Source organism: Euphorbia lathyris, chromosome 5, assembly GCF_963576675.1.
Source record: "Euphorbia lathyris chromosome 5, ddEupLath1.1, whole genome shotgun sequence".
Lineage (NCBI taxonomy): Eukaryota > Viridiplantae > Streptophyta > Magnoliopsida > Malpighiales > Euphorbiaceae > Euphorbia > Euphorbia lathyris.
Window position 1 is genome coordinate 2,261,559 of NC_088914.1, and position 144,179 is coordinate 2,405,737.

The 144,179-nt window shown below is 36.8% G+C and overlaps 2 protein-coding genes and 2 pseudogenes across 17 annotated transcripts; 2 read left to right on the plus strand and 2 right to left on the minus strand.

The window, feature by feature from the left end:
* The first annotated feature begins 32,579 nt into the window (after positions 1-32,579).
* On the plus strand, positions 32,580-45,833 carry LOC136230572 (disease resistance protein RPV1-like). 16 transcript variants are annotated; one of them, XM_066019685.1, is made up of 13 exons: positions 32,580-32,816; positions 33,671-33,789; positions 33,858-33,950; positions 34,022-34,754; positions 37,086-37,153; positions 37,242-37,752; positions 38,145-39,177; positions 39,290-39,589; positions 39,676-41,136; positions 41,855-42,361; positions 44,263-44,508; positions 44,944-45,063; positions 45,197-45,833. In XM_066019685.1, the coding sequence occupies exons 4-12, from the start codon at positions 34,747-34,749 to the stop codon at positions 44,995-44,997; spliced, it is 4,188 nt and encodes a 1,395-aa protein (XP_065875757.1). In that variant the 5' UTR covers positions 32,580-32,816; positions 33,671-33,789; positions 33,858-33,950; positions 34,022-34,746; the 3' UTR covers positions 44,998-45,063; positions 45,197-45,833. The 16 variants fall into 16 exon arrangements, with proteins under 16 accessions (XP_065875757.1, XP_065875755.1, XP_065875758.1 ...); XM_066019683.1 differs by lacking the exon at positions 33,671-33,789 and having other exon boundaries at positions 32,580-32,820; XM_066019686.1 differs by lacking the exon at positions 33,671-33,789 and having other exon boundaries at positions 32,580-32,820; positions 34,055-34,754.
* Positions 45,834-46,404: 571 nt separating this feature from the next.
* On the plus strand, positions 46,405-55,568 carry LOC136230570 (disease resistance protein RPV1-like; annotated as a pseudogene).
* A 385-nt stretch (positions 55,569-55,953) lies between these two features.
* Positions 55,954-67,384, minus strand: LOC136230573 (disease resistance-like protein DSC1). Its single transcript, XM_066019693.1, has 4 exons — positions 66,863-67,384; positions 65,116-65,631; positions 64,391-64,609; positions 55,954-56,599 (listed from the first exon to the last, which is right to left on the minus strand). The coding sequence occupies exons 1-4, from the start codon at positions 67,382-67,384 to the stop codon at positions 56,198-56,200; spliced, it is 1,659 nt and encodes a 552-aa protein (XP_065875765.1). The 3' UTR covers positions 55,954-56,197.
* A 560-nt stretch (positions 67,385-67,944) lies between these two features.
* On the minus strand, positions 67,945-83,135 carry LOC136229642 (uncharacterized; annotated as a pseudogene).
* Between the last annotated feature and the right edge of the window lie 61,044 nt (positions 83,136-144,179).

Genomic DNA, 144,179 nt, shown 5'->3' on the forward strand with positions numbered 1-144,179 from the left:
CCGGTATTACCCGATTCTAATGGGACTATCCGTACTCTATATAGACGGGTATAGGATAAAACCATTACCCGTTAGAGTAATGGAACGGGTGTGAGAATACCACTTAGGGTATTCGGTACCTATCATAACTTTTTGGGTAATTAATTTATTAGTCCTTATATTTTGATAAAACACACTGTTTAGTCCATGTATTTTCAAAAACACACCGTGTGGTCCTTAACCTTTTTTCTCGGTGAACTGTTTAGTCTTTTCGTTTGTTCGTTAAATTTTTTACCGTTTATGAATTCGGAAATGACTAAATTACTCTTTACTATTTACCGTTAAAGAAGAATATAGTCAAACAAGAGGAAGACAATCAATAACTTAAAATTTGAATTCAAAATTTACCTTTAAATTTCAGAAGAATAATCTATTTGTATGGAGAACAATAAAAAAACACAGACCCAATGCTTATGAAGCCGAACGATTAAGAAGAAAATCAAGAAGAAGAATACTCAAAATTGATTTTAGATGTTTTAGAGTCTAAAGGAAAGGAAAATAAAGAAAAAGAAGAACGCATAGATGAGAAACAATGAAGATAATAGTCTTATATATTTGATTTTGTGGTAAATGGTAGTTAAGGTATTACATTTTTATTTTAAATAGATTTTGACTCAAATCCAAATTGACTAACAGAATCTTCATGATAGTCTAACGGCAGAGACTAAACAGTTCATCGAGAAAAACGTTAGGGACTAAACAGTTCATCGAGAAAAAGTTTAGAGACCTTACCGTGTGTTTTTGAAAATACAGGAACTAAACAGTGTGTTTTGTCAAAATATAGGGACTAATAAATTAATTACCCTAACTTTTTTATATATTAATAAATATCATTGTTTTTTAAATGTAAGACGTGACATTTGAATCCTCAATCTTTTGTTTTTCAACCATTGAGTGATATCACTAAACTACTTTATTCTTATTAATTAAGGTTCAATTCGTTCAATTTTTAGATAGATGGTTTATTAAATTTATATTTTGTTACATTTGTAATATTTTTGTTTTATTTATTGATTCTTAACGGATAAGTGTACCCGCGGGTACCCATGAATTAAATGGGAATGATATGGGATGCAAAAAGTATACTCGTTAGGGTAATGGGACGGGTACGGGTAATTAAAAAATAAAAAGGTAAGAGTTTGAGATTGGCATTACCCACGGGTACCCTACCTGTTGTCATCCCTACACCCAACCTCAATCTCATCCAAATTACTAGTGTTTAATCAGCTCAATGCTTCTCGAATACACATGACTTCCTATCACGAGGCTGAAACTCTTTATTTAGCTCATGTGGTATCCATACTTTTTGGTAGGATCAACCCCTATGAGCTCATTAGGTCATGTGTTATCCAAAATTTTGTCATTTCGCTCATATGGTATTATTTGATAACTTTTGCCTCTTAGAATGTTCTCGTAGGTGACATTTAACTCATTTTGAATAAAAACTAACCCGTTTGTTGCAATTTTTACCACATGACACAATTTTTTACACGTGATATATAAATATAACAAAAAAAAATTCTATATAGACTTAATATTTCGATAAATAAGAAAAAAAATTAATTCCTTATTTATCCACCTTAAGTCTATATGGACAAAAAAAATTAAAATCAATTACTGATGAAAATGGAAATCGGAGTTCAAACTTGAGATCTCACAACACTCAATTAAAGCTTCACTGTTACCCGAGCAAGAGCCAAGCAGTTCAAAGAGGAGCTTCAATCATATATGGTCCAAGTGATGGACGTTGCGGATAAAAGCAGAGTTTCTAAAATTAATGGTTCATTAATCGTCTTATCTCTTTCAAGTTGCACGGAATGTGAATACATAAGTCAATTGGAGCATTTGGATTCACAGAAGAATGTTTAAGATTGATTGGCTTGATTCTCAAGGATTTGATAACAATTTCAGAAATTTTCTTGAACTGTGGGCACGGTTTAGCAGACTTTGTCTTTTGCCTCATTGTCAACAAATGGTAGTGGAATTCATGTCAATTCCGTGCAGCTTGATATTCCTACTTCAACTATATCAATTACTCCTTATGCCATCAAATAACGATTAATTTTATTTTAACTTTTAATTTTAATTAAGTAAGTTATCCATTTGCCATTAACTTACTCTTTCATTCTTTATTTTTTTGTAAGGACTATTACGTCCATATCTAATTAGATTTAGGTTAAGTATTTAAGCTTTGTTTTCCAAGTTGGACGGCACACAACGATTTTGATGATTGAAAATGAAATTCAGAATTTCTTCTCTTGAGGTTCAAGTGAGGGGTTCTCTTATATTCTTTGGGGCACTACGACTGAACAATTCGGAATCGAATCCTCGTTAGTTAGACTAGGAATATGGTCTTTGCAACTCCGTTTTGCAGGGGTTTTCTTCCGTCTCAATTTATCATTCGGATTCAATTCTTGGTTGTTGGAGATTGGGATTGGGTCTTTGCAACTTAGTTTTACAAAGGTTCTTTTCTGTCCGATCCTGATTCATTAGCTTTCTTGGAAATGAAATCTAGTTGTTGGGTTTTCGAGGTATCATTCCTTGTGGGTTCTACATCAATTACCACATATATATATCACGTGTCAAAAAGCCAGTCCTAATAAACTTATTGGAGGATCCCATTGGTGTGCATCCAGAAGGAATTAAAGCTACGAATTCACCAATTCGGGGACTTTTCCTTTTCCAACTATTATCACAATGAGAAATGACAAAAAAGAGCTTGGTGAGAAAACCCGACCCAAGCTCTCCTACTCTGAGTTTCTCAGAACCTTCGGTAGAACAACCGAGACAGCAACAGATTCTTTATCCTTGCGGCAAGGGAGTGACAGAAGTTTTGAGAATTCAAAAGACTTGCCCTGAAAGTATTCCTTTTAGGACAGAGGAGTATTGACCAATAAGAACTGGTCAATCCATGGGTATACCATGAGGTTACAAAGGTTGTACCCGTGAACCAACACCATAAGGCTGAATAGGCACAAGGAAAGAGCAATAGACCAGACCAACATACCCAGAGTTACTCCTGTATCAGGAGCCATGTATTGCAATGTAGCCGAAGAATCTGTTGTTTTGGCTACCACAGTAGTGGACTCCATTGTTCACCTTTTCTTGTAATGTAGTCACTACTTGAGCCATAGAAGACGCTTTTTGCCCAATAGGACCCGTGTCTAGGGATATACGAGCGCCATTCTTCAGACCGATTGATGTTCGATGGTTATTGTAGCCAGAATAAGCACGCACGAATTTTCGTATAGCGTCCTACTTTTTTAGTACAAGTAGTTAAGGGTTGGGAAGTACGACTTGTGTCAAACTTGTGAAAGAATATTTTGTTGCGAACCTGGTGAATAAGGCTCCTTTCAAGTCAAACGGAGAATACCAGTTCCGGAGGGACCAACCATTGTACTTTTACGGGAAACTCTAAGATAGCGGAAGGCCACGACTTTTGTGCGTGTTCAACACAATATGGTATGAGATGCCATCAGCATGAATGAGTCGAACAAGAGCCACTGACACAATATAGATTTAATGCCAGTCTGGAACTGATTCACTAAGTCAGGTTTTCCAGTTGTGTAATGTGGTAAAATTTAACAAATCAATTAATTTTTCATCTAAAATGAATTAAATGTCACATATAAGAATATTTCAAGGGACAAATATTATCAAATGATACCATATAGAGTAAATGATAAAAAAAAAATTGGATACTACAGCCAAATATGGGTTTGGGACCCGTTTGGTTCACATTTTTCTGTTGTTGTTAGTTGTTTGTTGTTAATAATATGTACTGAATATTAGTTGATTTTTCTTACTGAAAGAAGCTGTTTTGAAATTTTACCAAACATTTTTTTTACGTCATATTTAAATTTAGAAAGTCAAATATAAATTTACATTTAATCCTTTTTGGTATTGCACTTGAGTTTTATTTATCTTAAATTATTAATTTTCTTTTAATTATCAAATACGTAGTTGATAAGAAAAAATAATTTTGGGGAAAGAACAAAAATAATTGAAAAATCTTTATGGAAAGCAATCTACCAAACCTTTTGTTTGTCAACTCTCACTTGCTGATTGGTAGGTTTCATTCTACTACATCCATTCACATTTTAATTGTGTTGCAACTGCTAAGCTAAATTAAAGTAAAATTGGTACCGAATTGACACGAAAGTTGATGGATATACCAATGTTTTAAAAAATCAGATAGGAAGTCAAACCAAATTGATAATTGAGTCAACAATGAATAGATTCAAATTGACTCGAATAGATTAAAATATAATATCATAAATAATATATATATAATTTAAATTATAAAATATGATGAAGTATGTGAAGAAACACTCTTCAAATAGCCATTGGCCTAGGTCCTCGACGCCAGACCCTATCGGACCCGGACCTGACCCATTGCCTCTAGGCTCTCCCTTAGTCTGAAGGAACCGTATGGGCGAATCAGCTCCGATCCCATGGAGAACCTCAAAATATCCCTCAGGGTAACTTTTTTTCTCTCTAAGCACTTAGACTTTCTCTCTATATTACCCTTACTAATTAACTTGACCGTCGGAATGTATTCAAGGGACAATTCCCGGTGCAGGTCGATCTACGGATACGGCGAGTCCGACTCCTCAACAAAATATATTAAGCTTTTAAATTTTATTTTGTGTATATTTAAATTTTAAATATGAGTAAACTTTATTTATATTGCAAAGATAAAAATATTTATCGAAACATATAAAATAAATATATAAAAATAAATAATTCAATAATATTTTTAATATTTAAATAATAGTATAATATATAAATTTATATTATTGCAACTAGTCGTGTGGAAAGCTGGCTTAATCATGTGTAGTGTTAGTTGGTGGTCCAAATTTGAATCCCCCAGTTTACATACTTCTTTCCTTTTTAAATTAAACATGGGTGAAAAACAAATCGGATTAAACTGTTTAATCGGATCGGTTTGTGGTTAACCGATTGGTTCAAATGGTTCAGTATAGTTATATTTATATAAAAAAATAAGCATCAATTGGACTAGAGACCTGATCGATTTGCGGTCGGTTTGTCCAACTCGGCTCGAAACACTCGTAATGACTTAATCTTTGGATTTTTGTTCAATATAATGCTTCAAATGAGCATTATTCCTTCATTATGGCCGGGTTAAAATTATTATGAGCATAATGCTAATTTAATTAGGGTGACATCAAACGAAGTTTGTCCGATTTTAAAAGTGTAAGTAAGTCGGATAAAGCGTGTCCGACTTCTTTACTATTTGTGTAACCCAAGCATTAAATTTGAGTTAGGCTTCGTAACAAAAAAGTCGAATGACTGATTTCTTGTTGCAAAGAAGTTGGATGTAGTTTATCTGACTTCTTAACAAATATAAATAAATAGTAATAGTAATATCCCCTCGTCATAGATTACTCATCATGCTCATTTTTCATTGATCAAAACTCTAACAATTTTTATTACTATTGACGTCCGACTCTTACACACTGTTACACCATCAGATTTAAAGAATGGTGAAGAAGATAAAAGAAAAGAAACTCTTCCTATTTTACCCTGTACATAAAGCTATTGTTACAACCCTTCCTATTTTACCCTTGTACATAAAGCTATTGTTACAACTGTTTACAGCTGTATAGTTAGTTAACTACCCCTAGACTTTTGTATATATAGGACTAGCACTGTATGATGTAATTGGGATATCAGATTCAAATGGGATGAATCCAGAAAATGATGTTTTCACATCACACATTTTGTGATGGTATCAGAGCTTTTTCTATTGCACATCAGATATGAAAGATCTTCTTCCTTATTGTTCTTCCTTTTTCAGTAATTCATCTTTGTTTTCTCTGGCATCCTTCTACCATGGCATCAACACCAAATACACCAGCTACACCGATTACATCTTCTAGCCCTTATTTTTTACCTGCAAATGAAAATCCAGCTCCAGCTCTAGTTCTTGTTAATTCTGTTTTAACAGGATCTAATTATCATCAATGGGCACGTACTATGCGAATTGCTTTGATTTCCAAAAATAAATATGGATTTGTTGATGGATCAATTGTTGCACCCAGTCCAACAGATGTAACACAGTATCAGATCTAGGAACGCTACAATACTATGGTTCTTTCATGGATCATGAGAGCCATTTCACCTCAAATTGAGAGGAGCATAATGTGGATGGATACAGCTACCGCTATTTGGGAAGATTTTCGAGACAGATTCTCTCAGGGGGATAATATTCGCATAGCAGAACTTCAAAGGGAGATTCAATTCTTTCAACAAGGTAACCTGTCCATTTCAGACTATTTTACTCAAATGAAAATTTTATGGGATGAGTTGTTTAATTTTCGATCTCTTCCTAAGTGCACTTGTACACCTGCATGTTCATGTGGAGCTATTGCAAAATTTAAAAGTTATCAAGATTCAGATCAGGTCATAACCTTTCTCAGAGGTTTAAATAGCAATTTCACACATGTATGCTCACAGATCCTGTTAATGGACACCTTACCAACCCTCAACAAAGTCTTTAATCTTGTCACTCAATATGAGAGGCAAATCCTTACTGCTAATCACCCAAACACTAGCCAAACCAGCAGTACACCTGAACCTACAGCTTTTGTTGCTTTCAATCAACAAAAAAACAATCCCAACAATTATCAAAAGAAAAACAGTACCAATACCAACTACAATTATAAGAGAGGAAACAAACAGAGCACCAAATGCACCTATTGTGATAAAGATGGGCATACAGAAGATATATGCTATAGGAAACACGGTTTCCCTCCTGGATATGGCAACAGGAACACACAGCAGAGGTTCTCTAAAGCAAATCAAGTTCAAACAACTACGCATAAAGCAGATCTGTTTGAATCTAATGAAGAGGAATATATGACTCCTTTCACCCTTACTCGAGCTCAATACAATGAGATACTCAGTTTAATTCCACAGAAACAAGATGGAGATCATAAGAACAAACAGATTGTTACAGCTAACAGTCATTAAAGGGTGAATACTACCTATTCTGGTATAATTTCCTCTTCATCTCAACCTCACAGCATGCACAACAGTTGGATCATTGACACAGGGGCCACTGATCATATTATTTGTGATCTAGGTCACTTCAAAGAATATAAACATGCAAGCAATATCTCTGTTCAATTGCCTACCAACCAAATTGTCCTTGTTACTCATATAGGAACTATTTATATCAGTGATAAACTTATCCTATATGATGCTCTCTATGTCCCGCAATTCAATTATAATTTGATTTCGAGCAGTAAACTCACTGAAATTCAAAATTATGTTTATCCTTTACCTCACAAGCTTGTGTGATTCAGGATATGAGGAACTGCCATAAGATTGGATCTGCTAGGATGATAGGAGGTCTTTATCATTTGAACACACCTCATACTCAATCTTCACACCATACTGTTTCTATCAATGCTACCAACAAAATCTGGCACATGCGCCTTGGACATCCTTCAAGTCTAAGAATCAATACCCTACACAAAATACATCCATCTATCCAAGTTAGTAATAGTCATATTGCTTGTGATGTTTGTCATTTCTCTAAACAGAAAAAGAAGAGTTATACACTCTGTTTGAATAGGGCATTGAAATGTTTTGATTTAATACATATGGATATTTGGGGTCCTATATCAAATTCTTTCAATGACAAGCATTATTTATTAACTATTGTGGATGATCATAGTCCTTTTGTGTGGCTTTACTTGATGAAATGCAAGTCTGAAACTAGAGATGCAATACAAGCATTTTGCACCTATGTGTTCACTCAATTTCAGGTACATATTAAGGTCATTAGAACTGACAATGGGGCAGAATTCAATATGCCTCAATTATATGCTACGAAAGGAATCATACACCAAAGTAGCTGTGTTGAGACTCCCCAACAAAATGGGGTAGTCGAACGAAAGCATCAAGACATCTTGAATATAGCTCGAGCACTCATCTATCAAAGTCAGATTCCTAACACCTTTTGGCCTGAAGCTGTTTCTCATGCAGTTTTCCTCATAAATAGATTGCCTACAAATGCAACTAATGATTATATTCCCTATCATATTCTTCACAAACACAAACCCGACCGGCAAAGTCTAAAGGTATTTAGATGTATGTGTTATGCATCCACACTTGAAAGGGATAGAACAAAACTCACACCTAGAGCAGTCAGATGCATTTTTCTAGGTTTCAAACCCGGGGTCAAAGGGTATAAGGTTATGAATATCCAAACACAGAAATTTTTTTCATCCAGAAATGTTTGTTTCTATGAATCCATTTTCCCATATCAAACCAAACAACAAATATCACAGCCAACCTACCAAATCCATCAAACACATTCTTCTTTAGAAAATGATGACATAGAAACCACTGATCTATCATTTGAGCATGCTCACACCGAAGATGTGGAAGAAGATGCAGTTTTACATGTATCTGAACCAGAACAGGTTCAACAGAGAAGATCATCTAGGGTGAGGCATCCGTCCAGTTATCTTCAAGATTACCACCGTCAGCTTGTGGGTTCTTCCAACACAGCCCTTAAATCTATTGTTCCATCTCCCCATTCACTCTCCAAACAATTGTCTTATGATAATCTATCTCCAGCCAAACGAACATTTTCCATCAATATAACCACACATAAAGAACCCAAAACATACGAAGAAGCCATACAATTCCCATGTAATGGAATGGAATGAAATAATGATTCTATTACAATATTTGGTTGACAAATTTTCATAAAATTGATAAAATACAATAATCATTACAATACTTATATTTATTTTTTTTCCATGAAAGGTTGGGACGATGCTAGATCCAGCCTCTGGACATCCCAACTATGTTGGCACCCCCAAAAACATGACCGAACAAAACCCAAATATATTAAAAAAAATAAAATAATTCAGGTACAGTGGGAGAGAAACAAAAATAAAAGAAATCAAAGAAAACGCAAATGAGCAACATTGCAAAGATCGTCTAAAATAAAAGGTAAGCAAAAGCTGGGAGCGGAAGGCCACCAAATCAGATCGCTTGAGGAGACCCCGAAGCGTACAAGGGAGTCGGCTGCCCGATTACCCTCCTGGTAAATGTGCGTGATTTTGACTTCCATAGAGGCACACCGCACTAAACATCAAAGCCAATCTTGTCTGAGGGTCCAGGGAACCTTCTCAGAACGTTGTAACAGGAGCTGCACCACCATTGCAGAATCAGATTCTATCCAGAGACAATGCCAATTTTTTTCCCAGGCAAGCTCAACTGCAAAAATGACAGCCCGTAATTCTACAAAATGTGCAAAAGTGGAGGGGATTGGGAATGCAAAACATCCCCTAGCAAAACCCCATTCGTTTCTGAAGATGCCTCCAGCACCTGCAGCGCCTGGCGAGCCAATTGCCGAGCCATCAGTATTGACTTTGGTCCAACCTGGCGGTGGGCAGATCCAATGAACCTGTAAGAAATCCGGGGCCGGTAGAGGCCGAGCGGGAACCGTCACACGGAAGCAAAAGGACCCTAAAAGTAGGAAATTTACCTCGCGAACAGAGTTATGCAGCATGTTGATAGTTCTTTGGATTGAAGGGAGTTCATTTTCAAAAATTGCTTTATTCCGAGCCGACCAGATAAACCAAGGGACAGACACCACTAAAAAATTCCAAATCTTAACAACTGATTTTCGTATATCCGTATGTTGCAAACCAGTGAAGAAATTTAAGAACGGGCCTGAAGTTGTGATGGTGATGCCGACTAAATTGCCAATCTCGGACCAGATCGCAGAAGCGAACGAGCAAGCAACTAAGAGATGATCTAAAGTTTTCTAGTTACAGCGACAGAGCTCTAAAACCACGAACCTGGAGCGAGTCATGAGTTGCCAATTTCCGGTGAATATCCTTCCAACAGGTCGCTGATCTACTGGGTGGGATAAATCTTCGCCAAATAAAACGACCCCAATCGACCTGCAGCGAAGGGGAGGTCAGATCGTTATAGAAGGCCTTGACAATGAAGATCCCCGAATCAACCGCCGTCCAGGCACAGAAATCGGTTTCATCCTCGCCACGCTGAATACGCTGAATGTTATCACGGATAGGGGGCGGAAAATGGTCCAGATTAACCCAAGCCTCAGCATCGAGAAAATCCTCCACACTATTAAAAAGACCAGCCTGATGACGGATCAGAATATTCAGTTGATCCGCAATTGTTGGACTTATCCATGAGTCTGTCCAAAAGTTTAGCCCAGATCGGCTCCCAATCCACCATTTAATCTGACCCCGAAGGTTGGAAAAAGCGGGTTTACACGAAATCCACACAGATGAGTTTACTAAGTATGGTCTTGGCTGACCAGAGCGGGATAAGAATCTGTCTTGTAGAAGGTGCACTATAAAAGATTTCCCCTGTATGAATTCCCAGCATAATTTACCAAGCAGAGGGAGATTGCAAATGCTAAAGTTCCTTATTCCCAATCCTCCATTATAAGTATCCCTGCAACAATTAGCCCACACAACCGTTACAAGTTTTTTTGAGTCTATACAACCCGTCCAGAGGAAGTTGCGAACTGCCCTGTTGAGCTTATTTAGAAGCGAAGAGGGCCAGCGGTATACCATGAAAGAGTGAATGAGAGCACCTGAGAGAGCCGTTTTTATTAAGGTCAGACGACCCGCAAAGGAGAGAGATTTCCCTTTCCAGTGTGCAAATTTCCCAAGGAAACGATCAGCCAGAGGCATCAAATGTCAACTTTTCAGAGCACCTCTAAATAAAGGAACACCAAGATAATTGAACGGGAGACTCGAGATACGAATTCCCAACATGGCAGCAAGCTGAAGGGCGCGACGGCCCGAGGTGCTCCTTCCAAAATAAACCGCTGATTTATCCCAGCTGACCACTTGTCCAGAAATATTGCTATACACTCTGAAAATCTCCCTGATAGTTCTCATATTTCGCTTAGTTGCCTTGCCAAACAGAAGCATATCATCCGCGTACAAAAGGTGAAAAGGGAAATGGGATCGACTAGTGTAAGCCATGGGGCTAAAACGACCATCCCTCTCCAACCTATCAATCCATCTGCTAAAGAAATCTTCTGTAATTCCAAATAAAATTGGAGATAGTGGGTCCCCTTGTCGGACCCCACTTGAGCACCCAAAATAACCGTAAGCAGCTCCATCTATTAAGATTGAGATGTGAGAGGAAGCCAGGATATTCAAAATCCAGTCCCTAAATCTGAGTGAGAACCCGAACGCCTCCATAACCGAAAGCAAGAAGTTCCAATCAAGTGTATCGAAAGCTTTACGAATATCAATTTTGAGAGCCATGCTTCCCCCGAAGCACTCCTTTCCCAAGAGATTCACTCCTTCAGATGCAGCAGCTATGCACTGATGGATGTTTCTGCCTTTGATAAAGCCAAATTGGTTGTGAGAGACTATTTTTGCCGCAATGGGAGCCAATCTATCTGCCAGAATCTTAGAGACAATCTTATAACAGAAATTGCTCATGACAATAGGCCTGAACTGAGTGATTTGGTTTGCGCCCTCTGTTTTGGGGATCAGGGTCATAAGGCTTGAATTCATGCCAGGAAAAATGCAACCGGTGTCAAAGAAGCTTCTTATCATGTTACAAACGTCCGGGCCAACGATATCCCAAAAGTGCTGGTAAAAGAGCCCGCCAAAGACGTCAGGCCCTGGGGCGCTGTCCTTGCTAAGCCCAAAGACGGAACCGCGAATTTCATCCCTTGTTGGTTGACGAATGAGCGAGCAGTTATCAAGTTCTATGATTAACTCAGGAATGGTTTCCGCAATCAAATTAAGATCAATTGACGAAACGGAGCTGGAGAATAAATCTGAGAAGTACTGAATTGCATGCTGAGATATACAGTTAACATCATTATTAATTACACCATTAATCTCTAAACCTGAAATTCCAACCTGTAATTTCTTAACCTTCGCTGCATGATGGAAGAAAGCAGAATTTCGATCCCCCGCCTCAAGCCATCGAATACGACTTTGCTCCCTGTAAAGCAGCTCTTGACGGTACAGTTGCAGATCAAGTTCTGCTTGAGCCTCGGCTTCCCTAGAAAGACGGTTAGAGGAGAAAGAGGAGTCCTCTCCTTGAATCTGAGCCAAATGCTCCTTAGCCAGTGCAATATTATTATCAATTCTTCCGAATACTGTACGGTTCCAATTTCTCAAAACTGGGCGAAGCGTTTTTAGCTTATGGCAGAGGAGCTGCGTAGGTGGAAGTGAAATGTGCGTGTTTGCCCAATGTGAGGAAACAACATCTCTAAGGCTAGCATGAGTAGTCCATATAGAAAGAAAGCGGAATCTGCATTTCCGTCTAACACCGCGATCACACCGAAAGAGGAGTGGAGAGTGATCTGAACGGTGCCTAGGCAAAGCCGAACACAGAACTCTATCCCAGATTTCCAGAAATTTCTCTGTTAGCAGGGCCCGATCAAGCTTACACTCCACATGCGCGTCCCCATGTCTGTTGTTCGACCAAGTGTAAAAGAAACCCAAAGTCTCAGCTTCTAGAAGATTTCCCTGACTAATGAAGTTTCTGAAATCTGCACAAGAACCCATCCCTAGACTGTTCCCGGTTTTCTCGTGAGCCCATGTTATTGCATTGAAATCACCCAGAACAAGCCATTTACCATTCGATTGCGGTGCATATTACAACAGATCAGACCATAATTCTCGCCTCCCAGCTGCAGTCGTGTGGCCATAGACAAAGGAGATACTAAAGTTGGCAGCCATAGATGTATAGTCTATTGAAATAAACTGATTGTGAGAGCTAACCAGGGAGATAGAAGAGCCCGCCCCGATTTTTGTGAAGACCCAAATAGAGTTACAGATATTAGAAGCAAGAAGCTGAACACCAATGGAGAGCCAGAACGAGTTGGGGATTCAATCATAATCAGTCATAGGTTCAGCAAGACATAGGATATCAGGACGATTTGAGTGACAGAGAAGTTTGAGGGCCCTTTGTGTACGAGGGTTAGAGATTCCCATACAGTTCCAAAACAACACTATCATTGATATCTTAGAGGGAGTTTGCTTCGCCTTTTGGAGCGAGGCTCGAGTGACAGTGCTGTAGATTCCACTTTCTTCGTTTTCTTTCTAACTGTTGTCCATTCGACAACTGAATTAGACTGTTGTTCTTGCGTAGACGAATTATCAACAAAGGTGAGGTCCGAGCTACTGTTCTTTGTCAGAATAGACATTGGCCTGAGCAATTCCGGTTGAATATGAAATTGAGGCTGCTCCTCACAGTCCGAGATCGATCTATCTCCATCCTCACTAAGATCTCCCCATCTATTTGTTGAAACACCTTTCCACAGGATTTTGATTTGACAAAATTAATTAAGTGAAGGTAAATATTCTATAACACACTAAGTTTAAATGCTTTGATTTAGTGTTACTAATGTGTTTGTTCAATGTTGAGTTTATAATTTATCATAAGACATAAAGATCATAAGGCTCAAGCCCTATATGGAAATCAAGGCCCAAGTCAAACAAGCCAAAGATCACTCAGCCCGCGTATCTCCAAAACGTCGCCGTTGAAGTGATGAAACGCATGCTGAGTAAAGAAGGATCGAGAAGATCCACGTAGACAACTTCGGTATGAAGCTGCTGAGCTGTCTCGACAAAACGTGCAAGACAGCTACTGACCATAAGACAGCTTCCAGACAAAGTATTTCCTCATTAGGTAAAGATCAGAAGACACAACAAGCTGTCTGGTTGACATTACCCAAAATGGTGGAACATACTGACTCACTGACCGAAGAACAGAAGACGCTGGAATCTGATTGGCTAACGAGAACTGCTGGCAGACTCAGTGAAAGCGATATGTAGCCGTTTCTCTCCAACGGTTATTTCGAAATTCGAAATAACCAGAAGCTCTCACAGGTCTCTATAAATAGTCCATTCAGAATCCACATTCTGTAGAGAACTTTGAGCAAGAGCCGCTACGCTGACCAAACGTATACAAAAGTTCTCCATCAAAAGCAAAGCAAAATTCTTACACTACAAAGTCTATTCATTTGTGTAAAAGTCTAGAGTGGTTGTTTTTCAATCATCTAAGGTGTTCTAGCAGTTGTTGTTTAGGACAAAATCTTTATCATTTCTAGAAGTAGAAAGGAGAGGCTAAGTACTCGGTTTTAAGTACTCAGCGGAGAGATTAGGATTGAGTAGAAGTATAGAGGAAGGTACTCTTGTCATACTCAATTGCTGATATTGTAAAAGGTTTGAGGCTCTACCTTTAAAGAGCTCAGTAGAGGATTTGAAATCTCGGAGGTGTTCCGGGGACAGGACGTAGGCTTAGAAGAAGCCGAACCTGGATAAATCTGCTGAGTGAAGTATTTCTAAACCTTAACTCCTTATTCATATTGCTTGCTTAAAACAAACTAAAACTGACCAAGTAAAAGAGGTCAAGCTGAGTTGTGCGCTACCAACGAGAAGGTTCAGGAATAGACTCTAAGTGCTATTTCCTGACCTAAGCAACGAAGCTGTCCTAGTCACTAGTTGACTAAGCCAGTGTCTTGCTGAGTGGTAAGCGCCGCTGTTAGATAAACTTTTCTTAAAGAAAAGAAATCTGCCCAAATTATTTTAAAAAGGTAAAATAGTTCCTAACCCCCCCTTGGAACTATATTTGCAACCTTACAAGGGACCAACAAGTGGTATCAGAGCCTAAAAGCTCACTACTAAAGGTCTAACAACCTTGAGTTGATCCATACCATGGGCGAAAACAGCACTCGGTTTCTCCCTGGAAACCAGACAACTCAGATATTACCTGAGGGGCTGTCCATTACCAGGCCTCCCCTATTCTTCGGGTCAAACTATACCTTTTGGAAGAATAGGATGAAAAACTTCATTCAAGCTACAAACATGAGTGCCTGGCTATCTATAGTCCAAGGCCGTTTGTAACTGTGAAAGTTGTTGCTGGCCAGTCAGTTGTTAAAGCTGAGGTTGAATGGACAGAGGATGATCTTAAGAAGCTTCAAAACCATGCTTCGGCTATCAATATGCTTCACTGTGCGCTCGATGCTGCAGAATATAACAAAATCTCAGGTTGTGAGTCGGCACAAGAGATCTGGAAAAAGCTGGAAGTCACCTACGAGGGAACAAACAAAGTAAAAGAATCCAAGGTGAATCAGCAGATGAGACTGTACGAGCTGTTCGAGATGAACAATGATGAGGGCATTTTAGACATGAACGCAAGGTTCACCAACATCATTAATGAGCTCAAGAGACTTGGGAAAATCTTCACTGAGGAAGAACAAGTCAAAAAGATACTCAGGAGTCTTCCAAAAGACTGGCAAGCAAAGAAGACAGCAGTTGAGGAAGCTCAGGATTTAACCACCTACAAATATGACGAACTCATCGGTTCATTGCTGACCCATGAGATATCAATGAAGAACTTTGAGGTGAAGGAAAAATCTGATGACAAGAAGCAGAAGTCACTTGTCATGAAGGCTGACTCCACTGACGGGAGTTCAACTGATGATGAGGAGATGACTATGTTTACAAGAAAGATGAAGAGGCTGTTCAGGAAGAACGACAAATATTCCAAAAAGCCTTACAAAAAGTTTGATAAGTATAAGGCTGACTCAAGCGACAGCAAATACAGAAAGGACAGCTCAAAGCCCATTACATGCTTTGAGTGCCACCAAGATGGCCATATTAAGTCAAACTGCCCCACGCTGAGGAAAGACAAGAAAAGTGGGAAGAAGGCAATGGTGGCTACTTGGAGTGACAGTGATGAATCTTCATCAACAGAAACTGAGGCCACCGAGTCAGCGAAGATATGCTTTATGGCTGACGAACTTGCTGAGCCATGCATTTCTGAGCATGCTGACCAATCTGATGAGTCAGATAATGAAGAGCAATCTAATGAGGTAATCTCACTCTCTCAACTCAGAAATGAAATGGGTAACGCCCTGAGTGATCTCTATACACTTGTTAAAAAGTGTAATAGGAAGATTAAAGCACTCAGCCGGCGCTGTGATGAAGTAGAAGAGGTCAAACTGAGTGACCTCAGATACCTTCTTCAAGACAACTCAGTTTTGCATGAAAATATGAAAATCATTCATGAGTCTGTCTCTGAAGTCCAGTCAGTTTCAAAGAAACTGAGGAAGGATGTCACAACCATTCAGAACCAATTAAAGGTTCCAAACAAAAACAATTTTCCGCTGAGAACTCAGTATCAAGGTACACAGTACCAAGGTACTCAGCAGAGAAGAAATCCCCAGCGAAAAGTCCAATGTGATTTTTGTGGGAAGTTAGGACACACTACTAAAGTGTGCTGGCACGCTCAGCACTGGGGTGCTGACAAGTCAGTAAAAAATCCTAAACAGAAGGTCAGTTGTGACTTCTGTGGAAAGAATGGCCATACTGTCCATGTATGCCGCCATAAAATAAAATATGATGCTATACCTGTTGCACCTAACAAGTCAGGACCCAAAAAGAGTTGGGTACCTAAAAGTAACTAGTTACAATGCAGGTAAGCCTAAGATGTGCCGAGAAGTCAAAGATGTGGTATATTGACAGCGCATGCTCAAGGCATATGACGGGTGATGAAACTCAGTTCATCACGTTTGAACGTAAACGAGGAGGGAGTGTAAGTTTTGGAGACAACAAGAAGGGTAAGATAGTAGGCTCAGGAACCGTCGGAGGTAACCCTACTATTGAATATGTCTCCCTAGTCAGCGGACTCAAATATAACTTACTCAGCGTAGCTCAGCTATGTGACAATGGGAGAAAAGTTATATTTGATGCTACTGGATGTAAAATATACGAGTGTAAAACTAATGAGTTAATCTTAACTGCCCCTCGGATAGACAATGTCTTTATGCTAAACCTCGAAAAGAAGTTTTCAAAAACTGTATGCTTAGTCACAAAGGAAGAAAATTCCTGGCTATGGCACAAGAGACTTGGTCATGTAAGCATGGACCTCCTGGCCAAATTAGCAAGAAAGCAATTGGTTGAGGGACTGCCTGAACTTAAATTTCAAAAAGATCAATTATGCCATGCCTGCCAAGCTGGAAAACAAACCAAGCAATCTTTTCAAAGTAAAAACATTGTCTCAACTAAGCGTCCGTTAGAAATGCTACACTTGGATCTCTTTGGTCCAGTCCAGCCGCTGAGTCTGGGTGGAAGAAGGTTTTCCTTGGTTATTGTAGATGATTTCTCTCGGTACACATGGGTTATCCTGCTGACCAGTAAGGATGAGACCTTTGAGACATTTTCAAACTTGGTTAGAAAAATTGAAAATGAGAAAGACCTAAAATTAGCTCATATCCGTAGTGATAATGGTGGAGAATTCAAGAACCAAAAGTTTGTTGAATTCTGTGAAGCCAGCGGCATTGACCACAATTTCTCTGCTCCTAGAACGCCTCAGCAAAATGGGGTTGTTGAAAGGAAGAACAGAACTCTGGTTGAGATTGCCAGGACAATGCTGGATGAGCATAGGCTTCCAAAGTATTTTTGGGGAGAAGCTGTCAACACAGCATGCTATATTCTGAATAGGGCTTTAGTTAGACCTATACTTAAGAAAACCCCATATGAACTTTGGAAAGGACGAAAGCCCAACATTGGATACTTTCGTGCCTTTGGCTGTAGGTGTTTTATTTTAAATACCAAAGATAGCTTAGCCAAATTTGATTCAAAAGCTGATGAGGCTATCTTTCTAGGCTACTCAACAAACAGTAAAGCATACAGAGTTTTTAATAAGAGAACTCAAGTATTAGAAGAATCTATACATGTGCAATTCGATGAAACTAACCCTGTAGGAAGATACCAGCCGCTGACAGAAGATGAACCAAACTCAGCACCTGCTGATCAAGAACCAGCTACTGAGTCCTTCATAAAACGGCTGACCAAGAGTAAGAGTGAACCTAAAATTACTTTCACTGACCTATCTACTTCTGCAGAGAATGTTGAAACACAGATAGAACAAGACACAAGTCTACCAAAGGAGATAAGAGTCCCAAGAGGGCATTTAGAAAATGCAATTCTTGACTCAGCTGGAAATACGCTGATGACAAGAAATCAACTAAGGAAGTATCTCGGCAATGTAGCTTTTGTCTCAGTACTTGAGCCGAAGAACTTTGCCGAAGCTGAGGATGACGAATTCTGGATGAATGCCATGAAAGAGGAACTCAATCAGTTCAGGAGGAATAATGTATGGGAGCTAGTGCCACATCCTAGGAGCCAAAAGACCATTGGAACGAGATGGGTCTTTAGGAACAAGCTAGATGAGCAAGGAAACGTAGTCAGAAATAAGGCAAGACTTGTAGCTCAGGGCTACAGTCAGCAAGAAGGTATTGACTACGGTGAGACCTTTGCCCCAGTGGCAAGGCTAGAAGCTATTAGGATTTTATGTGCATATGCATCTTACATGAACTTTAAACTGTTTCAAATGGATGTCAAAAGTGCCTTTCTTAATGGAGTAATAGACGAGGAGGTCTATGTAAATCAGCCTCCAGGGTTTGAGGATTCTAAGTTCCCAAACCACGTTTACAAACTCAAAAAGGCTCTGTATGGACTCAAGCAAGCACCACGTGCTTGGTATGAGAGGCTGACCAACTTTTTACTGACTAGAGGTTACGTCAGAGGTCAAGCTGATACAACCTTATTCATTAAGAGAAAGGGTAAAGATACCCTGCTGGCTCAAATATATGTAGATGATATTATATTTGGTGCTACTAATGAATCTATGTGCAAGGAATTTAGCAAACAGATGCAGACTGAATTCGAAATGTCAATGATGGGAGAACTCAACTTCTTCCTCGGACTTCAAATTAAGCAAGGAAAGAATGGCATATTCATAAGTCAAGCTAAATATGACAAGGAGATATTGAAGAAATATGAACTGGAACATTGTAAGCCAATATCCACTCCTATGGGCACTGACACTGTCCTTTGTGCTGATGAAAATGGTAAGTCAGTAGACAGCAAGTTATACCGAGGTATGATTGGCTCTTTACTTTACTTAACAGCAAGTAGACCGGACATTCAGTTCTCAGTATGTTATTGTGCTAGATATCAAGCTAACCCTAAGGAATCCTATTACATAGCCGTAAAAAGGATCCTTAGATATTTGCAAAGCTCAGTAAATGCAGGTCTGTGGTATCCAAACACTCATGACTTTACACTCATCGGATACACTGACGCTGACTATGGACGAGACAAGCTGGAAAGAAAAAGCACCTCTGGAGGATGCCAATTCCTAGGAAGCTGTCTTGTATCTTGGTTCAGCAAGAAGCAGGCGTCAGTAGCCCTGTCCATAACTGAAGCTGAGTACATTGCTGCTGGAGGTTGTTTTGCTCAGGTCCTTTGGATTAAGCAACAGCTTGAAGATTATGGTGTTCAAACAAAGACAATTGAAGTCAAATGCGACAACAAAAGTGCAATTGACCTCTCAAAGAACCCAATTCAACACAGCAGGATGAAACATGTCAACATACGACATCACTTCATCAGAGATCATGTACTCAAGAAAGAAATCAAGCTGACGTATGTACCAACAGACGAGCAGCTTGCTGATATCTTTACAAAGCCTCTAGCACGAGAGCAATTTAGCATACTGAGAGAAGCAATTGGTATGTTTAATCCTCTTCAGTAAATTTATGTGCATAAATGATTATTGAATGCTGAATGAATTACATGCTGAATGATTCATTGTTTGCTGAGTATTTCATTGAAACTGACTAAATATACAATACTGAGTAATCTTGCACACTGAGTAAATTAGCTTCGAACTTGAACTTAAATCCATTCCTAAAGAATGTACTGACTACTCAGAATATGAAACGTTTATATCAACAAACGCTAAGTAGAAGCACTTATTAGCATTTAATGTCACTACACGCGAGGTGACACCTGTACTGCGCATGCACCGAATAACGTCTTAATAGTGTCATAAGTGTCAGGGTTTCTGGCGATTGGACAACCCAGAGCAAAATTGGATTAAAATTCAAACGGAACCCTAAACCATAAAATCTATAAATAGTAAATACTAACCCACTACCCTCGTCACATATACACTGAACTCTAAGAAAGCTTCAAAATTTTCCAAAGAGCTTCAAAACTTCAAAAATGTCTTACAACGAAAGTTATTTCTCTCCAACTCTCAAATCCTCTGACCAGGCTGGTCCTTCAACTAGCCTAATGAGAAAAATGATTAAAGTACACTCTTGGGCTAAGAATCAAGAGGTATTAAGAAGTCGATTCTTCCACCCTGACTTCATCTCTTCAGAGACTCCATTCTGTGAATGGATCAAAAACAACAAATGGACAGGTCTCTTCTCTCTGTCCGGGCAAACCTATCCTACAATGGTAAGAGAGTTCTACTCCAACCTGCATGTTGATGCAGATGACTCTGACTATCTGGAGACCACAGTCAAGGGTCAAAAGATAGTGATAACCCCTGAATATCTAGCTACATTGCTAGAGATACCAAATACAGGGATCCAGTTTAGAACCACAAAGGATCCAATACCGAAAGCCATCGCAGAGAAGATGAAGGGATTCTGTAAACCCAGAAACTACAAGGGAGAAGTACCCAGCACCTGTATGGGCAAAAATCAGAAGATGGCCCACTTCTTGCTGACCAACTTTATCTTCCCTAAACTCAGCTCTCCCTCATCTGCCTCTAATTTTGAACAATGTTTCATCTGGCATATGCTGACCAGCACTCCTTTCAACATGCCTGTATTTTTGGTCGGGGCTTTCCAAAGAAGCGGAAGGAAGCTCCGTTTAGGTTCTCTCATCACCAGGATAATACAAGACAAGAACATAGAGACTGTTGGTGAAATAAGTTCAACGGGAACTGCTATCACTGCACGTCTACTGAATGGACTCTCACATAGCCAACCTCTTAGAGGATATGATGAAAATGCCACTCCTGAGGAGGAGAATCTTATGGCTGAGGATGAGCAACCCATTGGAGAAATGGAAAATCTGGCTAACCTGGATGCCATTATAGATGATGTTATGGCTGAAGCCGCTCACACTGCTGAGGGTACAGAACCAATCAATGAACCTCCAACTGAGAATCCGTCCACTGTGCCATCTGAGGTTGCTGAAGCTGAGAAGAAGAAGAAAAAAGGAGCATGCTCGAAGGATATTCATACTGTCCCGAGAAAGATAAGGCTGATAGAAAGCAACAAGAGGAAAGCTGATTAAGACCTAGCTGAGTCAGCTGAGAAAAAGCTGCGAACAGCTGAAGAACCTGTTCTTGAGGGCCATGTTGCTCAAGAGGGGTCTCCACAAAATCAAGCCTCTGTTCCTCCCATAGAGAAACAAGCCAAGACCCCTGTAAGTCCAAAAGAAGCTCCACTCCCACCTCAAACTCAAAGCAACTCAGCACCTGAGGTCAACATGCCTCGTAGTCCTGTCACTACCCAAGGCCCTCAGTGTGAACCCACTTCTGCCAAATATACACACCTTGGTGCCACTGAGTCAGGTCGGCGTGTCATCGCCTCAGCAAGCACTCTGCTTCAAGAACAAGCACCTACTCCATCAACTCCTGCTCAGTCCTCTCATCCACCTGTCACTCACCATATTCTGCGTGAAATCCATGAATTAATCAATCACTTCTCCTCTGTCCAGACGTAGCAACCCACACATGCTCACATGACCAGAATGACTGAACTCATGCTGGCTATGGTCAGTCATATGAATTCCTTGGAGGGTCAAATACGTGTGCTGCAGGATCAGGCCAAATCTCCTGCCCCTACCGTTAATTTGCCTACTGCTGATGCTGGCAAAACGGGGGAGAAAAGTGGCAACTAAGGAGAAGGAACTCTAGAGTGTTAGAGAAACTAGAGTGTTAAGTGTTAGAAGTTAGGAAGAAGAACTTTATCTTGTTTTGTTTTGTAATGTTTGTTTTTGTTTTGTTTTATTTTATGCCTAACTTGCCTAACTTCTGTTACTCCTGAAATACTTGCATTCATATTTTAACTGTTGATTATTCATCCTTTAAATGCCAAGTATTATATAAATGCATGCTGCATATAGATGTTTGAACTTGTCAAATATAAACCATTGAACAAATGATTTACTCAGCGCTCTGTCACTATACATCACTTCCGCTGAATACTGAGTAAAATAGAATATGACCCATAAGCTGACCTATAACTGAAAACTGATCTTAGGCTTATTCAGCTAAACCTTAGAATGTTTAGAATAAAACTAAGTCAGTAGTTCTATCCTTACGGGGGAGTTCACTTAATTAAAAAGGTCAACTATCATGGGGGAGCTCATACTGAGTTCCTTGCTGATTAGTTTTGCCAACATCAAAATGGGGGAGTTTGTTGAAACACCTTTCCACAGGATTTTGATTTGACAAAATTAATTAAGTGAAGGTAAATATTCTATAACACACTAAGTTTAAATGCTTTGATTTAGTGTTACTAATGTGTTTGTTCAATGTTGAGTTTATAATTTATCATAAGACATAAAGATCATAAGGCTCAAGCCCTATATGAAAATCAAGGCCCAAGTCAAACAAGCCAAAGATCACTCAGCCCGCGTATCTCCAAAACGTCGCCGTTGAAGTGATGAAACGCATGCTGAGTAAAGAAGGATCGAGAAGATCCACGTAGACAACTTCGGTATGAAGCTGTTGAGCTGTCTCGACAAAACGTGCAAGACAGCTACTGACCATAAGACAGCTTCCAGACAAAGTATTTCCTCATTAGGTAAAGATCAGAAGACACAACAAGCTGTCTGGTTGACATTACCCAAAATGGTGGAACATACTGACTCACTGACCGAAGAACAGAAGACGCTGGAATCTGATTGGCTAACGAGAACTGCTGGCAGACTCAGTGAAAGCGACCTGTAGCCGTTTCTCTCCAACGGTTATTTCGAAATTCGAAATAACCAGAAGCTCTCACAGGTCTCTATAAATAGTCCATTCAGAATCCACATTCTGTAGAGAACTTTGAGCAAGAGCCGCTACGCTGACCAAACGTATACAAAAGTTCTCCATCAAAAGCAAAGCAAAATTCTTACACTACAAAGTCTATTCATTTGTGTAAAAGTCTAGAGTGGTTGTTTTTCAATCATCTAAGGTGTTCTAGCAGTTGTTGTTTAGGACAAAATCTTTATCATTTCTAGAAGTAGAAAGGAGAGGCTGAGTACTCGGTTTTAAGTACTCAGCGGAGAGATTAGGATTGAGTAGAAGTATAGAGGAAGGTACTCTTGTCATACTCAATTGCTGATATTGTAAAAGGTTTGAGGCTCTACCTTTAAAGAGCTCAGTAGAGGATTTGAAATCTCGGAGGTGTTCCGGGGACAGGACGTAGGCTTAGAAGAAGCCGAACCTGGATAAATCTGCTGAGTGAAGTATTTATAAACCTTAACTCCTTATTCATATTGCTTGCTTAAAACAAACTAAAACTGACTAAGTAAAAGAGGTCAAGCTGAGTTGTGCGCTACCAACGAGAAGGTTCAGGAATAGACTCTAAGTGCTATTTCCTGACCTAAGCAACGAAGCTGTCCTAGTCACTAGTTGACTAAGCCAGTGTCTTGATGAGTGGTAAGCGCCGCTGTTAGATAAACTTTTCTTAAAGAAAAGAAATCTGCCCAAATTATTTTAAAAAGGTAAAATAGTTCCTAACCCCCCCTTGGAACTATATTTGCAACCTTACAAGGGACCAACACTATTGCCCTCCTGCACTGCAATCTCAGAATCATTTCTAACTTCAGCCCGATAGTTATTTACTTCATTCATAATTGCCCCTCTATGAAGCACCATCTGTAACTCAGTATCCGAATTTCCCCTATTCTGCTGAGAGGTGGAAGGTGCTGTCGAGTTATTCTTGCTGTCTCTACCAGTAGTTCTGGAGGCAGACCGTCCCCTGGTACCAGCGTGCTGCTTAGTAGCTCTCGGAGCATGTTGCTTGTTAGGCCATTCCTGAGTATCTCGTTTTCGACACTGAGCTGCTGAATGACCAATAGCAGAGCATTTGCTACATAGCATTGGCAACTATTCATACTCTAGGAAAACCCAGTGCATTTGAGCATCAGTATCAACTCGCAATTTTGATTGAATTTCCTTGGATAAATCCACATCTATCAATACACGGGCGTAGTGCCCAAATTCTCCATTGACAGTGTTATTATCAAAACGAAGAGGAGTACCTATAACTTTAGCAATGCTAGCAAGTATACGAGTATCCCAGAATTCCCAAGGTAAATTATATAAGCGGATCCATACCTGAGCCGATGTGGATTTATGAGTTTCTGGATTGAAGCCAGGCGTCCACGGGAAAAAACGCATAATTCCCGGCTTAAGGGAAACAGAGCCAAGATTCCAAATAGCTTGAAGAGAGCTAGCACAAGGCATGATAATATGGAAAAAGCCCTTACCCAATGAGATTAATTTCCAAGCTGCTGATAGATTCCAGATTTGATTGAGCTTGTGTTTGAGGTCCTGGTGCTTCCATGGAGAATCACCTTTGGAAAGAGACAATCGACCAATTACCGAATGCTTGCAAGAGAGGATTCGTTCATTGTAAATCGATTGTTGAACCCGAATAGCTTTAAAACCCCCTTATTCTCTAACCTTAGCCTGTGCCGGAGTCGTGATAGAAGTGGGCAGAACAGAGTTTGTCAAGGCTGCTGCAAAAGATTTTGGCGGAGGATCCTGTCCAGCTGCGCTTGGGATTGAGGAGGAGCTCGCTTTGGAGAAAGCATCTCGACTAAATAAGTGAGCGATTCCGGAGTTGGAAGTGGTTCGATCATCTTCGAACGATTGCCGATTAAAAAGATGGGCAATGGCAAAAGGGGCAGAGGAATCCCCCATTTCAGAGGAGGACGTGGTCGGAGTAACAATTGAGAGGCTGAGGGCGGCGGCGGCTAGGTTTCAGCGGCGGCTATCATCGCAGGGTTTTTTGCGTACAAACTGGGACAGGGATTGCGATGCATCAATACTTATATTTATTTAGTTAAATGGAATCATAAAATTTTATTTACACAATTAAAATCATCGAAAAACATGAAAACGAAAAAAATGAGAACAAGCGAAAAAGCCTGAGAAAACTAGAAAAAGTGGTAAAACTATGAAAATGTGTAAAACGGTAAAAACACAAAAATGGAAAAGCAGTGAAAACGAATAAACTCATTACGTTGTCTATAAGTATTGTATTGTTTTCGTGTTTTTTCCTTTTTTTTTCTCAATTTTCATATTTTCATGTTCTTCGTATATTCGAGTTTTTCTCATTTTTCTCATTTTTGTTTTTTCATGGTTTTCCCTTTCTTTTTCATTTTTGGTGTTTTCTCGTTTTTTTTTCACTTTTGTTTTTTTTCTCATTTTTCCTGTTTTTTTCTCAATTTTTGCCTTTTTGTGTGTTTTTTCTCCCTTTTCATGTTTTGTCCGGTTTTGTGTTTTTCACATTTTCATGTCTTTTCTCCTTTTTATCGATTTTTTATTTTCCCAATTTTTGCAGTATTTTCATTTTTTTTCTCGTTTTTGGGTTTTTTCATGCTTTTTCTTTCTATGCCATTAATAATAAAAATCAAGGATTAGCCGTAATGAAGATTCATACCTATTTTTTGCATAAAATAAATTGAGTGATGTGTTTGTGATTCTATTACGATAAAAATGATATGACTAACCAAACATGGTAATGAGCCTCCATTATAATGCGTATTCCATTACAACGTCCATTACAGCGTACCAAACATGCCTTAAGAATTATGAAATTGTAATTGAACCAAAATGAAAAACAATCTACATGATATTGAATCAAATGTTGAATTAATATCATAAGTAATGCAATAGACAAGTTATGAGTTATATTTTAATAAAATAAATTGAAATAAAATAGCATAGCTCAAGTACGTCTCCAATTTTAGAGGTGAAAGATTGTGGGTTTAAATTTATTTTCTTATAAATAATAAATAAATAAATAAATAAAGTATTAAAATAGACTCGAGTGTTTTGGGAAAAGCCAATTTAGCTATAACGTACAAAATAATATAATTTCAGTTCAATGTTTGACAAATAATACAATTAAAGTTCTCACTAACAGAAATTGACACATCAACCATGTCATTAACTCCTCCACTTATAGGCACCATATATTTCAGTTCCAATATCACTTTTATTCTCACAGCTGTAATACTTACAATTGTCTAACTAACTTCTAACAACTTCTAAAGTATATAACAAGACAAATAACTACCGCTAAGCGATTATCAAACTACCAAGTAACAACCTAATTAATTCCCCTTTACTTCCTATACAATATCGTGACAATACCTTTCCTTTAATTTGCACTGGTGAGCTTATCCCTATAGCATATATATGATTGCCATGAGATTTAGCTGCAATTTGGATAAAAATGATATTACTAACCAAACATGGTAATACGTATCCATTCTAACGGGCATTCCACTACAAGTAAAAACTGAAGCCCAATACAAGACGTGTCACAGGAATTAGGGTAGAAGTAGAGTTTGGAGAGAGAGAAGAATAGAAAGGAAGAGAGAAATATAAAATTAGGAGGAAGAGAGCAGAGAAGATAAATTTTCCTTAATATAATTCTCATGGTCTTCCATACAAAGGCATGACCCTTAATATAGAAAAAGGTATTGCTGATGTGGCAGCAATACAAAGCTCACAGTTGTCTAACTAACTTCTAAAGCAAATAACAAAGTAAATAACTACTGCTAAGAAATTATCAAACTAGCAAATAACAACCTAATTAATTCCCTTTAATTCATATCCGATGTCGTGATAACATCTTCCCCTTTAGTGCATTCTTGTCCCTCAAGAATGTAGAAAGTAAGGGATTGAGCTGCCAACACAAAATGATTCGCCTAAATATTGTCGAAGACTGCTCCAAAGTCTTCGTTTTGGATTAACATCGACACTCGGCTTGAATAAGCAGACTCATTGTGCCATCAAACCTCCCGGATTCTATACAGTATTATTATAGTGAATCATCAACCAGGTCCAACAAACCAGTCCACTGTGAAAGAATAATATGGGATGGTCGTGTGAATAATTCCATAGTTTCGCCTTTAGGGATTACTACTCGCTCAATAGCTATCCTGACCTCGTCTAGGGTAGCAGTTTTCTCAGACAATTTTGCACTTTCGCCAGATCAAGAACCCCTCAATCCATCCGCATAATCATTTGCCAAAACCCTTATGGTCTTTGTAATTTGCACTAATGAGCTTGTCCCTATAGCACATATATGATTGCCATGAGATTTAGCAGCAATTTGGATAAAAATGATATCACTAACCAAATATTGTAATAAGTCTCCATTCTAACGGGCATTCCACTACAATGTTCGTTACAACGTACCAAACGGGGTCCTAAAATTTATCAAACGGTAATTGAACCAAAACGAAAAACCCCCCATATAATATTGAATCAAATGTTAAAATAATATCATAAGTAATACAATAAACAAGTATTGTGAGTCTTTCTTTTGAAATAAGTATTGTGAGTTATATTTTAATAAAATAAATTGAAATAAAATAGCATAGCTCAGGTACGTCTCTAACTTTAGAGGTGGAAGATTGTGAGTTTAAACTTATTGTCTTATACATAATCAATCAATAAATAAAGAGACAACGTATTAAATAGACTTAAGTGTTTTGGAAAATAGCCAATTTATTTCTCACGTACAAAATAACATAATTTCAGTTCAATGTTTGTCAAATAATACAATTAAAGTTCTTATTAACAGAAATTGACACATCAACCGTGTTGTTAACTCCTCTACTCATAGGCACCTTATATTTCAGTTCCAATATTACTTTTATTCTCAACATTACAAATTAATAGATATTGTATCATTTGATGTGTCAATTTCTACTTTAATTGTAATCTTTTATATGTGTAAATTAAATTAGATAGTTCAGAATCAAACTCACATATTGTGTGGGTTGTTGAAAGAACATCAGATAGTTCAGAACCAAACTTACACGTCATGTGGACTACAAAAATGACCAGATGTATTATTAATTAAAATCCCACACGCCACGTGGATATTCCTACATGGAGCGTGGACTTTTTAAATAGCCTTCTAAATTAGCTTTTTCCTCTCACTCCAGCTTCTTTCTAATTACAACTTTGTCATCCCTTATTTACAACTCATGCCACCACCCTATTTCAAGCTTGCCACCTTTTCAGCTTTACTCCATTTTATCCCTTTAAGTTTTATCTATTTAGTTAAATGTATTTACCCTTTTATGTAATTTCAACTTTAGGGTTAGGGATGATATAAATTCATCTCTTTCATTCTCATTTGTAATAACTTAACTTTTTATCAATCAAATTGTATTTTCTCTTTGAGAACTTGTGTTAGCGTTCATCCTTTCTACAATGAGGATTGAACGATTCCTACGAGTTTAGCTCATGAATATTGAAATTAACTCCTTCTAGTCTAACTAAAGAAGAGACTATTTTGTTGATTTAAGATTAAAATCAACTCGTTCGTCACCGATCCATATCACTAACATTAATTGCAATTGATTTAATATTAATTGTAATTTACTATTTTTTTAATGTTTTATGTTTATGCCAAATTATAGACTTATTTTTTTTTGTAAGAATGAGTTGATTTTGATTAATGAAATTGTGATTTTTCACATTCACAAAGTTCGTTTTGAATTTTGAAGGTTTTAATAGAAATTCATGCGTGATTCAATGATTTAGAGCAAATTCTTAATGCGGCATGGCTACATTTTATATGTTTACACAAGAACAAGTCTTGAAAAGTGGTATAATAGATCACTCTCCATTAACGCTTCCTTATCTTCGGATTGATCAAACATAGTTAGTTGAGCAGAAAGGCCTAGAGCTATAACATTCAAGAGCGAAAGTATAACGCTGAGGGAGAGAAAGGCTTAACTTAGTTGAAACCCCACTCTCTTCTTCACTTCCTTTCCGAGTAGAAACAACTTCCTTCAAATAGATTTCTTATCATCGAAGAAATGACATCGTTGTCATACAACAGTGTTAGTACGAGAATCATTTTTAGGCAACATGTTATATATCTTTCTTGCAACCAAGATATATAAGTCGTCGCCTAAATATGATTCCATTATTGAAACTAATTTGTTGTACGAGGTGTCATTTTTTCCATGATAAGAAATCTATTTGAAAGAAGTTGCTTCTACTTAAAGAAAATAAAGAAAGAAGAAGAAGAAGAGGAGGAGAGTGATGTTTCAACTGAGTTGAGTCTTTCTCTCCCTTAGAGTTATACTTCCTCTCATTTGGATGCTGTAACTTTAAGCCTTTCTACTCATCTAACTTTGCTTCATCAATCCGCTCAAGATAAACCAGAGCTAACAGAGAGTGACCTAGGCCGCTTTTTAAGACTTGTTCTTCTATAAACATATAATTGTAGTTATGACACAGTATGAATAAATAGACCTGCACCAAATCGTTAATTGCGCATTGTTTTCGATTGAAACCTTTAAAAATTAATAAGAACTTTGTGAATGTGAAAACTCACAATATTTCATTAATCAAAATCAATTCATTCTTACAATGAAAATAAGCCTTTAAATAGGCATAAACTTAAAACCCTAAAAAATAGTAAATTACAATTAATATTAAATTAGTTACAATTAATTCTAGTAAAAAAACAGTAAATTGTAAATAATACTAACTTAATTGCAAACTACTACAAAAATTAATACTAAATTAATTCAAAAAGTAGTAAATTGAGTTTTTAATACTAACTTATGCAGTTAATACTAAATTAATTAAAAAAAAAGTAAAATTTCAAATTTAACCGAACATCGGAAACTTCACAACTTGTTAAAAATTACAAAGTCGCCACTACATCAAGGTAGCTTAATCTGTAGTTCATCAACGAAGTTGATTGTATATATCCATTCTCCTTTTAGGGTTATTATGCTTCTAATTCTAATGTAGTTTAATTTTTTTCAATGGAATATCGGAATCAACTTTTCTTTATTGTTAACATTGTAATTACTTAATTATCATTTATCAACCATCTCTACTTTTTGCAATTTGAGTATTAGAGGGGTAAAAGTATACACGACATAAAATCGATACGTAATTTTAGTGTTTGGATTTAGCTTAGTAGTTGAAGTGTCAATTTTGGGTTGGGTTAAAATTGATATGCTAACCCGAAAACGATACATATATTTAAAATTATTGTTATATTTTCTCGTGTTTTTATATTTTACTTTATTAATAAAGATAATAACATTATAATTATTACACCTCCTAAATTGTTATAAACACATTAGATGACTCCTAACATGATATTAGCGGGCTGTATTTAAAAATAGTATTATATCTTCTTATACATGTAACTTGAAATCACGGCATGAAATTGACACTAACCCAAACAAGTTAACACGATTGTGATACAAAAGTTTTTGAGTTGAGTTTGAGTTTACTCTTTTTAACATAAACACGACTCAAACACGATAATTGACAAAAAAAATTATGAGAGCTCAGAACCTTCGCTAATTTTGAATAGGTCTAAATTGTTGAGTCCTCTTGATAATTTCCCTTCATTAGGTGCACAACCCACTTTGTTTCAAAAGAGACAAGATTTGAGAAAGAAGTGAGAGTTAGAGAGAGACGAGAGTTACAAAGAATAAATCTTATGAGAGAGAATGAATTAAAAAAAAATTTATTACGAGAGAGAATTAAGGATGTTATGTATGTTATATATTTTAGTGGGAGGCAAGGTTATCAAATCCGACTGGACCGATCGGTTCAACTCGGCTCAATCGGAACCAGTCACAATTTTAAACTGAAAGTGGTCCGAGTTTTGAATCTTTAAAAACCATTTAGAACCGTTCAAACCGATCGGGTCAACCGCGAACCATCCAAACAAGCCCAACTTAAATTGGAGACAAGAAGTGTTGTTGAGTATTGGATTTTATTTCTTAGCCCTTCTTTTTCTTTAAGTAGCTATGTTGGGGGAAATTGGTTCATAAATAGCTAAGCTACTTGGCCATTCCTGACCTTTTAGAGGTCCGGGGCGAGATGATAAATTCGGATCCCTCATATATACATTATATTTTTTTTAAGTTGGAAGCTGGATGATTTTTTTTTATTACAAGGAATAAGGTACAAATTTAGTCATATGATTATTAAGAGATAGCAATTAGCATTCATGCATAAAATAATGCAATTTTAAGCCTAACATTTATCAATTGGTAGAGTTTTAAGCTTAATTGATGAAAATAAGGTCTTTTATGTGTAATTTCTTGTTCTATCATCGCTCCAATCTCCACCGTTCTGGTCACTCAATATGGTTTGAAGTTGCACATTTTACGTTAATGGAAAAAAACTCATTTTTAATCAACTAGGCTTGAAATTGCACCAACTCGTAAACATTATGTTTAAGATTGCAATATTTTCTACATGGAAGCTAAATTAGTAGTGTAGTAGCAATGAATATACTAATTAGAATTATTTGTGCACTAAAATAATAAATATCTGTATCATGTAAAATTACAAGAAGTAAATAAATATATTATTTTTCATATTGAATATATATATTGACATCTAATTTTTTTTTAAATGAATTAATATTTAAATTTAAGAAAAAAATTTGAATCGGATAATTAGGGAAAAAATTAAATGATTATATTTTTTATTGAATATATAAATTGATAATTTAGATTTAAGGAAACATGAAAATTCTAGTAACAATTCATGAAAGAAAATAAATGAAAAAAATATATTTAATAGTGATAAAATGCAGTAGAGGAGAAAAAAAATATTTGAAAGTAATTAAAAAAATGGGAAGAAGGAGGTTCGAACCTCCAACCTCAAAAGTTAAAATGGAATCATTTGGGAACTCCTTATACCAACTAAACCAATTAATCCTAATATTACATATTTATCTCTTTATTTATATCTATACTATAAAACTATTTTTTTGGGCCCCTTACCATTATGGGCTCTGGACAGGTGCCCCTCATTTCACAGTCCAGGGTCGGCCCTGCTCTCAAGTTTTACTAGACATGTCCATGGGTACCCGAGTCCTTTAGATCGGACCTGAACAATGAAAATTGATGTTAGACCGTCAAGCCATTAAAGTCCATCTATATTTTGGACGACCTTAAAATTGATAAGAATAACACATATCGACCAGTCCAGTCCATCTCATTACTTTTCTATGTAATTTCCCTAAAAATTATATAGGATTCTTTACATGAAATTCACAAATATAATAATATTCATTGTTTAACCAATATTCATAATTTAATTAGTAATATATCAAAAATATGAATATTTATCTTAGAAATGTCAAATTCTTTAACTGATTTAGTGGGTGAAATGGTAGTGAAAATCGTTAACTGCCAAGTAACATTGAGCTTGACATAATTAATAATTATTTCTGATGAACTTATAAATAATTTTTAAATTTTGAATTCCTATGTAAATTCCCCAATTATATATATATTTTTTTTAGGCTTATATAGGTTGGGTTTGGATTTGTGTTTTAAGTCGGCCCGGCCCGAATCCGGCCTAGCCCCGGACATGTACAGTTCTAAGCTTTACGCATCAAATGAGAACTTCCATGGCTTCGTCTTCTTCTTCTGATGATAGAGAAGAGTTGAAATATGACGTGTTTTTCAGTTTCTAAATGCAAGGAAGCTGGAAGGCAGAATGCCAATTTTTCACGATGTTGCTCCATCGCAGGTGAGAGAACAGAGTGGAAATTTTGCAGATGCCTTCGCCAATAACATCGATAAGGCTCAACAATGGAGAACTGCAGCAGCTACACAAGTTGCTGATCTCTCTGGATGCGTGTTGAAAGACAAGTAGGTCGAGAATTTCTCCTTTCTTCATTTACTTACCTCCATTCTTTTTCTTGAACTTGATTTTTTGCTGCAATTCCAGTATTTTAACACAACTGCTGTTGAAATTCATTGTTTATGTGCCTGATTGAATATGTAGATATTGTCCTTTTTTGATTGATTGCTTTGGTACAATATATAGATGTTATCTACTTTGAACTAAGTCGTATTCTGTAGAACGCGTAGTTTTAAATATAGTACAATCACTTTCTCCATTTTTATCTCCATTTTTTATGTGAAGCTTTCATTCGTTGGCCTCACGGTTTTAGAATTGTTGATTCCTAATATAGCTCATACACTACCTCCCTATTTCCTATAGGATTGTTGATTCCTGCACAATCGCCATTTTCTAGGATTGTTCCTTGCTCAAAGCTTCCATCCGGACAGCAAGTCCATTTGCTTCCGCTTGGTTTGTTTTGGAACCAACACATCATCATATGTGGTGGGGAGACAACTGTGATACCAATTGTAATAGATGTCCGCTTTGATCCAAGTCTCATTCCTTAGGTATCATGGCTTTACAGCGCGTCTATATGTATTAGAATTGGAAATATACCTTACTAATATAGTCCAGTTACTTCCTCTCCATTCCAATGTGAGATTCAGTTTATTACTGCTCCATCGTCATCCGTTAGGGCTGCTCGTCTTGGGGCCACCCCTTGAGGAGGTTCAAATAAGTTTTGATGGGTTGAAGGAGATACAAAAGGAAATGTTCCTAGATATTGCATGTTTCTTCAATGGACATGAGGAGGATTATGGAATATCCCAAGACATTATAATGACAGAACTCAAGGAAAAATCTCTCTTAACTGTTTCAGGTGGAGTTCTGAAAATGCATGATTTGCTTCAAGAAATGGGTCGCGAAATTGTTCGTGAGGCATCACGTAATGAGCCAGGAAAACTTAGCAGGATATGGCTCTATGATGATTTTCTTCATGTAACTAGTTATTCTAAATATTTTATTTTTGTGATTATTGTCCACTAATTTTGTGTTTGTTATTTCAGGGAACAGAACAAATAGAAGGCAGTCCTGAACGAGCTAGTGGATCAACAAGATGAAAATTGAGTGCCAAAGCCTTCTTAAAGATGAAGAAGTTGGTATGGTATCTACATGGCTTGAAAGTTACCTGTTGTGGGCAGCACTAATGAAAATCTATAATAACTGCCAGTTTTGGAACCAATGTGCAAAATTCTGCAAGCAGGTCTCTTTTAACACCAGCACATAATCCACGAACCAAACGCACCAATGTGCAAAATTCTGCAAGCAGGACTCGTATGCTATGTTTTTCTTGCATTTTTTTTTTGTGTTTAAACCATCAATGGGAACCACACGTCTTCAAATCTGGAATTCTTCGGGGAGATTGATCTAAGTATCACGTCTGCATTTTGAGGATGCCTATCACTTCCCAGTAAATGATAAGGTATGCAATCACCTCAATAGCTATGGATTTTCTTTCATTTGGCAGTTTGTTTCATATTAATAGTGGCATTGAATGTTTAGGGTCACAAACAAACTGAAGGCCTAGTCCTGGATCATTTCGATCATGAAGGACACCAATTGAATCCAAATTTATTATAAAATTGGAATGTGGAAAAGTTTCTTTCAAATTTTGTGTTTGTTATTTCAGGGAACAGAACAAATAGAACAAATATTTTTATTTTTGTGATTTATTATAAAAGCAGGTCTCTTTTAACACCAGCATATAATCCACGAACCAAACGCACCAATGTGCAAAATTCTGCAAGCAGGACTCGTATGCTATGTTTTTCTTGCATTTTTTTTGTGTGTTTAAACCATCAATGGGAACCACACGTCTTCAAATCTGGAATTCTTCGGGGAGATTGATCTAAGTATCACGTCTGCATTTTGAGGATGCCTATCACTTCCCAGTAAATGATAAGGTATGCAATCACCTCAATAGCTATGGATTTCCTTTCATTTGACAGTTTGTTTCATATTAATAGTGGCATTGAATGTTTAGGGTCACAAACAAACTGAAGGCCTAGTCCTGGATCATTTCGATCATGAAGGACACCAATTGAATCCAAATTTATTATAAAATTGGAATGTGGAAAATTTTCTTTCAAATTTTAGTAATTGCTCTGAATCAGTCCAAAAGTTGAAAAAGCTTCCCTCCTGGTCACCGCTTGAAGAGGTTTGTCTCTACATGGAAACTTTGTTTTTTTTTTCCCTGCTCCAACATTCCATGTTATATTTAATAATGGGTTAAATGTACCTTTGGTCACTAAATTATCATTGTTGTCTCAAAATGGTCACTCAACTTCAATTTGTCTCAATAAAATCATTCTACTTTGAATTTTCACTCAATAAAGTCACTCCAGCGACTTCAAAAGCAAAAAGACACCGGAAAAGTGATGTGGCTTCCACATCAGCAGTAGTCAACTTTCTTCGTTGACTGAAACTGCATGTGGCTGCCGCAACATAGATAACACGTGGCTTTCACCTAGCTGATGGAAACAACACGTGTCAACTAGGTGACAACCGTGTGTCGTTTCGGTCAACGATTTGACTAGTGTTGACTTCAATTAAGTCACTTTGGCGACTTCAAGAGCAAAAAGACACTGGAGAAGTGAAGTGGCTGCCACATATGACACTGACTTACACCTAGCTAACAGAAACAACACGTGTCAACTAGGTGGTAGCCACGTATCGTTTCGGTCAGCTAGGTGGCAGCCACGTGTTGTTTTGGTAACGGTGAGAGTTGACTAGTGCTGACGCGAAAGTCACAGCATATTTTTGGTGTCTTTTTTCTCTTGAAGTTGCCAAAGTAACTTTATTTGGACAAAATTCAAAGTTAATGATTTTATCGAGACAAATTAAAGTTGAGTGACCATTTTGAGACAACTATAAAAGTTCAGTGACCAATAGTACATTTATCCCATTTAATAATACTAGAATGAATGCGTCAAATACTTCCACCAGAGGGTTCACTTAGTGTCATCTTTATGGGAGAGGAGTTGATGAATTTCTTAAAATACAATGGAAAATTGAAGTCAATGGTGCAAGGATGCCACTTCCTACACCTTTGTTGCGGTACTTCTTAATTTTGAATCACCTTAGTAATATTATTGGCCTAATACATCTATTGACACAAAACTTCAACTGATCCTTAACTTTCAAAATTTCCAAATGACCCTCTATTTTTGTCCAATTGCATTTAACAACTTCCCATTTCTTAATAGAATTTGTTAGATGCGGAAAATTGGAGACACGTCACTTGTTACGTCATTGATAAAGGCCATGGATCCATGTTGACGGATTGGAGCAGATACACAAGAAAATTTTCTTAGATATTATTGAGAAGGATGATTATTTAATGAATATAATTACAAGTTGCAGAATGTACCCAGAAACTGGATTGAGAAAACTCAAGGATATTTTCTTGTAACTTCTGAGTTTTGAAAATGCATGATTTGCTCCAAGAAATGGATTGAGAAATGGTTCATCAGGAATATCATGAAGAGCCTGGACAATTTACAATTTATGTAATCGGTTATTCTACTAATATTTTCTAATTTTGTATTTGGTGTTTCAGGGACGGAAGTGTTTTTGAGGCATAATCCTGAATGAGCCATTGGATCAGCAAGATGACAACTTGAGTGCCAAAGCCTCTTCAGATGAAGACGCTAAGATTGCTCGTGTTTCACTATAGTAATTTAGGGATTTTTTTTTAATTATCAAAAGGAATTTAAAATGTGGGTCAAAATGTTAATGCTAAAGAATAGTTAATACATATTGAAAATTAAAAGGCTGAATACGTTAGGATCCCTGAACTTGACTCAAAAAATCGATTGGCCCCTGAACTTTGGGATGTCTCAGTAGCCCTGTGAATTTACTTAAAGTGATCTATTGACCCTCTACACTTATTTAAAGTGACCTATTAGTAAATCTTCTCTTTCGCTGTCATGTAGCAATAGGGCGACTAATCATGCCACAATAAGTAAGTTAAATTTAGTGAGCTAATGAGACATTATTAATGTTCAGGGTCCAACCGGTTTTTTGGGCGAAGTTCATGGACCTCTGATGTATTCAGCCAGAACAAAATGACAACATTAAAAAAACATGAAATGTGAAACATGTTGGCACTTTTTTATTCTACAGATATTCTACCTTGAAAATGTCAAAGAAAAACTTAATAGAAGATAAGCTAAGCATTGACTGATCAAAATCCTTAGACTTTAGTCTTTATCCACTTCTTCCTCTTTCTGCAGTAGCCTAACATCGAAATCAGATCATCACATCAGAACTAAAGATCTAAGGCTTTTCTCTTCCTTCATCTGTAAGTAAAAATTCCATTCCTTCACGGCTCATTTCGTACCTTCATTTCTGATGTATATTTCACGAAAAGTTTAATTGTGTTTTTTTAGGTATCTTTGGAAGGGAAACTGCTCTTTTCATAATGGTATCTTCTTCTGCTTCTTCACTTAGAAGGAAGTATGATGTGTTTCTCAGCTTTAGCGGGGAAGACACACGTTATAATTTTACTAGTCATCTCTATGATGCTTTGTGTTGTAACAAAATAAAGACCTTCATTGATAATGATCTTGAAAGAGGGGAAGAAATAACTCCTTCCCTTTTGAGAGTTATTGAAGATTCTTTGATTTCTGTTATCATTTTCTCCAAGAACTATGCATCTTCACCATGGTGTTTGGATGAAATGGTTAAAATTCTTGAATGCAAGGAGACTCCTGGACACACAATTTTACCAGTTTTCTACCATGTAAATCCATCTGAAGTGGAAAAACAAAGTGGGTGTTTTGCAGATGCTCTTCTTCAGCTTCAGACAAAATTTAAAGACCAATTGAAAAAGTTGCCCAGATGGAAAGCTGACTTGACGACTGTTGCCAGCTTATCTGGATTTGCCTCTCAGGATATCCTGTATGTCTGAATTCCTTTGATTCTTCCCCCTTCGATTGGGATGCTTTATATTTGAATATTTGATGCATAGACGTAAATTTGCAATGACTGTCATTTGGTATCAACACGACATTATATAGTGAATAATTAGTTTCAATCACTTCACCTTTTTAAATTAAACGCTGAAGTTTTGTGAAGTATCTGGAGTGAACTAAAAAAATGGTGCAGAGTATTCTTTTTTGAAGTTATGGGGTAATTCATGCCTTCTAGTCATGAAATGACATGTTTGAAACAAGATATTACTGTAAAAAAAGAAAAAAAAGAAAAAAGAAAAAAAGAAAGAACATTATTTTCTTATTCTGTTTTTCTTACAGTTCATTCCATCTCTGCCCTTTTTTTCCCTTTTAAAATAGGTCTGAGGCTAAACTTGTGAAAGACATCGTGGAAGATATATTGAAGAAGTTGAACCATGCATACTCTAGAACTTTGAAGGGTTTGATTGGAATAGAATCGCACATTGAACAAACTACCAAGTTATTACATCTTGGGATGCCAGAAGTTTGTATTCTAGGAATTTGGGGTATGGGTGGCATTGGCAAAACAACTATTGCCCAAGTTATCTTCAACGAGTTATCAAGTCAATTTGAAGGTTGTTGCTTTCTCAAAAATATTAAGGAAGAATCAGTACGTAGTGGGCTACTTGGTCTAAGAAAAATGCTTTGTCAAGATGTGGACGACATGCTCCAACGCAAAAAGGTGTTGCTTGTTTTGGATGATGTGGATTGTGTAAACCAAATAGACGGGTTCATTGAAACACGTGATTTTGGCTTGGGTACCAGAATTATTGTGACATCTAGAGATAAGCAAGTTCTGAAGAATAGAGTTCATGAGCTATATGAAGTCAAAGGGTTAAATAATGCTGAAGCTCTTCAACTATTCAGTTTGAATGCTTTTAGGAAAATCAATCCTGCAGCGGAATATGTGGATCTATCCGAAAGGGCAATAAATTATGCTCAGGGAAATCCCTTGGCGCTCAAAGTTTTGGGATCTTTTTTATTTAGCAGAGGGAAACAAGAATGGGAAAGTGCACTGCATAAACTTGGTAGAATCCCTCCGCCTGAAATTTTCAGCGTGTTGCGGGCAAGTTTTGACACACTGGATGAAGAGGAGAAATGCATATTTCTTGATATTGCATGTTTCTTTAAGGGGCAACAAGTTGATTTTGTAGAGAGAATAATGGATGGTTGTGGTTTCTCATCTAGTATTGGAGTTAGTGTTCTTGTTGATAAATGCCTTATTACTATTGTCGAAAACAAGTTAGAGATGCATGACTTGTTGCGAGAAATGGCTCATGGAATTGTTCGCCAAGAATCAATTAAAGAGCTCGGTAAACGCAGTAGATTGTGGAGTCATGGTGATGTCTACCAAGTATTGACTAAAAATCTGGTGAGAGCCTTGCATATATATATATATATACACACACTTCACCTAATAAATTTTGGAAGTTTTAATTGCATTTGGAACTTATGCTTTATTTATTTGTTACTTTGATCTTTAGGGAACTGAAAAGGTTGAAGGAATATTTTTGGATACGTCTAAAATTCCTGAAGTGAATTTGAGCTACAGAGCCTTTGCTAACATGCATAATCTCAGATTGCTGAAAATTTACAATTCTGGATCTGAAAACAACTGTAAATTGTATTTTCCTGATGGCCTGGAATTTCTATCAGATAAATTGAGCTATCTCCATTGGGAACAATACCCACTAAGCTCCATGCCTTCAAATTTTACAGCAGAAAATCTAGTTGAACTTAACCTGACATACAGCAATATAAAACAACTGTGGTCAGGAGTACAGGTATTATTTTATCCCCATTTGCTCGGCCTTTATGCATCTGGTTTTGGTAATTCATTGAAGTCATTGCCAGTTTATTGTTTTTGCAGCATCTTGTGAGTTTGAAAGAGATGAATCTCAGTAATTGTACGAACTTACTCGCATTTCCAGACCTCTCCCGGGCAAAGAATCTCGAGAGCTTGAATGTTGCATATTGTACTAGCTTGGCAGAAGTTCATCCATCAATTCGGTTTCTAGATCAACTTATTGATTTAGACATGAGATGCTGCACAAGCCTGCTGAGCCTCCCGACTGGCATTAAATGGAAATCTCTCAAAACTCTTAATCTTTCTGGCTGCTCATATCTTAGGTGGTTTCCTGAGTTCACGGAAAGCTTAACTTATTTAAATCTAAATGAGACAGCTATACATGTACTTCCTGAATCAATTAGGAAGATGAGTGGACTCATTGCATTAAATTTGAAGGATTGCAAACAGCTGCATAATCTTCCGGAAAATATGCATTTGTTAAAATCTCTTGTGATCATTGATCTTTCTGGCTGCTCGAATATTACCAGATTTCCAAAGATTTGCGGGGAAGTGAAATACTTGTACTTGAGTGAGACTGCAATTGTAGAGATCCCTTCTTCAATTGGTCTTCTCTCTAAGCTGTTACATTTGGATCTCATGAACTGCAAAAGACTCGAGAATCTTCCGAGTGATATTTATAATCTGGCATGTCTAGAGCATCTGGTTCTCTCTGGCTGCTCTAGCATCACAAAGTTTCCAGAGGTTTCAATGCAAATCAAGAAGTTGTTTTTAGACGGCACAGCAATAGAAGAAATTCCCTCGTCGATACAACATTGCTTTGAACTTATTGAACTCAATCTGCAAAACTGCACCAGCTTACATACTCTTCCAAGCACTATTTGTAAGTTGAAACATCTGCAAAAGCTTAATCTCTCAGGCTGCGGTATGTTTGACAATTTCCCAGAAATTTTGGAGGACATGAATTCTTTGAGATATCTTTATCTAGATGGAACTGCTATAAAGAAACTGCCTTCACCACTTCAAAAGTTGAAGGTACTATCAAGTTTGCAGTTGAAAAACTGTAGATATCTTTGCCTTTATGGTGTAAAGTTTTTTGATAATCTGCCTAAAGAAGGATTGCAGATACAATATCTACATAAGCTATATCTCAATAATTGCGGTTTATTTGTTGTGCCTCGTTGCATTGGCTCTTTATCGGCACTCGAAGCTTTGGATCTAAGTGGAAATCCTTTTAGAGAAATAACTTCAAGCCTCAATGGGCTATTTGAGTTGCAATATCTTGGTGTGAGAAACTGCATTCATCTTGAGTCATTGCCTGAGCTTCCCCCAAACCTAGCAAAATTAGACGCACACGGTTGCCTTAATCTGAGGTCAGTATCAATGGATCCAAAGGGAGCTAATGGGAACATTTTTGAGTTCATTTTCACTAATTGTAACAAGTTGGATGCGGTTCAAAAGCGTCAAATCCTATCATATGCCATAGCAAAATTTCAGCTTTATGCATATAAGCTTTACAGTCAGGTATTGGTCTTTTTTTTAAATTTTTGGCGATTAAGCTCTTGACCTTTCCATTCGGTACATCGAGTCAATTCTAATCACACACTATAATTTCCTGCTACCAAGAAAGTTAATCTTGAATATCATATTAAAGAATGATACCTTTGCTAAAAACTAGAATTGCAGAGAATCATTTGCAACAGAAAAGCTGCAGAAATACTGTTAAGCTAGAATTTTGTACTAGTAGAAAATCTTATCATTGGATGAGAGCCACACTGCTTTAGGTGGCAATGTATGGCTCCTCTATAAGAGAGTCATTAAGATGAGTGAAAATGCAGTCTTTATTTTTCTATTTTTGCTTTCTAAAAGTTAACACATCAAACTCGGTTAAAAGTGCATTACTCATTCCATTGCCTTTGGAATCGCATTTTTAAGAGTTTGAAAGCAACTTTTTATATGTATGATGTATGATATATGACGTGGCTATAGAAAAACTGAAAAACCTCAATTTGAACTTCAACAATATGATTTCAGATGTAAGATTAAATGAGTCATTCCATTACTTTTAGTCGAGCTTGATATTCTTTCTTGTTAACTAGGTGCTCAGTATGTGCAAATATCATAAACTTAATCAACAAAAGTCGTAAAGATTAGAGGCCTCAACATTCTTCTTTTCCTCTTTTTATTTCTGCTTCATTGAGTAAAGCTATCGTCACCCTTTTTAATATGTCTCATGCTGCAGGTACCTTCTATACTAGTAGGAGAATCTAGTTTTTGCTTCCCTAGATCTCGCAACAATCTGGATATATATGAAGTGATGCGGTTACATTATCCAAGCTTTAGAACTGAAATCCAGCTGCCTTTAGGTTGGTCTAAAAATGACTTCCTGGGTTTTGTTGTTTGTGGTGTTATTTTATTCAAAGGTGTTAGTAGCAGCAGCTCTGGTTTCAGAGTGAAATGTAGATTCCATTTTTTAAATGAGAATGGAGAATTCAATGATCACTATAGCTACTTTGGAAGCTGGTATGATACAAGAATTGTCAAGCATGAGCATTTATTCTTTGGATACGATCCATGTCTGCATGTCACAAACGATCATGATTTTGATAAATACAATAAGGTCATCATTCAATTTTGGCCTGAAGACATTACTGGTCATCGTCTACAATGCTGCTTTGTGGTTGGTTGTGGAGCATCATTCTTGACGAAATACACTTCTATTGGAGACCTAGCACGCTTGGAAGAGAAGGTAAACGATGTGAATAAAGGGTAAATTACATCCATGGATAGTGAACTTTCCTCATTTTCATGGTATGACCAGTAAACTTCAAATCGGAATATAGTTTAGTGGTCATAGTGTGAAAATGAGTAAAGTTCAGTGGTCATGGCTGTAATTTAACTTGCGATTAAATCAAGAGAAAAGTATTTTTTATAAATTTTGTGGTTTGACCGATTTGCAAAGAGATGTGGTTTAAAAATTTGCAAAAAGAAGTCTGTATTTTATGTGTCACGGAACCGTTTGAACCAAAAGCTCGAGCTGATAGTTAAAGATCCACTTCATATTAATAGCTGACATTATGAAATTTGCAGTTAAAGGATATGTGAGTCAATTTTTCTGTCAAACGATACTTGTGGTTTAGTTAATTTGCAAAGTCAGAACTTGTATTCTCGGTAATTTGTCAAGTCATTCTTTTTAACTGCTATAACTCGCTCCCTTTTGGGTAAATAGTCACTAAAGTAATGTTTTACTGAATGGGTGAGTTTGTAAACTGCACAAAACACAGATTTTGTTTTTGCAAATCGTCCAAACCACAAAATTTGTTTTTGTACTTTTCTCTTAAATCGACTATGTAATATTTGTTGGGATTAAAGCAATATTTATGCCTTATCTATCCAAACTGTTGGTATTTGCCCATTGACCTATTATTTAATTTCATTTGTCTCGTAATCTATCCAAAATGTTGGTTTTTAAAACTTATGTATTATTTGATAACATTTAATCATTGACTTATCAAATTGGTGAAATCTCACTAAATAATTTACCACCCATAGTGGTTGAGATTTCACCAATTTTGATAGATTGGAAGGGCAAATATTACCAAATAATAGGTCATGTGCAAATTTTACCAAATAACGCGTGGTGGGACCCCTCCCCGGACACTCGCTCAGCGGGGACGCGTAGTGCGACCGGACCGCCCTTTAACGCGTAATGCACCGGGCCGCCCTTTTTAATTGGCTAAACATTTTGAATAGGTCAAAAGGCAAATAGTGTTTTAAGCATTTTTTGTTGGCAAAAAGCGTCCTAAGGTCTCTGATCATATTCTGATTTTAGTGGATCGAGTCTGATATTTCATTTCAATACATTAAACCCTTGTTTTTATGTATATACTTTTTTGGTCACATTAAGCATCTAATGACTAGAAAAGTTAGTTTTGAATATAAAATTCGGTTAACGCATATTCATTTCATTTGTATTTGAAATTATAGTTTGTTAGGTGACTATTGAGAAACTGTAAAAACTTTATTTTAAATAGTAAAAAGTTTATAATTTTAGACACATGAAATAAATAAGCCTCTTTTAACTGAATTAGGTGTTCAAAATTAACTAGTTTGATAATCAATGACTTAGTGTGACAAAAAATAAATGATTTAGGGTATAATGTGTTGAAATAAAAAATTAAGAGTTCAATCCACCAAAACAAATGATTAGGGGTCTTAGGACGTTTTTGCTATTGTGAGGTAAAATGAGATAATTTGTGAATTTGACTTATAACTTTTTGGGGGTAAAGTACCCAAAAAAAATACTTCATGGTTTAGCTCATTACTTTATGGTTTAGCTCGTTGCTAAACACAATCTCGTGGTTTAAAAACTTGTAAACATGTACCTTACACTTTACTCTGTGAGCAATTATTGTTAGAAATGGTAACGCTGTTAAAAAACGGTGTCTTGTCAATTTTAACCAAACGATTATCCATCAATTGTAAAGTAATTGCAGGGATTAAATGTATATTTAAAAGTGAGATTGAATTTTTGGTGATGTGTCAGCAGGGACCACACCCTGCAGTTGCAAGATGCTTTAACCCTCTTTTGTGTTGTGTTAGTTATGGTGTTTTGATCGACATTAAAATTTGGATAATTAATAATTTCAGGCTCGACAACAAGGATGGAAATTCCAGGAATATGTAGTGCAAGATGATTTTTCCATAAGGAAGACTATGCGGAATAACAATAGACAACAGTCAGAATATGGTGGGAATCCGACGAGGACATTAATCTGGAAGAATATGCGGAACAACAATGTACAACAGTGGAAATATGGTGGGAATCTGATGAGGACATTAATCCCCTACGATGTGTCTAAGAGCACAATTAGGAGCCATTGGAGTAGTCGTGGGGTATAGAGTCTCAACAGTGACTAAAAAAACACGACACGAGCAAAATTGGCCTGGAGGTCGGTGAGCTAGACTTGTGGTTGTCGGCCTGGCAGCACCGCTTCTTGCCAGGTCGACAACCCAATACTAGGTCGCCGATCTCATTCCGTTGCGTGCCCAACATCACTTACCCCTTTTAATCCTTTTCATTGTTTATTTGTCGTGTCATCATCTTTAATTTGTAATTGACATTTTATTCTTTATTTTTTTGTACTTTTGGGCTTTTATGTATTTGGGTATGAAGTAATGTTATCTTTTGGATTTAGATGGTCTTTTATTATTATTGTAAGAGCCAACTTGTAGCCATCAAATTTCAAAAAAATCATCTTTTAGGTTTCATACTTTTAGAGCAAGACTACAAATATATAATCATTATTTTGTGTTTGTTATTTATTTCAGGGAACAGAACAAATAGAAGGCAGTCCTGAACGAGCTAGTGGATCAATAAGATGAAAATTGAGTGCCAAAGCCTTCTTAAAGATGAAGAAGCTAAATGACAATCTGGACGAAGTTGATATGGTATCTACATGGCTTGAAAGTTACCTGTTGTGGGCAGCAGTAATGAAAATCTATTTCAAAATTCTGCAAGCACATTTTTCCTTTTGTTTGTCCTTAACTTTTCACAAACTGAAATACTTTTCTTATGGCACAGAAATGCATAAATCCAACGATGAGGTTTCCTGAATTTTATACCTGCTTCCCCGGAAGTGCAGTTCCAAATTGGTTCAACCACCAGAATTTGGATGGACCATTTCTGAGAATACAGCTCTCTCCAGATGAAAATTTGAGGAACATTGCAGGTTTTCCTGTATGTGCTGTGACCTGATTCTCAACTGGTTTGGTGGCTTAAGGTCAGTAGTAAAATAAAACGTTGCAGACTTGATTTTGATCAACTTAGCATCTTCTCCGTCTTCAACCACAGGCTAGATCATCCATCTAAAGAAAGCAGACCAACTCAGCTGATATTTCTTATCTGCGGAAACGGATTTAAGAATTGTGGGATTCGCATAGTACTAGACCAAGATCTTGAAAAGATGTTTCCATTTAGCATAGCTTTAGGAAATCCTGAAGCTGGCTGCTCTGATATTTAAGACCTGCCTCCATCCTATCGGGAATTGAAAGATGAAGGTGATGAAGGCTGTACTTTTCACATCTGCTGTGACATCAGCATGATATTTTGCTAATATTTGTTATGTAATTTGCTGAAATTAAAGTTACTCAAGTAAAAGAATGGAGCAACTTGTATTTACCAGAAATTTGGAGAAGTTTGGTTTGTATTATTACGCTCATACTCTGTTTTTCTTGCATTTTCCTGTGTTTAAACCATCAAAGGAAATCACACGTCTTCAAATCCGGAAATCACACGTGTCTGCATTTTGAGGATGCCTATCACTTCCCAGTAAATAATAAGGTATGTAATCACCTCAATAGCTTGCTTCGTTTAACAGTTTGTTTCATATTCATGCTGGCATTGAATGTTTAGGGTCACAAACAAACTGAATCATTTTGATCATGAAGGACGCTAATTGAATCTAAATTTATTATAAAATTGCAATGTGGAAAAGTTTCTTTCAAAGTTTTACCAAAAACTGGATATTTTCTTATAAGTTTTGAGTTTTGAAAATGCATGAGTTGCTTCAAGAGATGGATTGAGAAATGGTTTGTCAGGAATATCAATTTACAGTTTATGTAATCGGTTATTCTACTAATATTTTCTAATTTCGTATTTGGTGTTTCAGGGAATGGAATTTTTTTTGAGGCATAATCCTGAATGAGCCATTGGATCAGCAAGATGAAAACTTGAGTGCCAAAGCCTTCTTCAAGATGAAGAAGCTGAGATTGCTCATGTTTCACGGGAATTTTTTTTTACGGATTTTTTTTATTATCAAAAGGAATTTAAAATGTGGGTCAAAATGTTAATGCTAAAGAATAATTAATGCGCATTGAAAATTAAAAGAATAAATACATTAAGGTCCTTGAACTTGACTAACTTGAACTTGACCTATTGATCCTCTAAATTTAGTTAAAGTGACTCATTACTACATGAACTTGCTTAAAGTTACATATTGGGTCTCTAAATTTAGTTAAAGCTATACATATTTTAACTTGTCTAAATTTTCTCTTTAGCTGTTATGTACCAATAGGGCGATTAATCATGTCGTAATAATTAAATTCTATGAGCTAATGAGACATTATTAAAGTACAGGGTCCAATCGGTTTTTTTCGGCGAAGTTCACGGACCTCTGATGTATTCAGCCAAAATGAAATGACAAAATTCAAATTTCACATCTTAAAAATCATAACGAGAACAGAAAACTTTAGAAGAGAGAATGAAACTATATCAAAAGTTCTTTTAGATGCTGCAATTTCGTGTTTTGTATCAAAAATGTGTTTTTTTATATATAGTTATATATGACATAAATCTTAGAAAAATGATTTTCGTGTTAATAGAATTACCTCTTTAAATCCTATTTTCGTAAGAGAAATTGTCGCGGTGGTTTGATTTTTCGCTATTTGACAACATTAAAAAAAACATGAAAGCATTTCTTTTATTCTACAGATATTCTACCTCGAAAATGTCAAAAGAAAAACTTAATAGAAGACTGATCAAAGTCTTTACCCACTTCTTTCTCTTTTTGCAGTAGTTGATCAGTATTTGATCTGCAGTACCCTAACATCGAAATCAGATCATCACATCAGAGCTAAAGATCTAAGGCGTTTCTCTTGCTTCATCTGTAAGTAAAAATTTCATTCCTTTACGGCTCATTTCTTATCTTCATTTCTGATGTATATTTCACGAAAAAATTAATTGTATTTTTTCTAGGTAACTTTGGAAGGTAAACTGCTCTTTTCATTGTATAACTATCCATAATGGGATCTTCTTCTACTTCTTCACTTAAAAAGAAGTATGATGTGTTTCTTAGCTTCAGCGGGGAAGACACACGTTATAATTTCACTAGTCATCTCTATGATGCTTTGTGTTGTAAAAAAATAAAGACCTTCATTGATAATGATCTTGAAAGAGGGGAAGAAATAACTCCTTCCCTTTTGAGAGTTATTGAAGATTCTTTGATTTCTGTTATCATTTTCTCCAAGAACTATGCATCCTCTCCATGGTGTTTGGATGAAATGGTTAAAATTCTTGAATGCAAGGAGACTCGTGGTCACACTATTTTACCAGTTTTCTACCATGTAAAACCATCTGAAGTGGAAGAACAAAGTGGGTGTTTTGTAGATGCTCTTCTTCAGCTTCAGACAAAATTTAAGGACCAATTGAAGAAGTTGCCCAGATGGAAAGCTGACTTGACGACTGTTGCCAGCTTATCTGGTTACGCCTCTCATGATATCCGGTATGTCTCCGTTCCTTCCATTCATAGACGTAAATTAGTCATGAAATTACATGTTTGAAAGAAGATATTAATGTAAAAAAGAAAAAGGAACTCCATTGTTATCTTAATTTGTTTCTCTTACAGTTCATTCCATCTCTGGCCTTTTTTCCCTTTTAAAACAGGTCTGAGGCTAAACTTGTGAAACAAATTGTGGAAGATATATTGAAGAAATTGAACCATACATACTCTAGAACTTTGAAGGGCTTGATTGGAATAGACTCGCACATTGAACAAACTACAAAGTTATTACATCTTGGGATGCCAGAAGTTTGTATTCTAGGAATTTGGGGTATGGGTGGCATTGGTAAAACAACTATTGCCCAAGTTATCTTCAACGAGTTCTCAAGTCAATTTGAAGGTTGTTGCTTTCTCAAAAACATTAAGGAAGAATCAGTGCGTAGTGGGCTACTTGGTCTAAGAAAAATGCTTTGTCAAGATGTGGATGACATTCTCCAACGCAAAAAGGTGTTGCTTGTTTTGGATTATGTGGATTTTGTAAACCAATTAGATGAGTTCATTGAAACACGGGATTTTGGCTTGGGTTCCAGAATTATTGTGACATCTAGAGATAAGCAAGTTCTTAAGAATAGAGTTCATGAGCTATATGAAGTCAAAGAGTTAAATAATGCTGAAGCTCTTCAACTATTCAGTTTGAATGCTTTTAGGAAAATCCATCCTGCAGCGGAATATGTGGATCTATCTGAAAGGGCAATAAATTATGCTCAAGGAAATCCCTTGGCGCTCAAAGTTTTGGGATCTTTTTTATTTGGCAGAGGGAAACAAGAATGGGAATCCCTCAGCCTGAAATTTTCAGCGTGTTGCGCATAAGTTTTGACACACTGGATGAAGAAGAGAAATGTATATTTCTTGATATTGCATGTTTTTTTAAGGGGCAACAAGTTGATTTTGTAGAGAGAATAATGGATGGTTGTGGTTTCTCATCTAGTATTGGAGTTAGCGTTCTTGTCGATAAATGCCTTATTACTATTGTCGAAAACAAGTTAGAGATGCATGACTTGTTGCAAGAAATGGCTCATGGAATTGTTCGCCAAGAATCAATTAAAGAGCTCGGTAAAAGAAGTAGATTGTGGAGTCATTGTGATGTCTACCAAGTTTTGACTAAAAATCTGGTGAGAGCCTTGCATATATATATATATATATACACACACACTTCACCTTATAAATTTTGGAAGTTTTAATTGCATTTGTTACTTTGATCTTTAGGGAACTAAAAAGGTTGAAGGAATATTTTTGGATACATCTAAAATTCCTGAAGTGAATTTGAGCTCCAGAGCCTTCGGCAACATGCATAATCTCAGATTGCTCAAAATCTACAATGCTGGATTTGGAAACAACTGTAAATTGTATCTTCCCGATGGCCTGGACTTTTTATCAGATAAATTGAGCTATCTTCATTGGGAAGAATACCCACTAAGCTCCATGCCTTCAAATTTTACAGCAGAAAATCTAGTTGAACTTAACCTGACATTCAGCAACATAAAACAACTGTGGTCAGGAGTGCAGGTAATACTTTATCCCCATTTGCTCGGTCTTTATGCATCTAGTTTTGGTAATTTATTGAAGTCATAGCCAGTTTATGGTTTTTGCAGCATCTTGTGAGTTTGAAACAGATGAATCTCAGTAATTGTACGAACTTACTCGCATTTCCAGACCTCTCGCTGGCAAAGAATCTGGAGAGCTTGAATTTTGCATATTGTACTAGCTTGGCAGAAGTTCATCCATCAATTCGGTTTCTAGATCAACTTATTGATTTGGACATGAGATGCTGCACAAGCCTGATGAGCCTCCCGACTGGAATTAAATGGAGATCTCTCAAAACTCTTAACCTTTCTGGCTGCTCATATCTTAGGTGGTTTCCTGAGTTCACGGAAAACTTAACTTATTTAAATCTAAATGAGACAGCTATACAAGTACTTCCTGAATCAATTGTGAAGATGAGTGGACTCATTGCATTAAATTTGAAGGATTGTAAACAGCTGCATAGTCTTCCGGAAAGGATGCATTTGTTAAAATCTCTTGTGATCATTGATCTTTCTGGCTGCTCGAAAATTACCAGATTTCCCAAGATTTGTGGGGAAGTGAAATACTTGTACTTGAGTGAGACTGCAATTGTAGAGATCCCTTCTTCAATTGGTCTTCTCTCCAAGCTGTTATATGTGGATCTCATGAACTGCAAAAGACTCGAGAATCTTCCGAGGGATATTTATAATCTGGCATGTCTAGAGCATCTGGTGCTCTCTGGCTGCTCTAGCATCACAAAGTTTCCAGAGGTTTCAATGCAAATCAAGAAGTTGTTTTTAGACGGCACAGCAATAGAAGAAATTCCCTCATCGATACAGCATTGCTTTGAACTTATTGAACTCAGTCTGCAAAACTGCACCAGCTTACATACTCTTCCAAGCACTATTTGTAAGTTGAAACGTCTGCAAAAGCTTAATCTTTCATGCTGCTATAAGTTTGACAATTTCCCAGAAATTTTGGAGGACATGAATTATTTGAGATATCTTTATCTAGATGGAACTGCTATAAAGAAACTACCTTCACCACTTCAAAAGTTGAAGGCACTATCAAGTTTGCAGTTGAAAAACTGTGTCCGTCTTTCCCTTTGTGATGTAAAGTTTTTTGACAATCTTCCTGAAGAAAGATTGCAGTTACAATATCTAGGTAAGCTATATCTCGATAATTGCGGTTTATATGTTGTGCCTCATTGCGTTGGCTGTTTATCGGCACTAGAAGCTTTGGATCTAAGTGGAAATCCTTTTAGAGAAATAACTTCAAGCCTCAATGGGCTATTTGAGTTGCAATATCTTGGTGTGAGAAACTGCATTCATCTCAGGTCACTGCCTGAGCTTCCCCCAAACCTAGCAAAATTAGACGCACACGGTTGCCATAATCTGAGCTCAGTATCAATGGATCCAAAGGGAGCTAATGGGAACATTTTTGAGTTCATTTTCACTAGTTGTTACTGGTTGGATGTGGTTCAAAAGCATCAAATCCAATCATATGCCCTAGCAAAATTTCAGCTTTATGCAGAAAGGCTTTACAATCAGGTATTGTTTTTTTTTTTTAATTTTTGTTGATTAAGCTCTTGATCTTTCAATTCGGCATATCGAGTCAATTCTAATCACACACTATAATTTCCTGCTACCAAGAAAGTTAATCGTGAATATCATATTAAAGAATGATACCTTTGCTAAAAACTAGAATTGCAGAGAATCGTTTGCAACAGAAAAGCTGCAGAAATACTGTATTGAGCTAGAATTTTGTATTAGCAGAAAATCTTATCATTGGATGTGAGCCACACTGCTTTAGGTCCCAATGTATGGCTCCTCTTTTCTACCACTCACTATAAGATGAGTGAAAATGTAGTCTTTATTTTTCTATTTTTGCTTTCTAAAAGTTAACACATCAAACTCGGTTAAAAGTGCATTACTCATTCCATTGCCTTTGGAATCACATTTTTAAAAGTTTGAAAGCAACATTTTATATGTATGATGCATGATATATGATGTGTGTGGCTATAGAAAAACTGAAAAACCTCAATCTGAACTTTAACAATATGATTTCAGATGTAAGATTAAATGAGTCATTCCATTGCTTTTGGTCGAGCTTGATGTTCTTTCTTGTTAACTAGGTGCTCAGTATGTGCAAATATCATAAACTAAATCAACAAAAGCCGTAAAGATTAGAGGCCTCAACATTCTTCTTTTCCTCTTTTTATTTCTGCTTCATTGAGTAAAGCTATCATCACCCTTTTTAATATGTATCATGCTGCAGGTACCTTCTATACTAGTAGGAGAATCTAGTTTTTGCTTCCCTAGATTTCAGAATAATGTGAAATTATGGGAATCATATGCGGTGACGCTGTTAAATTGTTCAAGCTTTCCAACTGAAATCCAGCTGCCTTCAGGTTGGTCTACAAATGACTTCCTGGGTTTTGTTGTTTTTGGTGTTATTGCATTCAAAGGTGTTAGTAGCAGCAGGTTTGGTTTCAGAGTGAAATGTAGATTCCGTTTTCAAAATGAGAATGGAGAATTCAATGATCACCATAGCTACTTTGGAAGCTGGTATGATACAAGAGTTGTCAGGGGTGAACATTTATTCTTTGGATACGATCCATGTCTGCATCTCGCAAACAATCATGATTTTGATAAATTCAATAAGGTTATCATTCAGTTTTGGCTTGAAGACATTACTGGTAATCCTCTAGAATTCTGGTTTGTGCGTGGCTGTGGAGCAACATTCTTAACAAAATACACTTCTATTGAAAACCTAGTAGTACGCTTGGAAGAGAAGGTAAATGATGCGATTACATCAAAATTAATTCGTGATATTGAATTATGTGATTTGTATTTGCATAAAAGACTGTATAATTTTTTGCCAAGACAGGTCCTCTAGAATTCGATCTTGTTCCTTGGAGTGAGGTTTGTCAGCCTAAAGATTTGGGAGGTCTGGGCATTAGGAAAGCCAAAGATAATAATAAAGTCTTATTAATGAAACTCTTGTGGCGGATGTGGAAGTCTCCTTCAGCTCTGTGGGTCCAACTCTTATGCGGGAAATACCGAAAGGATAAGGTGTTTGGGGGGTCTAAGGATAGAGTGTCTAGTTGTTCCTTTCTATGGAAAGGCATTAGTGCAGTTTTTGCTGAATTTTGTTCTGGGATTGGGTGGAATGTGGGAAATGGCAGGTCCATCAGATTTTGGAAGGATATTTGGGTAGGTAAGAAGCCTTTATTGGAGATTTGTACTTTCTTGCCTCCGATGGACATTCAGGACTGGAGGATTGCTGATGTGGTGGATTCTGAGGGTGAGTGGATTTGGGATAAATTTGAGTCCTACCTCAGTCTGGAATCGCTCCTTACTATCAGAGGTGTTCACATTAGTAATCAAATTGAGGACAAGGATAGTTACTGTTGGGCGCTGACTAACAATGGGGCCTATTCGTGTAAATCTGCTTTTCAGGCGTTCTATCAGGATTTGGATTCTCCGTCCCCTGGGGTGTGGAAAACGATTTGGGCCTTAAAAGTGCCGTACCGTATTAGGAGTTTCCTGTGGTTGGGGGCTAGGAATAGATTGCTTACTAATTCAGATAGAAAAAGGAGGCACCTGGTGGATTCTGGAGCCTGTGGATGCAGAGGGTTTGAGGAAACTTTGTGTCATGCTCTCAGGGATTGTGAGAGAAGTAAGGAGGTTTGGAGGAGAATTCTCCCTAGGGATGTGCTACCTTCCTTTTTAGCCCATTCTGAAAATGATTGGTTTGTTGATGGAATTAAAGAGATTCTTCTGCCTGGAAATCAAGGTGTCCTTCTTTTTGTGGTGGTCTGCCATCAGATTTGGAATTGGCGGAACGAGGAGATCTTTGGAGGAGGAGTGGTGTCTCAACCTAATGTCCTTGAGTTCTTTTCTAAGAAGATTAGTACCTTGGTTGAGAGTTTTGTTGATGACCCCTTACCTAGGGATGTTCAGAGGAGGGAGGTCAATCTTTTAGGCTGGTGTAAGCCGAGGGAAGGGGTGGTTAAACTCAACACTGATGGTTCTTGTCTAAGAGACGGGAGAATTGCCGCAGGAGGGGTCCTTAGAGACGATGGTGGCAGGTGGGTTTCTGGCTTCTCTCAGAATTTGGGTATTGGATCTTCCTTTTCTGCAGAGCTTTGGGGGATTTTCTCGGGCTTGAAACTTGCTAAGGAGCTTGGGGTGAAGAAGCTTCTTGTTGAATCGGATAACCAAGAAGCGGTTAAAATGATTTCTGAGGGCAACGCTGTTTGCCAGAATAACCTGAACATTATTAAAAGCATTAAGAGGATTGACTCCTCCTTTGAGTCTATTAGGTTTGCTCATATTTATAGGGAGCAGAACCGTGTTGCGGACCGTCTTGCGATGGAAGGACACTCTAGTGTGTTGGGTCTTTCTACATTCTCTTCCCCGCCGGTCTTCATCTCTTCTTTGATCTTGGAGGATGTGGTGGGGGTCAATTTTCCTAGGCTGATCCCGGGTTGATCGGTTTTTTGTTTTTGTTTTTTTCTTTTCCTTTCCTACCAAAAAAAAAAAATCCTTGTTTTACAAGTAGTTTGTAAAACTGCACAAAGTATGTTCATGAGCGTTATAATTGAGCATTTTCATGAACATTCTCTAATCGAGCTTGTTCATGAGCTCGGTCATGAACCTATGACGGAGTTTGATCGCGAGCTTTCGAGTCAAGTTCCGTCGTTCGTGAGTTCGGGTCTTTTACGAATTGAGCCTCAAAATCGTTCTCAAGCTCAAAAACTCATTCAATTTTTGCATTTTGGATCACATTTTTAAGAGTTTGAAAGCAACTTATATGTATGATGTGACTATAATTTGAACTCTAACAAGATGATTTTAGATCTAAGATTAAATGAGTCATGGGCTTTTAATATTCATGTGCTCAATATCTGCAATGCCTCCATGTGTGAAATTGAAATATCATAAACTTAAGGGTATTTCTATTTACCGCACTCAAATTCCGGTCCACCGCCCCCTCTTTTCCAATATTGCCCTTCTAATTTTATTTCATCCAAAACCTTAAAAGCTCTCTCTCCCTTTCTCTCTCGAGCAAAAATCCCGGATTTTACAAAAATGGACCCAAGCATTCCCAAAGATAATGATTTCGAACACGAGGTAATATTACGATTCTTAAATACGTGTCTGTTTAATTTTTTAAATTTTGTTTTTTTTTTTTGCCTGAACGGGTAGCGCGTACTCCGTTCCGTAGGCCGAACGGATGAACTACCCGTTCCACCGATGGAACGGGTGGTACGCGCCACCCGTTCCACCAACGGAACGGCAGTACGCTCTGCTCATTCCCACCAATGGTGAAACGGGCAAGCTACCCGTTCAGGCAAAAAAGGACAGAAATTGCCCCGAACTATTTTTTTTTAATTTTTAATGTAAATTATGATAACCTATTATGCATTTTTTGTATATTCAGGTACCGTTAGAAGATTGGAAACCCGATGACATTGATTATAGTTCGCGTTTCATAACGGATACCGTTTTCCTTTCGTGTCAGGATGCTATTGATTGGGCAAAAAAGATAACTATTCAGAATGAGTTTGAGATTGTAATATCTTCGCACAAACATGGGGGAAAACAGAGGCTGTTGAGATGTTCACGGGGTGAACGCTATAAAGGTGTTGTGAGAATTGATGAAGATCCTGCAATAAGAAAAAGTAAAACTAAAGCATGCCGCTGTAAATTTCAGATTAAAGCATATCAACATGCAGACCTTTCTGGATGGGGGATACAGGCTAAGGCTGGGTTAACTGGAATGCATAACCATACAATGCGTGTGTATCCAGAGGGAAGTCGGCAGATGAGCGGACTCAGTATCGCATCTAATCGGGAAATTATATGAAGTGATGCAGTTACATTATCCAAGTTTTGAAACTGAAATGCAGCTGCCGTCAGGTTGGTCTAAAAATGATTTCTATGATTGCTTGAAGTTTGCAACCTGTTTGTAAATTTTTAAATCACATAGATTATCTTTACAAATCTTCACTTTTCTCTTAAATCGACTATGTAATATTTGGTGGGATTAAAGCTATCCAAAATGTTGGTTTTTGACATTGATATATTATTTGATAACGTTTGCTCATTGACTTTTTGGACGGTCGCCTCTAGGCACAAGCAGATTTTCCTTAATGGAAAACAGTTTATTAACTATATTATTAGACCATATTATTACTTTTTTTATTATTAGAGTCGACTCTTAACATACAATATGTCGGAGACGAACTATATGTAAGTTGATTAACCTGTAACGACCCAATTAAGAGAAGATGACACCACTTGAACAACAAGGAGAGATCCTAAAAAATAGCGAGATAGCGAGAGATGTTGACAACCTACATTTTCAATCTCTTAGGATTAGGTCCATCGACAAATTCACAACTTGATCGGTTTCCCCTCTACTTTTGAAGCCGTTATCATCATCATCATGACTTCTCTTGCTTTCAACGAATACATCAAGATTATAGACATTCAAAAGAATTAAACTTGGATCAAAACAAATAATATCTACATGATATTAGACCATATTATTACATTTTTTTTATCAGAGCCAACTCTCAACATACAATGTGTTGGTTCGAAGGCGAACCATGCATAAGCTGATTACCCTGTAACAATCTGGTCCAGAATAAATGGGGCCAGAGTGAAATGCCTGAACAACAAGGAACGGTCCTAAAAAATAACAAGGGATGAAACTATGTGAAATTGACAACCTTACATTTTCAATCTCTTGGGATTAGGTCCATCAACAAATTCACAACTATGATCGGTTTCCTCTCTACTTTCACAGTCGTTATCATCATCACGTCTTCTTTTGCTTTTATCGAAGATATCAAGATCCGAGACGTCCAAAAGTTCAGCAGCTCTATGACATTGTAAGAGTTCAGCAACATCAAGACCATATATGATTCTAAGTCCACAATACTTCACCTTCAACCCATTAGAATGAAATGTTGCTTTCAGATTTCCACATTTTTTCCACCAATTCTCGCAATTTAGAGAGCTACTAGGCATGAAGTTGAACCAAAGATGATGAGACAAACTCCCCATTTCAGCAGGAACTTGTGTTGCAGGCCGACCCAAGAACACGGCTTCATCTGCCTTGTTATTCCATGCCTGTAAATACGAGTTCAAAACGGATTATCATCTCATAATCATGTTATATGGTTTATATGTTCACACAGTGTTCTAAAAATCGGTCTAGGACGGGAATTTTTAGAACACTGTCCCGATTTTCGCAAGTCGAACGGTATAAATTGGTTTACTGATTTTTGGCTGGACAACCCTTTTTTAAAATTTGGCCCGTGAATTTTTATGTCAATTTGTTTAATTTTAAATATGTTAAACAACCAAAAACTAAATGAAAGTACTCAAAACATCAAACGTTATTTTGTGGCACGTTTTTATTTTTTAAGGACATTAATATAACAATTATTAGAATATATATGTTCTTCTGTCTTAAATATTTTATATTATTACTTTTTTTTAATGAAAGATTGGGACGCGATTAAGAAGTTAGACATCCCAACTAAGTTGGCACCCCTAACGCACTTAACCAACCCTGAATATTATTAAAAAAGAAAATTACAAAAGGGGGAGAAAATTAAAGGAAACGAATATGAGCAACATTACAAAGGTCATCGAAAACATGAAATTGGCAAAAATAAGGCGCAGAGTGCCGCCAGTGGAGCGCTGATGCAGATTTGCCAAAACAGGCAAGACGATCCGCAGCTTGATTACCTTCCCTGAAGATATGAGTGATTTTGCAGTTCATAGACGAACAACGTGATAAGCAGCTTAACCATTCTTGCTTAACCCTCCATGGAACCGCAGTAGATTTTTCACTGAGCAACTTAACTGCATATGCCGAGTCAGATTCAATCCACAAATTGTGCCAGCCTCTTTCCCAGGCAGCTTCAATAGCAAAGACGATCGCCATCAGCTCAGCCGTATGAGCATAAGAATCGGCAATGGGAAAGGCGAAACATCCCATGACAAAACCTCTTCTGTTTCTGAAAATCCCCCCAGCGCCAGCGATGCCAGGAGCACCCTCAGCAGCCCCGTCGGTGTTAACCTTAATCCAGCCTGTCCGGGGTAGACACCAGCGCACCGTAACGAAGTTCGATTCCGGAGGTGGCCTGACCCGAGACGTTGAAAATGAGGTCCATTTAGGCTCATGGAAGAGGAAGAAGAGACGGTTCAGAAGAACTTGGATTGAAGGGAGTTCGTTTTCAAACACAGCCAGGTTCCTGATATGCCAAATATACCAAACCGTAGTAACCGTCGCCAAGTTCCACAAGCGGCGTTTCTTCGATCGGAAGCCAACCGCTCGAATAACGATAAATAAAGCTTCAAAAGTAGTCACAAAGCAGAGAGTAACCGCAAAGTTATTAAAGACCATCGGCCAAAGATGTCTCGCAATCCAACACGTAACAAAAAGATGATCCAAAGTCTCGATATTGCAATTACACAAGGCACATCTCGAAGCAAGAGAGAAGCCGCGTACCTGAAGATTAACCTGAACCGAAATTTTCCCATAAATTACCAGCCAGCAGGCAAACGAACGTCGGGGAGGGACAAATGCATTCCAGATAAAGCGATTCCAGGGAACCGCCGGCGAAACAGAGCGGAGCGAGCTGTACAGGGATTTTGTCGTAAGTTCTCCCGACATGGAATGTTTCCAAATGCAGGTGTCGGTTCCATCCCGATTACCTTGAACCCGAAGAATACGAGTCTGGACTTGTTCGGGAAGCCGATCCAAGTTATTCCACGAGTTATCCAACCTGTAATTTCGCACCGGCTCAAAAAGAGTGCTCTGATTTTTAGGCGGAATGCCGAGCTGATCAGCGACAAACGGGGATATCCACGAGTCGGTCCAGAAATTTAGCCGGGAGTTGTCTCTGAACCACCACACAATGTCCTCTCTAACTTGTTCATATACCCTCCTCATGGAAGACCAGACCGACGAGTTTGAGATGTATGGATTTGGTAAGCCCGAATGTGTGTGAAAGCGAGTAATCAGAAGCTTAGGGATGAAGTCGTCGCCCTTTAAAAGTTCCCAACTGAACTTCCCAAGAAGTGCTGAATTAAACATACCCATGTTTTTAATTCCCAGTCCACCACACTCTAAAGGTTGACAACAGATACGCCAGGCAACAGTGCAAAGTTTCCGCTGATCCCTATTTCCCGTCCAAACAAAATTCCGGAGGGCTTTATCAATTTTTGTGATAAGCGAGACAGGCCATCTGTAAACCATGAATGAGTGGATCAAAGCTCCCGTTAAAGCAGATTTAATTAGAGTGAGTCTGCCCGCTAGAGAAAGCGCTTGCCCTTTCCAGAGATTGAATTTAGCAATAAAGCGATCCATTAAAGGTTGCAAAAACCTTGCCTTCGGGGCCCCCTGAAAAAGCGGAACACCAAGGTAATTGAAAGGTAAGCTCGCACGCCGAATTCCCAATATGCCGACAAGTCTGTTTTGGCGCTGAATGTTGATCCGATTCGCAAAAAACACCTCAGATTTTCCCAATTAACCATCTGACCCGAAATTGCTGCATAGAAATCAAAAAGATCCTTGATGCACTTCATGTTCTTTAGGGTAGCCCTGGCAAACAACAACATATCATCTGCATAGAGGAGGTGCGAAGGAAAAAAAGCTTGCATGTTATATGTCATAGTCTGAAACTGATTGTTCCTGACCAGCTTAGCCAGCCATCGGCTAAAAAAGTCTTCAGCAATGCCAAAAAGAATCGGGGAAAGAGGATCGCCCTGTCGCACACCACAAGAACAGCCAAAAAACCCCTTAATTCCGCCTCCCAGAGCAATAGAGATTCTAGCTGATCGAAGAACTTCCAAAATCCAGTCTCTAAATTGCAATGAGAAACCAAATGCTTCCAGAACAGCCAAGAGGAAGTTCCAATCAAGTGTATCAAAAGCCTTTCTAATATCAATCTTCAAGGCCATGTTACCACCATAACAGTTTTTATTCAACATGTTAATACCTTCAGAAGCCGCAGTAATACAATGATGAATACTTCGACCAGAAATGAATCCGAATTGATTGTCAGACACAATACGAGAAGTAATAGGGGCCAGCCTGTCTGCGAGAATTTTCGAGATAATTTTATAATTGAAATTACCCATAGCAATTGGCCTAAACTGTTGAATTTCTATAGCATCAGCAGATTTGGGAAGCAGAGTCATAATACTGGAATTCATCCCTGGCAACATGTAGCCCGAAGCAAAAAAACTCTGAACCATCTTACAAAGATCCGTGCTAATTATGTCCCAATACTGTTGATAGAATACTCCCCCGAAGCCGTCAGGTCCCGGAGAGCTATCTCGGTTCAGATCAAAGACTGCAGACCTAATCTCATCAACCGAAGGCTGCCGAGTTAAAAGCTCATTATCCATCGATGTGACGCAAACCGGAATTACCTCAGTGATTGGGGCATGGTCGACTAGAGGCCTGCTGCTTGTGAACAGACTTGAATAATAATCCACGACATGCTGTGCGATCACATTCTCATCGTTGACCAGGACACCATCAATAAGAAGGGTATCAAGAGAGGAATGAGTTTTCCTACCCTTAGCTGCGCGATGGAAATAGCTCGAGTTACGATCCCCCGCTTCAAGCCATTTTTCTCTACTTTTATCCCGAAGGAGTAGCTCCTGTCTGAATAGCTGAAGATCTAAATCTTGTTTTGCTTCCACTTCCTACACACGGTTTACCTCATTCAGACCCTGAGAAGAAATAACTTGCTGTATACTCGAGAGGCGCGAATTTGCAGCTGCTATATTATTCTCAACTCTGCCAAAGATTTCTCTGTTCCAGACCCAGAGCTTAGCCCTTAAAGATTTCAGTTTGTAGCAGAAAAGTTGTGCTGGTGGTAAAGAGACATGAGTACCTTGCCAGTGCGTAAAAACCAAATCCCGCAGCGAGATATGGGTAGTCCACATGGAAAAGAACCGAAACCGGGAATGCCTTACTATACCATTTTTGCAAACTAATAACAAAGGACTATAATCTGATTGGTAGCGGGAGAGAGCCGTACAGCTGATAGTACTCCAGGAATCAACAAAGTCCTCAGACACAAGAGCCCTATCAAGTCTACTTTCAACATGTTCAGTGCCAAACCGACCGTTTCACCAAGTGTACTGCAAGCCTGCATTAGCCACTTCGATAAGCTCATTGTTGTTAATAAAATCACGGAACTCCCTGCAGCTAATATCAGACGGAATGCGTCCGATTTTTTCGTGAGCCCCTGTAATCGCATTGAAATCTCCAATAACCATTTTTTTCTGCTATCATCAATAGCACTGACAGAATCCCAAAGCAGATGTCGCCGACCAAAATAATTGCTGCCATATACAAAAGTAAATTGGGAAAAACTCACTGCAGTACCATATCTAATCGTAATGTGCTGATCATGATTCAAAATGATGTTGCAAAGATTGATATTACCGATTTTGCAGAAAAGCCAAATAGAATTACAAGGATTGCTTTCAACAAACTGTAAGCCAATCGAATTCCAGAAAAACGTAGGAATTTTATCCAAAGTAACCATGGGTTCAGAAATACATACCAAATCCGGATGATTTACTTGACAAATGAGCTTCAATGCCCGTTGAGTCCCAGGGTTATTAATTCCCCTGCAATTCCAATACAACACAATCATGTGTAATTGATAATCGGCCTGTTCCGCCCCTTAGAGCGAGAATATGTATTAGTACCCGACATCTTGGCCTTATCCTTCTTTCTAGTTGTTATCCAGTCAGTATCCACATTTGGAATGTAAATATCATTATTCTGAGGTCGTTCTGAAGAACCCGTCAAGTTACCTTCAGCAACTCGCTCAGCTGTACGAGGAGTATCGGTCTCTGCTGCTGGGAGGTCTTCCTCATCACTGCAGTCTCCCCAACGTTTGGAACCCTCCTCACTTCCCTGAATTTCCAGATTGGCGGCGGGATGAAGAATTATTTGTAAAGTGTCTTCTGCTACTTTGTTTTTTCCGCATCATCTGCGGCAGAAGAAGTGTGAGCTTCATTTGGTTCCGAATGAACATCCAGATTTTCATGTGTAGTACGTGTCGCTCCACTCTTACTTGACTTCATATGCCTCTGCATTTGAGGTTTTACTTCTCTGTTGTTGCGCCTACACTGAGCCGTGGTATGCCCAATGGACGAACAAGTGCCACAAAGAGCCGGGAGCTTTTCATACTCTAAATAAACCCACAACTTCTGATTATCCGTATCCACTCTGAGCTTCGACTGAATATCCCTTGACAAATCAACATCTATCAACACCCTGGCGTAATGGCCAAACTCTCCACTAACAGTATTATGATCGAAACGAATAGGCACCCCTACCACACGTGCAATACTCGCAATGATCCTAGTGTCCCAAAATTCCCAAGGCAAGTTGTAGAAACGTAACCAAACTTGCGCAGAGCTGGACTTGTGTGAGTCCGGATTGAATCCCGGTGTCCAAGGTGAAAACCGAATGATTCCAGGCTTGAGTGAAATGGGACCGAGCCCCCAAATAGTCTGTAGGGCATCCCTATCTGGCATAATAATCTGGTAGAAACCCTTACCCAACGATATAAGCTTCCAATCTATATTTCTCTTCCAAAGTTGATTCAGACGTTGCTTCAATTCGGCATGTTTCCAGGGGCGATCTCCCTTATTCAGAGATATCCTCCCAATGACTGAGTGCTGAAATGCTTTAACTCGTTCCTCATAAATGGCTTGTGGGACTTTAATGGCCTTGAAACCCCCTTCCTCTGAAATTAAAGGCTGCGACGGCGCTGGAATCGCCGTTGTGGTGACTGATTTCTTTACAATTGATGCAAAGGAAGGTGCGGGAGTTGAGGGATCCTTACTGATTGTAGTTTTTAGTTTGCTGTAAGACCTACAATCAAATAAATGGGCGATTGCGAAGGCATCTGATTCGGTTGCAGCGGTGGAAGCAGAAGCCATGGTGAATCTGATGAGAACGGCGACAAAAAAGACAGCAGAGCTAGGTCGCCAGCGGCGGTCGGCGGTCACCGGCGCGCGGTCGGCGGTCGGCCGGCGGTGCAAGGGTCTGATGCTAGCGGTGGAGATTAGGTCATCGCAAGAGAAACCCTAGGTCGCCCATGGTCATATTCTTGAAAATGAAAATATCCATTTTATATTATTACTTTTACATAGCATAATTGTATTTATATATTTATTTATTAAAAGTTTATATAATAATTTATTTATTAAAAAGTAAAAAAAAATACAAATCCGCAACTAATTCCTACGACAGTGTCCGTCCGACCAGTGCCTAACATTTTTTACAACCTTGATTTCACATTATTATATTTAGGATGAAGTACAAAATTAAGCATACGGTTACTGGCACACGTATAAAACCCTACAATATTAGGGTTAACTTTGAATACATGCGGACGCTACGGGAGTTTAGGTGATGCAGACATGAAACCAAACTAGCAGAAATTTGACTTCTTGGATCTATCGTTAATGGAGTATGAAATAGTTGTCTACAACATTTTGTAGATGGAGCAATTTCAGCCTCCATTAACAGCAGTTCCAACAGCATATCATTTTCCGTTAATTTGGTTTCATATTTACACCATCTAAGCTCAGACTCCATGTATAAAATCGAGTAATATCAGCATTAACTTTAGTTACACGTGGACGCTACTGAAGCTTAGGTGTCGCAAACATGAAACCAACCAAGTTAACGGTAAATTGATTTCTATTGGATAACACGTTAATGGGGTCTAAAATTGCACTATTTACAAAACGTTAGTACCAACATTGTATGGTTTTATATACGGAGTCTAAACTTGTTCTCCCCAATAATTATAAAGTAATGTGGCACTTAAAAAAATAAACTTTGTGGTTTGGCTAATTTGCAAAAACAGTCCGGTGATATAAAAGTTCACAAATAGGGAGCTATGTTTTGTGCAGTTTGCTCACTCAAACATTCTGTCAAAAATTGTTGTCAAAGATATTATTATTTACTCCAACAGGGAGAGATCTAGAGCAGTTAAAAAGACTAACTTTTCAAATTACCTAATATATAGGGTTAAGGTGCAAAAATACCCCTAACGTTTTGGGTCAGGAGCAATTTTATCCGTAACGTCTAAAATGGTGCAATTTTACCCTTAACATTGGAAGCTAAGAGTAATTTTACCCCTAATGTTGATAAATTGGGTCAATTTAGACACTACTATAAAATACAAATATTTTTGTTCTTTATTCTGCACCAATTGCATAACAATTCATTCTAAAAAAAGGATTTCATGTTTTTTTATAATTTAATAATAAAATTGGAGATTAATATTTATAAATTCGGTGAATTTTTTGAATTTTTTTGTCTAATTCGTACAAGATAGTATATTTTTATTTTTTTCACATCCCAACATATGTTTGTGATTTGTTACCGATAAAATGATGCACGTGTGGAGTGTAGATGACAAGATTCATGACCGAGAAGACAGTTTGATGAATTATTTCTGAAATTGACCAATTTATCAATGTTAGAGGTAAAATTGCTCTTGGCTTCCAACGTTTGGGGGTAAAATTGCACCATTTTAGACGATAGAGGTAAAATTGCTCCTGACCCAAAACGTTTGAGGTATTTTTGCACCTTAACCCTAATATATAAGGTTTCGCTTTGCAAATTAAATAAACCCCAAATGTTCTTTGACCGAAAAATAAAGTCACGCTGCAAACATCACAAACCTCATACCTCTGTTTGTAAGTTTTTAAACCACGAGACTGCATTTGCAAATCAGACAAAACCACGAATATTATTTTTGCACTTCATCCTATATGATATAAATGCAACAAAACTGAAAATCATATCAAATGGGTCGTATTAAACAGATTATCTCTATAAATCGTGCACAGTCGTACCTGTAAATCGCAGAAAACTGTAGCATTTTCTGTTGACAGAAGTTCATCATCAAAAGCTTCAAGAAGAACACAAATTGCAAATCCCATCCACCTGTTGTTGAACCTATGTGGAGGCAGCTGCAATTTTATTGAACAACCAATCCCTTGATAGTTGAACCATTCTGGAACTTCATTTCCAGATAAACACATTGATACATGAGAGCTTGGACTGTACAAACCCTGTGTTAAAATGAAAAACTATATCAATTACATGATTCTCTATAAAAATACCTCCTAACATTTATAGCTAGGAGCAATTTTACCATTGACGTCTAAAATTGTTCAATTATACCCCTAACGTTGGCAGCCAATAACAATTTTACTCCTAGTTGGGTCAATTTGAGAAATGATTCGTCAAACTGTCTTCTTGATCACGAATATTGTCATCTAGACTTCACATGTGTATCATTTTATTATCATTAGTAACAGATCACAAACATAAAAAAAAATTGTTTGATTTTTAAAACATGTCCATATTAGAGATTTTAAATCCGAACAACAACAGTTCAATATAATTTTACCAACACTAATAATTAAACAGCTAATAACAAAAAGCTAGCAGCAATAGCTAACAACTTACTCCAACTGCAAACAGCTAACAACAACCGCAACAGCTATTAGCTAACAGCTCAACCAAACAGGCCCTCAATGTCAAGAATTAATCTTGATTCAATCACATCATTTACCTTCTCTTCCAAGAGCATTAGGTTTCCAATAGAAGTGTATTTTGTCAAGACTGTTGCTCCACAACCAAGCACAGAGCAAGATTTAAGAGGATTACCAGTAATGTCTTCAAGCCAAAACTGAATGCTGACCTTATTGAATTTATCAAAATCATGATTGTTTGCGAGATGAAGACATGGATCGTATCCAAAGAATAAATGTTCATCATTGACAATTCTTGTATCATACCAGCTTCCAAAGTAGCTATGGTGATCATTGAATTCTCCATTCTCATTTTGGAAATGGAATCTACATTTCACTCTGAAACCAGACTTGCTGCCACTAACACCTTTGAATAAAATAACACCACAAACAACAAAACCCAGGAAGTTCTTTGTAGACCAACCTGAAGGCAGCTGGATTTCAGTTCCAAAGCTTGGACAATTTAACCGCATCACTTCATATAATTCACATAATTCCAGATTGTTGTGAGATCTAGGGAAGCAAAAACTAGATTCTCCTACTAGTATAGAAGGTACCTGCAGCATGATACATATTAAAAAGGGTGATGATAGCTTTACTCAATGAAGCAGAAATAAAAAGAAAAAAAGAAGAATGTTGAGGCCTCTAATCTTTACGACTTTTGTTGATTAAGTTTATGATATTTGCACATACTGAGCACCTAGTTAACAAGAAAGAACATCAAGCTCGACTAAAAGCAATGGAATGACTCATTTAATCTTACATCTGAAATCATATTGTTGAAGTTCAAATTGAGGTTTTTCAGTTTTTCTGTAGCCACATCATATATCATACATCATACATATAAAAAGTTGATTTCAAACTCTTAAAAATGCGATTCCAAAGGCAATGGAATGAGTAATGCACTTTTAACCGAGTTTGATGTGTTAACTTTTAGAAAGCTAAAATAGAAAAATGAAGACTACATTTTCACTCATCTTATAGTGAGTTGTAGAAAAGAGGAGCCATACATTGCGACCTAAAGCAGTGTGGCTCATATCCAATGATAAGATTTTCTACTAATACGAAAGGGGCTACCCATCTATCAAAGGTATAAATAGAGTACCAGCTATCAAGATATTGGTCGAGGTAAGGGAAGAAGCCGGCAAAGCCAGTGCTTTAGCTCTGTAAAGAAGCTGTTACGGACAAGCCCCGGGCTCCTTAAAGGGGTTCTCTTTCTAAGAGAGCATTCGATCTTTCTTTGAGTCAGACCCTGAACCCACCTATAAGATCCATACGATCAGCCTCTAAAGTACTTCCTTGTCGCTCCAATCCCGCATATTCGAGAAAAGATTGATTCGAGTAGCAATCTAGCTGCCCTTCCTCACTGACAGCGTTCTATCCTACTGGGGTCGATTGTACAGGGAAAGCCATCACTTGTCTCTAGCGCCTGCCAGCAAGTCAGTCAGAGCTAGATTTTACCTTGGATGTTAGCCCAGAGGAAACCTCGGAGATCATACGTGGGTTTCCAAAGCCCGGGCAAGGCGGGCGGTGTCCATCTTTCAGGGCCAGGGATGATAATCGATCTGAATGCCAAAATTCTAGCTTAATAGTATTTCTGCAGCTTTTCTGTTGCAAACGATTCTCTGCAATTCTAGTTTTTAGCAAAGGTGTCATTCTTTAATATGATATTCACGATTAACTTTCTTGGTAGCAGGAAATTATAGTGTGTTGTGATTAGAATTGACTCGATGTGCCGAATTGAAAGATCAAGAGCTTAATCAACAAAAATTAGAAAAAGAACAATACCTGATTGTAAAGCCTTTTTGCATAAAGCTGAAATTTTGCTAGGGCATATGATTGGATTTGATACTTTTGAAACACATCCAACCTGTAACAACTAGTGAAAATGAACTCAAAAATGTTCCCATTAGCTCCCTTTGGATCCATTGATACTGAGCTCAGATTATGGCAACCGTGTGCGTCTAATTTTGCTAGGTTTGGGGGAAGCTCAGGCAGTGACCTGAGATGAATGCAGTTTCTCACACCAAGATATTGCAACTCAAATAGCCCATTGAGGCTTGAAGTTATTTCTCTAAAAGGATTTCCACTTAGATCCAAAGCTTCTAGTGCCGATAAACAGCCAACGCAATGAGGCACAACATATAAACCGCAATTATCGAGATATAGCTTACGCAGGTATTGTAACTGCAATCTTTCTTCAGGAAGATTGTCAAAAAACTTTACATCATAATGGGAAAGATGTCTACAGTTTTTCAACTGCAACCTTGATAGTGCCTTCAACTTTTGAAGTGGTGAAGGCAGTTTCATTATAGCAGTTCCATCTAGATAAAGATATCTCAAAGGACAAAGTACGAAAAAAAATGCTCATGGTTTGCCTTATTTGTAAATAGAGGTCTGTGGTTTAAAAGTTTACATATGTGGTATGCTTTTTTTACAAAAACAAGATGTTTAAAATTAAACTCTAAGTAATTGATGACAATAAGTGCATTTTTTATTTATTTTTTTCAATTACATTTATACGTTGACAAATAGGGATCCCAAATTCAAATTGCAACTATGTAAAATGAATTTAAATATCAATTTAGTTCATAAAATGTCATATTAGTAAAAAAACGTAAAATTCCACCATATTATTTATTGTTTCAATTTAGAAAATTGTTTTTTTCGGGAGTTGTGTTTTGCTGATATGTAAGGATAATTTTTTTAAGATAAAAATGTCTTTGGTTGTAATTAGAACTTAACTGTGTAATTGTAATACTTTGTTTTGTAAATAAAGCATACCACAGACCTTTATTTGTAAACTTTTAAACCACATGTCTCTATTTGTAAATTGGGCAAACCACGGGCATTTTTTTCGTACTTTTCCCTTATCTCAAAGCATTCATGTCCTCCAAAATTTCTGGGAAATTGTCAAACATACAGCAGCCTGAGAGATTAAGCATTTGCAGATGTTTCAACTTACAAATAGTGCTTGGAAGAGTATGTAAGCTGGTGCAGTTTTGCAGATTCAGTTCAACAAGATCGAAGCAATGCTGTATAGACGAGGGAATTTCTTCTACTGCTGTGCCGTCTAAAAACAACTTCTTGACATGCATTGAAACCTCTGGAAACTTTGTGATGCTAGAGCAGCCAGAGAGAACCAGATGCTCTAGATATACCAGATTATAAATATCCCTCGGAAGATTCTCTAGTCTTTTGCAGTTCATGAGATCCAAATGGAACAGCTTAGGGAGAAGACCAATTGAAGAAGGGATCTCTACAATTGCAGTCTCGCTCAAGTACAAGTATTTCACTTCCCCGCAAATCTTTGGAAATCTGGTAATTTTCGAGCAGCCAGAAAGATCGATGATCACAAGAGATTTTAACAAATGCATACTTTCCGGAAGACTGTGCAGCTGTTTACAATCCTTCAGATTTAATACAATGAGTCCGCTCATCTTCCCAATTGATTCAGGAAGTACTTGTATAGCTGTCTCACTTAGATTTAAATAAGTTAAGTTTTCCGTGAACTCAGGAAACCACCTAAGATTTGAGCAGCCAGAAAGATTAAGAGTTTTGAGAGACCTCCATTTGATGCCAGTCGGGAGGAGCATCAGGCTTGTGCAGCATCTCATGTCCAAATCAATAAGTTGATCTAGAAACCGAATTGATGGATGAATTTCTGCCAAGCTAGTACAATATGCAAAATTCAAGCTCTCGAGATTCTTCGCCAGCGAGAGGTCTGGAAATGCGAGTAAGTTCGTGCAATTACTGAGATTCATCTCTTTCAAACTCACAAGATGCTGCAAAAACAATAAACTGGCTATGACTTCAATAAATTACCTGTACTCCTGACCACAGTTCCTTTATATTGCTGCATGTCAGGTTAAGTTCGACTAGATTTTCTGCTGTAAAATTTGAAGGCATGGAGCGTAGTGGGTATTGTTCCCAATGGAGATAGCACAATTTATCTGATAGAAAGTCCAGGCCATCAGGAAAATACAATTTACAGTTGTTTTCAGATGCAGAATTGTAGATTTTGAGCAATCTGAGATTATGCATGTTGGCTAAGGCTCTGGAGCTCAAATTCACTTCGGGAATTTTAGATGTATCTAAAAATATTCCTTCAACCTTTTCAGTTCCCTAAAGATCAAAGTAACAAATAAATAAAGCTCAAGTTCCAAACGCAATTAAAACTTCCAAAATTTATGAAGTGAAGTGTATACATAAATATGTATATATGCAAAGCTCTCACCAGATTTTTAGTCAATACTTGGTAGACATCAACATGACTCCACAATCTACTTTGTTTACCGAGCTCTTTAATTGATTCTTGGCGAACAATTCCATGAGCCATTTCTTGCAACAAGTCATGCATCTCTAACTTGTTTTCGACAAGTGTAATAAGGCATTTATCAACAAGAACACTAACTCCAATACTAGATGAGAAACCACAACCATCCATTATTCTCTCTACAAAATCAACTTGTTGCCCCTTAAAGAAACATGCAATATCAAGAAATATGCATTTCTCCTCTTCATCCAGTGTGTCAAAACTTGCCCGCAACACGCTGAAAATTTCAGGCGGAGGGATTCTACCAAGTTTATGCAGTGCACTTTCCCATTCTTGTTTCCCTCTGCTAAATAAAAAAGATCCCAAAACTTTGAGCGCCAAGGGATTTCCCTGAGCATAATTTATTGCCCTTGCAGATAGATCCACATATTCCGCTGCAGGATGGGTTTTCTTAAAAGCATTCAAACTGAATAGTTGAAGAGCTTCAGCATTATTTAACCCTTTAACTTCATATAGCTCATGAACTCTATTCTTCAGAACTTGCTTATCTCTAGATGTCACAATAATTCTGGTACCCAAGCCAAAATCACGTGTTTCAATGAACTCATCTAATTGGTTTACACAATCCACATCATCCAAAACAAGCAACACCTTTTTGCGTTGGAGGATGTCATCCACATCTTGACAAAGCATTTTTCTTAGACCAATTAGCCCACTGCGTACAGATTCTTCCTTAATATTTTTGAGAAAGCAACAACCTTCAAATTGACTTGAGAACTTGTTGAAGATAACTTGGGCAATAGTTGTTTTACCAATGCCACCCATACCCCAAATTCCTAGAATACAAACTTCTGGCATCCCAAGATGTAATAACTTTGTAGTTTGTTCAATGTGCGAGTCTATTCCAATCAAGCCCTTCAAAGTTCTAGAGTATGTATGGTTCAATTTCTTCAATACATCGTCCACAATTTGTTTCACAAGTTTAGCCTCAGACCTATTTTAAAAGGGAAAAAAGGGCAGAGATGGAATAAACTGTAAGAGAAACAAATTAAGAAAACAATGGAGTTCCTTTTCTTTTTTACATTGATATCTTCTTTCAAACATGTAATTTCGATGACTAAAAGGCATGAATTACCCCATAACTTCAAGAAAGGATACTCTGAACCATTGTTTCAATTCAATCTAGATAATGTTTATTCACTATATAAAGTCAGTTGATACAAAAACGACAGTCAGCAAATTTATGTCTATGAATAGAAGGAACGGAGACATACCGGATATCCTGAGAGGCAAATCCAGATAAGCTGGCAACAGTCGTCAAGTCAGCTCTCCATCTGGGCAACTTCTTCAATTGGTCTTTAAATTTTGTCTGAAGCTGAAGAAGAGCATCTGCAAAACACCCACTTTGTTCTTCCACTTCAGATGGTTTTACATGGTAGAAAACTGGTAAAATAGTGTGACCAGGAGTCTCCTTGCATTCAAGAATTTTAACCATTTCATCCAAACACCATGGAGAGGATGCATAGTTCTTCGAGAAAATGATAACAGAAATCAAAGAATCTTCAATAACTCTCAAAAGGGAAGGAGTTATTTCTTCCCCTCTTTCAAGATCATTATCAATGAAGGTCTTTATTTTTTTACAACACAAAGCATCATAGAGATGACTAGTAAAATTATAACGGGTGTCTTCCCCGCTGAAGCTAAGAAACACATCATACTTCCTTTTAAGTGAAGAAGCAGAAGAAGATACCATTATGGATAGTTATACAAATTAAAAGAGCACTTACCTTCCAATTTCCAAAGATCAGAAATGAAGATAAGAGATGAGCCGTGAAGGAATGAAATTTTTACTTGCAGATCTTTAGTTCTGATGTGATGATTTGATTTCAATGTTAGGCTACTGCAAAGAGAGGAAGAAGTGGGTAAAGGCTAAAGATTGAAGACTTTGATCAGTCAACGCTAAGCTTATCTTCTATTAAGTTCTTTCAAACATATTTCACATTTTCATCTTTTTGTAATGTTGTCAAATGGTAAAAAGACCGTTTTTATCTAATTTTATTCTCGATATGAAACTTGAATCTCCTCCTTTTCTTTTAGCTGAAAGAGCCAATTGATTTTTTTGGATTTTTTGGGTCAAGGTCAGGACCTGACCTAATGTATTTAGCCTTTTACTTTTCAATATACATTAATTATTGTTTAGCATTAACATTTTTACGCACATTTTAAATTCCTTTGGATAATAAATTACTATAGTGAAACATGAGCAATCCTGAGCTTCTTCATCTTCAAGAAGGTTTTGGCACTCAAGTAATCAAGTTTTCATCTTGCTGATCCAATAGCTCATTCAGGATTATGCCTCAAAAAAAACAAATCCCGTTTCCTAAAACACCCAAACCAAACACAAATTGGTAGACAATAATCAGAAGAATGTTACTAGAATAACCAATTACATAAACTATAGGCTTAATATTTTTAAATCCTATGTACTTATCTAAAAAAATCAACTATTCCTGAACCTTAAAAGAATTGTATTTATCCTGAACTTACTTAAAGTTACTCATTGATTCTAGGCTCCTGAACTTTTTTAAGGTGATCTATTAGCCCCTGAACTTTCTTAAAGTATACACGTTTCAACTTTTACAAAATCTTTTTTTACTTTGTCACGTGGATTTTAGAGGGTTAATAGGTCACTTTAAACAAGTTTAAAGGTAAAGGGAACAATTAACTTTTCCGGACGATAACAAGTTGCTACTGATATATTAGGCTTAAATCGTATGTCATGTACTGTATCATTCATGATGAGGCAAATAAAATCATTATGAAGCCATATTCAGCTTCATTGTCCAGGCTCTTCATGAGATTCCTGACAGTTACAAGAAAATATCCTTGAGTTCTCTCATTCCAGTTTCTGGTACATTCTACAACTTGTAAGTAAAATCTGGCTTAATATATTTGTTGCTACCAGTGCTTGGCTTAAAACTTCAACTGCCCTAAACTTTTAAAAATTTCAAATGACTCCTATCATTGTCCAATTGCATAATGACTGTCTAATCCTATCCAATTGCATTCAATAACTCTTATTCTTGTCCAATTGCATTAAATAACTCTTATACTTGTCCAATTGCATTCAATAATTACAAAACTTTAACTGCCCCGTACACTTTCAAAAGTTTCTAATTATTTGTGTATTTAGAATTTTCATTTTGATACGTGGTGAGTACTTTGACACGTGGCGGAGCATGTCCTCCATTTTCCGCCTCCAACAAATTCTATTAAAAGGTACAGGGTTATTGAATATAATTGAACAAGAATAGAGTATCATTTGTAACTTTTCAAAGTTGAGATAGTTGAAAGTTTTGGCCAAGTACAAGGACATTACCTTCTCGAAATGATCGAGGACTAGGCCTTCAGTTTGTTTGTGACCCTAAACATTCAATGACACCATTAATATGAAACAAACTGTTAAATGAAAGAAAATCCAAAGCTATTGAGGTGATTACATACCTCAAAATGCAGACATGATGCTTAGATCAATCACCTCGAAGAATTCCAGATTTGAAGGCGTGTGGTTCCCATTGATGGTTTAAACACATAACAATGCAAGAAAAACAGAGTACGAGTGTAAAACTTCCACACATCTAGTTTCATTTCACAATACTTTTATGGACAAAAGTTACAGCAGTTAGACAGAACATATTATTCCACAGTAGTAGAACATGTATCTCAACTAATACAAACCAAACTTCTCCACATTTCTGGTAAATACAAGTTGCTCCATTCTTTTACTTTCGTAACATTAATTTCAGCAAATCACATAACAAATATTAGCAAAATATCATGCTGATGTCACAGCAGATGTGTTAAGTACAGCCTTCAGAGATATCAAGATTAGAGACATCCAAACGAATGAAACTTTGATCAAAGCAGATAATATCTACATGATATTAGACCATATTATTACTTTTTTTTTATTAGAGCAGACTCTCAACATACAATATGTCAAAGACGTACTATATATAAGTTGATTAACCTGTAACGACCCAGTTCAGAGAAGATGAAAAACGACCCAGTTCAGAGAAGATGACACCACTTGAACAACAAGGAGGGGTCCTAAAAAATAGCGAGGGATGTTGACAACCTACATTTTCAATCTCTTGGGATTAGGTCCATCAACAAATTCACAACTCTGACTGGTTTCCCCTCTACTTTCGAAGCCGTTATCATCATCATCATGTCTTCTCTTGCTTTCAACGAATACATCAAGATTATAGACATTCAAAAGAATTAAACTTGGATCAAAACAAATAATATCTACATGATATTAGACCAGATTATTACATTTTTTTATCAGACCAACTCTCAACATACAATGTGTTGGATCGGAGGCGAATCATGCATAAGTTGATTACCCTGTAACGATCCAGTCCAGAATAAATGGGGCCAGAGTGAAATGCCTGAACAACAAGGAGCGGTCCTAAAAGATAACGAGGGATGAAACTACGTGAAATTGACAACCCTACATTTTCAATCTCTTGGGATTAGGTCCATTAACAAATTCGGAACATTGATCGGTTTCCCCTCTACTTTCGAAGCCGTTATCATCATCACGTCTTCTCTTGCTTTTATCGGACATATCAAGATCGGAGACGTCCAAAAGTTCAGCAGCTCTATGACATTGTATGAGTTCAGCAACATCAAGATCATATATGATTCTAAGTCCACAATATTTCACCTTCAACCCATTTGAATGAAATGTTGCTTTCAGATTTCCACATTTTTCCCACCAATTCTCGCAATTTAGAGAGCTACTAGGCATGAAGTTGAACCAAAGATGATGAGACAAACTCCCCATTTCAGCAGGAACTTGTGTTGCAGGCCGGCCCAGGAACACGGCTTCATCTGCCTTGTTATTCCATGCCTGTAAATACGAGTATCAAAACAGATTATCGTCTCATAATCATGTTACAGTAAAACCTCTATATAGGAATACTCTATATAAGAATAACCTCCAATTTGTTATAAAAAAATTCGGTCTCAACTTGGGCCGGTTATAAATAAGAATAACCTCCCAAATGTTAATTGTTATACATAATCCAAGTCCCACCTTTAGAAACTATACCTCTATATAGGAATAATTATGTAAATAATGTATATATGTATTAAGGATTTAAACAAACTTTATTAAAAAATTTAAAAATTATTGAGATTAAATATGAGTTGGCACACAAATTCCAATGTGTCAAACAACGTTGCATAATTACTTTTTGAATAATAAAAATTAGAGAGTTCTTATTGTTGTTAAATTTATAAACTTTAAGTGTTGATTTTTTTTTTTTTGGTACCAAACTCTATATAAGAATAACCTCCTAATTGTTATACAAATTGTCCGGTCCCAAACGTATTCCTATATAGAGGTTTTACTGTATATGGTTTATATATTGGATAAATAATTTATTAGTCCTCATATTTTGATAAAACACATTATAAAATCCCTATCTATGTTTTGTGCAGTTTGCAAACTCAAACATTCCGTCAAAAATTGTTGTATCCCAACAGGGAGAGATTTAGAGCAATTAAAAAGACTGACTTTGCAAATTAACTAAACCACAAATATTGTTTGACTGAAAAATAGACTCACGCATCCTTTAACTGCAAACTTCACAAACCTCAGACCTCTGTTTGTAAGTTTTTAAACCACGAAACTGCATTTGCAAATCAGACAAGTATTATTTTTGCACTTATCCTATATGATATAAATGCAAGAAAACTGAAAATCATATCAAAGGGGTCGTATTAAACAGATTATCTCCATAAATCGTGCACAGTCGTACCTGTAAATCGCAGAAAACTGTAGAATTTTCTGTTGACAGAAGTTCATCATCATAAGTTTCAAGAAGAACACAAATTGCAAATCCCATCCATCTGTTATTAAACCAATGTGGAGGCAGCTGCAATTCTATTGAACAACCAATCCCTTGATAATTGAACCATTCTGGAACTTCATTTCCAGCTAAACACATTGATACATGAGAGCTTGGACTGTACAAACCCTGTATTAAAAAAAAAAACTATATCAATTACATGATTCTCTATAAAAATGTAGGTCAATTGTATCCGCGGACACTAAAGTTTCCGGTTAGGGATGGCAACGGGTAAGGTACTCGCCGGGTAGTGCCAATCTTAAACCCTTACCCATTTATTTTTTAATTACCCATACCCGTCCCATTTAATTCGCGGTGTTCCTTACTCGTTAAGAATTAATACATAAAATAAAAAATATTACAACTTTAACAAAGTATAAATTTAATAAATCACCCATAAATCATCAATTTAAAAATTAAACAAATATGTTGCGTAATAGTAGGATATGAATAGTTTAGGATTTCTCTTATATGATTGAAACTAATAACCAACTCTGTATATTAACTTATATATGTTTTAATCTTAATCAATAATAATAAAATAGCTTAGTGGTATCACTAAATGGTTGAAGAACAAAAGTTTGTGGGTTTGAATCCCACATTTTACATCGGCTTAATACCTTCCTAGCCCCCTCAAGTTGTCCCAATTCTGCAATTGACCCTGAACTTAGACTTGTGACAGCTAACCCCTCAACTTGCTTATTTGGAATAAATAACTCCTCAAATTGCTCAATTGGAACAAATAACTCCTCAAGTTGCTTATTTGGAACAAATAACCCCTAAACCCAAAAAAAACATTTAACATGATATTACATCTAACTAATCTACTGATACATTAACTAAAGGACATAAAAAAACTTCCGAAATCACAAATATTAACCTATTTGAGGGGCTATTTATTCCAAATAAACAAGTTGAGGGGGTTAGTTGTCATAAGTCTAAGTTCGGAGGTGGGACAACTTGGGGGGCTGGGAAGATATTAAGCCTTTTACATCTAAAAAACAATAATATTTTTTAATATATAAAGGAGTTATGACGGGTAACGGGTATCAAGGGTATTCCCATACCTGTCTGTCATGGATAATGTTTTTAATCTCATACCCTTTTATACATGGTACACGTAGTCACATTAGGGTCAGGTATACTAGAATTTCGATCATTTCGATCACGGGACAACATAAGATTGTGCCCTTTTTGTATGTTAAGATTCATATTACTCGCTTCAATTAATGTTCGGGACAAAATTGGACCTTATCCTGAGTTATGAAATTGAAAAATGGAGGTGTAGAAGGAGACCTGAGAGCTGTGCTTTAGCAGATAATGCAGGTAACTAGTCAGCCTGGAGAATGCTGAACTCCTCTTCCCTTTAATCTCAACCAACTGAATCCGATTTACAAACGTTAAAGGTGAATGTTTCGGATCATCTTCAGCACTTAATCCTTCAACACTCAGACGAACGACAGTTGATGAAAGATCCGGTAGAGTTTGAAGCCTTGCGCAATCAGGAAACTGAAGGTTTTCAAGTTCATAATGTCTGCTGACAGTATTAGGCAGGGAAGTCGCCAAGGACGAACAACCAACCGTGCTGAGATACAAAATACTTGATGGAAGATCCGGCAGTGAATTCAGCCTCCTGCAATTATCAACTCGAAAATCTTCGAGATTCGAAAGTCTGCTAATGCTATCAGGCAGGCTAACAATGTTATTTCCGCTGAGATTGAATGATTGTAGCAACGGGAAGCAGCTCAAATCTTTCGGCAGCATGCCTTCTGCCAGATTACAGTAGCTTAAATTCAATGATCTTAAAGTGCATAGAACTGATAAAGAAGGCAGAAAAACCGGTAGATTTAGACTCCGTTTCGGGATTAACCAGGAAAGAAGTAGAAAATTGGTAGATGTAACTTGTTTTGAAGCAACTCCACCAATGTTAAGCTTCTCCAAACATGTCATTTCCCCCAATTTTTGTGGAAGATCATCAAGCTTTGAGCAGCCTTGCAAGTTAAGCACCTTAAGCCGATTCAAATCGCAGATGGTGCTTGGAAGCCTAACGAGACTTTTGCAATCCTTCAAATTCAATTCAACCAGCCTTTGCAGAGCTCCAATGGATTGGTGAATCTCGTATATTCTTACGCAACCTTCAAGATTCAGCTTTTCAAGATTCGGAACTTGTTCGAAGTCCTTTGTCTTAATTAAGTTAACAGAGAAACTAAGATCAATCACCTTCAACATCTTCAATGGCTGCAAATAGTACACAAACATTCTAAATTAAGATCATCGAAACTCAAAGTGATCGTCACTCGAAATTTCGGGCAATAAACACGAAAGACAACGCTTACTCTTTTTCCTTTCCACAAATGTTGAATGTTGCTGGACTGCAAATGGAGCTCAACAAGTTTGTCTGGCTGGAAATTTGATGGAAGGGATTTGAAAGGATATCCATCCCAGTCAAGATATCTCAACTCATTCGAAAGGTAATTCAGACTGCCCGAAAGGCGTAAATTCCCGAGTTTAAGCAACCTAAGATTCCTCATGTTTTTTAAGGCATTTGCACTAAGATGATCATCTTCTTGCTCACAGGAATCTACAACTATGCCTTCAACATCTTCAGTTCCCTGTACATATAAAATCGGGCATAAGTACCGAAATCTCAAGCTTGTACCCTTTTCATAACTTGTTCCGGACATAAGCTGTTCGGACAAATAGGTCTTGAGATAGTCAATTCAAGACAAGTCACACGAGTCAAGAAACAGAACCATAAGTCTAACACATGCATCGACCCGTGCTTTTTCTCGATTCGAGTGACTCGTCTCGAGTTTATAGGATCTCTATGTGATACATAAAAGCAAGTTATTACCGTATCATTTGATAGAACATGATAGACATCCTTATAAGTATGGAAATCTCAAACTTGTACCCTTTGCATAACTTGTTCCGGATATAAGCTGTTCGGACAAATAGGTCTTGAGATTATCAATTCAAGACAAGTCACACAAGTCAAGAAACAGAACGATAAGTCTAACACAGGCATCGACCCGTGCTTTTTCTCGATTCGAGTGACTCGTCTCGAGTTGATATGATCACTATGTGATACATAAAAGCAAGTTATTACCGTATCATTCGATAGAACATGATAAACATCCTTATAAAGCCAGAGTCTGCTCCGTCTTCCTGGTTCTTCGTAGGAGGATTGTCGAACAATTTCTCGCCCCATTTCTTCGAGTAAATCATGCATCCATATTCGATCATTGGAAATGGTAATAAGAGACTTATTCAAAAGAACTTTGATCCCAATCTCCGGATAAAACCCGCAACTTTCCAATACTTTAACGACATAATCTTTCTCCTCGCCTTTGAAAAAACAAGCAATATCCAAGAATATTTTCTTCTCAACTTCCTCTAATCCATCAAAACTTATACAAAGCTTATCCAAGATTTGCTTGTTAGGAATTTCCATCAATCTCTCCAAAGCACTTTCCCACTCATCAATTGACTTACCAAACAAAAAACAACCAAGAACATCGAGAGCTAACGGAAGTCCATTAGCATAACTAACAAACCGATTAGCTATCTCTACATAATCATAATCCGGATAATCATTCTTAAACGCTTTCGAGCAAAAGAGACTAAAAGATTCATCACGATTCAATCCTTCAACTCTATATATCTTCTCCACCCCATGATCCAACAACAAATGTTCGTCTCTAGTTGTTATGATGATTCTACTTCCGTAGCCAAACCAATCATGCATACCGGCTAACGACACTAACTGCTTAGAATCACTCACATCATCGAGAACGATGAGAACCCTCTTGTGACGAAGACGGGTCTTGATCTCATTCATTCCACTATGCGTATTCCACACTTTTTTTACATCTCTTTCCATTAGAGTTTCAGAAAGGAGTTGTTGTTGTAACGAAATCAGACCGAATTTCGACTCGACTTCTCTAACATTTGCAAGAAAACAACTTCCTTCAAATTGAGTAGATAATTCTCCATATAGTGCTCTAGCAATTGTGGTTTTGCCTATGCCTCCCATCCCAAAAATTCCTATGAATTCAACATTATCATCCAATTTCTCTTCTCCTATACACAAGTTCATCATTTCTTCCAAACGTGAATTGATTCCTACAAAATTGTTTGTTTCACTTGAATGTAGTCTAGAACTTGACTTTCTCAATTTTTTTACCACCTCTTCAACAATTTCTTCAATTAGCTTGGACTCATCCCTATAATTAAAGCACAAAAAAGCAATGCATTTAAATGGGGAATTGGATGATTAATCAAGTGGATTTAATTGATATATCAAGTCGAAGGGTAAATTACACCCATGGACACTGAACTTCACTCATTTTCACAGAATGCCCACTAAACTTCAAAACAGAACATACAACTTTCTAACCTTATGGTCATTAAACTTCAATCAACCCCTCAAAATGATAGTTGATGAACTCAAAATAATAATAAAAAAAAAAATCCAATAATTTAAGATATTTTAAGCAACTTTAATTCTTCAAAATTTTCATTTTGAGGTTATTTAGGAATTTGTTTGGTTAGAAGAGAGAGAGTAAATTTTTAGAGAGAGAAAACTCCAAAAATGGTGAATTTGTAAAACAAAAAATGTGGTTTTATGGTAAATTCCGTTCTAAACAACTTTAATTCTTTAATATTTCCATTTTGAGGTCGTTAATCATCATTTTGAGGCATTGGTTAAAGTTTAGTGGTCATAATGTTAGAGAAGGTAAAGTTGACTGCGTTTTAAAGTTTAGCGGTTACACTGAAAATGAGTGAGTTTAGTGGCATGGATGTAATTTATCCTCAAGTCAAATGGTCAATTTTTCCTCCTATAACAATAATGCATTGACCCATTAAAATATAATAAAAAATGTTGAATGAATGTTCTTGCAACCTTTAGTTGAAGAACATGACAAGTAGACATCACCTGATCCATACCACTCCAAACTTTCATTTTCAAATCAATATATTATAGTGTCACATGATGATCTTAAAACCCAATTGGCCAAAATTAAGGGTAAAATACATTTATGACCCTTGAATTATAGGTATAGCCTCTGAACTTTATCTTGTGACATAAAATTCTTTAACTTTATGTTTTTTAACATTAAAGTCTACATCAATAAAAACATATTAAAAAATTAAGGGTTAATATATATCGGTATTGTCATATATGTCCCTATATCAATCAAATATATTTTCATATTTTTCAAATGACACAAAAAAAAAATGACTCTTATCACCACCACCTCACCTGTCACCCCACCTATATCAAATAAACAGCCAAATATGCCCTCGTAATTATTAATGACAGACAAATATATCCTCAATGGTGTGATGACGAGACTAACAAAATTATGCCAAATAAGCCTACCGTTCAAATAAGGGTATATTTGTCTATCGTTAACAATTACGATGACATATGTGTCTTAGCCCAAACATTAACGAAATATTGACTTAAACATCCTTTACTTCTTTTTTTTACCCATGCCTTTATAAAATAAATAAGTATTTGATACATAAATTATGACAGGTTTTTGTTGATTTAGACTTTAATGTAACACCAGTGTAAATTTCAATTATAATTGGGGTCAAAAGGTATTTATACTGGTGGTAACTAAAATAGGTTTTGAAATCACTTGTGACAACCTTTTTTTTTTTTTTTTAAATACTCATCACTATGACAACTTGCTCCACCAGAATAACATAAGCGACATGTCAAGGACACGTCATAAGCAATTATTAAGGAGCAGCCGATAGAATAATTCATGGATATTGGTATATACCGCAATTTTTTTTTCACCCACCGCTCTTTTGACATTTATGCCCTTATCATAATTTTTTTATCAAAAACCAAAATTTTTTTTCCTCTCTTTCTCTCCCAAAACTAAAAACCCTAATTGGACAAAAATGGACCCGAGCATTTCCGAAGACCATGATTTCGTACACGAGATAATCCTACGATATAAATTTAAATTAAAATTTCGTTTATTAAATTTTGAATTTTTTTTTTTCAAATGGATTTGGCCTAAACGGGCAGCGCGCACCGTTCGCGCCGCTCGTTCCACCGTACGGTGGAACGAACGGCGCGTGCCGTTTCCACCACGGGTGGAACGGGCAGTTCGTCCGTTCCACCCATGGTGGAAACGGCACGGCCCGTCCGTTTAGGCTAAATTCATATGGGTTCCGCCTCCGATTCGGAGGCGGAACCCGTGATTTCGGAGTAATTTTTTAAAAAAAAACCTTACTGGAGCATTCATGAAGCCTTTACCTGCTCCTGCCTTTGGCGGCATGTCGTTTTAGGTCGGGTTTTTTGAAAATCCAAAAAGCTAGAAAGGATTTGAGAGTTTTGAGTTTTTGAGTTTAAATTATAAGGAGGGCAAAATTGTTAAAAAAGTGCGGTAGAAAGTATAACCATGGCGATATATAGCAGCCCACATAATTTATTTAAACTTTAAATGACTTTTATATCTTAGACTCATAAAAGATCAAATTGAATTTTTGAATATTAATTGAGGATCAATTTAAAGAAACTGATGAATAAAGATATTTAATGAACGATATACCATTATTAATAAAATACTTCAATAAAATTACCAATGAAAAACTTTTTTGTTTACCGTGTTTTAGGCTTAACATATTAGTATTTTATTGGAATTTGTCTTAAAAAACTTTATTAGTCTCCGAATTTTTAAAATATCTCAATAGTCTTTTAACTTCTATAAAATATTTAGTTAGTTCTCTCAACTTATATAAAATGTAATTAATTAATCATTCGAATTTAAAAAAATAAATTAAATATGGAAGTTGTATCGCACACGTCTTGAAAAAAAATAAAACGAACAAAATCAGGTTATATAATTTTAACATTAGAGAATATAAGTTTTATATTTGAATTTTCTTTTAATTTATCATCTAAATTATATAATAATATTCTAAGATGCGTATATAGTTTACTTTCTTTTTATAACCGGATAATTAATTAATTATATTTTACACAAATTCAGAAGACTAAACAATTTATATATACTGAGGGAGTTATCAAAACATTCTGAGAATCTGTTATTTAGCTTAGAGTAAATTATTAGGCCGTGACTCGGCGACTAGTATAGGATAAAAGTTAGCACTCCGGAAGTAAGTCGTCGTTCCTAGTAAATTTATTGACGGAAATGTTCGTAGATACTTATCTTCGTATGCTCCTTAGAGAAGGTGACTGGAATTTAATGACGGAAATGTACTACATTCATAATTAACAGTGTAAAATTATATAATAAAGCAAGTTTTAATAAATCATTAGCTGAATCAACATTAAATTAAACCCAAATTCAAATAAGAAACCCTAACCTGTTCTGTAAATCCCATCCACTAAGATTAGCAAATTCGGTCGCCGCAATTCTCCATCTCTTCACTCTTTCGACATCGCCTCTGAAATCGTCTTCATGCTTCGCAAATGAATCCCCAAATCCTCCACTCTGTTTTCGCACTTCCGATGGATCGACATGGTAGAAAATCGGCAACACGATTTGCCCTTTTCGTTTCCGGCAATCAGAGATTTCCACAAGCTGATCCAAACACAGAGCAGAGGAAGCATAATTTCTAGAGAAAATAATAATGGAGATTCTCGATTCTTCAATTGCTTCGGAGATTTCTTCTTTTCTGTCTCTGATTTGATGAACTCCTCCGTAATAATGATGGAAGGTGTTGATTCCTTTTTGGTGTAAAGTAGAGTAAAGATGACTGCTGAATTTTTTGCGAGTATCTTCCTCTTGAAAACTGAGGAAGACCTCGTATTTCCATGGAAGAGCAATAGAGGAAGAAGATGAAGAAGTCATGTTTTTGATAGAGAAATATACAAATGCTTGATGGATAAAAACGGTTGAGCATTTACTGTTTTTATAGCACTAATTAAGGGTAAATTACACCTATGGCCACTGAAATTTACATATTTTAACATTATGACCACTAGACTTCAATTCTTAATGATATGACTACCGGACTTTCCACTCAATTTTAACTAACTTCTCAAAATAATCCTTAACGACCGCAAAATGAAAATATTAAAGAATTAAAATTGTTCAAAACGACGTTAACGGCCTCAAAATGAAAATATTCAAGAATTAAAATTGTTCAAAACGACATTTACCATGAAAACACATTGTTCAAAATAGATACCCTTCAATTCGGTCCTAGGCACAAACTGACTTAGGTATCGGAGCGGGTTCGTCGGACTCCGGTCCCGTCTGACCTACGTTACTGTTTGGTAGATTGTCAATGACGTCGGATTAGTAAGGCGCTTTGGATACGTAAGCAGAATCAGGTAACCAGTTACTAATTGGTTTAATGCATTATTTGTCTTTTAATCTTGTCCGAAAAATTTGATTAACCTCCTTAACTTTGAAAGTATTTCAATAGCCCTTTCAACTTTGTTTAAAATGTAATCACTTAATCACTCTATTGTAAAAAAAAAAAAAAGTAAGCTGTAAGTGTAAGACATATTACACATACCTTAGAATATTATTACATAATTCACAGAATAGACTAAAACATATAAAAAAAATGAAGTTCTTGCTTTTTTAACTGTAAAATTTATCTTATCTAATATTAGAACCGCATACCCTGATCTTACTTTTTCAAGATGCATACAACACACGTTCTATATGTAACTTACATTTTTTTTTTTTTGCAATCGAGTGATTAATTGATTACATTTTACGCAAGTTGAGGAGGCTATTTGTATAGTTTATGCAAGTTGAGAGCGGCTATTGAGACACTTTAAAAATTCAGGGACTAATCAATCTTTTTGGATAAATTCAGGAGACAAATAATGAAGCCTATATTATTTGTCACTAAATTTCTTCAAAAAAGTTTGACAAGTCACCTAAATTTTGAAAGTGTCATGATAGCTCGCTTAATTTACTTAAAATATCATGATAGATTCCTCAACTTACTTAAACGGTAAGAAATATTCTGCATGTGGAAGATATATTGCACGCGTCCTGGAAAAGTAAAACGATAAAAATTAGGATATGAGATTTTAATATTAGAAAGAATAAGTTTTACAGTTCAATAAGTAAGAATTTTCTTTTTAATCCATGTGAATTATGCAATAACATTTTTATGATAATATTTATAATTAAAATAAATTATATAAAGTAATGATTCGTGAAGTCACTATGTCAATTTTTAAAGTTGCTTTTTGTAACAAAAATTTTTATCAAAAGTGATGTGATTGAGTGAGAAAATAAAATATTATATTTTAGTATGATATGTCAAATTTTGGCACTCTTTAAAGCAATATTTAATGTAGATGTTCTAAGAGGTTGTTGGAGTTGGTGTTTAACTATCTCTCCTCAAATTTAACTTAAAGCCCAACTAAAAATGTAATGACCCAGTTCGGAATGGTGGCACCGGGATAGAAGGTCTGAGCCATGAGTGACTCTAAGGGATGTCGATGAGGTAGGAATAAATAAATCACACGTCAAAAATGGAGAGAGAATGAATATGACTTATTAGTAAGGTGATAATTCAATACATGCAGACACGTTTCAAAGTCGTTAAGCCCAAAGTGTTAGATTTGGGCTAGAGCGGACAATATCTATATGGTATTGGACCGGGATGTTACAATTGGTATTAGAGCCGACTCTCCACGTACAATGTGTGGTTTGGGAACGAACCAGGCGGAAGCTGGTGGGCCTATAACGACCTGGTCCAGAATGGGTGGTGCCGGGGTAGAAGGCCTGAGCAATGAGCAACTCTAAGGGATGGCGATGGGGGAAGGAATGAACTAAATCTCACGTCGAAAATGAAGAGGGAGTGAATATGACTTATTAGTAAGGTGATAATCAAATACATGCAGACGCGTTTTAAAGCTGTGAGGTCTAAAGTGTTGGATTTGGCCAGAGCCGACAATTTCTACATGGTATTGGATCAGGATGTTACAATTGGTATCAGAGCCGACTCTCCATGTACAATGTGTGGTTCGGGGGCGAACCAAGCGAAAGCTGGTGGGGCTGTAACGACCTGGTTCGGAGTTAGTGGCGCCGGGGTAGAAGGCATGAGCAATGAGCGGCTCTAAGGGATGGCGATGAGGGAAAGAATGAACTAAATCCCACATCGAAAATGAAAAGGGAGTGAATAAGACTTATTAGTAATGTGATAATCCAATATATGCAGACACGTTTTAAAAGTCGTGAGGCCCAAAGTATTAGATTTAGGCGAGAGCGGAAATATCTATATGGTATTGGACCAGGATGTTACAATTGGTATTAGAGCCGACTCTCCACCTATAATGTGTGGTTCGGGGACGAACCAGTCGGAAGCTGGTGGGCCTGTAATGATCCGATCCGGAATGGGTGGCGCTGGGATAGAAGGTCTGAGCAATGAGCGGCTATAAGGGATGTCGATGGGGGAAGGAATTAACTAAATCCCACATCGAAAATGGAAAGTGAGTGAATAGGACTTATTAGTAATGTGATAATCCAATATATGCAGACACGTTTTAAAAGCCGTGAGGCTCAAGGTGTTGGATTTGGACCAGAGTGGACAATATCTACATAGTATTGGACTGAGATGTTACAATTGGTATTAGAGCTGACTCTCCACGTATGATGTGTGGTTCGGGGACGAACCAGTCGGAAGCTGGTGGGCCTATAACGACCCGATCCGGAATCAGTGGCGCCGAGATGGAAAGCCTGAGCAAGGAGCGGCTCTAAGGGATGACGATGAGGACATGAATGCACTAAATCTCACATTGGAAATGGAGAGCGAGTGAATAGGACTTATTAGTAAGGTGATAATCCAATACATACAGATGCGTTTTAAAACCGTGAGGCATAAAATGTTGGATTTGGGTCAGAGTGGATAATATCTACATGGTATTGGATTGAGATGTTACAATTGGTATCAGAGCCGATTCTCTACGTATAATGTGTGGTTCGGGGACGAACCAGGCAGAAGCTGGTGGGCCTGTAACGATCTGGTCTGGAATGGATGGCGTTGGGGTAGAATGATGAACAAGAAACGACTCTAAAGGATGACGATGGAAGCAGGAATGAACTAAATTCCACATCGAAAATGGAGAGAGAATGAATAAAACTTATTAGTAAAGTGATAATTAAATACGTGTAGATACATTTTCAAGCTGTGAATCCAAAAGTGTTAGATTTTGTTAGAACTAACAATAACTATATATAACTATATAGTAACAACAACAACAAAGCCTTAATCCCGAAATGATTCGGGATCGGCTAACATGAACCATCATATAAAACCGTGAAAATCAAGTCGTGTCAGCGACACAGATTCGCTCCCTCCACTCCGTCCTATCCACTACCATATTTTCCTCAATTCCCAGTAAACTCATATCACTCTCGATCACCCTCCTCCAAGTTTGCTTAGGTCTTCCCCTACCCCTCACCACTACATCCCTTTGCCACTCTTCGGTTCTCCTAACCGGCGCATCAAGCGCTCTACGTCTCACATGGCCAAACCAGCTTAGTCGGTTTTCTCTCATTTTATTCTATATAGTATTAAAAAAGAAATCTATTGGAGATACTTTAAAGTATAAAGTTAGATTATAATCTCAAGTTTTAAAATTTAAAATTTAAGTTGATGGACCGTAGGTATAATTTATCCTTTAAATAATAAACGTGTCATTATATAAAATTTATGAAATTCTATTTTCTAATATGGAAATTTCCAAGTACCACATTAGCCATCGAAAAAGGAAGTTAGCCATCGGAAAAGGGAGAGCTATGTAATAGGTTTAGGCACTGTTTGGAAAATTGACCAGCTATGTATTAGGTTTAGGCATTGTTTGGAAAATTGACTTAGCTATTACAGGATTAAGATGTAAAAATAGCCTTTATCCTTAACATTTAAAATAATACAATTTTACCCTTAACGTTAGAAGCCAAAAGCAATTTTATACCTAACGTTGATAAATTGGATCAATTTCATACACTATTATAAAACACAGATATTTTCATTCCTTATTCTGCACCAATTGCATAACAATTTGTTATGAAAAAAAGATTTTATGTTATTTATAATTTAATAATAGAATTTGAGATTAATATTTATAAATTTGGTGATTTTTTTGGTTTTTTGTCTAATTCGTACAAAAAGACATTATATTTTTTTTTATTTTTTTCACATCTCAATGTATGTTTGTGATTTGTTACTGATAAAATCACATACATGTGAAATATAGATGACAAGATTCATTACCGAGAATACAATTTGATGAATTATTTCTCAAATTGACACAATTTATGAACGTTAGGGGTAAAATTGTTCTTGGCTTCCAACGTTAGGGGTACAATTGTACCATTTTAAACGTTAGGGGTAAAATTACTCCTGGCCCAAAACGTTAGGGGTATTTTTGCATCTTAACCCTTGATTATATAATTTTATTTGATAAAAGGCTTACATCATTTTCTCTTTGAACTTGTCCAAAAAAATTGATTGACCACCTGAATTTTTAAAGTGTCTCGACAGCCCCCTCAACTTTTATAATATCTTTAGTTAGCCCCCTGAACTTGCAGAAAATATAATCAATTGATCACTCGGTTGCAAAAAAAAAAAAAAAGTTAAATGCGGAAAATATATTAGACGCTTCTTAAAAAATGTAAAATGACAAAGATCGAGGTATGTGGTTCTAATACTAGAGAAGATTAGCTTTATAGTTGAGCAACTAATAACTTCATTTTTAATCTATTTTTGAATTATGTAATAATATTTTAAGATGCGTGGAATACATCTTCTGCATTTAACTTACGTTTTTGCAACCGAGTGATCAATTAATTACATTTTACGTAAGTTCAATGGGCTAATTGAACACTTTATGCAAGTTGAGTGGGCTATCGGGACACTTTGAAAGTTCAGTGGGCCAATCAAACTTTTTGGACAAGTTCAGGGGGCAAATGATGTATTAAGCCTTGATAAAACTTAACTGATTGTTAATAGCTGTTTATGTAAAATGACAAATGATAACATGGTAAATGTTTTATTTGGGTTGGCTTAATACATCATTTGCCTCCTGAACTTGTCTAAAAATTTGATTACCCTCCTGAACTTTCAAAGTGTTTCGATAGTCTCTTGAATTTGCATAAAATATTCAATTAGCTCCGTAAACTTACGTAAAATGTAATCAATTAATCACTCGGTTGTAAAAAAATAAGTTAAATGCGGAAGATATGTTGCACGTACCTTAGAATGTTATTATATATATAATTCACAAAATAGATTAAAAGGTATTAAAAAAGAAATTCTTACTAATTCAACTATAAAACTTTTTCTTCTTTAATATTAGAATCGCATACCCTAACCTTGGTCGTTTTACTTTTTTAAGATGCGTCTAACATATCTTTCGTATTTAACTTACTTTTTTTCAATCGGGTGATTAATTGATTACATTTTTACGCAATTTGAGGAGGCTAACTGAATATTTTATGCAAGTTCAATGGGCTATAGAAACACTTTGAAAGTTCAAGGGGCCAATCAAGTTTTTTAGATAAGTTTAGGGGTGTATTAAGCCATTTGGGTTTAAAGAGTAGTAATTAGGGGTAAAATTGTTTTTCAAATAGATGGAGCAATAAGCTAATTGAAAAAACTTCTAAAACCCGCTTTTTCAAAATTAATTTTTTTGGACTTAATAAGCTTTTTCAAATTTCTCTTCACCAAACACCACTATTAGAAGTTTGACTAGTCAAAACCTTTAAAATAGCCAGTTGCGTTCACATGGACCCTGATGACCACATAAATTTGGTTATTCACCGTTAGATCTAAGCGGATTAAATATAAGCCTTAGAATGTATTGAATCTCCACCTTAGGATTTTAATCCGCTTAGATCTAACGGTGAATGACCAAATTTACGTGGTCATCAGCGTCCATGTGAACGCAACTGTTAAAATAGCTATCTCTAATTTTACTCTAAAAAACTTTTTACCAAACATGGTCTCAATATATTATTTGTCCTTAAATTGATAGATTCCCTAAATTTTTAACGTAGCATAATAGTTTTCTTAACGTGTTTAAAATATTTCGATAGCCTCTTCAACTTATTTAAAATGTAATCAGTTAATCACTCGATTGCACAAAAAAATAAATTGCATGTGGAAGGTGTATTGCACGCGCCTTGAAAAAGTAAAACGATAAAAGTCAGGGTACGAGGTTTTAATATCAGAGAGAATAGGTTAAGCAAATAAGAACTTCCATTTTAATATGTTTTAATCTATTATGTGAATTATGTAATAACATTCCAATATGCGTGCAATATATCTTCTGCATGCAGCTTACTTTTTTTTTACAACCGAGAGATTAATTAGCTCCGTCTCGATTGGCATGACTGCTTTCGTCTTCTCACTGAGATGCACACAGTTATTTCACAAGTCTTCAGCAAGGGAAACCAGGTGGTTGAATCACTCGATTTGCTTCTACAGAACCAGCCTCGTGGCTCGATGGTGACATTTGGCTCTTGACTTTTCTCATAGTCTTATTAAGGACAATGCGAGTGGACAACTCACATATCGGTTCACTTAGTTTGATCTTTTCTTTCGTTTTTCTTTGTATGAACTTTCTATTTTATTTTCTTTTTAATAAAATCGGATTGTTGGTTTGTGGTCTATGGAAGTTGCCAACCTAGTTGGGATGTCCTGTTTCCACGCTTCCTACTCCTCGTTTCTAATTAAAAAAATATATATCATTCAATCAGAATTTCAGATTATAGAGATTGGAGTTTATGCATTTTAAATTGGAAACTTTGAATTCTTCCAAGTTTTGATTTGTAAATTTGGAGAGGGCTCTTGTGAGAACCCTCACCTTAGGTGAGAACCACCTAAAACTACATAGTTTTGGGTAAGGAAATTTAAAAAAAATGCTGCTATCTAGAGGGGTTGAACTTGGACCCTTCATCTATACTTCACACTACTTGCCACTGAGCCAATTGTATTTCTAGTGTATTATGTGTTGCGCTGCTTAATATATTACGACCCTTTTAGTTTCTATTGTTTAATATTTGATGCATGCATTTATTAATATCAATTAAATGTGCATAATAATAAATTATTAATAAAAAAAAAGAAATATTCATAATAATGAATTATTAATAGAAAAAAATGCAAAAACATGCTATAATTTCTTATTTATTTTTGTAATTTATATTTTAAAATGTTAAGGACGATGTTCTAAATATTGTTACATATATTCTAAACTTTATAATTTGTGTTCTGAAAATTAAGTATAATGTTTAAAAAAATAGTAAATATATGGACCGTTTTTACATTTGTTCTATAATATAATTTATAACACTCATATTCTAAATAACATAATGTATGTTCTAAAAAACATAACGCATGTTCTAAAGTTTATATTTTATGTTCCAAAAATTAAGTATAATGTTCTAAAAAAATCAGTAGATATCTCGATCGGTTTTTCATTTGTTCTATAATATAATTTATAACTCATGTTCGAAAAAACATAACACGTGTTCTAAAAAACATAACATATGTTTTAAAAAATATGTCGTACGTTCTAAACTTCATAGTTCGTGTTTTAAAAGTTAAAATATATGTTCTAACGTTTGTTTTAAAAAATATATAGTTTGTGTTTCAAAAATTAAGTATAATATTCTAAAAAAATCAGTAGATATTTCGATCGTTTTTTCACTTGTTCTATAGTATAATTTATAACTCATGTTCGAAAAAACATAACACGTGTTCTAAAAAACATAACGTATATTCTAAAAAATATGTCGTACGTTCTAACTTCATAGTTTGTGTTTTAAAAGTTAAAATATATGTTATAACGTATGCTTTAAAAAATATATAGTTTGTGTTCTAAAAATTAAGTATAATGTTCTAAAAAATCAGTATATATCTGGATCGTTTTTTCATTTGTTCTATAATATAATTTATAACTCATGTTCGAAAAAACATAACACATGTTCTAAAAAACATAACGTATGTTCTAAAAAATATGTCGTACGTTCTAAACTTCATAGTTCGTGTTTTAAAAGTTAAAATATATGTCCTAACGTATGTTTTAAAAAATATATTTTCCTATGTAACATAAATTACAAAAATATAAATGAATTAAATAAATAAGAAATTAAAGCATTTTCTTAGATTTTTTTTTATTAATAATTCATTATTATGCACATTTCTCTTTGTTTCTATTAATAATTCATTATTATGCACATTTCCTTTTTTCTATTAATAATTCATTATTATGCATATGTAATCGATATTAATAAGTGCATGCGTCAAATATTAAACAAAAAAACAATAGAAGCTAAAGGGAGATAGTATATTAATCAGCGCGCGAAATAATATATAAAAAGAGCAATTGGTTCAGTGGTAAACAATATGGAGTGTAGATGAATAGGTCTTAGGTTCGAACCCCCTAATAAGCAGCAGCTTTTTTTCAGCATTTTTTCTTAATTTTCCTACTCAAAACTACGTAGTTTTGGGTGGTTCTCACCTAAGGTGAGTTCTCACTTAGGGGAGGGTTCTCACTTGATCTCTCCCCTATATACATATATATATATATATAATGAATCATTTGTCTTCTGAACTTGTCCAAAATACTTGATTGGCACTTTAAACTGTCAAAATATCCTTATAGCTCCCTTAACTTACATAAAATATCTAGATAGCTCGCTCAACTTACATAAAATGTAGTCAATTAGTTATTCGGTTGTAAAAAATTAAGTTACTTTCGGAAGGTGTGTTACACGCACCTCAGAAAAGTAAAACGACCAAAGTCGGATATAAGATTGTAATATCAAAAAGAACAAACTTTACAGTTGAGTAAGTAAAACTCCATTTTTAATATATTTTAATCTATTATTCAATGTTTGGCATGTGAGATAGGATAGAGATAAAATAATACATTTTACTATTTTAACCTTATTTAAACTACATAACATTAATTTGAGGGATACGATTGATTTTTCCATCCTATTAAAATCGCATGAGCTTATTCCACCTCTTTATACCACCCCTTTTAGGGATAGGATTAGAGGGTGTTACGTCCAGCTTTAAATTTCTAGAATTTATACCTTGATAGTAGTATATATTATAATTATTGGGTGTGTAATTTTTATTTGGTGCTATGGGAAAAGTTTGGATTTAATTTGATATCATGATTGGAGTGAAAAATTATAGATATAAGTATTATTATGATGCAGTAAGATTATATGTTGATGCAAATCATTGATTTAGATTATTTAAAGGTTAAGGAAAATATAATATCATACATATTAGCGGTTCAAAAGTGATATTTTTGAAGTCTATAGAACTTGGAGATAGGTGAAATATAATTGATATATATGCAATTGATGGAAATGTGAAATAATTTTGTGAAAGTACAGGATATAGAGAAGGTTACCGACCGTTTAGGCGGGGTTTGGAAGTTGGCTGCTTATTGTGAGAATTATGGTTAGAACTTTGGTAGTTCAATTGTAATATAATGGCGTTGGATAATTTGGAGACTCTTAAGTATTGATTATGATCTTTCTATTTCACGCCCGATGCCAATTGAGGTCGTCTAGGGTCGGGTGTGACAGAGGGATTAGAGGTTTATCCTCTCATCGGTCTCACTCTTTTATCTCCCAAATAAACACGGAGTAACTTATCTCGTGTTTTTTATCCACATCCCACCTCATATATCCCTTCTAACAACATTCCGCTAAAGTTTTTCTTCTTTCTTCCTTCTTTCGGGTTAGATTTTATATATTTTTTTTTATCAGTGTTCATATATTTTATCGAATTTCTTTATCTACTCTCTATTATTCTTTCTTTTATACATTTTTCGGATTTAGCAAGAACGAAAACGGTTTAACTTGTCCATGGATCAATAGATCTATATAGTTGCATTGCAACAAAAGTAAAGACTTAGATCAGAATGTTTTTTGTACGGATTTTGATTTACGAGTAGTATATGTTTTATTGTTTTTTATACACTTTATGAGTTTTTTTCTTTTTTTTTTTTGTTTTTTTGCAATCATTTTCGTCTTTTCGAAGATCTTGTATTATCTTTAGCCTGTATTTTTTGTATTATCTTTTCTTATTGTACTGATTGTTTTTTATCTAACGGATATATAAGCATTTTATAAAATACAAAATAATCTCATAATTAAATAAATATCTTTAAAATAAGAAAAAATTTTATTTTATTTTACGAATTACAATTTATTTTTTATAAGAGAAAATAAAAATAAAATCAGCATTAGTTTCTTTCCGGTCCAATTATTTTTTTATAATTATACTCAACTTGAAGTAATTTATTTTTATTTTCCCATAAACTATTTTCTATAACTATACAATCAAATTTGGAAACACGTGAAAGAAAATGAAGTTAAATGTATGGTTGGTTACTGAATTTTTATGATGGTCTATTTCAATAAAATTATTCAACTTTAAATTTTATCTCAATAAAGTAATTATGACGATTTAAGACGTGACTATCATATCAGCAGTAGTCAACTTTTACTAATAGTTGAAACGACATGTGTCTACGTGGAAAGTTGACTACCACTTAGCTTGGTAAAACGACGTGTGTTAGTTAGGTGGCAGCCACGTTTACGTATTTCGACTAACTGTGAAAGTTGACTAGTGCTTACATGGAAACCAAATGCATAATTGGTCACTGAATTTTTATAATTGTCTCAAAATAGACAATTTCAATTTATCTCAATAAAATCATTCTATTTTAACTTTTATCTCAATAAAGTAATTCTGACGACTTTAAGAGTAAAAAGATACCGAAAAAGTGAAATAATTGCTACGTCAGCAGTAATCAACTTTCACCGTTGATTGAAACGACATATAACTACCATATAAAATAACATATGGTAGCCGCTTAGCTCTTTGAAACGACATATGACTACCATATAAAATAACATATGGTTGCCGCTTAGCTCTCTCAAACGACACGTGTTAGCTAGATGGCAGAGCCACACGTCGTTTCAGCTAGCAGTGAAAATTGAAGAGTGTTGATGTGGAAGCCACGTCATATTTTTATGTTTTTTGCTTTCGATATTGAAACAAAATTTAAAGTTGAATAATTTTTATTGAGATAAAATTAAAATTGAGTGACCATTTTAAGATAACTATAAAGTTAAGGTACCAATGATGCATTTATCCCAAAAAAAATGGTGTGTACAACCTTTATCATATAAAAATATCCCACCATTCCATTAGAGTCAAAGGTACCCACTAGGATTATGAACTGAACCTTTCAATTTATAAGTCTTGGTCAATGAATTATACCCTTCCTTAAAAAAATATTTAACCACCACAAAATATTTTTAAAAAAAAGTTGAAAATACTCTAGTATATAAAAAATTACAAAATATCACCCAAATTGGAAAAAAACCTAACACTTACTTTTATAATGAAGTGTCTCTTTAAAAGATCATGAAGTGGTTTTTTTTTTTTTTGGTAAATTACACTCATAATCACTAAACTTTACTCTATGAAACCAAATTTCAAAATGTAATACAAAGGCTTAATATATATTTACACTCTTAAATTTAGCAGGTTTTATTTATTAGTATCCTAAACTTTTAAAATAAAGGATAAGGTGCAAAAATACCCTTAACGTTTTTAGTCATGAACAATTTTACCCCTAACATCTAAAATGATACAATTTTACCCATAACGTTGACAGTGAAGAGCTATTTTACCCTAACGTCGACAAGTTGGGTCAATTTCAGATATTATTATAAAATGCAGATATTTTGTTCCATAATTCCGTACCAATTGCACATGTGTTGATTATAAAAAAAACATTTCATATTTTTTATGATTTAATAATAGAATTGAAAATTAAAATTTTTAAATTCGGTAAAATATTTGAATTTTTTTATCCATATCGTACAAAATACTGTATGTTTTTTTAAATTTTTTTCTCGTTTAATCATATGTTTGTGACTTGTTACTAATTAGTGATAAAATGACGCACATGTGAACGGTAGATGACAAGATTCATGACCGAGAAAGACAATTTGATAAATTATTTCTCAAATTGATCTAACATGTCAATATTAGGGGTTAAATTGCTCTTAGCTGCCAACTTTAGGGGTAAAATTATATCCTTTAGATGTTAGGGGTAAAATTACTCCTGGCTGTAAACATTAAGGGTATTTTTGCACCTTATCCCTTAAACTAACCTATCGCATATCTATAGTTGACTTTAAAAACTATTACACATATAGTTGACTTTAAAAACCTATAACACCTATTGAACACAAAATCATTGATTTTTCATCTATGACAAATGAAGTGGCATGTGCATGCTCTAGAAAAAAAAGTGTGTGATCGAATTCGTCATGTTGATGTGGACATTTTCACTTCCGTATGGAAAAAAATATCTTTTTTTTATTAGGGGGAAAAAGTAAAAATAAATTATAGAAATCGATTTCCACTAGGTTCTTTCAACCTAGAAATCGAGCTTGGAAGAACCTTCTAAAAATGGATTTGGGTGTTAGAGGAAAAGGTTGATTTGAGGATTTTAATGCTGGAAATCGCAAAATGGAAGAGGAGAATACCGAGCTTGGAAGAACCTACTGGAAATTGGTTTTTGTAATTTCTTTATAATCTCTATCTATTCTAGTTAATAAACTTTTATTTTCATTCACTATGTCATTTTCCCTTTCATATGACACAAGATACATGACAGACATTTGTTTTCGTGTCGTCTCAATATTTTTCTTGACAGTATTTTAACTGTATGTCATCTTAAGGCAAAATAAAAAATGCGCTCGATTCTCAGATGACATTACGATTACAGAATTCTGTCATCCAAAAAAAATACGCGTTTTTGTTAAATTTGATACGCTCAACAGATGACACTTCTAATAAATGAATGTCATTGTATGCCGAAAACAAAAAAGCGGCAAATGAAATTTCACTTACGCGGTCATACCAAATTTTAGGCGCTCTATATCATTTGACTGAAATTTCAGCTGATATATAAACCCTCTCTCATTCCCAAACCCTAGTTTAGGTTACGCAAGCTTCATCCCTCTCATCCCTCTCATCCCGCTCTATCTCTATGGTTGATTTGAACATGCAATCACTGGGTGAGCTCGAAACACGGTACTGGTAAGCCATATTTTCTTCGTTCCTAGCTGTATTAGAGTATCATTGTTCCTTACTCTATCTTTTCCTCATCCGATTTACTTTGGTGTATGTCGATTTTAGCAGCTGGTATAATGATTTTGTGATTTTCAGACCTATTGTTGAAAGGTTTAGATCTCTCGCTTAGCTACACTAATTTTATTGTATTTAGATTCACTGCTGTAAAGCTTGGGTCTTTATCTGTTTTAATCTAGGGCAAGACAGTTCCTGATACATTAGATGGTATGAACTCATCTGATTCCTTTTTATTTGAACACTATTTGCAGGGATAGTAAGAATGCTTCAGTACATGGAAAGGCTGACTGAAGAGATTGTCAATCGGTTCATGCCTTTAGCATATGGGAAGATTTCTTTAACTTGTTGAATATATATTAATGTTATGTTGGTTTGAACTGATTGGTCATGCCTTTAGAAGTGATTGTGTATGTTTGATGTACTGTTTTGGAACCTAGAACTCATTTATTTAGGAAACTAGCCTGATTTAGTATATATATTGTTATATGGGTTTGAATTGAACGATTACATATATGTATGATGTTGTGGGTGATGATGAAATGATTGGTATGAACTGATTGGTTAGATATAACTGTTTAGGAAGCTAGGACTCATAGAGTTTATGTATGAATGATCATTAAGCATGTGGCTGATTAGGCATACTCTAAAGCTTTGAATGTTCATTGAGATTGGCACTACTCTTACACCTATGAGTTATACTGCTAGAAGTGATTGAGTATGTGTATGTGTATGAAACATGTTTATGTATGATGTCCTGTTGATGTTTACGTTTGAGGTTCTGTATGAGTATGTGTACGATTGTTCATTTGGGCATGTAGCTTATTCATCATGCATCAAGTATTAGAGGAACATTGTAAAAGGGTCATTAAGCATGTGACTGATTAGGCATACTCTAAAGCTTTGAATGTTCATTGAGATTGGCACTACTCTTACACTTATGAGTCATACTACTAGAAGTGATTGAGTGTGTGTATGTGTATGAAACATGTTTATGTATGATATTCTGTTGATGTTTATGTTTGAGGTTCTGTATGAGTATGTGTACGATTGTTCATTTGGACATGTAGCTTATTCATCATGCATCAAGTATTAGAGGAACATTGTAAAAGGGTCATTAAACATGTGGCTGATTAGGCATACTCTAAAGCTTTGAATGTTCATTGAGATTGGCACTACTCTTACACCTATGACTCATACTGCTAGAAGTGATTGAGTGTGTGTATGTGTATGAAACATGTTTATGTATGATGTTCTGTTGATGTTTATGTTTGAGATTCTGTATGAGTATGGGTATGTTTGATGGTTATGTTTGAGATTGTCTACTTGTTATAGCATGTTCAATTGAATATACATGTCTACTTGAATAAGTTGTCTACTTGTTATAACATGTTAGGCATACTCTTAAAGCTGAAAATGTTATGAACTCAACTGGCTCATTTTTATTTAAACATGACCTATGATGATAAGTAAGGATTCTGAATGCAATTTGTTTATGAAGCATGTATTAAAAGGTAAATTTAGGCAAATTTCATGTACTGGTTGTTGAAACACCTTTCCACATGATTTTGATTTGACAAAATTATTTAAGTAATTGATAAAAAAATATATTCTAACACATTAAATTTAAATGCTTTGATTTATTACACTAATGTGTTTGTTCAATGTTGAGTTTAATTGTTTATAAGACATTAAGATTAAAAAACCCAAAGGCCCATAAGTGAAGTCAAGCTCAAGTCAACACATCAAGACCATTCGGCCCAAGTGTTCGAAACGTAGCCGTTTCAAGCAAAACGACGACTCAACATGAAGAAGGATCGAGAAGCCTTCTCTCAAATGCTTCAAGATGAAGCTGCTGAGTTGGACGACAATACAGTATGGACAGCGGCAGACAAGAACCAACTTCCAGACAAAGTAATTCTACTTTGTGTAAAGTTCGGAAGGCGCAGGAAGCTGTCTCATGGACTTTGCCTTAAATGTCGAAACATTCTGTTTCAATGACAAAAAGCTGCCGTGGACAGAAGATGCGTGAATCCTATTGGCCAACGACGTTGAGCACGCCTAGAGTGACAATGACAGGAAGCCGTTTCCCTCCAACGGTTATTTCGAAATTCGAAATGACCAGGTGCCTCAAGTGTCACTATATAAAGGCCATCCATTTGCTTCAATCGAAGCAGATCTTCAACTAGTCAAAACGCTGACCAAATTTCTACAAGAAGTTCTGTGAGAAAAGCAAAGCAAAAGTCTAGAGTGATTTTCAATCATCTAAAGTGTCTTAGCAATTGTTGTTTAGGACAAACACTTTATCATTTCTAGAAGAATAGAAAGGAGAGGCTGAGTACTCGGTTATAGTACTCAGTGGTAGATATAGGAGTGAGTAGAGGTATAGAGAAAGGTACTCTTGTATACTCAGCTTCTATTGTAAAAGGTTTCGTGCTCTACCTAAAGAGCTCAGTAGCGAATTCGAAAAGCTCAGAATGAGTTCCGGGGACTAGACGTAGGCGGAGAGGCCGAACCAGGATAAGTCTGCTGAGTAATATCTTTCTAACCTTTAAACTCCTTTACATATTGCTTGCTATAAAACTGACTAAGTAACGAGCTCACGCTGAGTTAAGTATACTAAGAAGCTGAGTTCAGGAATAGACTTTAAGTGCTATTTCCTGACTCAAGGGAATAAACAGACTTAGTCATAAGTTGACTAAGCTTGTGCCTTCAAACTGCTTAGTCACGATGTGTAAACCTTTTCATAAGAAAAGAAGTCAGCCTTAACGGACAAAATTTTAAATAGTTCCTATCCCCCCCCTTGGTACTAACTTGTCACATTATAAGGGACCAACAAATGGTATTAGAGCTAAATAGCTCACTATGCAAGATATAACTATCTTGATCTGATCCCCATTATGGCTGAGAACGGCACTCGGTTCCTCCCAGGAAATCAGACAACTCAGATTTTACCTGAGGGGATGTCCATTACTCGGCCTCCTTTATTCTTCGGGTCTAACTATACCTTTTGGAAGAATAGAATGAAAAATTTCATTCAGGCAACAAATATGAGTGCATAGCTATCTATAGTCTAAAGCCCATTTGTTCCTGTTGAAACTATTGACGGACAAACGGTTTTTAAAGCTGAGACTAGATGGACATAAGATGATCTCAAGAAGCTACAAAATCATGCTTTGGCTATAAACATGCTTCACTGTGCGTTAGATGCTGCAGAATACAACAAGATTTCAGGTTGTGAGTCAGCGCATGAGATTTGGAAGAAGCTGGAGGTCACCTATGAAGGAACCAACAAGGTGAAGGAATCCAAGGTCAACCAGCACATGAGGTTGTACGAGCTGTTTGAAATGAATGATGATGAAGGAATCTCTGACATGAGCGCAAGGATCACAAACATAATCAACGAGCTCAAGAGACTTGGAAAGATCTTCACTGAGGAAGAGCAAGTCAAGAAGATTCTTAGGAGTCTTCCTAAAAGCTGGCAAGCAAAGAAAACTGATGTTGAGGAAGCTCAAGACTTAACCACCTACAAGTATGATGAACTCATTGGCTCGCTGCTGGCCCACGAGATATCAATGAAGAACTTCGAGGTGAAGGAAAAGTCTGAAGACAAGAAGCAAAAGTCTCTTGTCATGAAAGCTGACTCCACTGATGGGAGCTCAACAGACGATGAAGAAATGGCTATGTTCACTAGAAAGATGAAAAGGCTGTTCAGAAAGAATGACAAATATTCTAAGAAGCCTTATAAGAAGTTTGATAAGTACAAAGATGAGTCCAACGATAGCAAGTACGAGAAGGATAGCTCAAAGCCCATTACATGCTTTGAATGTCATCAAACTGGCCATATCAAGTCAAGTTGTCCCACGCTGAGGAAAGAAAGAAAGAACAGCAAGAAGGCAATGGTGGCAACTTGGAGCGACAGTGATGAGTCTTCATCATCAGAAGCTGATGCCACTGAGTCAGCAAAGATTTGTTTCATGGCTGACGAACTTGCTGAGCCATATGTTTCTGAGCATGCTGACCCCTCCATTGCATCTGACAATGAGGAACACTCAACTGAGGTAATATCACTACCCTTGCTCAGAAATGAAATGGTTAATGCCCTGAGTGACCTCTATACACTTGTCAAAAAGTGTAATAAAAAGGTTAGAGCACTCAGCAGGCGATGTGACGAGGTTGAGGAGGTCAAACTGAGTGACCTTTGATATCTTCTCCAGGACAACTCAACTTTGCATAGTAATGTAGAAATTATGCAAAAGTTTGTCTCTGAGGTCCAATCAGATTCTAAGAAACTGAGAAAGGATGTCACATCTATTCAGAACCAACTTAAGGTTCCGAATAAAAGAAATATTCCTCTGAACACTAAGTACCGAAGTACTAGTCAGCAGAGATGGAATCCTCAGCGGAATGTCCAGTGTGACTTCTGTGGGAAGAAAGGACACACCATAAAGGTGTGCTCGCACGCTCAGCACTGGGGTGCTGACCAGTCAGTGAGATATCCTAAACGGAAGGTCAGTTGTGACTTCTGTGGAAAGAATGGACACACTATCCAAGTATGTCGTCCTAAAATGAAATATGATGCTTTATTTGTTGAACCTAACAAGCAAGGACCCAAAAAGAATTGGGTACCTAAAAGCAACTAGCTATATTGCAGGTAAGCCTGAGGTGTGCTGAGAAGTCAAAGATGTGGTATATTAACAGCGCATGCTCGAAGCATATGGCTGGTGATGAAACTCAGTTCACCATGTTTATGCGTAAATGAGGAGGAAGTGTAAGTTTTGGAGACAACAAAAAGGGTAAGATAGTAGGGTCAGGAACCGTTGGTGGTAATCTTGCTATTGAGTCAGTCTCCCTAGTCAGCGGACTCAAATATAACTTACTCAGCGTAGCTCAGCTATGTGAAAATGGGAGAAAAGTTATATTTGATGACACTGGATGTAAAATATTCGAGGGTAAAACAAATGAGTTAATTTTAACTGCCCCTCGTATTGATAATGTCTTCATGCTGAACTTAGAAAAGAAATTTTCAAAAACTGTATGCTTAGTGTCAAAGGAAGAAAATTCCTGGCTATGGCATAGGAGACTTGGTCATGCAAGCATGGATCTCCTGGCCAAATTAGCAAGAAAGCAATTGGTTGAGGGACTGCCAGAACTTAAGTTTGAAAAAGAACAATTATGCCACGCTTGTCAAGCTGGAAAACAAACCAAACAATTTTTTCATAGTAAAAACATTGTCTCAACTAAGCGTCCATTAGAGTTACTACACTTGGATCTCTTCGGTCCAGTCCAGCCGCTGAGCTTGGGTGGAAGAAGATTTTCCTTGGTCATTATAGATGACTTTTCTCGGTACACTTAGATCATCTTGCTGAGTAGCAAGGATGAAACCTTTGAGACGTTTTCAAATTTAGTAAGAAAACTTGAAAATGATAAAGACCTTAAGTTAGCTCACATCCGAAGTGATAATGGTGGAGAATTCAAGAACCAACTGTTTGTTGAATTCTTTGAAACCAACGACATTGACCATAATTTTTCTGCTCGTAGAACGCCTCAACAAAATGGGGTTGTTGAAAGGAAGAACAGAACCTTGGTTGAAATAGCCAGGACAATGCTGAGTGAGGATAGGCTTCCAAAGTACTTTTGGGGAGAAGCTGTTAACACAGCGTGCTACATTCTTAATAGGGCTCTAGTTAGACCTATATTAAAGAAGACCCCCTACGAACTTTGGAAAGGACGAAAGCCCAACATTGGATACTTTCGTGCCTTTGGTTGTAAATGTTTTATCTTGAATACCAAAGACATCCTAGCTAAGTTTGACTCAAAAGCTGATGAAGCTATCTTTTTAGGCTACTCAACAATCAGCAAAGCATACAGAGTTTTCAATAAACGAACTCAGGTCTTAGAAGAGTCAGTACATGTTGAGTTCGATGAAACTAACCCTGCAGGAAGAGACATGCAGCTGACTGAGGATGATCCACACTCAGCTCCCGCTGACCAAGAAACAGCCACTGAGTCATTGCCTCAAGGGCTGACCAAAGGTAAAAGTGAAACTCAAATTACTTTCACCGACCAATCTACACCTGCAGAGATTGTTGAAACACAACTAGCACAAGGCATCAATCTACCAAAGGAGATTAGAATACCAAGAGGTCACTCAGAGAGTGCCATTCTTGATACCGCTGAGAACACCCTGATGACGAGGAATCAACTCAAGAGATACCTCAGCAACGTAGCATTCGTCTCAATCCAAGAACCAAAGAATTTCGCTGAAGCTGAGTATGATGATTTCTGGATGAATGCAATGCAAGAAGAACTTGATCAGTTCAGAAGAAATGAAGTATGGGACTTAGTGCCAAAACTAAGAAGCCAGAAGACCATAGGAACAAGATGGGTCTTCCGCAACAAGCTGGATGAACAAGGGAACGTGGTTAGAAACAAAGCAAGACTTGTAGCTTAGGGCTAAAATCAGTAAGAAGGTATTGACTACGGTGAGACCTTTGTCCCGGTGGCAAGGCTAGAGGCTATTAGAATTTTATGTGCATATGTAAGCTATATGAACTTTAAACTGTTTCAAATGGATGTTAAGAGTGCATTCCTTAATGGAGTTATAAACAAGGAAGTTTATATTAATCAGCCTCCAGGGTTTGAGGATCCTAAATTCCCAAACCACGTTTATAAGCACAAAAAGGCTTTGTATGGTCTCAAGCAAGCACCACGTGCTTGGTATGAGAGGTTGACCAGTTTCATGCTGACTAGAAATTATGTCAGAGGTAAAGCTGATACAACCTTATTCATTAAGAGAAAGGGTAAAGATACCCTGCTGGCTCAAATATATGTTGATGACATTATTTTTGGTGCCACTAACGAGTCAATGTGCAAGGAATTTAGTAAGCAGATGCAGACTAAGTTTGAAATTTCAATGATGGGAGAACTCAATTTCTTCCTTGGACTTCAAATCAAACAAGGGAAAAATGGCATCTTCATCCGTCAAACTAAGTATGCTAAGGAGATATTGAAGAAGTATGAACTTGAGAATTGTAAGTCAATATCTACCCCAATGGGCACTGACACTGTCCTCTGTGCTGATGAGAATGGTAAGTCAGTAGACAGCACATTGTACCGAGGTATGATTGGTTCTCTACTCTACTTAACTGCTAGTAGGCCGGACATTCAGTTCTCGGTATGTTATTGTGCTAGATATCAATCTAACCCTAAGGAATCTCATTACATAACTGTCAAAAGAATCCTTAGATATTTGCAAGGCTCAGTGAATGAAGGTTTGTGGTATCCCAATACTCACGATTTCACACTCATTGGATACATTGACGCTGACTACGGACGAGACAAGCTTGAATGAAAAAGCACCTCAGGAGGATGCCACTTCCTTAGGAGCTGTCTTGTGTCCTGGTTCAGCAAGAAGCAGGTGTCAGTAGCCCTGTCAACCACTGAAGTTGAGTACGTTGCTGCTGGAAGCTGTGTTGCTCAAGTCCTATGGATTAAGCAACAGCTTGAAGATTATGGCATTCGGACTAAAACAATTGAAGTCAAATGTGACAACAAAAGTGCCATTGACTTATCAAAGAACCCAATCCAGCACAGCAGGATGAAGCATGTCAGCATAAGACATCACTTCATCGGAGATCATGTACTCAAGGGAGAGATCAAGCTGACCTATGTCCCAACGGATGAGCAGCTTGCTGATATCTTCACAAAGCCACAGGCTCGTGAGCAATTCAACATACTTAGAGAAGCCATTGGTATGTTTAATCCTCTTCAATAAATTCCAAGTATAATATGCATGCTGAGTGAATTACCATGCTGAATGATTTATGCTAAATCAATTACTATCACATGCTGAGTGGACTTACATGCTGAGTGTTTATCTTACGCTGAGCAACTAAGCATAAGAATTATTCCTTTGCGTAACAGTTGACTACTCAGAATTTCAAACGTTTGAGATCCTTCACACTGAGTAAAGATCCGTTGCAAACTTAAATGCATAACACGCGAATTAAATAGCCACCTAGGATGACGTAGGCACGATGATTAGAAAACACATGCGCCGAATGTATCATAAATTCCAGAATATTTGTCGATTGAGTATCTCGAGGTCAAACGGCCACCTCAACGCGTAGGATCGATTCGACACCTCTATCAATAATGGATGATTTCCCACTTTTATCTCTTTACGCTTAGAAATTTTTGGTATTCTCATATTCTCTCTAAAATCTCCCAAACTTCTCAAACGTCTCTAAGAATCATGACGAAAGATTCTCAGAATGTCTCCGGTGCCGTTAATCGGTCTGATGAAAATCCTTCATCTACTGCCCAACGTGACCACTCTAAGGTCACCACGTCGAGCAAGCAAACCAAAGCTGACCAAGCTGGCTCCTCAAAGGGAAAACAGCAAAAGGATAAGGCTAAGAAGCCTGTGGAACGCACCTACACTCAAGTCTACGAGAGTGTGAGGGGGTATAAGGTAGACCATTCCAGATGGTTCTTAAAGGGCTTTGTGGAAGCTGAGTAACCCTTTTGTGAATGGATAAAGAACAACGGCTGGACCGAGCTGTTCTCAGTTCGCGAAGATACCTACCCAGAGTTAGTTAAGGAATTTTACGCTAACCTAAAGGTCACGGATGATGATCGGGACTACATGGTTACCAAGGTTAAAGAGAAGGACATCTTCATAAACCCTATTTATCTTGCCTCTCTACTCCAACTGAAAAACGAAGGAGCGATTCTTCATAAATCTAGTGACCAGGAGAAAACCAAATACAAAGTTGAGTTCTGTAAACTCCTGGTCATGTAGGGGAAATTCCAAGTACCTACATGGGTCGAAGTCAGAAGATGTCCCACTACATGCTGACCAATTTTCTCTTCCCTAAAATCAACTGCATCAACTTAGCAACAAACTTCGAGTAGTGTTTCATATGGCATATGCTGACCTACACGCCGATCAACATGCCTGTATTCATAATCGGTGCATTTCAAAGGAGTACTGGAACTCTAAGGCTAGGCTCCATCATCACCAAAATCCTTAAGGATCACAGGGTGAGCTTAGTTGAAGAAATCCACACAATAGGGACAGAGATCACAGCTGCGGCACTGTTTGGTCTATTCTACGATCAACCAATAGTGCCCAAGAAAGGGAAAGCAGCCGCTGACCAGGAAACTGAGGGGGCGGTGACTCGAGAGGGAAGAACTCAAAGAAAGAGGAAGGATGTCCAGGGCACCTCTAAAGCTGTTGTTTCTCCACCAAAGAAGCTTAAATTTGTATGCGGAGGAACTAAGCCTCAAATTCAACAAGGTCAGGGTGGACCTAGGTCAGCTGAGAAAAGACCAAGGCAAGCTGAGCCTGAGGAGAGAGTGGAAGCTGATGAGCAACCATTAAGGAAGAAAAAGAAACTCTCCTTTGAGTTAAGACCTATTGATGCCCTTCCAACTGACGTCGTTGTTCCTCCTAACTCACATTATGTTCAAAGTCAAGACATTGACGCTGAACAACAGTTAGATGACCAGGAAGAACAAGACCAATTGGGTGGTCAGTTTGTAGAGGAAGAACTGGGTGAACAGTTTGAGGAAGAAGAACTGGATGATAAGTCTGATGAAGAAGAAAGTGGTCAAGATGACACTGAGGAAACAGCTGATGATGAGCACTATGAACCAATCAACACTGAGTTGGTTGACGAAGAAGCTGAGCAAACAACACATCATCCCGCTGATCAAGGGGCAACCTCACCTACTGACTCTATTGAGTCCATTCCTGCTAACCCTGATCCTCCAAAGCTAAAGAGACTGAGAAAAAAGAAGGCATATCGAGCACCCGTCATTGACCTCATGGGTGACTCACCGCTGAGGGATGAGATTACTGACCTAACAGAGGTACATCTTAAGTTCTTCTCCAACCCTCCTGAGTCTCAACCAGAGCAACAAGAAAATCAAGCCTCTATTTCTCAGCCGAAGGAACATGCCGACTTAACCGCTTCCCCAAGCCAAAGTAATGCCAAGCAAGTGCTCGAAGATTCTGCTTCTCAACATGTTGAGAAAGATAAGGAATTACCTGCTCAGGTGAACACTGAACTTCCTCAGCTTCCGCAATCTAGTCAGCTTCAGCCTGACCCTGAGCAAGTAACACTTTCTGCCGATCCTTCTCTTCCACAACTCCAAGTGCAGAATCCAATCCAGTCAGTTTCTACTGGAAATCCTAATTCAAGACCAGCCGCTGATAATGCTGGCACTTCTAATATTGATCAGAACCAAATACCGCCTTCATTCGGTTCTACTCCTCCTCCGGCATCTGGGCCAACAAATGATGGATCCTTTAGCTATCTCAATGCCTCTGAGTCTGGTCGAAGAATCATTGACTGAGCTCAAGCTCTTATCCAGGACCTTCATCAATCAAACACCAATGCCGCTGGGTCTACTAATGTTGAGCCTACTCAGCTTTCATCTGTCACTCAACTTCTTACTGAGATCAAAGGTCTGAAGGATCTTCTGAGTGTCATGACTTCATTACAATCTCAACAGCCCAGACAGGACTCTATAACGAAGCTGGCCGAACTCCAGCTGACCATGGTAAATCATATAAACTCTCTACAGGATGAAATTCATCAATTGTCAGCTGCGAACTCATTGTATGCAACTTCTGCCGAAGTTCATCATCTATTCAACCAGCTTCATACTGAGCAAGAGAAAACCAATCACCAACTCTCTTCCTCCTCCCAATGCTCCATTGAGCAAATTAGCGAGGCTGTGCGTCTGCTAAACTTAAGTAAGGAAGAGATGGAAACTGACCAGCTCAAAACCAACGAGATCCTGAAGTATTCTCGAGTTACTTTCAACCACGTGCGACACACCAACGCTCAGCGTCAGTATTTTGATTCGTCTTTGCTAAAGATGTTTCATCAAGCTTTTGCAATGCTCACTGATAGTATACACTCGGTTAGAAAGTCTCAAGCATATGTTCTGAGTATGCTGAGTGCTGCAGATGTCAGGATTCCACGGGCTATTCTGGATGAGGGTGTTCCAATCTTTAACGGAATAAATGAAAGCACAAGAAAGCTAAAGGCATTCTCTAAACGTCTAACTCAAGCTTCCATTGAAGAAACTTTCATTCCCCAACAAGATGCTGACAAAATGGGGGAGAAAGAACAAGCCCAAAGAACTCAGCGAACTGAAGAAGCTTCAGTTAGTCAGCAGAAATTCAAGGGAAAAGGCAAAGCTATAGAACATGCTGCCCAAGTTAACTACAAGAAGAAATAGTTTAGCTTGATTTTATGCTGATTAAAACTTGTAGTCTTTCCCTTATGTATTGTTTATTGCTGACCCTGAATACAAAACTTTGCATGCATCCATCCTTTCAAATTAACCAATCTCATGTGATGCTTACTTATGTTTTGTATTAAATAGTTAAACGCATCAACTGTGCTACTTGTCTACATTGCTTAATGATTGCATGCTGTGTTGATCAAAATGTTGACCGCTTTTATATGTCTTCTTAAATACATTGAACAAAGAAATACCAAGCGCTCTCTGATATCTAAATCTTAAGCATAAACTGAGTTAAATAGAATATGTTCCATGAGCTAACCTAATTCTGAAAACTGACCTTAGACTTACTTGATTACACCTTGAAATCTTTAAAGTAAATCTAAGTCAGCCGTTCAACCCTTACGGGGGAGTATACTGAGTAAGATAAGGTCAACTATCATAGGGGAGCTCAACACTGAGTTCTTGACTGAATATTTTTGCCAACATCAAAATGGGGGAGTTTGTTGAAACATCTTTCCACATGATTTTGATTTGACAAAATTATTTAAGTAATTGATAAAAAAAAAAAATCTAACACATTAAATTTAAATGCTTTGATTTATTACACTAATGTGTTTGTTCAATGTTGAGTTTAATTGTTTATAAGACATTAAGATTAAAAATCCCAAAGGCCCATAAGTGAAGTCAAGCTCAAGTCAACACATCAAGACCATTCAGCCCAAGTGTTCGAAACGTAGCCGTTTCAAGCAAAACGACGACTCAGCATGAAGAAGGATCGAGAAGCCTTCTCTCAAATGCTTCAAGACGAAGCTGCTGAGTTGGATGACAATACAGTCTGGACAGCGGCAGGCAAGAACCAACTTTCAGACAAAGTAATTCTACTTTGGGTAAAGTTCAGAAGGCGTAGGAAGCTGTCTCGTGGACTTTGCCTTAAATGTCAAAACATTCTGTTTCAAGGACGAAAAGCTGCCGTGGACAGAAGATGCATGAATCCTATTGGCCAACGACACTGAGCACGCCCAGAGTGACAACGACAGGAAGCCGTTTCCCTCCAACAGTTGTTTCGAAATTCGAAATGACCAGGTGCCTCAAGTGTCACTATATAAAGGCCATCCATTTGCTTCAATCGAAGCAGATCTTCAACTAGTCAAAACGCTGACCAAATTTCTATAAGAAGTTCTGTGAGAAAAGCAAAGCAAAAACCTTACACAAATTTCCATATTATTGTGTAAAAGTCTAGAGTGATTTTCAATCATCTAAAGTGTCTTAGCAATTGTTGTTTAGGACAAACACTTTATCATTTCTAGAAGAATAGAAAGGAGAGGTTGAGTACTCGGTTATAGTACTCAGCGGTAGATATAGGAGTGAGTAGAGGTATAGAGGAAGGTACTCTTGTATACTCAGCTTCTATTGTAAAAGGTTTCGTGCTCTACCTTTAAAGAGCTCAGTAGAGAATTCGAAAAGCTCGGAATGAGTTCCGGGGACTAGACGTAGGCGGAGAGGCCGAACCAGGATAAGTCTGCTAAGTAATATCTTTCTAAGTCGGCATATTCCTTCGGCTGAGAAACAGAGGCTTGATTTTCTTGTTGCACTGGTTGAGACTCAGGAGGGTTGGAGAAGAACTTAAGATGTACCTCTAGTAGGTCAGTAATCTCATCCCTTAGCGGTGAGTCACCCATGAGGTCAATGACGGGTGCTCGATATGCCTTCTTCTTTCTCAGTCTCTTTAGCTTTGGAGGAGTAGGGTCAGCAGGAATGGACTCAATAGAGTCAGTAGGTGAGGTTGCCCCTTGATCAGTGGGATGATGTGTTGTTTGCTCAGCTTCTTCGTCAACCAACTCAGTGTTGATTGGTTCATAGTGCTCATCATCAGTTGTTTCCTCAGTGTCATCCTGACCACTTTCTTCTTCATCAGACTTATCACCCAGTTCTTCTTCCTCAAACTGTTCACCCAGTTCTTCCTCTACAAACTGACCACCCAATTGGTCTTGTTCTTCCTGGTCATCTAACTGTTGTTCAGCGTCAATGTCTTGACTTTGAACATAATGTGAGTTAGGAGGAACGACGACGTCAGTTGGAAGGGCATCAATAGGTCTTAACTCAAAGAGAGTTTCTTTTTCTTCCTTAATGGTTGCTCATCAGCTTCCACTCTCTCCTCAGGCTCAGCTTGCCTTGGTCTTTTCTCAGCTGACCTAGGTCCACCCTAACCTTGTTGAATTTGAGGCTTAGTTCCTCCGCATACAAATTTAAGCTTCTTTGGTGGAGAAACAACAGCTTTAGCGGTGCTCTGGACATCCTTCCTATTTCTTTGAGTTCTTCCCTCTCGAGTCACCGCCCCCTCAGTTTCCTGGTCAGCGGCTGCTTTCCCTTTCTTGGGCACTATTGGTTGATCGTAGAATAGACCAAACAGTTCCGCAGCTGTGATCTCTGTCCCTATTGTGTGGATTTCTTCAACTAAGCTCACCATGTGATCCTTAAGGATTTTGGTGATGATGGAGCCTAGCCTTAGAGTTCCAGTACTCCTTTGAAATGCACCGATTATGAATACATGCATATTGATCGGCGTGTAGGTCAGCATATGCCATATGAAACACTGCTCGAAGTTTGTTGCTGAGTTGGTGCAGTTGATTTTAGGGAAGAGAAAATTGGTCAGCGTGTAGTGGGCCATCTTCTGATTTCGACCCATGGAGGTACTTGAAATTTCCCCTACATGACCAGGAGGTTTACAGAACTCAACTTTGTATTTGGTTTTCTCTTGGTCACCAGATTTACGAAGAATCGCTCCTTCGTTTTTCAGTTGGAGTAGAGAGGCAAGATAAATAGGGTTTATGAAAATGTCCTTCTCTTTAACCTTAGTAACCATGCAGTCCTGGTCATCATCCACGACCTTTAGGTTAGCGTAAAATTCCTTAACTAACTCTAGGTAGGTATCTTCGCAAACTGAGAACAACTCGGTCCGGCCGTTGTTCTTTATCCATTCACAAAAGGGTTGCTCAGCTTCCACAAAGCCCTTTGAGAACCATCTGGAATTGTCTACCTTATACCCCCTCACACTCTCGTAGACTTGAGTGTAAGTGCGTTCCACAGGCTTCTTAGCCTTATCCTTTTGTTGTTTTCCCTTTGAGGAGCCAGCTTGGTCAGCTTTGGTTTGCTTGCTCGGCGTGGTGACCTTAGAGTGGTCACGTTGGGCAGTAGATGAAGGATTTTCATCGGACCGATTAACGGCACCGGAGACATTCTGAGAATCTTTCGTCATGATTCTTAGGGAGGTTTGAGAAGTTTGGGAGATTTTAGAGAGAATATGAGAATACCAGAAATTTCTAAGCGTAAAGAGATAAAAGTGGGAAATCATCCACTATTTATAGAGGTGTCGAATCGATCCTACGCGTTGAGGTGGCCATTTGACCTCGAGATACTCAATCGACAAATATTCTGGCATTTACGACACATTCGGTGCATGTGTTTTCTAATCATCACGCCTACGTCATCCTAGGTGGCTATTTAATTCGCGTGTTATGCATTTAAGTTTGCAACGGATCTTTACTCAGTGTGAAGGATGTCAAACGTTTGAAATTCTGAGTAGTCAATTGTTATGCAAAGGAATAATTCTTATGCTTAGTTGCTCAGCGTAAGATAAACACTCAGCATGTAAGTCCACTCAGCATGTGATAGTAATTGATTTAGCATAAATCATTCAGCATGGTAATTCACTTAGCATGCATATTATACTTGGAATTTATTGAAGAGGATTAAACATACCAATGGCTTCTCTAAGTATGTTGAATTGCTCACGAGCCAGTGGCTTTGTTGCATGCTCAGAAACACATGGCTCAGCAAGTTCGTCAGCCATGAAACAAATCTTTGTTGACTCAGTGGCATCAGCTTCTGATGATGAAGACTCATCACTGTCGCTCCAAGTTGCCACCATTGCCTTCTTGCTGTTCTTTCTTTCTTTCCTCGGCGTGGGACAGCTTGACTTGATATGGCCAGTTTGATGACATTCCAAGCATGTAATGGGCTTTGAGCTGTCCTTCTTGTACTTGCTGTCGCTGGACTCAGCTTTGTACTTATCAAACTTCTTATAAGGCTTCTTAGAATATTTGTCATTCTTTCTAAACAGCCTTTTCATCTTTCTAGTGAACATAGCCATTTCTTCATCGTCTATTGAGCTCCCATCAGTGGAGTCAGCTTTCATGACAAGAGACTTTTGCTTCTTGTCTTCAGACTTTTCCTTCACCTCGAAGTTCTTCATTGATATCTCGTGGGTCAGCAGCGAGCCAATGAGTTCATCATACTTGTAGGTGGTTAAGTCTTGAGCTTCCTCAACAGCAGTTTTCTTTGCTTGCCAGCTTTTAGGAAGACTCCTAAGAATCTTCTTGACTTGCTTTTCCTCAGTGAAGATCTTTCCAAATCTCTTGAGCTCGTTGATTATGTTTGTGAACCTTGTGTTCATGTCAGAGATTCCTTCATCATCATTCATTTCAAACAGCTCGTACAACCTCATGTGCTGGTTTACCTTGGATTCCTTCACCTTGTTGGTTCCTTCATAGGTGACCTCCAGCTTCTTCCAAATCTCCTGCGCCGACTCACAACCTGAAATCTTGTTGTATTCTGCAGCATCTAACGCACAGTGAAGCATGTTTATAGCCGAAGCATGATTTTGTAGCTTCTTGAGATCATCTTCTGTCTATCTAGTCTCAGCTTTAACAACTGTTTGGCCGTCAATAGTTTCACCAGGAACAAATGGGCCTTGGACTATAGATAGCCATGCACTCATATTTGTTGTCTGAATGAAATTTTTCATTCTATTCTTCCAAAAGGTATAGTTAGACCCGAAGAATAGAGGAGGCCGAGTAATGGACAGCCCCTCAGGTAAAATCTGAGTTTTCTGATTTCCTAGGAGGAACTGAGTGCTATTCTCAGCCATAGTGGGGATCAGCTCAAGATAGTTATATCTTGCACAGTGAGCAATTTAGCTCTGATACCACTTGTTGGTCCCTTATAACGTGACAAGTTAGTTCCAAGGGGGGGATATGAACTATTTAAAATTTTGTCCGTTAAGGCTGACTTCTTTTCTTATGAAAAGGTTTACACAGCGTGACTAAGCAGTTTGAAGACACAAGCTTAGTCAACTTGTGACTAAGTCTGTTTCTTTCCTTGAGTCAGGAAATAGCACTTAGAGTCTATTCATGAACTCAGCTTTTTAGTATACTTAACTCAGCGTGAGCTCGTTACTTAGTCAGTTTTATAGCAAGCAATATGTAAAGGAGTTTAAGGGTTAGAAAGATATTATTCAGCAGACTTATCCTGGTTCGGCCTCTCCGCCCACGTCCAGTACCCGGAACTCGTTCTGAGCTTTTCGAATTCTCTACTGAGCTCTTTAAATATAGAGCACGAAACTTTTTACAATAGAAGCTGAGTATACAAGAGTACCTTCCTCTATACCTCTACTCACTCCTATATCTACCGCTGAGTACTATAACCGAGTACTCAGCCTCTCATTTCTATTCTTCTAGAAATAATAAAGTGTTTGTCCTAAACAACAATTGCTAAGACACTTTAGATGATTGAAAATCACTCTAGACTTTTACACAATAATATGGAAATTGGTGTAAGGTTTTTGCTTTGCTTTTCTCACAGAACTTCTTGTAGAAATTTGGTCAGCGTTTTGATTAGTTGAAGATCTGCTTTGATTGAAGCAAATGGATGGCCTTTATATAGTGACACTTGAGGCACCTAGTCATTTCGAATTTCGAAATAACCGTTGGAGGGAAACGACTTCCTGTCATTGTCACTCTGGGCGTGCTCAGCGTCGTTGGCCAATAGGATTCACGCATCTTCTGTCCACGGCAGCTTTTCGTCCTTGAAACAGAATGTTTCGACATTTAAGGCAAACTCCACGAGACAGCTTCCTGCGCCTTCTGAACTTTACCCAAAGTAGAATTACTTTGTTTGGAAGTTGGTTCTTGTCTGTCGCTGTCCAGACTGTATTATCGTCCAACTCAGCAGCTTCGTCTTGAAGCATTTGAGAGAAGGCTTCTCGATCCTTCTTCATACTGAGTCGTCGTTTTGCTTGAAATGGCTACGTTTCGAACACTTGGGCCGAATGGTCTTGATGTGTTGACTTGAGCTTGACTTCACTTATGGGCCTTTGGGCTTTTTAATCTTAATGTCTTATAAACAATTAAACTCAACATTGAACAAACACATTAGTGTAATAAATCAAAGCATTTAAATTTAATGTGTTAGAATATATTTTTTTATCAATTACTTAAATAATTTTATCAAATCAAAATCATGTGGAAAGTTGTTTCAACATAAAGGTCCAAAGCTCACTATTTTGACTATAGAAAGGAAATTTTGAATTGGAATGAGAACCACATTTGGAGCTCACATTGCCTTCCGATTCTCCTTTCTCTTAGCCAAGATAGTTTAAGAGATTTGGACACCCTCATATCCACTTTGCATACTCCTCAGTCCATATCTGGGCGATCCCCTAATACTCTTCCATGTTACTGCGGTATTGCTCAACAACTGCTTCTTGCCCAGGATATGGCTCCTCATTGTGGGGCTGTAGAAGTAGATCATATATGTGCCACAGACACTACAAAATGCATAGAATAATTAGAACAAAAATATGATGTTGTATGTTTATCAAATGAAATAGATAAATGGTTGCATTATACCGTGGCAGTGGAAAAACGATGTTTATTAAGGATACGAGGAAGGTGAATCGACCCCTGAGGAGCCATGTTAGGATGATATATCCTATTCCGAAACCAAAACTGAGAATAAGAGGAGAGATTTATTAGTGTATGTTTCATGTAGGTGATTATATCTTACTGATCTGAGTTAATATTACTCTTGCAGGTCTGTTTGGGAAATTCGGATGGTAGCTGATTCTGATTTCAAATACACCCCTTTCATATGGGGTGTATTGGGGGCCTTTCATCCTGATCGACCATGTGAAGAAGTTACCATCGAGAGGACCTGTATGTTATCATCCAAGAAGAATCATTAGAAATACACAGAAGAAACTAGGAAGGGTTACAGAACAACTATGGATTGACATACGTACCATTGATGGCAAGAAGCCACTATGGGTTCTCCATGTACAACTTATTCAAGTCAGCAATTATGTCTCCTAGAGTTTCAACAAGGGGATCCATTGTTGGTAAGTTTTCTGGCTGTTGAAGGTATGATTCTGAATTATGATGCATATATTTATAGTGATATGATTGTGGTAAGTGAAAGGCCGTGAAAGGGGAAGGGTCACGTAATTACTACTGAGTTTAGGGTTGTGTGAAATATTAATGACTTGCTTGGCTTTTGTAGATACCAAGACCTTTGGGATTATAGGCCTAATTATTACTCCAAGATATGAATTGACTTATGGAATTGGTTATTTTTTTGTGTCTTTTAATTCAGAAATGTATTGGTTATTCAAGATATGGATTGACGTTAGGCACAAATGTAAACATATTATGAGTGTTGGTCTCCAATAAAATTAAAACCATTGATATACAGAATTTAATCTTCATATTTTAGAATGTTTCTGTATTCAGGTATAAAAACCAGAGATTCAAACGAAGAAGAAGGCATAAAGTGACATTTTAATTTTTAAAAATGTCATCTAAATAGTAATAAAAAGACATTAAAATTAATGTTTCTGTCACATGAAAAAAAATCCTTTGACATGATTGATTAAGACATGTGACATCTAAACATGCTATAACGGCAGAAATTATTATACGAACTGTTAACTCAAATTAAATATGCCAATTTCCCACACGCTAACCTGACGGTTTTAATTGTAAAAATGTCATTTGATGACATTAAAGGTGACGGCAGTAATAAATAAGCTGCATCGTAACAAGGGTAAGATGACAGTAAGAAAATAGACTAATGTCATGTGTGATGATGAAACATGACAGAACCTGATCGTCGTCTGAAGGTGCAATAGACGACAACGAGCACCGTGACAGATTTATATCTCGCGGAACGACGGTTTTTAACCGTCGTTTGAAGAGGGTTTTGGCGTAGTGATTTATCCACGTCAATAGTCCGAATGTCCTAATGTTGCATACCGCCAAAACTCAACGAAAAAATTAAATAAGAGTCGAGTCCATAACAGAATCAATATTAAGAACTCAATATGGAAAAATAATTGATCAAAAGTTTGATCTTTAAAACATGTAAATTAGAAGGCTTAATTATGATTTTGCCTAATAATAACAATAATAATAAAACCGAGTATTAAAAATTTTTAGGTTTAATACATTATTTGTCTCTTGAACTTGTCCAAAAAACTTGATTTGCTCCCTATCCTGATAGCCCCTCAATTTGCATAAAATGTTCAGTTAGCTCCTTGAACTGGTTTAAAATGTAATCAATTGATCACTCGGTTGTAAAAAAGTAAGTTAAATACAAAAGATGTATTGCACGCATTTTAATAAAAGTAAAATGACAAAGATCGGGGTATGCGGTTCTAATATTAGAAAATACAAGTTTTATAGTTGAGCAAGTAATAACTTCTTTTTTAATCTATTTTTGAATTATGTAATAACATTCTAAGATGCGTGGAGTCCATCTTCCGTATTTTACTTACTTTTTTGCAACCAAGTGATCAATTAATTACACTATACGCAAGTTTAAATGGCTAACTGAGCATTTGAGAGGGTTGTCGGGACACTTTAAAAGTTCAAAAGATCAATCAAGTATTTTGGATAAGTTCAGGGATAAATGATGTATTAAACCAAAATTTTATCATAATTTTCGAAGTAGTCTATTGGTCAAATTCAATTAGGTTAGGAGAGTCAATAACCATATCCGATCAAGTTTCCACGAAAATCCTTATTAAAAAAACAAAAAATAATAATCTCCTAATTAAATAAAAATCTTAAATAGACATATAATTTTTTAATTTTACGATTAAAAAGTTATTTTTGAAGTTACATTTTATAAGAGAAAAAGGAAATCAGAATTAGTTTGTTTTCCTCCAAATTTTTTTAACTATACAGTCAAATTTGGAAACCCATGAGAGAAAATAGTATGTAAAGGTAAAGACTATGGTTATTTTATTTTTTATAAAGTAAGTCTTACTTTGTGTGTTTTTTTTAATGTGGATTGAAATTAGTACTGGTCTCTCTACTCAATGATGTCATGTTAGTAATTGGATTGACATGACATCATTTGAGTGGAGGGATCAATACTGATCCCGTTCCATTATAGAAATTTTCGTAAAACATTTATTATATAAAAGATACAACGTCCACTGTGAAAGTATACAAAGTAGATGGCTTGAACTGTCGGGACTGGTTATAGCACCGAAACAACAATGACATAATTTGCAATAGTTTAGGGCTTTATCTGGTTAATCTGGTGTGAACGAAATAGAGTTGCTCACTGGGAAAACCAATCGGCAGGGGGGATATGCAGTCATCAACGAGATTATGATAGGATTTAGGGTGTCAAGCGGCACTATTGACAATATTGATGTTGGCGATCGGGAAAATAGTGGGTGGACAGGGGAAGATGATTTAGAGATGGTGTCCTCCTGATGATTTTTGCTTATTTCAGGGACCTAATTAATGATTTTAATAGTTTAAGATCTTAATTGATTTTAAAGTTTTAGTTTGGGGATCTAAATGAGTTATGCCTTAATTTTATTCTAGGCATTACACCCATTTGGATCCTTAAACTAAAGCTTCAAAATCAATTAGGACCCCAAACTATCAAAATCATCAATTAGGTCCTTGAACTAAGTAAAAATCATCAATTAAGTCCCTAACTTATCTTAAAATCGAAAACTGTGACTATTTGATATAGAATGTAATAATCTTTGTATTGGTTCAAAATGAGTCTGGGGAAGAAGATCTGAAACTGTTCAACAGAATGATTATTCTCGAGTCCTTAATTAAAAATTTTTGTTTAGAATAAGGACTCGGTTGATGATTTTTAGCTAGTTCAAAGATTCGATTGATGATTTTGATAGTTTAGAGTCCTAATTGATTTTGAAGCTTTAGTTTGAGGATTTAAATGGGTGTTATGACTTTATTCTAATACAAACATGTGTTTAATAATAATAATAATAATAATAATAATAATAATAATTCCAACATTCCACTAGAGTCAAGATTCCCACTAGGAGAAATTGTTAAGATCAACTAAACTTTTCAACTAGTCTTGGTCAATAAATTATAGTCTTCCTTTAAAAAAAAAAAAATCCAACCACCACAAAATATTTTAAATTTTTTTTGAAAATACTCAGTATAAAAAATTTTAAAATATCAGCTCAACAAAATTAGAAAAAAACCTCACACGAGTTAGAGAAAAGTTGTTTTTATTTTTTATTTTTTACACGTCAAAAAAAGTCTTATTTTTATTCACACTATTTCTCCAAGAAATTTGCTAAATTTAGGTAAAAGAAGAAAATAGTTTGTTTAAAAAATATCGGGTAAGAGAAAACTTTATTTCTGATTTTTAGCTAGAACATGAAAAAAAAAATGATGATGATCATATTTTTAAAAAATAGTAAAAAATGGAGTATGATTGCAAAAATTTAGAAAAATATTTTATTTTTATTAAAAAAATTAAATCATTTTTCTCAAATTTTTTTTTTGTATATTTTTCTATTGGTCAATCTAAAAGTTTTGATTGACTTATTTTTTGAAGTAAACAAATGAGAAAATATTTTCCTATATAATATTTTTTAATAAACAAACTGGATCTATGTTAATCAATAATGAATTTGATAATCACCTTGTTTGGTAAAAAGTTTTTTGGAACAAAATTAGAGATTTGAGCCACTTTAGAGGTTTTGACTAGTCAAACTTCTAATAGTTCTGTTTGGTGGAGATAGGGGTGGCAATGGGGCGGGGAAAAACCGAAAACCGTGGGGATCCGAACCGATAGGGTCGGGGAAAAACCGAAAATTTTGGGTGCGGGGCTGGGGGCGGGGGAAATTTTAGCCCCGAACATTAAAATTGGGCGGAGGTGGGTATTACTATCCCCGAACCGCGGAGATCCGCAAACCGCCCCTGAAAAACCGACCTTAAAATCCCTGCAAAATCTCCGTACAATAAAATAAAATATTATATATATCTAAGATAATTAGTATTTAAATGTGATTAAAAAATAATCAGCATTGTGATAAGTTAACTAATACTATTATCTACATACAACAATTTTATTTTATTTTATTGATGCTCTTGGTATATCAATTTTGGATTATTGCTACTCTTGGTATATCACATGTATTTAGATATATCAGTACTGAATGCTGAGTTTCTTTATTATATTAGTACTGATACTGAATGCTAAGTTTTTTTTATTATATCAGTACTTTAATTTTATTTTATTGTTAATCTAAATTTATATTTTATAATTTCGTTTTATTATTGTTCTAAACTGATATTTTATACCAGTAACACGTAGTGAATTTTAAATTTGGGGAATTTTTTAAATTTTATTTGGGGATTGGGGATTCCCCGAAACCCATGGAGAACCGTGCGGGTGGGTGTGGGTGCCAAAAAATCCCCGAATATTGTTTTGGGGATTCCCCGAAACCGCCCCCGAAAATATTGGGGGCGGAATGGGGAATGCAAAACCGCCCCCGCCCCGCCCCATTGCCACCCCTAGGTGGAGAGAGGTTTGAAATAGCTTATTGGATCCAAAAAGCTCATTTTAGAAACTTTTTCAATTAGCTTATTGTTTCATCTCTTTTGAAGGACATTTTTACTCATAGTTACTACCATCTAAACCCAAATAAAGACTTTATCATGTCCTTATTTGTCATTTTACACAAACAATTATTAACAACCAGTTAAATTTTACTAAACAAGTTTATACGATCAGTTAGTCAAATTAACCAACAGCTAACGTAATCAGCTATCAGTTAATAACTATTTGCCAAACAAAGCCAATGTGTGTCGTACGCCATGGACTCTTGGAGGCAGCGATGGGACCAAGATTCCGAATAAGCGGAACTCAACTTAGTGCAACAATGTAACTAGTGATTCATTTTTATAAATAATATTAAAACTTTATCTTTAAATCTTAATTTTACATGTCATTCTCTACATTTTACTAACAGCGACCTATAGATGATAATCTTACACATCAACGATTACATAATAAGAAATCGACATGTAACTATAGTGTTTGTGTTATTTTCAGATTGACACAAAAATGACATGTTATTTTTCGGGTTGGATTATGGTTGACTTGCTAATTCGAAAATAATAAAAATGATACCGATATTTAAAATTATTATCATATACTCTCATTTGTTTATATATCAATTTAATTAAGGGAAAATTATAAAACTGGGGCAATGGGAGGCCCATTTATATATTTAACCCATTTACTCAACCTACTACATATCTAGACTATTTTTGTGTGACTTTCCCAAAATACCCTCAATATTTACGGTGCGCCCGTCTGACTTCGCAGATTCTAGCATATGCGAAGCCTGCGGAGCTAATGTTTGGTTTAGTTGATGATTTCAATTAGCATATGCGAAGTCTGGTTATGTTTTTAACAAAATTCGCTAAGTGGTATATAACAAAAAATGTCAAACAACAACAGATTCTAACATTAAAAGCATAACATTATCAAAATTTACAACAAGATTGCCACAATAAACTCCTAACAAATCACTTCATAATACATAGACTCTTATTCACCACTGATGGATAGACGTGCACGGTACAAACTCTTATTTACCACCGATGGATGGAAGTCCAAGCCTTTTGGGATGGATGTCTCTCACGGCACCCCAGCACGCCGCCTTGCAGAAATGAATATTATGTATTCAACCACCTTCAGAAAAAATTAATCGTGTTAGGCAGAAAAAATGACGATTTGGCTTCGCGAAATGAGGATTCGCTAAGTATGCGAAAATAAATGTGCAAGGAAGATGATGATTTTACTTAGCGAAACGATGATTTCGCGACGTCTGTGAGGAGAAATGTGATGCTCTGACTTCACGAAACGATAATTACGAGGAGTCTGCGGGAGAAATTTATGGAACTACATCGCAAACTTTGCGTAATCATTGTTTCGCGAAGTTAAATCGATAAATTTCTCCCTGCAAACTTCGCTAAAACGGCATATGCTAAGTGAATTTATGGGAAAATGCAGAGAAACAGTATATACTTACATTTTTCGACGAAAACGATGAAAATAACGTAGAATCACCATTTCTTCGATGGTCATAAGAAGAAAGAAACCAAGAAACGAGCAGGAAATGGAAGATGAAGAACCATGGCTTCGTTTTCTAGGATTAGGAAAATGAAGAATCAAGAGATGAAGAGAGGAAGAAGAGAAATACATGGTGATTTGGAAAAATGGTGCAGATTTCGTGCAATTTAAAGGAAGATAGGAAGATCAAAAGTCTGAGAATCATTAATGGAAGAGCTGCCAATCGTTTCGCGTAACCAATAAGAAGGGGGGAAGAGGAAAGGTTAGAGATATTATGGAAAAATTACACAAAAACAGTCTAGATATGTAATGTAGTAGGTTGAGTAAATGAGTTAAATATATAAATGGGCCTCCCATTTGACCTAATTTTGTAATTTTCTATTTAATTAATAAAAATAATACAATTACAATTTGATTGCAAACACGACTTAAACTTTTCATATTTTTACATATGACTCGTAAGCACATTACACGAACCAATCATGATATAGTGGACTTTTGGATGATCATGGATAACATGTTGATAATAAATGACATAAAATATTTAGAAGTATTACTATTCTACTATTTTTTTTAAATGTTACCATTAACATAGGTACATGGTAATGTGACCTGAAAATGCAACATAAAATCACTATAACCCGATTAGATTGACACAATTATAACAAAAAAAAAGAGCTTAGTTAGGTTGACTCATTTGACACTATGGTATGTATATTACACTAATGCAATAATTGTCACCCATGTGCGAGACTTCAATATTTTGCGTAAAAACACCTAAAAAATATGGCGTTTGCATATTTTATATTTTTTTTTAATAGTTCATCTGATTTCTCGGTTTGAGACTCGTTAGACATCCTTTAGGTGGATCCTCTCTGAATTAAAGTTTTCTTCATACGTTAAAACTCGAACTCGAAATCTAACTTAAGCGATTTGAAATCCTTAACCACTTAAGTTAACTTTAATCGGTGAATATTGTACATTTAAATGTATAAAATTAAATGCATATTGTACATTTAATTGTCTTTTATAGTAATTTATTTATTGAAAATACAAATCCCATTAATTCTCCCTAAGCACTTGGCATTTTTTATAAGCCCGATGCTATGTACGTCTTTCAAAATCAGCCATATGTGGTCCTGCAACAGAGATGACAACCGTGACTTCCACGTGTCCCTCGAAATACATGAATACCCCGAGAACGATCTCAGTCACGTAGTACCTATCAAAGAGAAATTTTACAGTACTCCGGGAGTAATACTCCCGGCCAATCAAAATCGTGTTTGAATCTCACTACATGGGTATGATTGGTAGAAAGAGAAATATATATACATGTGTCATGAATTGATTGACAAGGAGTATTACTACAGGAGTACTCTAAAATTTCTCCCTATCAAAAACATTGAAAATTGGTCGGAGAAGCCCTTTTTCTAAAATAACACGTCCACAATTCGAAAATTAACTCATATTAATATCATTAATTATTCGTCTCCATAAAAAACTAACTCGTATTAATATCACTAATCATATGCTTACACTGATCTAAACTAGTTTAATAAAATTAAATTGATACCTACTTTAATAAAATGGAAATTTGTAGACTAAATTAGTCCCTAACGGGGTGTTTGTTAATGACACAGGGATATGGATAAAAAAACTGAGATGATGATGTAGATTGAAATCGACTGGAGGTTTTAATCGTAAACCAACAAAGATTACAAACTTCTCTAGCTAAACTAGAAGGTTGATTAAACCCAAATGGATAAAATCCTTGCTCCAATGGAGGCTTCAAAATGCAATATTCATCAAAGTTGTGATACATTACAAAGAGGAGAGCTTAAATACTCTCCCAAATAAGAAGAGAAAAGACCAAAAACCCATGAATAGGATTTTAGGCACAACATGTGGATAGGGGTAAAATAGGAAAAGGGAAAATCCATGGCAGTTTAGTAATAAGGGGTTGATGGCAAAACAGTAAATAAACATCAACATAAATGGTCCCCTATTGTTAAGAACTTGGAAGAGAAGTATTCTTCCAGCAGGGGACGCCCCCGCGTGGGTCTTGGTGCGCCCCGCGTAACTCAGCTCCTGATCCTGGAGAGTCTTCACGGGTGATTTTACGCGTGGCGTTCCTGGAGTCAGGCCCCGCGTATTGGAGCCTCTGATCCTGGTGACCATGGGTGATGAACTTCACGCGGAGCATCTTCGGGACTACACCCCGCGTAGTTGAGCTCCTGGACTTGGTGTCCCTGTTGGTTGGGATCTACGCGTGGCGTCCCAGACGTATGCCCCGCGTACTTGGCCTCCTGGGATGGTTTCTTCTCCAATGCCGAATCCATGCCCCGCGCGCCTAGACGTACGCCCCGCGTACTGGGCTGGTTCCCCCGGTTCTCATTGTTCTCGTCTCTTGGCTCCGGGCTCGGGCTTAGGGAAGGGATGCCCTCATCATTCTCCCCTTCTTTGAAAGATTCGGACTCCGCCTCCGATGCCTTGGTTGGCAACGTTCCCTCCGGCTTCCACAAGCTAAGGTCCTACACATTAAAAGAAGGAGACATTTTCCCAAGCCAATTGGGAAGGGTTAGTTGGTACGTGTTGGCACTAATCTTCTTTGTGATCCGGTAGGGACCATACTTCCTCGGCTTCAACTTGCTACTTGGGGCATGCATAAGGCGTTCTTTCCCCAAGTACATCATCACCTCATCCCCAACCTTAAACTGTACATCCCTTCGGTGTTCATCCACCTTGGTTTTGACCCGACTATTTTTCTCCTCATTGCTATGTCAGACTTCTTGGTGCATTCTATGATAGTCGTTGGTCAAGTTGTGTGCGGCTACACTCTTCTTCTCCCCCTTGGGAACTTCGCCCAAATCAAGTGAGTGGTTGGGTGCCTTGGTGTATACTATCTCGAAAGGGGACTTCCCGGTAGTGGAACTCACATCGGAGTTGTAGGCAAACTCGGCTTGGGCGAGCACATAATCCCACATCTTGGGTTTGTCTCGACATTTGCTTCTTAATAAATTTCCCAAGGTCCGATTTACCGCTTCGGTCTGTCCATCCGTTTGGGGGTGAGTCGTGGTGCTAAACTTCAATGTGGTCCCAAGGATGGCCTAAAGAGTCCGCCAAAAGTGGCTTACAAACTTCGTGTCCCTATCCAACACTATGCTCTTTGGGACCCCATGTAGTCTCACTACCTCACGGAAGAACAACTTGGCAATGGAAGTGGCGTCATTAGTCTTCCTACACGGGATAAAGTGGGCCATTTTTTAGAATCTATCCACCACTACAAAGATGGAATCCATACCCCGTTGAGTCATTGGCAGCCCCAACACAAAATCCATGGAGAGGTCTTCCCAAATAGTCTTCGGGATCGGAAGATGCATACGTAATCCGACATTAGTAGCATGCCCCTTCGATGTTTGGCACGCCTCACATCGCTCCACGATGTATGCCACGTCTCTCCTTACCCTAGGCCAATAGTACGGGAGCTAACCGCTTCAAAGGTTTTGTCCATTCCAAAGTGTCCCCCCAACACCCCTCCGTGTAACTCTCGGATCACTCTTTCTCGTATGGACGTATTTGGAAGGCACAATTGGCTACCCCTCATAAGAAACCCATCCACTAACTGATACCCACTCTCTTCGGTACCTCTCCTACACTTCTCCCATTCAAGCCCGAAGTCCAGATCCTCCTCATACTCTCCCTTGATGTGCTCAATATCCACTAAATCCAAGGCTACTGTTTTCAAGAGAGCTATTCTTCGGCTCAAGGCATCCGCCACTTTGTTTTGTTGGCCCGATTTGTGAAGAAGTTGGTAAGGGAACTTATCCACGAAAGCGGACCATCTAGCGTGCATGGAGCTCCGGAGTTGCTTTTGACTTCCCAAGTATTTGAGGGCTTGGTGGTCGGTGTACAACATAAACTCCTTCCCGGTGAGATATTGCTCCCACATCTTGAGAGCCCGCACTACCGCATAGAACTCCTTGTCATAGGTGGTCCACTTCTGTCTTGAATCACACAACTTCTCACTGAAATAAGCTATGGGCCTCTTCTCTTGCATTAATACTCCCCCAACTCCTACTCCACTTGCATCACACTCAACTTCGAAGAGCTTATCAAAATCTGGGAACGCTAAAACCGGAGCGATGCTTAGCTTTTCTTTTATCAAGGCAAAACTGCTCTCTTGTTCATCTCCCCACTTGAAACCTCTACCCTTCTTCAAACACTCGGTCATAGGAGCCACAATAGCGCTGAAATTCCGGATGAACCGTCTATAGAAAGTAGCCAATCCATGAAAGCTTCTAATATCCCCAACAGTCTTTGGAGTCGGCCACTCCCGAATAGCTCTAACTTTCTCTTCGTCAACCCGGATACCACTCCCACTGACCACATACCCGAGAAACACCAAGCTCTCCATCATAAAGTCACACTTCTTAGCGTTGGCAAAGAGTTGATTCTCCCGGAGCAAAGCTAGCACGGTCCTCAAGTGCTCCATATGCTCTTCCAACGTCTTACTATGGATGAGAATATCGTCGAAGTAAACCACTACAAACTTCCCAATCACCGGGCGCAATACTTGGTTCATCAACCTCATGAAGGTGCTCGGTGCATTGGTCATCCCGAATGGCATCACTAGCCACTCATACAATCCATCAGGCATCTTAAACGCCGTTTTCCATTCATCTCCCACTTTGATCCGAATTTGGTGGTACCCACTCCTCAAATCAATCTTCGAAGAGACCTTGGACCCACCCAATTGATCAAGCATGTCATCAAGTTGAGGAATCAGAAACTTGTACTGAATAGTGATCTTGTTGATGGCTCGACTATCCACACACATCTTCAACGACCCATCTTTCTTGTGTGTCAACAAAGCCGGCACCGCACATGCACTCATGCTCTCCCTAACATAGCCCATTCTTATCAACTCTTCTACCTTCTCCTTCATTACTTCACTATCCTTGGGACTCATCCGGTAATGAGGAAGACTAGGCAAGCTAGCTCCCGGCATAAGATCGATATGGTGTTGAATGTCCCGAAGGGTGGTAGCCCATATGGTAACTCCTCCGAAAACACATCACGAAACTCATTAAGCAACTTTCCCACTTCTTCCGGGACTTCTTCACCTTCGCTACCTACCCTTTCCGACGGTGCACTAGATTTCACCATCACTACATAGACCATTTGACTTTCCTCACACTCGTTGATAAACGCCTTGTGAGTTGGGCAAACGATTAAGGTAGATTTTCCCTTAGTCTTGGACTCTCCTACAAGTGGTGTGAGCACATAACGGATTGTTGGTCCCGTGTAATGTAATAGGATTAGTTCCAAGGGGAGGGTTAGGAACTAATGTAACTTTTTCGCTCAATTATGCTGACTTAATTTAATTCTTTAAATAGCTTCACTAAGTTTTGGTCAGCAAGGCTGAGCGCGATGCAAGACAGCTTTAGTCAGAGGCTGACTAGAACTGTTTCAGTTGTGAGTTGGGAAATAAATAACACTTAAGGCCAGCTTCCAACTCAGCACTCTGATTACTCAGCATCAGTTTATACAAATTATATACTGAGTAATTTAAGCAAGCAACACACACACACACACACACACACACACACACACACACACATATATATATATATATATATATATATATATATATATATATCAAGAGAAGGGTTAGAGATTACTCAGCAGTCTTATCCTGGTTCGGCCTCACCGCATACGTCTAGTCCGCAGAATCCTTCCGGGCTTTTTCAATCCACTACTTAGCTCTTTAAAGGTAGAGCACAAACCGTTTACAAAGCAATTGAGTATGCAAGAGTACCGTCCTCTATTCGTCTACTCAATCCTACTGAGCGCTATAATCGAACACTAAGATTTTCTCCACCGCTGAGTACTAAAACCGAGTACTCAGCACCATTCTCTCAATCTTTACAATTGATACAAACTTGTTCTTTCTAGATGAAGAACACTTTAGATGAATAAAAATTCACTCTAGACTTTTACACATAGATTGGATTTGGGCGTAAGAAATTGCTTTTTCTAATCAGACAGCTTCTCTTTTGGATTTTCACTCTTATGATGATTTTCTTTTCTGTCTGTACTTGCTTTTCTTTTTGTAAATCGGCAAAGGATCCAAGTGATGAACTTGTCCTTTCATAGTAAAATCTGATGCTTCAATCATTTGAATTCGGACATATCCGTTGAATTCAAACGATCTTCTTGCATCATTCATTGGTCAGCATACAGATTTGCAGGCCAATCCTGTCGTTTGAAATTAGCAGTCGCCAGGCTTGCCAGTTTCATCTTCTTACGCCAGGTTTGTCTTCTTGCAAAACGCCAAGTGATCCATGCATCTCGAAAAGGTCTCTTGGCACAATTCCGAGGCTTCTGAATTGGTGCAGACCTTTGTTGGGCTTTGTCTTCTAGTTAACAGATCATTGGCGTTCTCCTGATGAACACTCAGCTTGACTTAATTGACGTTGCCTTTGATCTTTATCTTTGACGAGGCTGAGTTACGTTCTACTCAGCTTCTTCAGTCAGCTTCGTCTTTAAGCGTTTGTTCTGAAGAAGAATTTTCTTCTATGATGCTGAGTTGTGTTCTACTCAGCTTCTTCGGTCAGCTTCGTCTTCAAGCGTTTGTTCTGAAGAAGACTTTTCTTCTATGATGTTGAGTTGTGTTCTACTCAGCTTATGTGCCTCATGCTGACTTCATTCTGTCTTACTTTTTATTTCTGTTCTCATTTATAAATATACTCAACATTGAACAAACACATTAGTACAATTAAATCAAAGCACTTAAATTTAATTGTCTTAATCATGGGATAAACTTAAATAGTTTTGTCAAATCAAAATCATGTAGAAAGGTATTTCAACAAACTCCCCCATTTTGATATTGGCAAAAATATTTAATTATGGAACTCAACATTGAGGTTCCCCATGATTGATTTACCTTTTATTCTTCTGAAGTTACTCTCCCGTAAGGGTTGCATCTATTGACTTAAATTAACTCTAAACTTTCTAAGATTTAATCGAGTGAAGTTAAGACATGCCTTTACTGACTTAGTTCAATTCTAGACCTTCCAATATCTAATTCAGATGAGCCTAGGTCAGCTTTCAGAAGTTGGTCAATATTTGGAACATATAATTATTACTCAGTGTCGCATATAGGTATCAGAGTTGTGTGCTGAGTATATTTTACTTGTATATTCCTTATGTTCATAAGATTCAATTTGTTGTTCAATGATTAGTTAAGTATGATAGATCATCATATAAGCACAACAATTAAGCATCGCATATAAAGTCAGTTTGAATAAAAGATGCTTATAAATTATATAACTCAGCTTAACATGCCATAAAATACAAGTTACAAGCACTATAGACTATTGCTAGCACTATTTCCTAATGTTGGCTTGAACTTGATTCGACTTAGGTTTGGTTTGGGCAGTGAGTTGTTGCTGAGTGCGGGTGCTCGGGTCAGCAGAAGTTGAATCAGGCTTCTGCTGAGTTCCGGCAGCTGGCTTAGACATCTCCCCCTTTGTCTGCTGAGTTTGTTCTTTCTCCCCCATTTTGCCAGCATCATGAGATGGAGGAGAAGGAGCATAAAAGATTCCCTGTTGAACAACACGAGTCAGTTTTGATGAGTACAGTTGGATTTGACTCGTACTCTCTCTGAGACCTTGGAAGACCTGCTTTCCCTCGTCCATACTTGAAGCGGGGATCTTAATGTTGGCACTGAGCATACTTAGCAGGTACTCTTGAGACTTCCCGATCCAAGTTATCGATTTTGTCATCCGGGTATAGGATTGATGATACATCATGAGTAGGGCAGTGTCGTATGCTTGACGTTGAGCATTTGTATGCCGGACTTGTGCAAGTGTGGACTGAGTGCACTGCAGAATCTCGTTGGTCTTCACTTGGTCAGTGTCCATTTCCTCTTTACTCAGCTTGAGTAGGCGAATGGCTTCACCAATTTGTTCGATGGAGAACTGAGAGGAGGAGGAGATTAGTTCACGAGCTCCGGTCAGCTCAGAGGTCAGCTGGGAGAAGTGTTGATTGACCTCAGCAGAGGTTGCATATATTGAGTTCACAGCTGATAATGTATTGAGTTGACCTTGGATGGAGTTCATATGGTTCATTTTGGCGCCGTTGCCGGGGATTGTTTGTTTTATAATTTTGATTTAGTTGAAGTTCTATTAATTTAAGCATTTTTTTATATTTTGTTCCTTTTTATTTTTTTTTCTTTTATGTTTATTTTGCAAGGTGATGGACAAAAATAGTTATCCATGGTGGTTGAATGCTCCAACATTCAACAACCATTTAGAGATGCAAGCTCAAGCCAATGAGGATAACTTCCCAGATGTTTCTCTTCGCGATGCAGCATGTATACATTGCGGGGGTTTACATTTTGAACTGGATTGTCAATATCAAAATTCAAATCTTTATACTAATTCTTGTTATATGGATGATCAATATGAGCTGCCTAGAGAAGAAATTTCAAGCACGTTTTCCCCATATTGGGAGAATGGTTATGTGTGTCATTAAGATTCTCAAACCTTATCACCAAATTTTGAGCATGAGGAGGATCCACAATGGAAAGAAATAATCGATATTATTGAGCAGATAAATAATAAATTCTCTTCATTGGAGACTTTTACCAAAAATATCGATGCTTCTCAGAGAAATATAATGAAAACTTTAGAAGATCTGATTGCAATTACGTCAACTGATGAACCATATTCAGATTTTTCGAGTGAAGCATATAACTTAATTGAACCTCAACATGAAGAAGTCCTTGAGGAATGTTCAGATATATGTTTGGTGATAAGTTGTGAAGATAAATCAATAGAAGAAAAGGAGCTGGAAATTTCAAATCAAGTGGAAAGTTCCATCACCCGAATAGATGAGATCACCACACCTGGACTTGTGGTGCAGAAATCCATGATTGAAGAGTTTGAAACAATCCCGACTGAAGAATTTTACGTGTTATATGACTTACCAAAAGAGTCAAAAAGGGAGACATCTAAACTCTTTCATAACTTTTATAAATTTATGTCATGGATTTTGTTGATTTATTTTGAAGCTAAAAATCCAATTTGCATTCATAGAATATTTATTAAAGAATTTGGATTTCTTATAAGGCTTCATTCATTTACATAAAAGGGAGGTTTGTAGTCAAGCTAAACGACTATAATCTTAGCGCTTTCGGGAGGCAACCCGAGTTTTTTTTTTAATTTCTCTTTTATTTATAATATTTCTTTAAGTAAGTTTTATTTTTATTTATTTTATTTATTTTGCAGGTAAACCAAAAAAAACAGGAAAAACAAACAAATTGGCCCCACAGTTAAAGTGAACGATCTCTACCACCTTTGGTTTAAGGGAGTTTTTCTTTAACCCTTTTACTTTTTCACTTTACTTTTTATCGCATTTTTGGGAGTAAATGCATACTCTAAAGTGTCAGGAAGGGTAAAAATGGTTTTATCTATCTTAGTTTAGGTTTTTATTATTTATTGTCTATTTTTGTGTTTATTGTTTTTTTTAGGAAAATTTCATTTAGTTGCATGCTTCCTTACATGTTAAAATCATTGTCTTTGCTTTTCAAGGATTTGAGATGGACTTAGGAAAAAAACTCGTAAACAATTGACCATTAATAGGATGAAACTTCACCATGACAGTCATAAATTTTGAAATTATATTTTTTTTATAGAATTACGAAACTGAGGAACTTTGGATTAAAATGGGAGTTCCGGAGACTACACTTGTGGACTGAAAATAAGCATTGAACTTGTCATTTGGTTAAACTTTTTGGTACAATAATTAACCCGAACATATGTGAGATTTTGAGACCAACTATTTGAGCATTTTATTACACATTGCTCGGTTTATTTTTTGCTTGAGTGTGCTCATACTTGCTATTGTCTATAGAATTTGCATCAAATGCTAGTCGAAACCTTGTGCATCTAGTTGGAACTTGGCGTGATCAAGGCAATTAAGTGTAGCCCTTTGTTAATGTTAGAACTTATTTTTTCTTGTTTAAACCCAAAACCCTTTTACATCGTGTTTAGTTAAGCCCCGTTGAAGCCTACGTATATCATTTTCTTTGTTTCACCACATTACAAACCCCTAACGTCTTAAATACTCTTTTCTCACCCGTGAATTTACAATTATTGTGCACAAATAGAAATGATTTAGGGAGCTCAAAATTTGTAGAAAATAGGAAGCCGAGAATTATTTTTGCTACTTTATGTGCTATTGCTAAAAAAAATAGAAGAAAAAAAATAATAATAAAGAAAAAGACTCAAAAGAAAAAAAAAAGAAAAAAATTAAATTAAAAAAAAAGAAAAAAAAAGAGAAAAAACATTGGTTTGAGTCATTTAGTTCAAGGTGGAGATTCATGCATGTACGATCAATCTTAGAAAATTCATTTGAAGCAAGGAACTGTAATATGTAATCATAAGTTAAGAATAAGGATAAATGGATGAATACTCAACATTGTGAGACCTGTTGCAGTCTTGGAGATAGAAGTGGGTAAAAAAAAAACGATTCTCATATGCTTGCTTATGGAACTCTTGTTTCTGGCCTTGTTCTGGAATTAATACCTAATAAAAAAAGGAAAATTATTTTCTCATCAGTAGCATATGTTATGTTTATCGGCTAATCTTTGGAGAGCTTCGAGTCTTATTGTATCTATTTTGCACAACTAGTTGTTTATTCATTTCCCACATATTTTCCTTATCCAAACCTGTCCCTAAACCAACATTACAACCCGTAAAAGACCTTGGGATCTTGTTTCTGACTAGATAAGCATAATGGTAACGACTGGATGACAATGCAAATTCAACATAGTCAAAGCTAGTATAGAGCTTGAGAGACAAAATTTACACCTAAACACTTGAGTGAAATGAGTGACCACTAGTGAGGTACCAAAATAGTTTGCCTTTTGATTTGTGATATGATTGAAGATATGTTTGTTGGTCCCTAGTAATTAGTTCCAAGGGGGGGGGGGGTTAGGAACTAATGTAACTTTTTCGCTTTTAATTATGCTGACCTAATGTTGTTTTAAGAGTTTAATAACTCAGCGTGTTGGTCAGCACGGGTGAATGATTAGTCAGACAGTTTTAGTTTTATGCTGACTGAGACTGCTTGACTTGAGAGTTGGGAACTGACACTTGAGAGGTCAGCTTCCAACTTAGCACTCAGATTTACTCAGTTTCAGTTTTAACAATTTATAAGCTGAGTAAATACAACAAGCAACACATGCACATATATGTATATATTGAGAGAGAGTTTAGAAGTTACTCAGCACGACTTATCCTGGTTCGGCCTCTCTGCCTACGTCCAGTCCCCAGTTCCTCCTGGGATTTTCAATCCAATACTGAGCTCTTTCAAGGTAGAGCACAAACCCTTTACAAGGCAGTGAGTATGCAAGAGTACGTCCTCTATTCGTCTACTCAGCTCCTACTAAGTACTACAACCCAGCACTTAGATTTTTCTACCACTGAATACTTACAACCAAGTACTCAGCTCAACACTCTCAATATTCCTATTGATCACACTGTTGAGCGATTTCTGCAAGTGCACGGTATACGCTTGTAGTAATAAAAGATATCGAACCCACAGGGAACGCTTTTTAACTAAAACTTTATTTAATTCGGTTTTACTCTGGTGTTTAGGTTTAATAAAAGAAATACGTTTTAATTGATGGAATTGGTTTTGGTAAATTAGGATTAGATAGAAGGATTATATCAAGTTTAGAGAACAATTCCGTTTTGGAATTTTGATTACAAAACAGATACTTCCGTAATTGAAATAAAATAGAACTTATTTTCATAAAGCAAAGAAGGCAACTTTAACTTTGTGAGATTATGGACATGTAACAATATAGCGATATACTCAATTAAATGTCTTCGAACCATAGAAATCCCCCTGGTGTTGAGGTGATTCCTACCTTAATCAAACTAGTGTTTTATTTCTGATAAGCCGCGATCAGCGATCATGTCATCCATAAAAACTAAATCTGTTAAGTGTTCAACAAAGTTCTTATATGAATAAGATGGAATAGAACGTTTTAATAAAAACACCAATTTATCATTTTGAAAATCATTTTGTCAGAACAACATCAAAATAACAACAGTAAGAATGTATTGAATAAATAAGTATATCATTAATGAAATGTGAATTTTCACAAGTTAACAGAGAAGTAGAAACTTGGATAGCATTGCAACGAAAACTTTGAGATCCGGGTCGTCAATCTTTCTCTCAAACTCCGTAGGTTCGTCAAACCTCATGCGCTTCAGCCGTCAATTCTTCTCGCCGGATCTTCGGAATAGAGACTGATCTCGTCCACTATCAGAATGAAAACTAAACTAATACTGTGTTTATAACTAATCTAAATACAATTCGTGTACAGCACGATTGTTTACAGAAATGAACTCTAACTTTCTGATTCTTTTCTGAATCAGAAACTCAACATAACAACTTTCTTCTCTAATTTCTCTAACTTTTCCAACCTCTCAATTTCTGAAATGGATCACTTATTTATAGTTGTTGAAGGGTTGTAAATGATGGGTCGTATCTGCTGGTGAAGGGTTGCTTTTATCCGAACGAACAGACGCGTTTTTCCGATTTTAAACATGTGTTTTGTGTGCAGGGAGGTTCGCTGTCGCGACTGAGATTCTGAAAATCTCAGTCGCGACAGGGGGTATAGGGGCGAGTTTGAAACTTCGTTTTCCCCGAGTTGGCCTCCGTAAGTCGCGACTGAGATTCTCAAAATCTCAGTCACGACAGAGAGATGATTCCCTGTCTCTCGACTGCTTTTCGTCCTCCTCGAGCGTTCTTCTGACTGATATGCATTCTCAGTATGTTTTTAAGGTTTTTCCTCCATTTTAGCTCCGTTTTAGCTCCGTTTTCGCTCCTATTTGGATTTTACCAAATATTTAGGTACCTTGCATCAAAGAAGTAAATAAAGACGTAAAAGTATTCCAAATGAATATAATTAACACGATTTTAATGTAAATTTATCGTATTTATATAGGATATTTTAGGTATATTTTGGGCTTAACAAACTCCCACACTTAAGCTTTTGCTAGTCCCGAGCAAAATTTCACTGAATTTATTCTTTAATCAATCTTTTTATAAATAGAACATATATCCATATATTCCTCTTTGAATTAGTTAAACCGAAAGATAAACTTTTCATGGTAAATTTATACGCAAAGTATCAAACTAGCTCGTAAAATAGATATATCATTCGTCTTGTATTTCAATTTTTATATTGAAGTATTCGGGACGGTGTAAGCACGCATGTTTTTGAATCTTTCGTCTTAAGGCATTTCTAAGCACAAAATTTCCTTTCCCAAACCTAAACTATTACAAATATGGATTTATTAAGGACTTAGGTTTAATATATTTGCTTAGTTACGCCCAAGATAAGGGTGGTCTCGATCGTAACTTTATACGCATTTGCTTTCGTGTTTGTTTAAGAGGTACCGACCATGCCATGGGTGGACGCAATCGTTACTTAAAACTTTAAACACGTTTTATTTTGCTATAATATGTTTTTTTAACGTTCCTTTCATATCTCGACCGTGATAAGGGTGGTCGCAATCGTGGCCAAAAGTAAATGGTACTTAATGTTCTTCCCTTTCATACCTCGATTGTGATAAGGTTGGTCTCAATCGTGGCCAAAAGTTAAGAATACTACTACTTGATTAAATTAATATGAAAATAAAATTGGGAAAGAAAAATAGCACATTCATCCTATATTGACTTGAAATTCAACATGTATTATGACTAAAGTTTCCTTAAAAACTTCAATTGGTTTTTAAAGTAAGACGAAAAATAATATCGAGCTAAAAAGCTAAAATTGTTAGTTCGATTTATGCCTATAAACCTAATTGAAAATTGAAAATAAGATTTATATTTATCATGAATTCATGATATAAAGTAGAGATTTAAAACTAAAGAAATTTTACTTATATACATTTACTCGAGACGTTTTTGATAAAATCGTATCGGAGATTTGTAAAAATATTTGTAAAAATATAGCCCGTATAGAAATATTATTTCTACCAATAATGATAACCTTAAAATATGCTTAAAATTATTTTGAAAGTTAAAATGTTTGAAAACATATGAATCATAAATATATGTTTATGAAAAATTTCTATTATTTTTGAAAAGTGTTGCACTTTATAAAAAAATGTTGCATTTTTTTTGTTTGAAAATGTTGCATATTATATTTGGCTTAAAATTGAATAACAATATGCATGTATACTTTAAATAAATAGCATTCATTCTCATTCGTTGCATTCATTCGTACTTAAAAATAAATGAATATGAAATATCTCCTTCCACACTTAATTTGGACCATGTCCTCATTGGTGCAAAAAGCGATAAAACACGAAAAAGAGTACGAAATAAACCATACGAATTAGAAACGAAAAAGATAGTACGTTAATATTCAAACATTAATAATAAAGATAATTGTACCAAACATAATTAAAAATATTGTACCAAACCGAATAAAACATAATAATAATAACGAAAATGAGTTAAAGAGAGAAATGATAAAACCTATCAAGGTGATGGTGGTGGAGAAGGCGTAGTCTCAACTCCTTGGCGTCGGAAGAAAGAGAGCATCCGGCGACGAGTAGACTTGTGCTCACGACTCAACGTAGTGATCCTTGAACTCATTTCGGCATTATTGGCAACGACTTCATCTAACCGCAAATTCATGTGACGGTTATGCTCGTTCATTTGTGTCAAAACACGTTGCCATCCAACTTGTTCTTCTTCATTTGGTTCCACATTTACTTGCTCGGTGGCATTAACATCCACATTCTCCTCCTCCGCTTCATCTTCATCAAATTCCTCTTCATCCTCCTCATCATCATCTTGGGCACCTAAACCTTGAGAACCCGAGGCTTCACTACTCATGGTAGAAAAAACACGTCTTGTGCGATCCGCATAAGAGATAAAAGCGGGCGGTCCCAATTTCTTTAATAAATTGGCCCTTTGAAGTGCCGTGAGATCCAATGAAGGTAAACCAACATGAGGCATATTTTGATAATCCGCTAATTCACCTCGAGCGCCCAAAACAATGCCGGTAATTAAATTACCCATAGGTACTTGCTTATTGCGGGACTTGGAAGCTCGAACTAAATTAGTAAATATCATCTCAATACTATCAATTGTCAAACCCTTAAAAATAGCATCAAACACAACCAAATCACGAACTTGCACTTTTGAACTTTCAACCCGACCAAATAAGGAGAATGATAAAAACTTGTGAAAGAAGAATATACAATCATCCTTAATTAGCTTACTAGATGTATTCTTTGGACTAAAAACATCTAAACCGGTTAAAGAATTCCAAACCGTGTGTGAATCAAAAGGCTCTTGAATAAAAATTCCGAGTAGGAAAACCAAACCAACGGTTCATGGCCGCATAGCTAACATCATAACGGACTCCATCACTCCGAAAAGAGATAACTCCTTTCTTCTTGTCATAGGTTAGAGTAACCAAAAACTCAATAATATGCGTTTTAAGACTAGGAAAACGCATACTAGCAAATCGGTTCCAACCAAGAACGGTAAGAAATTCATCAATACGCTCGGTAAAAGAAAGAGCGTTTACCGTGTCGGTGTCAAGAAAATGAATGTCGACGAACTCTATTAGGACATTAGAAAATCGGTGATATTTGCATCCTTCGGCTTCCGACGTAATATCGAACGGTGCTCCATATTGAACCCGTAATCTATTGATCTCGGTGGCCTTGGCTTTGTTTGCAACGGTCTTTTGTCTAGGCATATTTTGTGTTTGTGAAATTGGGTGAATGAGATGAAGAAAATATGAAAGGATGAAAGTAAGAATAAAAGATAATGGTGGTGAATTGGGGAAGAAGAAGATGAATAGGGTAAAAATTTATGGGGAAGATGAGTGAATCTTGGTATTGGGAAGAGAAAAGATGATTGATTGGTGTAAAAATAGGTGATATAAATAGGTGTAAGTAATAGGTATTGATTAGGATAGTTGAATAGGTAGTAAATAGAGTAGGAATAGGAAAAGAGGGTGAAAATTTCGCCCAATCCCGCACCTGCAGGTCGCAAGTCGCGACTGAGATTTTCAAAATCTCAGTCGCGACAGCAAGTAGGGAGAGGGGCGAAATTTTGCTCAAAAATTTTTCCTCCGCTGTCTCAACTGAGAATTCGAAATCTCAACTGAGATTCTGAAAAATCTGGGTAAAATTGGGACTGTTTATGATGATTTTAACACTTCTAAACCAATTCCTCTTAAAATTAAGTACCAAAATGTGAACATTAATCCCTGAAACTGAGATAAACAAAACTAAAACATTAAATTAAAGGAAAACCAAAGGTTGTTCCTTAAAATAAAAGAAATAAACTAAGGAATCAATGCACTTTTATTATTTTCAAACAATACCATAATATACATTTATATAGAAATATTATAGAAACATAAATTACAAACAAACACTCATATTTATATTAAAAACAACAAACAGAAACACATAAAATATATCCCTAACTAGATGACAGATGACGTGCATTGGCCCTGTTAATCTTCGTTTGAACGAAGACTTGCCTCTCTGGTGCAGAAAGGAATGTTGGACCAGAACGGAAAACTCGTTTGACAAGTCCCTCGTTCTCCAAGAACTCGTAGTCTATAATGGGGAATGGTTCCGTATCAGTCCAAGGAACAGAAATGGTTCCCTTGGCTCCTAATATGATTCCACAAATAATGTTGGCGAACCCAATCTTCCGTTTCTTCGAACGGGAAGCAGCAACTAACCCCTCCATTAGAATCTTCGAGGAGTTCACTGAGTTGCCTTGGAAAATGTCGCCCAACACATAAAGATCAGTATCTTTCACAACATTGCTACTGACTCGACCAAAAAGGCTGTGACAGAGGAACTTATGTAGATACAGCATGGAATTAGAATTGATGGATTTGTTGAAGGCAAGACGTGGATTGAATCGCCAAAATCCTGTTAGCATCCTCCATATGTCTCTAGAAGTCATATCCCTTCCAGGATGGTGTTGAGTTGTATCTCGGGGTGGAAATCCAAACCAATTGTGAAGTTCTGGATATCCAAAAGTGAATACCTCCCCCTCACAACGAAAACTGAGACGAACACGTCTCTTATTGACGAATCGAACTGTGGAGAAAAATTCCAGAACCCAATTTCCAATAATAGGAAATTTCATATGAACAAATTTGGTCCAACCCAAATTAGTCAGATAGCGATCAATGTCTTCGCTAATTCCGAGTTCCTCGTTTAGAAACTCGTCCAGATACATCATGCCAAAGAATTGAGCATATCTGAATTGTAGAAAGCGTTTCCCCTCGTCATGGTTATAAATGGGAAACCATGCCCCATATCTATCGGAGATATCAACTTTCCCTTTTTGAGAAGAATTGTGTTTTTGAACGTTCTTCAAAGACTTAGTCATGTCTGTGAGAGAAAAGAAAAATGAAGTCTGTAGGATTTGAGAATTTGAGAAAGAAATTCAGAAAGATGAAGTGAAATGGAAGAAGTCTGATCCTACAGGAATATATAAAGCCTATAAGTGAAAGGTTATGTCTGTTAGAAAGAAAATAGGTGTCAAAATGATACCTCTTCAATTCAACTGTCAGAAAAATTGTAAAGAAAAAAAAATTGTAATTCCTTACAGTTATTTCAAATGTAAAAAGACAGAAAATCTCAACTGAGATTTTCAGAATCTCAACTGAGATTTCCAAATCCTGGAACATAGAAAATCTCAACTGAGATTTCTGCATGTATAATTTCTCAATAACACTTAACACTTAATGAAAATTTCAAAACATGACTAAATTAAAATTTTAATGTGAACAAAACTCATTTGTACTTAAAGATAAATATATAAAAATAAATAAAAATTAAAATAAATTAAAAATAAATAAATTAAAAAGAAAAAAAATAAATTAAAAAGAATAAATTAAAAAGAAAAAGAGTAATAATTATGAACATAAAATAAGAAAAGCTATAAATTAAAAAAAAACATGAAAACTAAAGAGATTAATTTTTATAAAATTTATCCACGGATTCAATTGCTTGAATAGGAGCTCCGTCGAAATAAATTTTGCAACGATTACCATTGACCTTAAATCGGTCGCCATTAGACTTTTCTAGCTCCAATGTTCAGTAATCAAATGTTTGAGCAACCAAAAATGGTCCAGCTCATCTAGATTTTAGCTTACCTGGAAATAACTTTAATCTCGAATTAAAAAGTAAGACTTTATCTCCAACATTAAAGTTTTTAATTTTGATTTTGGAATCATGCCACTTTTTAATTTTCTCCTTATAAATTCTTGCATTTTCGTAAGAAAAATAGCGTAATTCATCCAACTCGTTTAAGTCAAACAAACGCTTTTTCCCTACGCTTTGCAAATCATAATTAAGGGTTTTTATAGCCCAATATGCTTTATGTTCTAATTCAACCGGCAAATGACAAGCTTTACCATAGACTAATCTATAGGGTGTCATCCCGATAGGTGTTTTAAATGCAGTACGGTATGCCCATAATGCATCGTTAAGTTTATGTGCCCAGTCTCTTCTAGAAGACGAAACTGTTTTCTCAAGTATCCATTTGAGTTCTCTATTTGAAATTTCTGCTTGACCATTCGTTTGAGGATGGTACGGTGTAGAGATACGATGGTGTACTCCGTATTTTTTCATAAGTGACTCAAAAGCTCTATTTATGAAATGAGTACCACCGCCGCTTACCATAACCCTAGGAACTCCAAATCGACAGAATATTGAATTTAAAAACTTAACAACTACTTTAGAATCATTTGTCGGGGTTGCAGTTGCTTCAACCCACTTTGAAACATAATCTACGGCTACTAAAATATAATTCTTGCCAAAAGAAGGAGGAAAAGGACCCATGAAATCAATTCCCCATACGTCGAAAATTTCAACTTCCAATATGTTCGTAAGAGGCATCTCATCTTTCCTTCCTATATTCCCTGTTCTTTGACATTTATCACAGCGGATAATAAATGAACGGACATCTTTGTAGGCCAAAAGAATCCGCATTCAAGTATTCTAGCTGCTGTTTTGCTTACGCTATTATGACCTCCGTAAGCGCTAGCATGACACTCTAACATTATAGAGTCATGTTCAAACTCACTAACACATCTCCTAAGTATTCCATCGCCACATGTTTTGAACAAGAATGGATCTTCCCAAAAATATTTCTTAACTTCTGAAAAGAATTTCTTCTTTTGCTGAGAAGTCAATCCATCTGGCACAACATGTGCAGCTAAATAATTGGCTATATCCGCATACCATGGAGCTATGACACTTTGTACTTGCATGAGATGTTCATCGGGAAAATCATCTCGAATGCCTGATGTTTCACCGATGGGACCATTTTCATCCTCAAGTCTTGGTAGATGATCGGCGACCAGGTTTTCAACTCCCTTTTTGTCTTTAATCTCAATGTCAAATTCTTGCAATAGTAAAACCCATCTAATAAGACGTGGCTTTGCATCTTTCTTAGCAAATAAATATCGTAAAGCTGCATGATCAGTATAAATGATAACTTTAGATACTAACAAATAAGATCGGAACTTATCACATGCAAAAACTACTGCTAACATTTCTTTTTCAACTGCGGTGTAATTTAGTTGTGCACCGGACAATGTGTGACTCGCATAATATATAACATGAAGTTTCTTATCCTTCCTTTGACCTAATACACATCCTACAGCTAAGTCACTTGCATCGCACATAATTTCGAAAGGTAGATTCCAATCGGGTTTCGATATTATAAGTGTACTGACTAAAGCCGTTTTCAAAGTATTGAAAGCTTGTAAACAATCTTTATTAAAATCAAAAGTTGAATCCTTCATAAGCAAATTAGTAAGTGGTTTGGAGATTACAGAAAAGTTCTTTATAAACCGTCTGTAAAAACCTGCATGACCTAAAAATGATCTTACTCCCTTAACAGTGGTTGGTGGGGGTAATTTTTCTATAACTGAAGTCTTTGCTCTGTCCACTTCTAAACTTTTTTCAGAAATCTTATGACCTAAAACAATTCCTTCGTCTACCATGAAATGACATTTTTCCCAGTTTAAAACTAAATTCGTTTCCTCGCATCTAGACAATACTTTATCTAAGTTCTGTAAACATGCATCGAAAGAATCTCCATAAACTGAAAAATCATCCATGAAAACTTCCATTATGTCTTCAATGAAGTCATTAAATATTGCTGTCATACATCGTTGAAAAGTTGCTGGTGCATTACATAGACCAAAAGGCATTCTCCTATATGCAAATGTTCCGTAAGGACATGTGAAGGTTGTTTTATCTTGGTCATCCGGGTAAATGTAAATTTGAAAGAATCCGGAGTAACCGTCTAAGAAACAATAAAATGCATGCCCGGTTATCCTTTCGATCATTTGATCAATGAAAGGTAGAGGAAAATGATCTTTCCTAGTAGCTTTATTTAGGTTCCTATAGTCTATACAAACCCTCCAACCGGTGGTGGTTCGTGTAGGTATCAGTTCACCTTCATCATTTCTTACAACAGTTATGCCTCCCTTTTTAGGTACACAATGGATTGGACTAACCCACTCACTATCCGAGATCGGATAAATGATTCCATTGTCTAAAAGTTTAGTAATCTCATTTTTGACTACTTCTTTCATGTTCGGATTTAAGCGTCTTTGCCTATCCGCTTTAGGTGGCTTATCCTCTTCTAAGTGAATTCTGTGCATTACTATACTAGGATTAATTCCTTTTAAGTCTGAAATTTGCCATCCCATACTTCCTATCCTATTTCTAACAAGTTCTTTCAATTTTTCTTCTTGATCGCTTGTTAATTTGTTAGAAATAATAATAGTTAGAGAATCGCCTTCGCCTAAGAAAACGTACCTCAAATGACTGGGTAACTCTTTAAGTTCTAATTTAGGGGGTGTTACAATTGAAGGCGGAACTGGTCTATCTTCTCGAATCAAAGGCTCTGGGTCCTTATCGTCTAATTCCTCATCTATTATAGGTTCAATTATTTTTACACTTTGAATTACATCATTGACACATTCGTCGACTAAATCAAGTTTCATACAAGCGAATTCCTCCATAGGGTATTTCATCGCTTTGTTCATGTTAAACTCGACCTTATCTTCTCCTATCCTTAAAACTACCTTCCCTTCCGACACATCTACTAGAGCGCGTCCCGTGTTCATAAACGGTCTACCAAAAATTAAAGGGCAATTTACATCATATGCAAAGTCTAATATAACAAAATCGGTAGGAAAAATAAATTTATCGACTTTGACTAAAACATCTTCAATTATACCATACGGCCTTTTAGTGGTTTGATCCGCTAATTGCAAAACCATATTGGTACGTTTGATATCTTCTTCTAAACCTAACTTGTTAAAAATAGACAATGGCATTAAGTTTATACTTGCTCCTAAATCACAAAGACAACTTGGGAATTCAATATCTCCCAACTTACACGGAATAGTAAAACATCCGGGATCCTTGAGTTTAGTGGCCAAATTACTTGATACTATTGAACTACAGTCTTCAGTTAACGAAATGGATGAAATTCCTTCCCAACTGATTTTCTTCGAAATCAAATCCTTTAAAAACTTACCATAGTTAGGAATTTGTGTGATTGCATCCATAAATGTCAAATTGATATGCAAATTTTTAAGTTTATCCAAAAACGTTAGAAGTTGTTTATCATAGTCCTTATTTCGAACTTTGTGTGGAAAAGGTGGTTTGGTACAAAAGTTTTGGTACCTGCGTCAGATGGTGAAATATTTGTGGACTTTGGTAAATCATTTCCTAATAATGTTGCATCTTTGGGCATTTCAGGCCTTTGATAATTTTTTCCTGAACGAAGAGTAATAGCCTTCACCTGCTCTTTCGGATTTTCTTCCGTATGGCTGGGAAGACTTCCCTCTTTTCGGGATGGAATTGATTTAGCAAGTTGACCAATTTGAATCTCCAAATTATGGATGCTAGATGAGTGGTTTTTAATAAGCTGATCGAATTTATTTTCGATCCGTTTAAAACCATCGTCGTGATTACTTATTTTTCCACTGATAGCATCTATAAACTTGTCGATTTTAGAAGATAAAGTGCTAATCGTATCCCTTGACTGATTTTGATAATTAGTGGTACGATTTTGATTAGCACTTGCATTATTGTTACTATTATCTTTCCAGTTAAAGTTAGGATGATTCCTCCATCCAGCATTATAAGTATTAGAATAAGGATTATTAGTTTGGTTTTGCCCTTGGACAAAATTTACCTGTTCGATCTCACTCATATTTTCGTAATCCACATCCGTTTGGATTGGATTGCCATTGGTATCGCGCGGTGCCATAAATTTGTCAATTTTGTGCGATAAAGCAGAAAATTGGGCTTGTAGCATCGCGACTGGATCAAGTTCAACTATACCTTTAACTGACGATGTGGTTGAGGATGATGGTTTTGCTACCGGCATATGTCCACGTTCCGCGGGCCACATACTGCTGTTGATTGCCATTTCCTCCAAAAGTTCTCTCGCTTGGGCTGATGTTTTCTTCATAAATAGCCCTCCCGACATAGCATCTAATGAACCCCTAGTTGTAGGATTTAGTCCATTGTAAAATGTTTGCATTAAAAGTTCAGTGGGTAATTGGTGGTGTGGGCAAAAACGTTGAAGTTCTTTAAGTGGCAAAAGTTACGGCTGGCATAGAAGTTAACCATTCTTTGGCTCTATCCTTCAAAGTGAAAGGAAAGAGACGAAGTTTGATTGCTTCTGTAGTCACATCTGGGATTTTAAAAGTGTCACAAATTTCTAGGAAATTTGTTAAATGGGTGTTAGGATTTTCGTTAGGTAACCCGTAAGATGTTACATTATTTTGCAACATATTAAGCAAAGCTGGCTTAATTTCAAATTGATTTGCGATGATTCTGGGTCTAACGATACTATTGGTTACACCGGCCACACCTGGTCTAGCGTATTCCATAAGTGTTGGTGGGTCTGCCATTTTTTCTGGCTCGGTATTTGTTTTTACTGGGGTCTTATTTTTATTTTTCTTGTTTTTCTTGTTCTTCCTAATGGTTTTCTCAATTTCTGGGTCTACAGGGTCTGGTACAATGCCTGAACTTCGAGAACTGCGCATGAACCTGAAATCTTGCACGAACCGAAACTACCTACAAAGCAGAATTTGATAAATAAATAAATTAGTAAATGAAAATTATTAAATTATAAAAGTTAAAATAAG

Excerpts from the sequence above, each read along its gene's own strand:
- LOC136230572 (XM_066019677.1), top strand. Across the intron at positions 37,753-38,144 it reads TTTGCCTCTCAGGATATCCT|GTCTGAGGCTAAACTTGTGA; the intron begins GTATGTCTGAAT and ends CTTTTAAAATAG. Across the intron at positions 41,137-41,854 it reads CATATAAGCTTTACAGTCAG|GTACCTTCTATACTAGTAGG; the intron begins GTATTGGTCTTT and ends CTCATGCTGCAG.
- LOC136230573 (XM_066019693.1), bottom strand. The coding sequence starts at position 67,384 with ATGAAACTGCCTTCACCACTTCAAAAGTTGAAGGCACTATCAAGGTTG. Across the intron at positions 65,632-66,862 it reads CAAAAAGGCTTTACAATCAG|GTACCTTCTATACTAGTAGG; the intron begins GTATTGTTCTTT and ends ATCATGCTGCAG. Across the intron at positions 56,600-64,390 it reads CAGTTTTCTGCGATTTACAG|GCATGGAATAACAAGGCAGA; the intron begins GTACGACTGTGC and ends TCGTATTTACAG.